The sequence below is a fragment of the Thamnophis elegans genome, chromosome Z (assembly GCF_009769535.1).
Source record: "Thamnophis elegans isolate rThaEle1 chromosome Z, rThaEle1.pri, whole genome shotgun sequence".
Lineage (NCBI taxonomy): Eukaryota > Metazoa > Chordata > Lepidosauria > Squamata > Colubridae > Thamnophis > Thamnophis elegans.
Genome location: NC_045558.1, coordinates 46,157,715 through 46,261,275, shown reverse-complemented (window position 1 = coordinate 46,261,275; position 103,561 = coordinate 46,157,715). Strand labels below are relative to the sequence as shown.

Below are 103,561 nucleotides of genomic sequence, written 5' to 3'. Positions count from 1 at the left end.
GAAGAAAAGATAAATTTAAAAAAACATAGATTTAATACACACCATGCACTCCGTTCTAAGTGGGGCTGGATCGTACTTGGGGTCAAAAGCACCAAGCCTGCCAGAACAGCCATGTTTTAGTGGCTTTACGGAAGGCCGAGAGAGTGGGAAGGGTCCGGATCTCTGCGGGTAGATTATTCCACAGGGCTGGGGCAGCTACAGAGAAAGACCTCCCCCGAGTAGTCACCAACCGGCATTGCCCGGTCGACGGTACCCGAAGGAGGCCCAGTCTGTGTGAACTTATAGGTCATTGGGAGGTTTGTGGCAGGAGGCGGTCCCGCAGATATCCAGGTCCCAAGACATGTAGGGCTTTAAAGGTAATGACCAGCACCTTGAATAGCTTTCGGAGACCGATGGGAAGCCAGTGGATAGGTGTAACATGGGTATACCTAGGTACACCCGATATTGCTCGTGCGGCTGCATTCTGGACCAATTGTAGTCTCCGAACACTCTTCAGGAGCAGCCCCAAGTAAAGCACATTACAGTAATCAAGCCTAGAGGTGACGAGAGCATGAGTGACAATTTGAAGTGCCTCTTGGTCCAGGTAGGGCCGCAACTGGTGCACCAGGCGACCCTGGCAAAAGCCCCATGGTCACGGCCGACAGGTGGTATTCTAATGTCAGCTGAGAATCCAGGAGGACACCCAAGTTGCGGACCCTCTCTGAGGTGTGAAGAGTTTCACCCCCCAGGCTAAGAGATGGAATATCTGGTCCGTTCTTGGGAGGCAACATCAATAGCCACTCGGTCTTGTCTGGATTGAGTGCCAGCTTGTTTACTCCCATCCAGACCCTGACAGCCTCCGGGCACTGGCACATCACTTCTACTGCTTTGCTGAGTTGGCACGGGGCGGACAGATACAACTGGGTATCGTCCGCGTATTAATGATATTTGATCCCGTGCCATCAAATGATCTCACCCAGCGGCTTCATGTAGATGTTAAATAGGAGGGGGGACAGGACCAAGCCCTGAGGCACCCCATATTTTGGGGGCCTAGGTGTCGACCTCTATCCTCCAACCAACACCGACTGCGACCTATCCGAGAGGAAGAGGAGAACCACCATAACACGGTGCCTCCCACTCCCACCTCTCCCAATCGTCGCAGAAGGATACCATGGTCGATGGTATCGAAGGCTGCTGAGGTGTCAAGAAGCACCAGGATAGAGGAATATCTTCTATCCCTGGCCCGCCAGAGATCATCGGTCAGCGCGACCAAAGAAGTTTCTGTGGAGTAACCAGGCTTGAAACTCAACTGAAAAGGATCTAGATAATCTGCTTCATTCAAGGACCGTCGGAGCTGAAAGGCCACCACCTTCTCAACAACCTTCCCTACAAAAGGGAGGTTGGAGACTGGATGGTAATTTTTAAGAATAGCTGGATCTAGAGAAGGCTTCTTAAGGAGGGGTCTTACCACCGCGACCTTTAAGGGCAGTGGGAAAGATCCCTCCTGTAGAGAGGTATTAACAATCCTCTGGAGCCAGCCTCGTGTAGCCTCCCTGCTGCTCGAAACCAGCCAGGAGGGACACAGGTCCAGTAAACAGGTGGAGGTACTCACAGCTCCCATGGCCTTGTCCACTTCCTCAGGAGTAATGAGCTGGAACTCACTCCAAGAAATCTGATTAAGGCCCACTCTCGGCATCTCTGCAGGTACTGTCCAAGTGGAGTCCAGGTCCATCCGAATCTGAGCGATTTTGTCCAACAGAAACTGACCAAATTCCTCAGCTCTTCCCTGGAAGGGTTCACCCGCATCCCTCCCTTTCAGGAGGGAGCGGGTTATCCTAAACAGGCGGCCGGGCGGGATTCTGAGGACGCAATGAGAGCGGAGAAATGCGTACATTTTGCCACCCGAATTGCCACTAAATAAGTCCTAATAAAGGCTCTTAATTGTGTTCGGTCAGATTTGGATTTACTGGCCCTCCAACGTCGCTCTAGGGCCTCTTTTGGCACTTCATCTCCTGGAGTTCCTCGGTAAACCAAGGAGCCCTCCTGGATCCACTGCCGCGGAGAGGCTGCAAAGGCGCAATTCGATCAAGAGCCCCAGCCGCCGCTCTGTTCCAAGCAGCGACCAAGGACTCCAACGGACTGTGGACAAGGGAATCAGGTATCTCCCCAAGCTCTGTCTGAAATCTCAAGGGATCCATCAGGCGCCTGGGGCGGAATCACTTAATCGGTTCCCCTCCCTGCAGTGGGGGAGTAGTTTCAGAAAATCAAGCCTCAGTAGGAAGTGATCTGACCATGACAAGGGCAAGGTCTTTATGCCCTTCAGTTCCAGATCACATCTCCACTGCTCCAAGAGAAACACAAGATCAAGAGTGTGTCCTGCTGTATGGGTCGGACCTTGAATTACCTGGATCAAGTCCATGGCTGTCATGGAAGCCATGAACTCCTGCACCCCATTGGAGCGTTCGCCGAGAGATGGCAGGTTAAAGTCCCACAGTACAATAAGTCTGGGGAACTCAACTGCCAGTCCGGCTACTGACTCCAGGAGTGAAGGCAGGGCTGTTGCAACGCAGCTGGGAGGTAGGTACGTTAACAACAAGGCCACTTGACCCCCAAGGTACAGATTCACCAGAAGGGACTCACACCCAACAGTCTCCGGAGCAGGGATCCCATGAGGTGCTAATGATTTCCGGATGACAACTGCCACTTCCCCACCCTTTCTCTGGTGTCGTGGTTGGTGCAGCACCTGAAACCCTTCTGGGCACATTTCTGAGAGCGGGACTCCTCCCTCATGGCCCAGCCAGGTCTCAGTAATACACGCCAGATCTGCCCCCTCGTCTAATATTAAGTTCCGGACAAGGGGAGCTTTCTGAATCACAGATCTGGCATTTAGCAGTAGCAACCTGAGGCCAGGCCCTGACATCTCTTGCCACCTGGTCTTTGGGTTGAGTTTTCAGGGCCGGAACAAGGGATCGCTGTAACATAGCGAGCCTTCCTTCCCCGGTAATGGCCAGCCCTGAAACTCCCATCGTACCTGCCTCTCCCAACCGTGACCGGAATGCTCCGGCCCGTCCCCATCACCGTAGACCCCCCCCACCCCTCCCCCGGCCCCTGTTATCCCCAGCAGGCAATTTGTATCATACATTCTGGGACGAGAGGCGAGTCCGGGCCCCCATCCATTTCTGCTTCTGCACTCAGTGGAGGGGGCTCCAGGTCGCACTCTCAATCCCCTCATACATACCGGCCAGACATTCTCCGCATGCATACCCCACTAATAGTAAAATATTAAGATATACAATAAAGCAAGATAAAATTTTAAAAAATTAAGTTTAAAACACGTGGGAACATTCTCTCAACCATCCATACCTACATTCACTCCTACACTCAGCAAACAAAGGTGGGCACTGTTCTTGAGCCGTCAGGCGGTTGGCACGGTTTTGAGATAAATAAGTTAATAATAAAGAGAGGAAAGTCTTTGCGCTCAGAAACTTCTCCTCCGCAGAGTCCAGTAGAAAGGACAAAGTTCTAAAGTTTAAAGTGGATGGGGAGTTGACCCCGGTCGGAGGGAAAGAGGGCAAGTTCCCTATCCATGTCCTCTTCGTCCTCCGCTTTCCCTTTCTGCAGAGATTGTAAACACAGAGTGGCATGCAAGGCTCTCGGCGAAGGCGGAGATCTGAGGACTCCATGGCCAAACAGCAGCAGCCGAAGTGGCGAGGGGGGAGGCCCTCGTGTCCACATTGTTAATCTAGGATCGGACCAGAAAGCAGAGGGAGAGTAGGCGAGGGAGGAAGGGGGTCGTGCCCGAGCCAAATAATGATGATGAAAAGGCGACAGCCAGTTGGTCTCCTGCAACCCAATTTTCTCCGAAGTAATAGTCCTAGGGACGAAAGCGAGGGTAGAAACGGTCGAAGGGTGGAAACAGTTCAAGGGGCAGCGTCATCTGGAGAAGGCAGGCCAGGAGGAATCGCAGATGGTAGCAGCAATAGTAGCGGGAGTCAGAGGCGGAGGCCGGCCACGATGACCAGAAGCCGGGATTACAGCAGCCGATCCGTAACAGCGGCATCTCATTGGCGAAAGCAGGGCCATAGCGTTCCGAATTTGAGCTAAAAACTGCCATCAGATGGAGAATTGTCACCCACGAGAAGATGGGTGGTGCCACCCGGAGGTCGCTCGTCGCCACTCAGCACCGTCAGAAACTGTCCAGAGCCACCAGAGTAGTGCCCCTCAGGCAGAACGCCGCTCCACAATGAAATGCTGACCCGAATTCAAGCCGAGATCACTGCTGCCAGCTGGAGGGCCGTCCGCGGGGAGGGGGGCGCTGCCCAAAGGCCGCTCGATGCCATCCGACACTGCCAGAGACTGCCCAAAGCCGCCAGGGCAGTGTCTCTCAAAGTAATCAACCCTCTGAGATCGTCTCGATTTCTTCTCACCCAAGTTCCACTTTATAGGGGTCTGGTATTCGGCAGAGGCTCAGTCTGAGCAAAATCAGCTCTCTTCTAGCCAGAGCGAGAAGCTCAGGCAGCCATCTTCCCTGCGCAGGGGCTCCTTTGGAAATACAATAAAGGTCATAAATACCTGGGCAATACCAGTTATAAGATACATAGCTGGTATAGTTAACTGGACACAAGCTGATTTGGACCGAAAAACCAGGAAACTAATAACAATGCACTACAGTTTACATCCACGTGGTGATACTGATAGATTATACCTGCCCCGAAAATCAGGTGGCAGAGGATTATTACAAGTGAAGCAAACAGTTGAAGAAGAAAAACATGCACTGGCTGATTATTTAAAAGAAAGTCAAGAACATCTATTAATCGAAGTAAAGAACAAAAATCTATTGAAGGTCCAACAGACGAAACAAGAATACAGAAAAGATGTGATAAAATCAAGAATGGAGAGTTGGCAGAACAAAGCATTGCATGGCCAATTTCTGGAAAAAATAAAAGATAAAGTGGACAGTGAAAAAACTTGGTTATGGTTAACAGCAGGTACATTAAAGAAAGAAACAGAGTCACTAATCCTGGCTGCGCAAGAACAAGCTATCCGCACAAATGCCATTAAGACCAAAATCGAAAAATCCTCTGATGATGCCAAATGCAGACTTTGCAAAGAAGCTGATGAAACTGTTGATCACATACTCAGCTGCTGTAAAAAAATCACGCAGACTGATTATAAATTGCGGCACAATTCAGTAGCACAAATGATCCATTGGAATTTGTGCAAAAATTATAATATTAAAACAGCAACAAACTGGTGGGAACATAAGCCTGAAAAAGTCACCGAAAATCAGATGGTCAAGATCTTGTGGGATTTTCGCATACAAACAGACAAAATACTGGCCCATAATACACCAGGCATCACACTGGTTGAGAAAAATAAGGTTACAATCATAGACATCGCAATACCAGTTGATAGCAGGGTCGACGAGAAGGAATATGAAAAAATCACAAAATACCAGGACTTAAAAATCGAAATTCAACGATTATGGCACAAACCAGAAGTGGTAATTCCAGTGGTAATTGGCACACTGGTGCTATTCCAAAAGCACTGGAATTACATTTAAAACAGTTAAAAATTGACAAAATCACCATCAGTCAAATGCAAAAAGCCGCACTGCTTGGATCTGCACGCATATTACGAAAATACGTTACGACGTCCTAGGCCCCTGGGTGGGGCCTGACTAGTAACCAATGCCAAATCCGGCGAAACAACTGGCCGCTGTGATACAATTGTATAATAATACCAAGAGCAGAGGGTGGTCGAGAACTCCTACAAGTAAAACAGACTGTGGAAGAAGAAAAACACCACCTGAATGATTACATCCAGAAAAGTGAAGAATCAATGATTAAGGAAGTAAATAAACGAGGCCTTTTAAAGACAACTAAGTCAAAAGCTGAATATAAGAAAGAAGTAATTGAGAAGCGAGCTGAAAATTGGAAAAACAAAGCTATGCATAGCCAATACTTGAAAAGTATTGAAGGCAAAGCTGACCAAAAGCTAACTTGGAACTGGTTAAGATTAGGAGCACAGAAAAAAGAAACAGGAAGCTTTATTTTGGCTGCTCAAGAACAAGCCTTAGCCACAAGCTGCATGAAGGCAAAAATTCAACATGTTACCACCAACAGCAAATGTCGCTTCTGTAATGAGAAAGACGAGACAGTCGACCACTTGATAAGCGGGTGCAGCAAAATTTCACAAACTGACTACCTACAACGCCATGACCGTGTTGGTAAGATCATTCACTGGAAATTGTGCCAAAAGTTTGGATTTGAGTACAGCAAAAACCACTCGGACCTTTAGGTTGAGAAGGTTTTAGAGAATGCGAAAGTCAAGATCTTGTGAGATTTCAGAATTCAGACTGACAGGTACTGGCCCACAACACACCTGACATAACAATAGTTGAAAAGAAAAAAGTATGGTTCATTGACATTCAATACCTGGAGATGCACGAATTGAAGATAAACAGCAAGAAAAAAATCACAAAGTACCGAGACTGTCAAATTGAAGTTGAGCGACTGTGGAAAAAGAAATTGTGTGTTGTCCCGATTGTAATTGAAGCCCTTGGAGCAATACCTAAAGGGCTACCTTGCTATTTGGAAATTTTAAATTTATCAGACTTGAACATTTTGATTCTACAAAAAACCACCCTACTTGGAACAGCTTTTATCCTCTGACGTTACCTTAACAGTTCCTAGGTCCTTGGTTAGGACTCGAGCTGTTGAGCTACCAACCAGCCCCGAAGGCTGTGAATCTCACCAAAGATTAAAATAATAATAATAACAACAACAACAACAACAACAACAACAACAACCAGCTTTTATAGTTTGTTTAGCTTAGTAATTGTGCTTTGTATAGTAAACATGGACCTTGCATATGTAAGTGTAGTCACACTTTATTGTATAATTATATGTGAAATAACCTAAGAGCTCCTTTCCCTAATCATTCTGAAAAAGGAAACTTAATAATGCTTAATAAACTGGTTCTTAATATTTAAATAACACCCCTCCATTCGAAACTAGAACAATTTTGATACAAGGCTACTCCTAGTTAACTGAGAGTAATCCCTACTGAATAATTTACTTTTAAATAGACATATATAGGATTACACTAGTGATCATTTCCTAACACTGTATTTTAAGATCTAAAGTAAATAATTCTCTTTTAAAATCTCTTATATTATTTTATTAAAAAGTTATGTTTAATATTAATCTGCTCAACTGATGCAAAATTATTTCTCACTATTTTTTTTAATTTAATTTTGTAGGAGAGACTGTTAAGATTATTCAGGAAAGTGATTCTATTAGCATAGAAGCAAGCAAACAATAAATTCTGTTACACTGTGAAAATAGTAGTGCCCAGCTTTTTAATCAACTTTTTATTTTCTTTTGAAGTTTTGCCTGTTTATTTTGTTTTCAATTCAGGGCACTAAATAGTAGTTGCACTAAACAATACTTGACTACATTCTTGGTTCACTGCATTGTGTACTGATGGTGCTCTATATTAACTTTTGAGAACAAGAGTTTGGCTTTTATAGTAAGTTTTACTTATTGCTGATAATCTAGAAAAATAAAATATAATGCTTAAATTTTCCCAAACTAGGAAGCAAGGGAAACACTTATGCAAGACTGCTGTCTTGCACAATCTTCCTGAAATAACCATCTTTTCTTTCTTAAATTGCTATGAGTTAGGCGGTTGGCTATTTTAAACTTTATTAGTGCAAACAACAGTTAAATGGTCCAAGGTCAAAACATTACTTATCTATTCTTAAACAAAGGTTTGATGAGATGATTGACATTGGTATCTTCTATATACAATGAAAGCTCCCCCCCTTTTTTTGTTCTAAGACAATGGATAGAAATCAGATATTGCCACATAGATTTTCATTGGCACACCCAGTACAACTAAAATTATACCACTGTGATAATGTACAATATTGTTCAGCAGTAAAGACTTTAAAATAGACTGTGCAACTAGTTAGCTACACTTTTATTTTCTGTCAGAATTTAATTAACATCTTTTTAGATTTCAGTTTTAAAACTAAATTTCAATTATCATGCTCCCATGTTTACTTTGAAATAATTATACATTGAAAACATCCAAAAATATAATAAATTCATAATGCTGATTCCTCAACATTTTAATGTGAAGTACAGACATTATATATGAATTGTGATTCTATCTAATTACATAAATCTCCAATTTTCAGAATTTCTTCATGAAATATGTAAAATTTTGTGATTCAAACTCTCAAAAGGTTTTATTCATGAACTGTGCAGATTAAATTCATAGCATTGAGAATAGTGAAAATCGCAAAATAATATAAAAGCTTCAAAGGGATTACTGTATTGCAAATTGAGTAGCTGTGCAGCAAGTTAGCAAATAGGAATTAACCAAAAACACACAAAAAACTTCCTAGATTTTGAATATATCCAGCAGTGAGAATAAAATGCTGGGATTACATAAATAATCCACTGAAAATGTCAGATCAGTATGTGGGTAAAAAAAATTCTAACAATAATTAGGTGGAAAAGTGAAAATATAAGACACAGTTTGTTTTGTAATATCTTTAGACAAATGCATAATGTGCCCACATCTGAAATACTTTTTACAAACCTGCTTGTTTTCTCTGAAAGAATAGAATTGAAAATGATGCATGAAGTTTCCTAATTACCCATTCCTTAAAGTAGCCTGCTTCATAATGTACAACAAATATATGATAATTTGACTGTGATTCTTAACTGATTAGGGTTTTGGAAATTTGATTCAATATTTCTAAATATTGTGTTTCTCCAAAAATAAGATCCGGTCTTATTTTCTTTTGGGCCCCAAAATAAACATCGGGTCTTATTTTCGGGGGATGTCTTGCCTGCTTACTTTAAAACCATCGCAGCCACATCTCCCATGCCCCAACACTTGTCGCACTGCTGCCCAACTTCTTCTGCCACTCGCAACCAGACGCTGCATAGCTTGTCGTGTTGCCCATTCCAGCTGTCTTTGAACTGTAAATCTGCCTCCAAGTTTTTTTTCAGCTGATTAAAACAGTTTTAACGTCTAGAGGATTTTTTGAGGAAATAATCTTTTAAAAAGTTACCATCAGCTATCCTTTTCCTTTTGGCTAAATTCCTCTATGTGCACGCCAACCGTTTCCACTTGACTGCATTTTACTTCACTCTTGTGTATCTTCGGAGAAGGCAGAAAAGAATGCAAGCCAAGTATGTGTATGGTATGCCGCCGCTTGTTGCAGTAGGCAGTGTGGTGCATTATATAATGCTGCTACTTGTGGCAGGAGGCTCATTGCACTGGTGCTACCTAGGGCTTAACTGGGGCTTATTTGGGGGGTAGGGCTTATATTAGGCACATGCGTTAATATTGGGCTACGTCTTGTTTTCTGGGTAGGTCATGTTTTGAGAAAACACAGTAGTTCCTGCTTGAGAAAGACTACTTTAAGAGAAGGTGATAATATGATGAGACTAGTGACGTGCGGTGGAGTTCATGGCCGGTGAGGCAAGCAGGCAAAAGCCACCTTATGTCTGCTAGCGCTGGGGCTTCGGAGGGGTTTTTGGAAAGCCGCGCCAAAGCCCTGGCGCAGCTTTCCGAAAGCCCCGCTGAAGTCCCGCTGCCGCATCCACCATGGAGCAGGACACGTCCCGCTCTATGGCGGACACGACACCGGGACTTTAAAGCCCTGCCGCCAGGGCCCTGCTGCCACTTTAAAGCCCTGCCACTGTGTCTGTCATAGAACGGGATGCGTCCTGCTCTATGGCGGATGCGGCGCCAGGACTTTAAAGCCCTGCTGCCAGGGCCCTGCCACCACTTTAAAACTGTGGAACCACCGTTCCCTTCTCCCAACCTCCGAGCCGCGCCTCCCTCTCTAACCTTCCGAGCTGTGCTGGGGGCCAGGAAGCAGGGTTAGCCCACAAAGGCCTGGGTGTGGACAGAGGAGCCAGCGGTGGAAGCGGGGCCTTGGGCGAAGCAAGACCAAAAGGAGAGCAGGAGGAGGCTGCCTCGGCCTCGCCTCCTGGCCGCAGGTTGCAGAACAAACTGGAAGCCAGCAACTGGACCTGGTGGCGGCATTTGGGGGCAGCTGCCCCCTCAAATGCCGCCTTTGCAAGGTGGGAGAAAAGATTTTTTGCAACCATTTAGAGGAGATGGCGCAAGCTTTACTCAAATTAATTGGTCATAAATTTGCAATTTTCTTCTCTTCCCGCCTCCCCTTTGTGTCCCACATAAAAAAGTGCCAGTAAAACAGACACACACACACTACTTACAATAAAAAATTACAAATTAAATTACAATAATTTTGAATCCTCCCCCTCCCTCCGTCCGATCCACATACCTTTTCCAGCTGTGGATTTCAACTCTCCTCTTGTTCGCCCGCCATGATGAAAATGTAAAAAATTAAATAAAAAAGCAACTTAAGCACGATTTGCTGCTCCCAGACCAGGAGCCGGGAGAATCACATGCCTCCTTTGCATAAGGAATTTTTCGCCTTTTAACCCTTGCTTAACTCTGAGCAAGGGTTAAAAGGCGAAAAATTCCTTATGGAAAGGAGCCCATAGTTCTCTCGCCTCCCCCTGCAGTTAGCACTAAGCAGACTCAGAGTCACTGTGACTCTGGAGTCTGTCAGCAACTACCTTAGCCTTTTTAATTACTTTAATTATTCTTTTATTTTCCTTATGACACTGGTGAGGCCCTGCCTCCCCTGACTGCACGTCCCTGGAGACAGCTAAGTATGAATAAGACATGGAATAGACATTTCTCACTTAAAATATTATAACTGAAGGTTATCATATAATATTGACTGGAAGTTGATTTACAACAGACTTTAATACTAGCAACAATAACAATGCTTTACAACAATTATTTTTTTCACTTAATAATTCACTTGTAGAATTTACAACTGTAAAAACTGAGATAATCTCAACCTATTATCAAACTTTAAATGGGTAGAAATTCTGATTTGTAGACATGGAGCCAGGTCCTGTTTCATCTAGTCAACTGAATCTGGATTTTAAATGGATTAATATAAGATCTTGCATTAACACTATGCTACAGAATCATTGAGTGTTTATCAATTTCTGTGAGTGCCTCATTTCCAGTTCATCATGCTTTATTTATATGGGGATGGAGAGAGGCAGACCTTCCATAGGGATCACATTGATACATCTGAGTCAATATACTGAGAAAACAATAATTTTAGAGGGTATATTTTATTAAGCATTTTACTGAACATCTGTGATATTGAAAAAAATGTCCATAGTTCCCTCCTCTTGCTTCCTTACAGAATGTCTATTTTTATTAGAAAGAAAATACTAAAAAAATTGTTCAGTTGAGTGAACAATCTGTTTAGATTAAAATATTTCTTTATTAATAGAACAAAATAAAAATATCTTGAATCTTTTGTTACACAGTACACTTCCACACTTAGCTGATTCCAATATTCAAATAAGTAGAATAGCAACAACGGGATTAGAGGAGCAAGGGGAATATTGAGGCATTTAACTATTTTGAAAATCTTATAATTTATAATTAACCTTTGTTATTCTCAATGATATATATTTTAAAAACTTTATTAATAATTTTTGCATAAAATAAGTCAAATCAAAAGAAAAAAGCTAAGAAAAAAGTGAAAAAGAAAATGAAACAGAATAGTGATAATTCCAATTTCAATGGAAAAATGTAAAGCAAATATGAATATCTTCTAACCTTCTTTTGAACAGGTAATTTCAATGTTATCCCTTCTCCCTTGTAGTTGTTATAGTCCCGTAACCCCTCAATTACTCCACATCCCTCTTAATTTTCAAATCCACAAATCATCTTTTCATTTCCTTCCTATTTCAGGAAAATTCTATATAAAGTTTCTAGTCTTTCAGAAGAGTTTTTGTTATTTTTGTCTCTGACAATCTAGGCCCTTGGATAATCAAGTAATGGAATAACACAGTGTTTCCACAAACATACCATCTACCCTGAAAACAAACCCTAGCCTGATTTTCATGCTTGCACTTAAAACAAGCTCTACCCAAAAAAAAAAGCTCTAGTTAAGCCCTGCCCAATGACTGGTTGTACGAGAAGGGGGAAGGCGTAGGTGTAAAAATCAAGCCAAAGGGATGGGAGGGGAATCAATTTGAATTTCTTTCCATAATACAGGGTGGTAATGTTGCAAAGTTTACAATGTTGGAACTTGTAGGATGGAACAAATCTTGAAAGTTATAATTTCATTTCAATCAGAGAGTTTTAAAAATTTCAATAAATTTTACATTTTTTCAAAATACACTGAATTAGCATTGTACGTTGTAAGAAGCGCAAGGGCATTTTTTAAATCAATTTTTCCCTTTCCCCCCTATATTACAATAATAATAATAATAATAATAATAATAATAATAATAATAATAATAATACATGATTTCTTCTTTAAAAATCATGTATTTGTAGATCATGTCTATACTCATGTCTACACATTTTTCAGAGCTAGCAAAGTGTTTAAGAATAGATTGATCTTATTTTATCTAAACTAAGCATAAATTATTTAATCTAAACTGGATTAATAAAAATAGATTAATCCTTACTCTTATCTACTCTAGTTTAAGTTTATTTATTAAATTGTTTATTTATAAAAATGTATTGGCCACCCACCATACCACAGAGTAACTTAATACAAAACACCATAATTCAATTACAGATGGGGACGGGGAGCAGGGTGGAATCTGTTGTTAATCAATCAAGCACCTCCACCATGATGCTCCCCATTGGAATCCCAAGCTAACTGGCAAAGCCAGATTTTTAGGCTCTTATGAAAGGTCAGAGGGTTGGAGCTGACCTCACATTGGGGGGGGGATAAGGTTCCAGAGGACAAGTGTAACACCAGAAAAGACCCTTCTCCTGGACCCCATCAGCTGGAATAATCAGGCTGATAAAACCCATAGCATGTCTCCTCTGCCATCTCTGTGGGATGAGATGGACCCTCAAGAAGTCTGGGTTTATGCCATGAAGAGCTTTAAAGGTGATTACTGACACCTTGAATTGCACCAGGAAACTGGCAACCAATACAGCTCTTAGAGCAGTAGTATTACATATGCCATTTTTTGGTCCCCAAGAACTGCACTGCCACACTGCACTACCTGTAGCTTCCAAATGCTCTTCAAGGGTAGCTCCATGCAGAGCACATTGCAATAGCCCAACTGTGAAATGCCAAGGCCTGAACAATTGAACACAGGGACTCCTGAGTCAGGAAAGGCAGCAATTAGCACACAACCCATAGTTGTGCAAAGGCTCTCCTACCCATGACTGCCACCTGCACTTCAAGCAAGAATTGTGAATCCAGGAGAATCCCCAAGTTGTGAACCAGATATGTCTGGGCTAGTACTATACCATCCAAAGTCAAAGATGACAAAGTGCCAGTTTTCAAGGCCCTGTGTATTCAAAACCATTTGATCCTGCTAGGGTTCAGTCAAAGTCTATTGCTCCTTATGCAGGACTTCACAACTTCAAGACATGGCAAATGTAACCAATGCCATTTCTGATCCATAACTGGGCCTAACTGCCACTGGTACACCACGACCTACCTTTTTTACAACCTTCCCCCAAAGGGGAGATTGGAAACTAGATGAAAGTTGTCCAAGCATGTGGGATCCAGTGATGGTTGTTTAAGGAGGGGGTGAATGAAGGTCTCCTTAAAAGCCTCGAGAAATGTTCCCTCCTCTAGTAATGTAGTAATTACTGTCAGAATCCATCTGCTAGGCATCATCCTGGAAACTTTCACTCCTCCAGGGGGAGGGGGGCAGAATCTAAGAAGCAGATGGTGACACCATCAGCATTTAGGACCTTGTCCACTTCAACAGTGTCAATAGGGTCAAACCATTCTCAGATAATAAGGTAAGATCTCTCCCAAGGAATCTCATCTCTACCTCCACACATGAGATCCATTCTTCAGCACATGTCTGTGAAGCTATCCTTTGCAGTATTCAATGACAATTCACTATACGTAATTAAATAGTAGAAAAAGTTATTCATAATTTCCTTGGAATCCACAACAGATTGCCAAAATTATACAATAGGAGCTATAATTAAATGATTGTTTACTTATGAGAAAATAAATTTAGGATTTGGGGGGAGGGGTCCCTGGCACCTTTCAATAGTTAATTTCCTCCTTGCTTCATCTATATCAGACTTCTTTGAAACTCCCCTATTTCAAAACTACTTTTGGGACTTCTTGGATCAAGACCTATAATTTTTAGATTTGTTTAATAATTATTGTAACATATTTTATTTATTTCCCCCACCCCACCCCCAGAATGACATACCAAACAGAGCTACAAAACTCTGAAATTAGTGAAGAGGAACAAAAACTACAAAGCTCTGAATCCTTCAAAGAGGAACAGGATTTAACGAAGGTGCTTAACATTGATTTCAAGAAAATTGAAAGCTTAAATATTAAAATCCCATGTTCCATTTGTGAAGAAATGGTATACATCAGCCAACTTTTTCATCACAAAAAAGTCCACCAAGCTCAAGCTGTACTGAATTATCAGTGGCCATTTGCAGAGCCTATAAATATAAAAAAAATAATCCTTCGGAGAAAGCAACTCATTTTAAGACTGAAAAAAACTGCTCAATATCCTGAACGAGAGATAGAAAAGATTGATTGTTCCATTGATCTTCTTAAGGAGAGTATCAAAACTTCTCCATACTTCTGCATTGATAACATTGTTCAAAGTTCTGCATATATTAAAGAAGTAAGCAATCCACTGATTAAAGGCTTAGCAATTTGTCAAGATAAAAATGCTGTTTGGCACACAGAAATGGAAGATGTGTTTATTGTACTAGATAATTATGGACACAAGAAAGATACTTGCTTACTTGGGCTCTTTGATGGAAACAATGGAATTTCTGCTGCTCAGTTAACTTCAGATGAACTTCCTCTTCTACTTCTTGAACAGCTTTCTCATAATGATTCCTCCTACCAGATTAGTGATGCTGAAAAAAACATGCTTCATTCTTTTTGCACTGTTTTTAAAGAAGATTATGAAGTAAAGGAGCAAGTATTTGCGGTAGCAAAAGCCGTAAGCCAAAACTCACAACCAAATAAGTATGAATGGATTCACAGAGCATTTGCAAAAGCTTTTTGGAGAATGGATAGGCTTTTATGTCTTGGACGAGGTGAAGTTTCCAAAGTTCGCTGGAGTAGCTGTACAACTGCCATATGTTTAGTAGAAATGGCAAGCAACATAAAACAAAACCAAGAACAACAAGAAGGGGAAGAAACAGTTGAAACAATAAATGATAATGAGGAGCAGAATGTCATGCAACATGAGAAGGGACTACCTAAAACAAACAGAATGATAAGAAGTATCTTAGAACAAGAAGTAGAAAAAATTATGGAACAGCAGGAAGAGAATCTACTTGGAAGAGTAAGTGATGGAGAAGGACAGAACAATATAGAGCAAGAGGAAGACTCTGAAACAGAACTGCACCAAGAGGAGCCACTTACAAAAATCTGTCATGGAAAGGGACAGAGTAATACAGAGCAAGAGGCAGGTTCTCTCACAGAACATCCTCGAGAACTATTTACAAGTGCAAATAATGGAATGAAAAAAAGCATCATAGAAGATAATGAGCAACCAGCAAATCGTAAAGATGAGCTCCAGAAAGAATGTTGGATTGAAAATAATGAGAATTCAGATGAAATTTATGGAATAATGCATATTGCTAACATTGGTATGTATAAAGTCATAAAATTCAGAATATTATGTTTCCCTCCCACTGTCCCATTTTGTTTCTCTGGTGGTACACAAGTTAGCTATTAAATTCTAGAATTATTCTAGGAATAAATATAGAATAGTCATTTATTATATTGATTGTGGAAACCTGCATTTTTCAGAACTTTCCTAATAATTTATCTTTTTTTTAATAATCTATGAAGATATCTTTTCCTAAATATATATTTTAGTTCAGTTCAATTATATGACAAATAGCTCTGGTTAGAATTGTTGATTTATCTGAGCAAATAATAGCTTGAATTATGAGTGCTTCCCAATTAAATTGTACAGGTAATCCTTGACCTACAACAATTTATTCTATGTTCAAAATTAGGTTTGCGCTGAATGAAGGGCTAGTCCCCAAAGTTATGGCTGTTGCAGCACACTATGATCATATGACAAAAATTTAAGTGCATGGCAGTTCTCTTGCACCACAAGCTCAACTCCTCTCACCTGCCTATCTCCCCCATCTCTGTCCTTTTGGCCCACTGCTATCTGTTACCCCTATTGCCCTAGCTGAAATTTGCCATTTTCTTGCTTCCAATGCTGACCAAGCATGTGCAGCCTGGCACATCAAAAGACAACTACTGGCCACATGAGATTTTTGTCCCAAAGTTGCATGTGGCAGTTTCTTCATGAGACCCAGATAAGATGGCTTCATTGGCCAACAGTTGCCTAGTGAAGGGTCAGGGCAGGCACACCTTGTCAGCAGCAGGAACAGAAGCTGGCGAAGGTCAGATGAACATGGGGAGGCAGGGTCCACAGAGAGCATGTGATGAGGGTTATTGTGCTTAGAACTGTTTCAGGGTGGCTGAGGTTTCCTGGAGTGCTGCTCTTTGGGGTTCCTGGTAGCCCTAGAGCTATGGTATGCCAAGAAGCCCTTGACCAACTAAGTGGCAAGCAGCATCAGAGCCATGTGGTTGTGGGACTGCTTGCTGACCAGGGCTAGATAAAATGGCAGAGAATGGGGGGGGGGGAGACAGGTGGATGGGGGAGTTGAAGAGGAGGCAGACCCTTACCATACCAGGGGTTGGGAGGAACCAGGCCTGAAATGGTTTGATTGGTATGGGTGCCCGGTTAATTGATGGAATTCAGTTAATAACAGCAACAGGATATGCCAGGACTACAGTTGCTAAGTGAGTACATTACTTAGCAATGAAAATTCAAATCCCAATTGTGGTTGTAAGCAAAGGACTACCTGTAACAAATCATATTGCTTTCACTCACACTGGAATGTATTAGCCAAAGGTGTTTTTGGAAAATTGAGCTATCATACAAATATCTTTTTAAAAATGGAAATAGAATCCTACCATATGTAGTTATTAAAAAAACCTGTCCAGGATATAGACAAGATTTTAAGCAGTAAAACTTAGGAAAGTTTAAATAAAGATTTGAACTTGAATGTGAATGTAGGCAAAGGCCTCCACTGCAAGATCTAATTAAAGTATTAGCCAGAAATTTCCCACCTTGCTTACTTGGGTTATTGAATTAGTGGCCTGCTATATATACCATCTATTAATCTTGCAATGCTGGAGCTTTTACATCCTGCCCCCAAGCCATTGGATTACAGCAGGGTATAAATGTTAACAGTAATAAATTAATAAATGCTATGCAATGTTAAAAACTTTAAAAATGAGGATATACCTGCCCCTACCTATTAGATTCTGAGAATACTTTGTTGAAAAATTGCTGTTTTTAACCCTTGCGACACATTGGACCTTGAATATTTTTGATTATCTACCATATTAAGCACCAGTGAAGCTTTCAATAATGATTTCTAATCATTTCTTGCAGGAGCCTTTCTATGCCCAGAATAGTTGTTTTTAGGTAGTTTGGTTTCTGTGTGTTTTGGTTTGTATAGAGCGCCAAAACAGCTGCTCCCAGCAGAAGTGTTTTGCAGTTGGGATGAGTAAAAGAAAGACAGCAGCAGCAAAGAGAAAGTGGGGGGAGTGGAATAAATCATGCTAAGATTTATCCTATTCTTTACATCATAGTGAATAACTGGTGCATGGATCAGTGCAAGGGAGCTGAGAAGGCAGGCCGGCTGGTGCGTTATATACTGAACTGCAAATTGTTGAAGAAAAATAAGTGATGAAGGAAAGCAGGTGGTAGACATCAGCCATGTCATGCTCATCTTGTAAAATCATTGTGGGAATCCTTGAGATTTTATTTTGATCAAATTCTAGGACAACCAAATCACTTTTAGGTTTTATTTCTTCTGAATCACAGCTGAGTTTAAAGAGTGCAATAGAACTTCTGGAATGCAATTTGTCCTGGATTCAAAACATTTTTTTCAGTTTATGCAGTTTTGGTTATTTGAGGCAGAGTACCATTTGAGAGAAACTCGTCAGATAAGTATTATGTGGCATTACTGACAACAGATTAATGTATGCTTATCCTACTCAAAAGGTGCTGTTTCAGAGCAGAGAATTTCATAGCACACCATAACCTTAGTAGTCATACTAATGGAGTCCACATCTAGATATCAACAATTATGTTACCTAAACTTGTGAGAGTTTCGAAGTTGCAGTTCCAAAATATCTCACAGACATTAATCTGTCAATGACTGCTCTGATATCAGTGTTTGTCAAACTTGGCAACTGTAAGACATGTGGATTTCAACTCCCATCTGGAATTTTGAGAGCTACACGATTTAAAGTTGCCAAGTTTACACAACTGGGAACAGTTTCTTCCTATTGTTCTCTGGCTTTTAAGAACTATTACAGGGCATTAATCAGGCTTGATTTTTAAAAAAATGTAATTTATTGTACTGTCAGACAATATAGTTTTTATGTAGCCTTACATTTATATACCTCAGGGATTTGCTGAAGCATACTGATACTTCATTGTCCTTTTTAGTGGCCCTATTTTTGTTTAATCCTATTGGGAAACCACATTTCCTCACCTAACCAGCAACATTTTCATAATATGTAGTATAAACTTTTAGAAAACACCATAACTGTTTTTTAAAAATCAGAATTTTACTAGGAACTATGAGAAGGTACTATGAACACAAATACACATAAGGTTAGTGTTATAGTACTGTATTCAGATTGTTACACATCCATACTGCTATGTTGAAAATCAGGCCTTATTACAAGATATAGAAAAGCATTGTGCTGATACAGCACAGTCAATACTTGAACCTAAAATCTCTTGTATATATTGTCTTCAAAATTATACAATAATTTTTAAAACATTTTTTTAGGTAATGTTCATGCAGTTTTATGCAAAAATGGAAAGAGCTATTGGCTTACTAAAGAACACTCCACGTACTGCAGAGAGGAAAGGAGACGCATTCTTCAGAATGGTGGATCTATCAGCAGTAATGAGCCTAAAGGACTAATAGAAGGACTAATAAAAAATACTCGTGGTCTTGGCCATCATGGGAACCCAAAGATAAAGAAAACAGTTATTCCTGTACCAAATACAATCTCTTTCTCTGTTGATAACTCATGTCAATTTCTTATTATAGCAACTAATGGACTTTGGGAAGTTTTGGATAAAAGTGAAGTTGTGCTATTGACAATAACTTTGTTTTCTGCTTACTTGGCAAAATATCAACATGCCCAATTGATGAAACGTTATATTCCCAATGCTTCAAAGTTATCTCTGGAAGATCAAGTCTATTCATGGTATCTGAATCATGATTTTTTTTATGAATCAGATTTAGGCAACGAAGAGGAAATTGAATCACATTTTCAGGTAAAGGTTCCAATTAACAATAACACAGAAGAAAAAGAAGTAATCCAGTCAAAAAGCCATACTATTTCTACAAAGCAACTCTCAGAAAATTCTTTAGCAACACCAGTTAATGTTCCTACATCTTCAAAAGAAAATACTCCACCAGAAGTAACCAAAAAAGAAAGTAACAAAAATTCAGAAGATCTGATATCTGAAAATCATGAATTTTTACAGATATCTGAAGATTCAGAAACAAATTCTGGAACATTTTACAATCTTGCAGCAAAATATATTACTAAGCACTTAGTAAAAGCTGCTCTCAAAGCAGGTTCTAGAAATAATGTTTCTGTACTGCTAGCTCTATTAAATGGATGTGATAATGTACCCACTGATGTGTTAATGGGAAAAACAGAGTCAAAAACACTGTCATAATGCATACGAAATAAACACTTGTTTAAAAATAATGATTACCATGATTTCCTTTTTATACCACTTTATTCAAACCTGAGCACCTCAATATAAAACTAAACACTGGTGAACTGTCATTTTCATTACTAAGCCCAAATTATTGCAAATTTACATCTGCACATGTAAGTTTTTGCTAGCAGTTCAACATTTAAATAGATTAAATCATCTTTTCTGACACTTGGTAATTTCATATAATGAAAATAACTAAAAAATTAGTGCAATATACTGGACAAATCAAAATATAATGGACTTTGGGAAACAATGTTGCAGAATTCATTACAGACAGACAGTAGTATTTATGTTACAGATACAGGAGCATCTTTTATTATTGTTCTATCCATGAAGGAAGAACTTAATCCCACTTGCAATCTGGGGAAAACGAAATGTTAGCTCTTTAAAGTAACTGTACATATTGTATACTTTTAAGCAACTCTTAAATAGTACAGAGTATTAAACAAATGTAGACTACAATGCAGTACCCTATTTACAGTACACTGACATCCCAATTTAAAATCAAGTTGAATGTACATAATTGTTAGTGCTTTGACCAGTTACATTCTTAGGGAAAAGGTAATTGTATTAATGGTCAACACTGATTAAAATTAAAATCAGCTAACTAGTTTTTATAAGATATGTCTCAATAGTTTGTTAGGAAATGCGTTGCATCAGAAGTTGAATTCATTGGTTGTGACATTTTAAAAGCAGGAAAAATGTGTGAAGCTTGATTTTTTTTAAAAAAAAAATTAAACTGGGGTTTGCAAATTTATATATAGTATAATAATTAAAGAAAACCAATTGTTCTGCAAGCACAGATTCAATAAAATTATTAATGTTTCACATATTTCACTTAAATTATGAAACTGTGGAATGTATATTTAATGGTAATTACCCACATAAACATTTTGCATAAATACTGTTAATAAGCTTACAGGAAGTTCAGAAGGTATATTAACCTTTTTTTCTTTTCAAAATCACAAATGGAGAATCCAAATTCTATTCATTACACTTTAACAGTAACCAATATCCAACACTTGAGGAACTAACTGGTTAGCTGCCGATCCATGGAACAGTTCAATCTCTATTCCTAATGACATGTAATTCAGTTAAAAACCTCAAAAACCTCTTAACTAGAGCAGCTTCTTTCCCCATCCCATCCCATTGTTGAAACATAACAGCCAGTGATACATGCATGTTATTAAAAATTAGGACAAAATCATTCTGTATTAGAAACAACTATTTCATAAGTCTCTTCAGTTTTGGAAGCTGTATTGGGCCAGGTTAAATACTTCAAATTCCATTGGTATTAACAAGTTAGGAAGTGGAAGAATATTCAAGACAGTTTAAAGCAGCTGAAAGTTTAGTTGCTACAACATTGACTCTTAGTTGGTTGTGTTGGTTCAGTAAGATCTACTCCTCCTCTTCCTCTACCAGAATTAGCTCCAGTATTCTGTGGTTCATTCTTCGGCAACTTTTTAGCTATAAAAATGTAGCAAAATTAGTATATATATATAGATATAGATATATATATATTTTAAAAAATAAGTATTAGCCGTGTATATTTATAGCTAATAGCACTATACAGCATGGTCAATGTTTTTTATTCTGAATAACCTTCCACATAAATTGATGACGTTCACCTGATTTTACACAGTGTTTTGGAATATGCTTGTTTTAAACTTGGCTCTACCAGCAGCTAGTTCCAATAACTATACTCTATATTTCACACCATATGTATTTTTTGGCAGCACACATGAATTTCTTCTTCAAAAGATCCCAAAAATTATGGGCCTACTTCAATATGGCTTGTCTGTATATAGCTTAAATTTGCCCATTATGGTTCACCGTGACTTATTTTTAAAAATATGTTGAAAAAACCCATGGCTTATCACAAGTTTTATCATCTTTTTCTACATAAATTGCTGAGATCCCTGAAAATAGAAATGCAGCAAAATTCGACAATAAATTAACACAGTTTCATGGGAATAAAATAATAAATTTTGCTTAGTTTATATCTCATTCAATTTAATATTTCTGCTTAATAAAAATTTAATGTCCAGGGCTACTTTTAGTTCTAATTTTCTTTTCTAACCTTAATAATATAGGATTATATTCATTTTGAAACACACAAGCAAAATGTAAACAGCTCAGTACTGAATACTTAGGACAAATTTTAAGTATAGATAGTCCTCAACTTAATATCATAATTGAGCCACAAAATGTCTGTTATTGAGAAAGTTAAGGGAGTTTTGCCCCATTTTACAATGTTTCTTGCCATTGTTGTTAAGTGAATCACTGCAGTTGTTAAGTTAGTAATATGGTTCAGTGAATTTGGCTTCTCCACTGACTTTGCTTGTCAGAAAGTTGCAAAAGGCATTCACATGGCCCCAGAACATAATCATAAATATGGGTCGAGTGCCAAGTGTCTGAATTTTGATCACATGTCGTTGGGGATGTTGCTCTAGTTGTAAGTGTGAAAAATAAGTCACTTTTTTCAGTGCCACTTTAACTTTGAAGAATCACTGAACAGTTGTATGTACAGTTGTACTACTACCTGAAGCACTTTTTTTACAGGTTTGCAAAGTTACTTTGCAAACATATTGGAAATATAAATGCCTTCTAACAGGACTTTACTTACTTAAAAGAATAAAGGAAAATGTCAATATAATATGGTATACCTTCAATCAACTGAACAAAATAAACATTGGAATAAGCTGAATTTCACACAAACAGTAAAAACTGATCTAAAACATATTCTGATATTGAAATTAAATAGAAATTTGGATGAGTTTAGTATTACTTGAACTGGTTCATCTCACTATGCCTAATGAATAAGATATTTCAAATTAAAGATTTAGTTTAGGCCACGTTCAATGTACAAATAAGCGGTTCACCCACAAATGCGCGAACGACAAAAGCGCGCCTGACTAAACCGCGGTGACAAAAGCGCGCCGACGAATGAGCGCTGAAGCGCCGACAACAGCGCACTGTAACCCTAACCCTAAACCTTACCTTAACTTAAATCGCGCTTCTATCGGCACGCTTTTGTCGGCGCACTGTTGTCGGCGCGCTTTTGACATCACGGTTTTAGCGCCGCGCTTTTGTCGTTCGCGCATTTGTCGGGTCATGCAAATAAGCCTGGATTCCATTCGAGATGTTTAGCAGCTTTCAGATCACTTTTAATTTAATAGATTTATTAAATATGGACTCCTTCTGATAAAACCAAATTTTCCTCAATCAATTATGATTTATGGGCTATAAAATGCCTGCCATAGCATTATCGGAAAATATTGTATTTTTTTAACATAGAAACAAAAGAACTTCATTAAGAATAAATCAAGTTACATGTTCAAAGTGAACATTATCTTTGCTAATCTACTTTTAATTTAAATATTCTGCCTTCCATTAATACTTTTGACTTTATCAATTTGAAAATACCTGCAAATGCTATAAAATTGCTGTGCATTTTGTGATTTAAAAAAGTCAAATTATTACTATCAAGCAGTAATCAGAGGCCAGGCTGTCCATTTGCCACTGTAGTCTGATAATTTTGATGACTGCTCTTTCTTAAAGTGTTACAAAAATATTTTTAAACTGTAACTTTAAGTAAGAGTTCACTTACCAATTGCCATGAATATTTCATTTACATTCACTGATGTTTTAGCGGAGGTCTCCATGAACAATAAACTGTTGTCATCTGCGTAAGACTGTGCTTCCTGTAAATTTAAAATGCCCATTTATTTTTCTTGCTATAATTCTGTATTATACAAAATATGTATTATCTGCAGTTAGAATAGTGTTTTGAAGATCAAATTTTGACTTGACTAGTTTAGTCAGATCAATGCTTCCAGCAAAAACTAATAATTTTAAAGATTTTCAGTGACATCTACACAAATGAACAAAAATGCAACTGGATAAAGTAGAAATGAAGTATGAAACTTCTGAATTATTTCTTCTCAGGATCTATAAATGTTCAGTATTTCAAAGCTAAAATCTGAAAGTTTGGTGATTAAAGGATAAAGAAAATTAATTCTAATTGTGATACTATACATTCAAAAACAAAAGGGCTAACAAGGGAAATTGTTAGAAGTTATACACATAATTATAGCCTTGCTATGTAGAATTTATTTACAGATAATTTTTATGGTAAACTCAAAAGATAAAAAAATCTTGAAGAGGATAATAATAAACCATTTCTGAATTATTGACATGTTACTAAGAATCAAATTCAACTCAAACTCTTGTTTATCTTTGTATTTACACTGATAACTTATCTTTAAATCTTCAATGCACTTTACATACTATTTGGGTTGGTGCTTGTTAAAATATTCTTGCAATGATGCTAAATTTAACATATCTTCCATAACTACCTTATTTCATAGAATTTTCTGCAGCCAGTCGTGTTTCTGATTTATGAAATTCCAAATAAGATTCAGAAAGGCAACAAATAACAGCTCCAAATAAATAGAAAATTATCTTACAATACAGTAAATATCAAATAGCTATGATCTCTACAAAAATTAATACAGTTGAACCTCTTGTGACAGCTGAAAACCAAGAAAATATGTACAATATTATAAATTTGTGATATGCCCATATTAGCACTTATATGTGTTAACTTATCGTTCATAATTATCTTGGAAGTAAGTTACTCATCCTTATTTTAAAGGTAGTGAAATATTAATACTAGATTTGAATAGGTGGGCTTTACTAAAACTTTGACAAACACATACTTCTAATTTTTTTCCCCAATTCAAATACCATCTTTTACAGCTCGGGGTTTTCCCAATGATGTTTATACACAAAGAATTGCATTATTCATGGCCCTCAAAATTCCTGAGAAGTCCTACTTTTATCCATAATTAGCACCATTCAGAATCTGCCTGTCTGTTAAAGTGTGTGTGTGTGTGTGTATACACATATACATACATACATACATACATACACACACATACACCTATATATATATTTGAATTTCATCTTGCTATAAATCTCTTAAATAGTTTAAAGATTGGTCAAAACTATTCAATGAATCCCAAGAATGTGTGACAATTTAAATTGGGGTATCCATAGTCCAAATATATTTTATTTATTCAAATATATTAACTAATACATGTTAGGTAAACGCACACAGTGTTTACATGGACTTCTGAATATCAGACAGTATCTAAGACTCTATTTTTAATTTAATTTTATTTTAGAATTATGTAGTGATAGTATTTATCCTCTTGCATTTGCATGCTTTCGAATTGCTAGGTTGGCAGAAGTTAGAGCAAGAACAGGCGCTTACCCCATCGTGTGACGCTTGGGTCTTGAAATCAGGCTGTCGGTTTTCCAGTCAACAAGCCCAGCTTCTTAACCACTGAATCATTGCACCACCCCAAGATACTACTTGGTGGGAAGGTAACAGCACCCTGTGACATCATGCTGGCTATATGACATGGAAATGTTTTTGGACAGCACTGACTCAATGGCCCTTGAAACAGAGATAAGCACTATCCCCTATAGTTGGCAACAACTAGCAGAGTAAAATTCTTTACTACCGATAGTAAAGATTCTTTATTACTAATAGTATGAGTTACCCTCTTCAATTTCATCTGGCAGCTCTGAACAATTACAGTTATTATAATAAATATGATTATGTTGCTTAGTAAGGAGAAGGGAGAACTGATAGTTATTTCTGTAATATTCTCTTAGTATAAATACAGCAATACTTGGTACTCGATGTTAATTGGTTCTGAGAGGCATGACAAGACTAAAAACAAGTGCCAAACAAACAAGATGACTTTCCATTTGACCCTTTGTTTTGGCCAGGAAAAACTTTGTCTCTTTTTTTCCAATCCAGTGACCTTCCCAGCATGGCTAACTTCCTGTCCACCCTGTTGTCATCCCCCTCTTTCTTTTGTAGCAACCTTCCGAGTATGGCCGATTTCCTGTCTGTCCTCTGTAACTATCTCTCTCTCTTTCTTTTGCAGAGCGCCGAATATCAAAGAAACTACTAGTACCGAGACAACATTTTTCATCAAAATGTGTTAATTACCAAATTTACAAGTTTTGAAGCACTCAAATACCGAGGTACAACTGTAATTACTATCATTTGCTTCCCATCCATTGTCATTCCAGATATTATTTTTAACATTGATAAGTAGATTTCGATGTTTCAGAAGATGAGTGATGATTTGAAATATTCATAGTATGAATCACTAAATAAATATCTTACTAGCAGTATCCTATCATATCACTATAGTGTTTTACATTTCTATACATTATTTCAGCATAGCTACAATTTGAGACAAAAATATTAGAACTAAAACTTACCTGAAAATCTACAGCCCTTTTGTTAGCTAGATCAGCCTTATTTCCTGCTAAAGCTATTACAATGTTGGGACTTGCTTGCCTCTGGAGTTCTTTTACCCAGTTTTTTGCTCTTGCAAAAGATTCCTGTCAAGTATTTAAAGAAAAAACTCATTTCTTTTTCCATTTTACAAGATGCTAATAAAAGGATATGGCTTGATAGCCAATAATTAATTTAATTATGTTTTCTCTTTTGTTGCATAAACTCCTAATTTTACAAACTCCTATAACTATAAACTGCTTCAATGAAGATTTTTTAAAGATTATAAATTAATCTATAAAATCGCCATGTCATTAACGTGAAATAGGCAAAGGAAAATGTTTTGCAAATAGCCAGTATCTATGTAGCTTATTAGTTTTCCATTCCTACATTTCTTTTTCCTTTAATAATTTTTATTACTTTACTGTACTATATCTTGCACATATATCTTATCTTATTCATTATACTTTTGATGAAAGATTACAATCTCAATCTATCAAAATTATTCTATAATAAATGTAGATATATTACAAAATTCTTTTAATATCATAAAACAAAGAATGGAAAAAAACATGACATAATGTAGATGTTCACTCATTATTTTAACTTTTAAAATGAATACATACCGTATTTATCGGCGTATAACACGCACCGGCGTATAACACGCACCCCCCATTTTAACACAAAAATTTGAGTAAAAATTTTTTTCATTAAAAATAAATGACTTGGAAGCTCGGAACTTAATGTTGGATTAAAATTTATAACATTAGAACATGAATTATAACATTAACTCCTCTTAAAAGGCAAATATGAAATGAAAAAACACCTCTTTGAGCAAAAAAACTTAATCAGAATCACTGCTTTTTGGAAAACCAAAAACCTCTTCCTCATCTTCACTCTCTCCCTCTTTTTTCCCTTCCTTCCCCCTTCCTCTTGCCTATCAACTTCATCCTCTTTGTCTTTCTGCTCTTTCCCTCTCTTCCCCTTTTCTTCCTACCTCCTTCCTTCTCCCTCCCTTCTTCTTTTTCTTCCTTTCTTCTTCCATCTTCCTCCTTCTCCTTCCATTCTTTCTCCTTCCATCCATCTTTTCTCCTTCCATCTTCTCCCCCCCTCCCTTCTTCTTTTCCTCCCCCCTCCCTCCTTCCTTCCTCTCCTTCCCTTTCTCACACACAGGAAGGGGAGGGGGCTATCTAGTCGCTTTCACAGCATAATTTCTTTATCTAACTTTTAAAAAACAGTGTGCAAATCAAACGAGATTTTCGTAACCTGCGAAGCACCAAGTTATATTATGTTGTTACAAATTCGCAGCTACTCCATTCTTTCTGATAGGGAACTACATTTCCCAAGATGCCTCAGGTCCTCAAAGCGCTGAACGCAGCTTTGCAATTGACTCCAGCGAGGCCTGGCAGCCGCCGGCTGGGGTGGTTGTCAGGGCGATGCGGAGCGGACGCGCCGTTTGTTACTGCTTCCAGCAATCAAGACGGACAAGGGAAGCGACTGAAACGGACGCTGGCCGCAGGAGAGCGAGGCTGCTGCCAGCCGTTTCACCTTGCGCAGCGAATTTGACTGGGTCCCGGGGCTTCTGCCGAGTGGCAGAAGCCCGGGACCCAGTCAAATTCGCTGCGCAAAGTGAAACGGCCGGCAGCAGCCTCGCTCTCCTGCTGCGGCTTCTGTTTCAGTAGGGAAGAAAACTTCCTTTCGCTTCCCGAATTTGACTGGGTCCCGGGGCTTCTGCCGGGCGGCAGAAGCCCGGGAAGCGAAAGGAAGTTTTCTTCCCTATTGAAACAGAAGCCGCAGCAGGAGAGCAGGGCTGCTGCCGGCCGTTTCACCTTGCGCAGCGAATTTGACTGGGTCCCGGGCTTCTGCCACCCGGAGTATCGGCGTATAACACGCAGGCAGGGTTTAAGCTTGCAATTTTAGTTTTAAAACTGCGTGTTATACGCCGATAAATACGGTAAATAAAAATTAATTTTATAGTAATAAACATTACTATATATTTATTTTATGTATTAATTTGTATTCCACCTTTATTATCTTTACAAATAACTCAAGGTAGCAAACATACACAAGTTTCTTCCTCCTATTTTCCCCACAACAACAATCTTGTGAGGTGAATTGAGAAAAACTGAGTTACCCAAGTGTCTTTCATATTGTATCTTAATATTATAAAAATAAACAAGGCAACAACCCATATAAGATGCAGAAATGATAACTGTATAAAATATGAAACTACCATAATTAAACTTGAAGAAAACAATCCAAAATGTGTTTTTGTGCTGTAGCTTCATAATGGATAGCAGTGTTTTTCACTCAGTGAAAAGTTTGGGTGATCAAAAGCACAATAGTATAATTTGATATTCTATGATATAGAACAGACCTTTGCAATATTCTGCAAAGGGACAAGACAATTTGGGAATATATACTGCAAAATGCTTTGAAGACTGAAAAACAACAGCAATTTTAGAAGCAATATATAGCAGATGATGATTCCTGAAATCTATTCTAAAAGTTAAACACCCTAATACTTAGGAAACAGCAGAAGAGGGAAAAATGCTGTCATTCTAAATTTTTGAATGTAAATAAACTATGTTACTGAATAATGCCATCATGTTAAATGTAAAACAAAAATATTTGTTATGATGGAAATACTAATTCATATTGTATAAATTAATACTAATCAATGTTTTTATTGATAACAAAGATTTCAACTATCACATTAACTTTACCTACCTCATTGGTAATATCGTATACAACTATAGCTGCCTGTGCTCCTCTGTAATACATTGGTGCCAAACTGTGGTACCGTTCTTGACCAGCTGTATCCCAAATTTCAAATTTTACTGTTGTGTCATCAAGACATACCGTTTGCGTTAAAAAAGCAGCTAAAGAAAAAGAGAAAGGAACAGAAATTGGGTTCTCTGCATGTCCCATTGGCTTAGAACATTCTTTTCTGCCACACTCCAGAAAAAATTCCATGTTGTAATGCTTTATTTTAATAGGTTTATAGATACAAGGCTGCATGTTAGAGTTGACTTCTAATACTAGTGTATATACTACAAGGTAAAATCTAAATTCAATTCATAACTTTGCAAGTGTTAAATTTCAATAAAAATATTTAAATATAGGAAGACAATCTCTCATATAGCAAAGTAGATCTTGTGCTGATGACACTTATCTAAATCCAAACTATAGAGTTTTGTGATTAATGATGATAAGATCTCCTTTTCCACTTCATGTATTTGAAAATTAGTAGACTGAGGAATTTAATAATTTGTCCACATAATTACAAGGTATTGAGCTTGATTTTGTTTTTTTAAAAAAAACCACTTGCTTTTGAACTTCGTGTTTGATGTGAAAAAAGAATGAAACTCTGACTTTTAGGTTTTACAGATTAGACTGATAGCTCTTTATAAAAATGACTTGTTCATACTATTATGGAAAAGCAAAAAGCTGTGATTTGATGTTAATGCCTTATTTTAATGTAACAGAGTTGGAAGTCACTGCTTCTTTTCCTCCCCCCCCCCAATCTTTTCTCACTTAACTTCCCACTCCCCCTCATTGCCCCTCTATTTACTTTTGTATTTTATAATACTCTATAACTTAATTAAAATGTTTTTAAAAAACATTCAGCTTTATTCAAAAGGAAAGCTGATCTTTGTTCTATATTATTTCCTTACTTCCTATGAAACACTTTGCCATTCCTCAAGTTTCTAAAATAAATGATCAATTCCAACTTCGTTTTTCCAGTTTCTTAATTATTATTGCAGTTATCTCTTTCTTAAAGATTATTTCAGTGCAGAGAAAAATACACACACACGTATATGTGTGGTATTCTGGGAAGAACAAGTAGATCTAAAACAATGTAGAAGTAATAGATTGCTACAGTTCTGCAGCATATTGCAAAGAAAGGAATAAAAGTGTAAAACACATGGGAACAAGGTTTAAGACTGATCTGTATTATAAACGATAGTGTCAGGCAGACTTCAATTTTCTATAAAGGAACAAGTTATAGTATTTTTCTGTGTAAAAAGAAAGACATGCTCCCCCTCCCCAAATGGATGGAGATGCCTGTGCATTTTATATAGTGAATGTTGCCGAAGCCCCACCTACCCACAGGCCCCCACCCACAGGACTCTGCCTCCCAGCAATTTGTCTCCTTGTCAGCTTCAGCACAGCCTGATTTAGCAAGAGCAGTTGATTGGTGTTTGGATCTGCCTCCCAGAATATCGCCTATCAGCTATTCCAGGCTGTGGGGATTGCCACCGCCCATCTCTGCCTCCGCATGCCCCATTTTCAGCTTCTGCGCACCCCATTTTCAGCCTGTTCCAGGCACTGGGCACTGCTATTGCCACCTATCCCCATCACCTGCAACAGGCCAAAAATGGGGCGCAGAGGCCAAAAATGGGGTGCGCTGAGGCAGCAATAGGCGGTAGCGGCGATGGGCGGTAGCAATCCTCACAGCCTGGAATAGCTGATAGGTGGTATTCCAGGAGGCAGATTCAACCACCAATCAGCTGCTCATGCCAAACCGGGATTTGCTGAAGCTGACCAGGCTGTTTATTGTTTGCTACAAGGAGGCAAATTGCTGGGAGGCAGGCAGATTTTTTTTTCTTTTTTTCCTCCCCAAAAGCTAGGTGCATCTTACAATCCGGAGCGTCTTATAGTACAAAAAATACAATAGATCCAATGGTTTATAAATTTTCTTTATTTTTTATTTTATTTTATTAGATTTGTGTGCTGTCCATCTGGGCTTACAAACATTGAATGTCAGTAAACATTAAAATGATCAGATCAAGTAATAATGGATTCAACTCCAAAACAACTAGAGCACCACTAAGAACATCATTGGCACTGACATATACACTATTAGTTAATTGCAAAAGTTAACTTTACTCAGAACAGCTTACATCCTACAATGATATCTGTAACACCATCAAATGTCTACATCTGTCTATCCCAGGTCCTTGGAAATGACTCGATAGGTAGACAAAAATGCCAAATCCAGTCTGAATATCCAGTTGACTGTGCAACAAACTATAATTTACAATTGAAAGATGGGGGGGGGGGAAGAGTATGAAGTACACAGGGACAAAAAAGAAATGTGGAGCATAGTTGGTTTAGTTTATATGTAACACTATTTCCTTACGCCCAGTGCTCTATGACATATTTTCTTTGACATAGTCACTGGAAGTTAGGTTGAATATCTGGTCTCTGGATCAGCAGTAGGGTTCCCCAAACTTCTGATTCCGAGTGTCTTCAATCTGACTTCCTTGCACTCAGTCTGAGAACTGGCTATTAATAATATCCATGGCAGCCATGTCATAGATCCAACTCAGAACACTGGTCACACACCAGATCTAATATTCTTATAGAAGCAATGCCAATGTGATCTGTGTGGGGAATCTAAAAATATCCTTGAGACTCTCTTACACCACCAAGCTCTGCAGAGACCAGACCTACCCAAATGATCTGCCCCCCGAGAAAGATGGACCCAGAAGGAACTGGGGGATATCCTGGAGGATTTGCTAACCCTAACTATGTGGCCTCTCTTGACCCTTCACTCCCATTGTTTCCATGGTTCACAAAGGAATTAAAGATTCTGAAACCAAGAGACACCTAGAATGCCACTGGAGTTTAGTTTCTGTTAAGGTCTAAAAAGAGTTGTTGTGGCACAGTGGTTAGAATGCAGTATTGGACGCTAACTCTGCCTATCGGCAGGTGTTCAATCCTGATGGGCTCAAAGTTGAGTCAGCTTTCCATCCTTTTGAGTCAGTAAAATAAGGGCACAGATTTTTGAGGGCAATATACTGATATTGTAAACAATTTAAAGAGTGCTGTAAAGTAAGGGTCCCCAACCTCTAGGGTATGGACCAGTACTGGGCCGCACAGCTGGAGGTGAGAGGTAGATGAGTGAAACTGCGCATGCACAGAATCTAGGATGCACAATCCCCACCACACCCCGTGGTCAGTGGAAAAATTGTCTTCCGTGAAACTGGTTCCTAATAACAAAAAGGTTGGGGACTTCTCCTGTAAAGCACTGTAGAGTGATATATAAGTTTAAGTGCTATTGCTAACTCTGCGCTACAATGAAAAATTGCATTTTCCATAAATGAAAAAATACTTCTCTACTCATTTCATCTGCAATATTGCTCTTTGGCCCAGTTCCAATTGCCAGATCCCTCCTAGGCCTAGGGGTTGGGGGGGAGGAGGTTTGAATAATCATTTCCAAAGCCAAGCAGAATTTCCTGAAAAATCACTCAGCTTTGTTCCCGGTTGAAACCCTTCTGTGGTACAGATCCTCATGAGATGTCTAGGGAGTAATCTTACCTAGTAATTTGGAATCAGTTTGACCCTGTTGCTTCTAGGGATGTTAACAACGTCCTCTGTGTTGTTAATTAAACTATCTATCCATAGATCCTTGTCCCTCCAGGCTGGTGACTCACCGTAAGCAGCAAGTGAGTTCATGCAGTAATAAATTCCTCACTGCGAGAGGGGATAGTCTAAGGACTTTTAATGCAGGCTCTGGTAATCCTCTCCTTAAGAAACTATCACTTGGTCTCATCTGCCTGGACAATTTCTGTCCAGTTTCCCACCTTCCTGAAAATGGTAGAAAACGCAATTGTTTGGCAGCATCAGAGGGTCTTGTATGAAAAGGATTTCCTGGATCTCTTTCAAGGCCTGGATTCAAGCCTAGCTATGGGACAGAAACTTATGGATGGTATCTAGTGAGAGTGAAATGAGAATAGTGCAACCATTCTCACCCTTCTTGACCTTTCAATGGCCTTTGATACCATCAATCTTGGTATTCTTTTGGTCAGCTTCACAAGTTGGATGCTGGATGGCACAGCTTTAAATAGGTTCAGTTCCTTTCTCTGAGGTTTGTTACAATTGCTTTTGACAGGAAGTGAGATCCAACCCCTGCCTGCTCACTTACAACATTCCATACTGTTTATACCCTCTTATTTAACATCTACATGAAGTCACTGAGTTGAGATATCATCAATATGCCAATGACACTCAACTCTACATCTCTATACATTGAGTGATGCTGGCTCTGCTCTCTTGCAATGCCTGGAGGGTGTGTGATCCCAGATGTGAGACCATAGATTTCAAATGAACCCTGGCAAGACTGTGTCTTTGGGATCTGAGGTTATCATGTTGGGTTCTAGACGGGGTTGCACTTCCCTGTTCAGATCCTGTTTGCAACTTGAGAGTTCTCCTGGATTCACATCTCCTGCTCGAAGAGCACAAAACAGGCATGACTATGAGAATTTTGCATAGCTCCAGTTTGTGTACCAATTGCCATTTTTCCTAGATTGTGACTGCCTGTACTCAGTTTGAGTAGCCCGAATCAATTCTCATGTGGACTATTGAAATGCATTCGATATGGGCTTGAAATCCATTTGAAAGCTTCAATTAGTGCAAAGTATGGCAGTGAGAGCAGTATTTGGGCTCATATAACACCTCTGCTCCACAAACTACATTGACTATCCATATGCTTCCGAGTGCAATTTAAGATGTTGATTATGATTTATAAAGCTCTTAAAGGCATAGGTCGAGGCTATCTATTGAAATCTATTGTGCCACTACAACTATCCTGTCCTGCACAGGCCAGCAGAGGTGCCTATTGCAGATCCCATCAGTCAAAGAACTCTGTCAGGACCCAGAAGAGCTTTCTCTGCTGCAGCACCCATCCTTTGGAATACCCTGCCCTCTAGGGTAAGATCTGCCCCCTACCTCCTATCCTTTCATAAGAGTCCAAAGACCTGGCTCTGCAAATCTGCCTGGGGACCCAATGGAGAAACTCAACTCTGGAGGTGGCTGTAGATTGACAGCAGAGTCTACCTCCCCTCTTCTGCTCCCCAATGCTCAATGTTTTTACTAGTCATATTTGATTTACTTTCTTTATTTTCTTTTTCTATTATTTTACTTTCACTTTTGTGTTTATTACAAGAAATCCAAAGAAAGCAACATAATGATCTAGCAGATTATGCAAACCTAACATTATATGATGTATTTTTATTTCGACTTATATCACAAGAATCTAATGCAATAGACATTACTGGAAATATCACAAAATTTGAAATAAATAACATCCATATTATATTGTGCATAGGCTTCTGAGACAAAACTGACCTCAATATGTTTTAGGGCAACCACATAATAGACTTCATCACCGAAGATGGCAGCAAAGAAATTTCTATATCTCTTTGCTGCCATCTTCGGTGATGCAGTCTATATGTTGTTCATTACCCAATTTTTTGCAATTCACATCTGATAATCCTAATTTTATTGGTTATCACATACAAAGATTATTGCCTGAAATCTCACAGGGCAACTATAATGGTACATGTCTGGCAATGTCCAAGATAACAGACTGTATGTTTCTATTGTACTATTGCAGAATGTCTTGTAACCATCTACAATACTATTAAAACTGATTTAGTCAAAACATTTCAGTTCATGAAGGAAAGCTAAATGTTCAATGTCACCACTGTCCCTGATAGCAATCCCAAATTTGCTTTCTCTCCATAATCATAGTTCTTTGTACTAAATACTAGTATTTTGATCACATGATACTGTTGCTCATTAATAGCAATAGCACTTAGATTTATATACTGCTTTCTAGCGCTTTACAGTCCTCTCTAAGCAGTTTACAGAGTAAGCGTATTGTCCCAACAATCTGGGTCCTCATTTTACTGACCTTGGAAGGAAGGAAGGCTGAGGATCAAACTCATGTTTAGAATTCTAAACATGTGCTCAATCCATGAAAAAGTGTTTTGGATGGAAGGAAGAATGTTTAAAGACCCAAACATGTCAATTATTGTGTGTGTGTGCCCGTGTGTGTGTGCCTGTGTGTAAAAGTTTTCAGTATTATTGATTAGCAGTGTTGATAATTATTGTTATATAATGGAGAAGCAACATAGGGTTTGCCCTACTCTCTTCATAAGTGCTCATCCATCATCATGGCCAAAGAAGGTTATTGGTTCTTCCCAACAATGACAGATGTTGGTGCACTATACTAATAGACTAGACCAGAGATCCCTAACCCATGGGCCATGTGGCTTACTCGCAACCGGGCCATATGAATGGCAAGCTGCAGCCTGATGCTCACACAAATGAAGTTGTGTGCATGCACATACATGCACACCTGCCCTTCACACAAAATCATCCCCCCCACCCCCCATGCTGGGCTATCAACCCGGAAAGGTTGGGGAATGCTAGATTAGACAAAAAATAAAAACTTTATTTTGGTCATTGAGCAATAAAAATACATTCAATGAAATGAACAACAGCAAAGTACCCTGAACAAAATGAATTATTGACAACTACTTGTGAGTTAAGTTTACACATAATATAATAAAATTTTACTATTTTATAGAAATAAGTTTACCTTGATTGTTTAACGAAAAATGAAAATTATCAATGATCCCAGAAATTTAAATAAAAGAAGGGTAATCAACTAGTGGCAAATGTCCCTCCAAAACTGACAATAAAGAAGAAAGCTCACAGGGGCAGAGTCAAGTTTCATATGGGATTTTCCTTTCATGTTGGCTGTGGGGGAAGATTAAATTGAACTAAAGATAGTTCTCTTGAATTTGAGAATTATGAAATGATATATGATGAACTAAATAGTAACTCTCAACCATGAAATAATGAATTTACATCAATATATTGTTTAAGGTTAGTGCAAAGATCATACAGATACTCACTGCTAATTAGAATCAAAAGCACTAAGCTGCTAATAACACAGCTAGCATGTTTTAGGCACTTAAACTGTGCCTTAACTTATGGTTATAGAAATATTTTTCTTTGAGATCAATAGTTTACCAAGATACTGTTTCAGGACCTCTACCTGCAATCATTACAGAGTGGTAGTAGTAATACCCTGAACACATATTAATCTTCTACATAAACATCACTGGTATTATGATGCATGAGGAAAAAAAAACCACAGGTCAAACAGGACAATGCTTATGGGCTATATTTGTGACCATGTGATTGAGGAAAACTGCAAAGGTCATAAATTTATTTATTTATTTATTTATTTATTTATTTATTTATTTATTTATTTATTTATTTCGCTGTTATAACTTTGTAAGTTGGCAATCTGGATTTTGGAGATTATATTGTCTTGAGAAAGTTGAGACAAAACTACAATAAGTAACAACTGTCTCAGATGAAGAAGCAATCAAAGATAAGTGCTGAGAAATCTAAGAACATGTATCTAAGTCCCCACACACAATAGATATGGGGAATCACACTTAGATTACAGCAACTTGAGGAAGTAAAAAAGTAGTAATTGCTCCGACTGAAGATGCAGAGATGGATAACAAGAATCACATTGGAAAAGCAACTGCGTATTGCAAAGAATTAAAAAAAAAATCTGGTCATTGTCTATATCATTGAAACTTAAATTCTGTATGCTCATCTCTATAGTGATCCCAACAACCATTAATGCCAGTAAGACCTGGAAAGCATCAGTATTAACAACAGACCTGATGTCTTCCAACAAAGATGCCTTCATAAAATCCTAGATTTATTATTTTGACCATATTACTACAAATTACATATTATTGTTGTATGTAGAAGATTCCAACTTGCAGTTTATATTCTCCATATTGAGAACAATTGAATTCCCAAGATGGCAATGAGATAGACACCCCCTCCCCTGATGCCAAACATCCAAAAGGATATCCTCAAAATACATGGCAAAGAATGTTCATGGAAGACTTAAAAGATTATAAACATCACATAGGAAGATGCGAAAATACTCACCAAAAATAAAAAATGTTGGAGATCCCTTGCTGCCTGATATGCTACGAGTATGGAAGCATTAATACGAATGCAAATGCAATTTCAAACAAATGTTCAACTGAACAAATGGTCAATAAACATACAGGTAATCCTCAACTTATAACCATTCATTTAAAGTAATTTCAAAGTAATTTATGACATTTTTCACACTTACAACCATTGCAGCATACCTATGGTCACATAACCAAAATTTGGGCAATCGGGAACTGGCATATATTTATCACAATTGCACTATCCTGCATCATATGATCACCATTTTTAAACATTCTTAACCAGCTTCTGATAAGCAAAATCTATGGGGGAATCTAGATTCGCTTATTGACCACATGATTCACTTAATTGCAATGATTTGCTTAACAATGATAGCAAAAAAGTCATAAAATGAGGCACAACTCATTGCTTAGCAAAGGAAATTTTGGACTCAGTTTTAGTTGTAAGTTCCTGTAATGGTATATGGGAATGACCTTAACATATCAAGTAGAGATGCTGCCTAGAAAATACAGATAAAAAGGAACACAGCCCACAGATGCATAGTAGACAAAGCAAGAGGCTAAGGGAGAAGCCTCCTTAAGTTTTCATGAGAATAAAATGATGGTGAGAGAGCAGGAGCCTGTTGGGAGCCAGGCCATTCAAGTGGCGGGCGAGCACCCAAAGCTTGCACATGTGCATAAGGTAGCTTGCATAGGCAAAATCATCCTCTTCCCCCATCACTGCTGTTGATCCATGGAGCAAGAAAGGTGGAGGGCTGCTGAGCTGTGAGTTATGGTTCTCTTACTGATCATTCCCTAGCAACATCTTTTTCTCTAGTTTCTCAAGGTCATTTCCACCCGCCATTACCGTACATAACAATTACTTAACTGTAAGATATAGCAGATTATATCATTATCTATAGTTAACGGTAGCTTAAGAATTTTCTAAAAAAATTGCCACATGGATTTTTAAGCAGATACTTTAAAAATTCAGTGAATAAAAGAGACCAAAACAATTTTAAAATTATACAAGTAATATAATAGCTTTTGACAGAGACACAATTAAGCATAATGTAATTATTTACTCTGACATGAATTACCAATTTATAAGCATAAATGATTAAATTTGAAATTGTAACATTTCTCACCTCCAATTGTACTTTCTTGGAATTCATGAAATTGGCCTTTAACAAAGCGAAGCACCAAACTTGATTTGCCAACTGCAGATTCACCAAGAAGAACTAACTTGAACTGACATATTTTATTCCCAGCATTGGGCCCATTGGGTCTAGCTGCTCCTCGGTTGGCCATGCTAGAAAGGAGTCCCTTGTTTCAGATTCTTAAAAAAAAAGATTCCAAGATGCGAACCTCAATGTGCCTTCACCTCAAGGCAGCCTGTAATATAAAACAGCATTCACATTTTAGAAAAGATCACAGGCAGAGTCATATTAAAATTTATAGTAATCTCTACAGGGTGTCTTGGTTTTCAAAACACTATATATATTTGATAGCAGGTTAACCAGGAAGGAATTACAGGAAATCAAATACAATATATATAATCCACCCATCCATCTACCCCCACCACACACACGGAGGTTTGGGGAAATATGACTGAACTGTATTTCCAAGAATATCTCCAAGAATTAATATTAGAGACCTAGAAGTACTATAATTGACAATGCAAAATAATTTATCTCTGAATGGTAATGCTATGCTAACCACAATCTGTTTATTCTGAAAGTTTTAGAAAATGTGAATAAAGTTAGTAACAAGCAATGGTAGAACTCAAAGAACCAAATAAAAATTTGGATAGTATCCCTGTTTCAGAAATTATATCAATTTTTATGACTAATATTTTCTATCATTATATGGAAGAAATACATTGAGTCCCTCATTTCACAACACTTCATTGTTAAGATTAGTAAAGTATGTATTCATGAACATTTTAAACAAGAGGGAAATATTAGTTGGCTATAATAATTTAACCTGCTAAATTTTGTCATTACCAGGACCACCTCCATTTTAAATCTGCTAGTCCAAGACAGGATTAGGTCTAGAATTGAAAATAATAGTGCAGAAATATGACTTTAGCTCTAGTGATTCAGATGTCTCAACAATGCAGTGGTGAAAACAGACTCCAATAATATATAGCCAATCCACATTAGCAACTGCCTTAATTAGCAATTGTTTACAAACATGACAGTTATAAACAGTAGTGAAATATCATTATCTGACCAATGCATGCACTTAAAACCAAATTTCTGCACAAAAAACATACTGGAATGAAAGCAACTTGAGCATTGCTACCAAAGAGGTATGTATGTATGTATGTATGTATGTATGTATGTATGTGCGTGCGTACTTACATACCTACCTACCTACCTACTTACCTATCTTGTGACTTGCCCATCTTACCAGAGGCACATGGGTGGCTTACAAGCATTCAAATAACATTTAAAACACTAAGTAGGGATAATAAATTATAAGTCAATTAAAAAAATTAACCAGGAAGGAAGAGAGTAAAGTGTGTAGAGGAAGGAGGTTAGCCAGTTTCAAATTGCCACATTCCCATTAGGGCTCCAGGCTAGTTTGCCTAGCCATGTCTTAAGGCCTTCCAGAAGGCTAAAAGGATGGGAAAAGGCATGGTCCAGAGGGCAGGAACCATGGTAGAAAAGATTTTTCTTCTAGATCTTGCCAGTCAAAATTCCTTGGCTGACGGGGTCCACAGCATACCCTTTCTACCAGTATGGGGAGGCGGGCAAGCTAACTCCATCAAGGTGAATTGGTTTCTCAGATAGACTGGATCCATGTCATGCAGGGCTTTAAAGATGAAAATCAACACCTTGCATTGGACATGAAACAAAACAGAAGCCAGTGCAATTTGGGGAACAGCAGTCTAACATGAGCCATCGAGGGGCCCCAAGGCCTGTCCACACTGTGGCATTCTGCATTAGCTGAAACTTATGGATGAGTTAACAGCAACTAGAAATCTTTACAATCTCTCCCTCTCTCTGTCTTTCTGTCACATGTTCTCTAAGCACCATTTACTGGAAAAGATTGCAGTAGCTAAACAAGGACTAGCTTTATTTCATCTGAAAGGAGAACTGATTCACCTCTTCAATCCAGAACTGAAGTGCTCCCGTGTCTAGTTAATTCAATGCCTAAATAAGACTCATTTTTCCTCATTACTTTGTAACTGAGACGAATATGAAGTAGATAATAGAATTATAAAGACAAATCCTGCTCCTCACATTTTCCTTTTGTGAATGACTATCTCTAGTTTTCCTTCATATTACTCAATACCTTTATTTTTTCCCCATTTTAATCATTATTTACAGTTGACACATAGTGAAATTGTTGTAAGCATCACACTTGAACACTGAACATTGTTACAAATAACAATTTTAATGTATTCAGAATGGGAAAATTAATAAATATATTAATGGAGAATAATCATATTTCACACATCATTTCAATTAAATGTAACCCAAGATAAAATTTAGGCTTTATTCTGACTCTCACTACCCAGTATGTAATTCAAAGGACAAGGATGGTTTTCACATTCACTTTCTTTTCACATTCACATTCCGACCCTATGGAATGATCTCCCCGTGGAGATTCGTACCCTCACCACCCTCCAGACCTTCCGCACAGCCCTCAAAATCTGGCTATCCCGTCAGGCCTGGGGCTAAAGACTGTAACCCACCCGAATGGTATGAATGTTGTGTTTTTTAATGACGTACTGTCCTACATGTTAAATGTTTGTTTCCCCCCCCCCCTTTTCGAGTTGTAAACCGCCCTGAGTCCCCCCAGGGAAAAGGGCGGCATATAAATAAACTTCTCAAATCTCAAAATCTCAAATTCTTCAATGCTCATTTGAATCTTTAATTTATAAAATATAGCCATCTAAATAATTTGTACAATTACATTACTTCAACACAATACCACAAGAAGAACTGGAACTTACCAATTCTCAGAAAAAGAACCAAGTTACAGCAAAACCTCAAGTGCTAAGATTCTGTAATCTTTAGAATACAGAAACAAAAATAAACTGGGAAACTATTTGGGGCCAACCTTTTTCTTTTCACGCCCAAATGTGCAGTTCAACTGAACTTCCTAAACAGCAACATTGTGATTCAACAGTGCTGCCTCAACTCTGTTTCGATCCATATTATTGTCACAAATTCATGCTATTGGTAAATTGACTATAACATTACTAAATTGGAATATTCTCCCAGAGTTGTTTGTTGCTGAAGAATTATTGTGATATGACTGATGGCAGAATAGTTTTTTCTATTTTTTCCACTGCAGCTTCAAATCTGGAGACTTTTGGGAGCAGATATAGGTTATATGGAAGCATGTAAAAAGGACTACAGAAGCAAATTTCTCCTTTACAGCTGGGTTAAGTATGTATAGTATAAGATTCTGCATAATCTATTATTGCATTGTTTCAACCAGTCAATCAAAACATGCACTAATAATTAAAATTGTACATTTATAAATGAATATAATAGATAAAGCTGAAATCAAATAGGTTTTCTTCTGAGAAGCTTGCTCTTCCTATTCCACTCTTATGGATAGATGAAAGGCTAGCTAACTGGCAAAAGTTAGTTAGATAGCTACTGAACTTCTGCGATATGGTCCCAGGGTGTGGGTGCTAATATTTTGTCTAGAGCAGGCACACATAGCATATGGCCTGTCAACCCCTTGATATTTTTTTAAAAAATTAACAAATCTACTGCTATCAAATGTTGCAATCTAGTTTTAGCAGACATTAATACCCCAAAAGACACTTTGCCAAAGACCTTCAAGCCTCACCAACCTTATCAGTTCCATACTACCACCAGCTCTTTGGCTTGACAACTGTTCCTTTGTGGCCCATAATTATTTTTAAGGTATCAATGTGCAAGCCGCTACAAGTTGCGGAAGCTTAGCATAGAGTATCTGGATGCCAATGAAGTTATGTAAGATCCAATACAGTTCATTTCTTCAGTATATAACATTTTTATTTAGGCTTACATATAAGCATACTACAAGACTTAATTATCTATTTAATTACAATAGACATTATATTCATTTTGTAGCTGAAAGCCAAATTTATTATAGAGGAATAATAACACAATGACTATATTTCTAAATACAATAATTAATAATTTCAACAATTTTACATTACGTATGGTACTTATTTTAAATTATATTCTATTTTTAGGAAAGAGTTTTCTTTTATCTCAAATTCCCATGATCATAATTTGTTATTTATATCTAAATTTCCCCCCAGATATTTCAGGCAGTTTATGTCAGATTCCTCTGTTTTATTCCTATAAAAACTATGATATCAATTGGCTTATAGCATAGCAAAAGAAAGTCACCTCATGAGTTCCTTAGCTGAGGGTGGACTCAAAACTTCTTCTGCCTAGTTCTAGTCTAACACTTTAACTACTACAGGTAGTCCTTAACTGGCTCTTGAAAACCATAATTGAGCCCAGAATTTATGATGCTAAGTAAGAAGTGTGTTAAGTGAATTTTGCCCCATTTTATGACTTTTCTTGCCACATTTAAGTGAATGGCTGCAGTTGTTAACTTAGTAACACTGTTGTTAAGTGAATCTGACCTGCCCATTGGCTTTGTCTGTCCTGTCCCAAAAAATAATATATGACCCCAGGACACTGTAATAGTCATAGATATGAACCAGTGTCAAGCATCTGAATATAAATCACATGACCATGGGATGCTGAAATGGACATAGTATGAAAAATGGTCATAAGCCACTTTTCCAGTGCTTTTGTAACTTTGAGTAGCCATTAAAGGAATTGTAAGTCGAGGACTACCTATATACCAGACTGACTCTTCATAGCCTTTTGGCAGCTATGAAAATCAATTAAAGATGCTATAAATTGAAAGTCAATCCTGCATTTTCTAATGTAACTTTCTAAATTAATCTAGTTTTCATTTTGTTTTAACAAAACATAATTTTGCTCCCTATCATTTTTCCAGTCCTCATTCCATTCCATAATAGCAAGTAAGCAAGATGACTATAATCTGGATATGCTGGCTTCCTCTCTACCAAAAGGTAGTATTAATGAGAAAAAATAAATAATTACAGACTTACTACAGACCAATCAAGTTGACAATAACTGAAAAGATCTTGGAAAAGATAATCAAACAACAGATCTGTAAACACCTAAAAATAAACAAAACTAATACTAAAAGCCAATAAGAGTTTGTCAAAAGTAATCATGCCAAACAAACTTTATTGCATTATTTGATAAAGTGACTAAATTAATGGATCAGCAAAATGCTGTGAAGATAGTATACTGGAATTTAGTAACACATTTGACAAAGTAGACCATAATCTATTTCTTTGTAAAATAGAAAAATGGAATAGACAACTATACTACCAAATGGACACATAACTGGCTAAGCACAAAGACATTCAATATGTAGTCCTCAATGGAACTGACATGGAGGGAAGCATGCAGTAGGGTACCCCAAGGTTCTGTCTTAGGCCCAGTACGCCAATATCTTCATAAATGATTTAGATGAAGGGATAAATGGGAAATTCATCAAATTTTCAGAAGACACCAAGCTGTAGGGAAGAGCAAACAGTTTAGAAGACAAGCTCAAGATCCAGAAGGATACTGGGCCCCATCCAACAGAATGCAATTTAGTAATGAGAACATTAAGATTTTTACACAGGCAAGAAAAACTAAATGAACAGAGTATAGAATTGGTGGTACTTGGCTCAACTCTGAGAGGGATCTAGGAATCCTAGTGAACAATCATTTAAGTATAAGCCAGCAGTATACAGCAGCTAACCAAAAAAGGCAATGCAATCCTAGGCTGCTTCAACAAAGGAATAGTACCAAGATCACATGAAGTATTTGAACCACTATCTACTGCTTTGGTAAAATTGCATATGGAATACTGCATCCAGTTCTGATCACAACACACATAAGAGAGGACTAGGTGTGACATGATAGTAGTCTTTTACTATTTGAATGATTGTCACAGAGAGAAGGGGGTCAACCTATTCTTCAAAGCATTGGACGGCAGAAAAAATAACAATAGATGAATACAAATCAAAGAGAGAACCAAGAATTAAGGACAAATTTCCTGACAGTGAACACAATTAATCAGTGGAAGTTCTGGATGCTCCATCCAGGAAGTTTTTAAGATTATGTTGAACAGCCATTTATCTGGAATGGTATAGGATCTCCTGCTTAAACAGGGAATTGGATCAGAAGTCTTCTAAAGTGTCTTCCAACTCTATTATTTTCTAATTCTAATCACATATAATATGGGAATTTTAATAATGACAATTTTTAAAGAGTAATTCTACAGATTCATACATTGAAAACCATGTATTTTGGGGGGAAAAATAGTTGTCCCCTTGGTACTAAGATTGAAAATATATCTGGTTTAGGAACATAGATATGATATCATGATCACATCAGACCATTGTTTGGCACTAAGCCTCAAACAAAGCACCCTTCAAAGATAAGATCATGGAATACTGTGGAATTTATTCCTAAGTAAACATGTATTGCAAATCCAGTTTAACTGCTTAGTAGTCAGACAATTTACTCAGTACTTCATTGGATCAACTACTTCATATCCTGTTACATATTAATCAGTTCTTACTCAGCTGAACATCACCCTCTGTATCCTAGTTAAAATGAAACTGATACCACACTGCAAGTATGGATGTAACATGATTCTGTTTGCTTTCCCACTTACAATAATGATCTTTTGCAATTTACTTTGCTTTCGGAATCTCAGGATTTTTCTATAATGAGAAACCATATCCATAAATATCTGAACATAATAGATTGTTTATTCCTGCTGCGTTAATATAGATACACTACATAAAAGCTATTAAAATTAGAGTGAAAAGTTAAGGATCTCTTAAATTACTATCTCAGCCCTGAGAATAGACCATAAAAAGATAATTCTTAGATTTATGTTTATATATAGCTATTTATGTTTCTCAATTGGAATTAAGGCCTCTGATGATCTTACTGTTTAAAAGTGTTTGATTTCTTCTTTATAAATGTTAAAAACAAGAGAAATAGAAAATAACTAAAATTGGATGTTTTAACTTCTTTTTTACATAGATTTCTTAGGAAGAATATTAAGGTTTAAATCACAAGTATTATGAAATAATAATATATTATTCTAATATAAATTAACTATACCAGAAGACAAAATGATTTTTCTTTTTTTCAGTGTAATTACAGAGTATTATATCTTTTTGAATTATGAAAACACAGAACTTCTTCACCTGAAAAAAGATGCTGATGCTTTCTCATCTTTTTAAAGCAATTATTCAATGATCCCATGAGATCACACTTATTGAAGAAAAGAAAGCTATTCTACAGACACATAGGTTGAATTCTAATGGTAACTATATCTATATCAAGATTATATGGAATTGTGTTTGCATATGTAAATTTCACTTGAAAATAAATATCAGACAGATATAAGGTTACAAGCTTTTTAATCTAGATACTAAATATATTCACCATTCTTTAAAAGTTAAAGAAACACATTTATACCATTATTAAAGGCATACAAAAGGTTTTTAAACTCCATTGTTAGTAAGTACCACTCTCAAAATATACTATGCTTATAGTTTCACTATCCTTTCCTCCACCCCTCTCACCCCAAGAGTTACTTAGGACCAATTTCATTGGAACAAAATAAGCATGAACAATATTTCTGCCACTTTGTCCATGTTCATAGAAAGAAAAAAATGAGACCTGTCTCCTGTCTTTTCATATTATTTAGTTTGGGATCCAGAAATAGAAGCAGGAAGTGACAGAAGCAAGAATATGTTGCTTTTTTGCCTTTGTTGTACCTTGGGAAAGAATTACATATTAATAAACTATTTAGATTATAAAACATCTATGGTAAAATATCAGATTCTTAGGAAATTGAAGTAAAATTGATCTGAAACAATATCTAATGAGACAAATTTTTAAAGCAGAATTTAAATATTGAACTACATTTTAAGTATTTTAAGATACTGATATGTCACAAAAAATAAAACCTGAATTTTTGATGTGCAGCATTTTTTTGCAACTAATTTCATACAACCTGAGGCTACAATTCTAATAAAACGGATGATTGACACTTTAAATTGCAAAGTGTCCAAAAGCCTTATGCCTTATCAAAATAACTGTTCATCTTTATATACTATTAATCCATCGAGATATTCTGAAGCATTTCGGAATAATGAGACACAGGCATGAGTTAACTAATATAGCCTATGACATATCAAACCCACAATAGAAGGTGCTTTTCAATTACATTCAGTTCCGTATTTCATTCCCTCTTCGAAAGATGCCCACCCTGCATTCCAAAATTCCTTCTGCCCCCCACGACATCGCCTTTCTCCGGCAGCCCTGCCCCAGGAATAAGAGGAAGTGGGAGAATTGGGGTCGCCATTTTGAGGGTGAAAGGAGGAACGGCTCAGTTCTCCGTCTTCTCCGCATCTCCTTCCACTTCCACACCGATCTGAGGCATCGTGGACGAAGCTCAAATCCCCTCTTCCCAAAAAAAGAGGGGGAGCGAGTGCATCGCAGGCGCCTATCCGTTTTGTTCGAGCCACGGTCTCCTCCCCCATTAGGTCCGGCTTTGATGTATCGTTACCTGGCTGTGATGGAAAGCCTCTTCACCAGTTCCGTTCCCTCCGCGAACAGATCCCTGAGAAAAGAAAAGATGCCGCCCAACGCCCGGTTCCTGTGGCTCACGGCACCAGAGGGCGAGGAAACGGGGCTCTTCCGTGCCTCACGATAGGGTAAACTCGGCCTCCAACTTCCGTCTTTTCCCCCTCCTTCCACTCCCGGACCAAAACACGAACACGTAACTTCCCCTAGCCGCGCCGCCTCCTCTTGCCACGTCACCGCACCCCGGCCTCATATCATTTCCGTCTTGCACAATCACGTGCCCGTCGGGTCGTCGTTACAGATGGAGACCGTAGAGGGGCGTTTTCTATGAAAGCAGGCGGATCGCGCTGGGAATTGTGGGAGGCCAGAAGACTCGTATAGGTTACGTCTCTCCTCGTCAGATGTGGCCAGCTGAGCTAGCGCGGGATTTCCACAACGAGCCCTATTCCATGCGACAACATTGATATTTCAGAGCTAGTGTCATATTCATTATTTGATTTGTATGGCCACCCATCTCAACTGTGTGAAATTATTGTAATTGATTTGTTATGAGCCGCCCAGAGTCATGATGAGTTGGGCAACATAGAAGTTTAATAAATAATAACCTCTCTGGAGAATTTACAACAATCTAAACATACAGTACAAAAAAGAATTCAGTCAAAATAAAATACACATCAACCAATACAAATGAAATTAACAAAATCCACAGCCAGGGTTTAAAAATCCACATTCAACAGATCCACTAAGTGGGCTCTGCTTCTTCACGCCTAGTGTAACAATCATGTTGGCCTTATGGAATGCTATTAGGGTCATGACCAGTCTAATCTGGGAATTGAATGATGTTCATATAGGGCTTCTTAAAGGGTTCATATAAAATGGTGATCAATCATTGTGACCGCTTAATACAAACTCAGACTCCCTCAATTAAGTGTATCCTTTTTGCAGATTTTGAAAGAGAATGGAATTGATAATGGGTATTTTGGACTAGTTCCCTCAGAATTATCAAAAATAAAAGGGGGTAGGAGAAAATGAAAGAAAGCAAGGGGAGGGGGAGGGAGGGAGGAAGGAGGGAGTTGCTACTCATTTGCTATCAATTGAGACAAAATAACATTGTTATAGCACAGAGGAATGATGCAACTGATTTAAAACGTGAAACATTTATGAATGAATACAAAGCCCCTAGAGATTTGCATAATGTGTTATACTAGTTAGTACTCATGGAGATTCTATATTTTATATTATACCAAGATAGTTGCTAGGATTGGTCAGGAGTAGATAGACTCAGTTCCAACCAACTAATTCTCAGTATGTTAGCAAGGATTTCTCACACCAGAAGATGGCAAATCATTGCTTCTGCCTTTTTTTACTAGACTCTGGGAAAACTCAAGAACCAACACTATAAATACAGAAAAACAGATTAACAGAAAGACCTTGGAAGAGACCTTGGAGATCATTTAGTCCAGGAATGTCAAACTGGCAGCCCATGGGCAGAATGCGTCAACTGCAGGCCATGCCCACCCTGGCTCTGCAAAGGCACAAAACATTGTGATATGTCACGAGACGCAATCGAGTTTGACATCTGTGAATTAGTCTCACCCTGCTTGAGCAGGAGACCCTATACAATTTCAGACAAATGGTTGTCCAGTCTCTTCCTAAAAGCCTCCAGTGTTGGGGCACCCACAACTTCTAAAGGCAAGCTGTTCCACTGGTTGTTCAAAAATATTCATAAACAAACAAACAAACAATAAAATAGGTTCTTATATAAATAAAATAGAATTTACATAAGCCTGAAGTCTGCTTATACTGGTAATACCAAAACATAATGGATTGCATAATTACTTATGCACAAGTCAGAACATCCTTGCTTTCTTTTCTAAACTAATATATCCCTTTGACCATATACTTGAAAGTATCTATACTATATTTAAAGGAAGTTTAAATAGCCATTAAAGATTATTTGTGATTCAATACCCCTCCTCTTCTATATATTTTAATATACTCTTAATATACTTTATTTTAAAATCTTTATCTTTAAAGGCAACATTATCAGGAAGAAGAGAATCTATGTATCACAAAATATATTTATAAATATTTCAGATATTCAGAACCATATTTATGCTTCATTTTGCAGTTTGCACACAATATATTATCCACGTTTTATGGAATTTATTTAAAATCAATGTAACTATTACATAAAACTGAAGAGGCAAAGTCAACATCATGCTGTTAAGTACTTCCTGCAAATAATTAACAGTAATACAGTGGCAAGTATTGTACTTCTGTGATAATAATAGACTGGCAACTCGCTCTGTTTAACATCAGAAACACTGATGTCATAATTGTTTGATTGTATGCCATTAAGTCAGTGTTGGCTCTTAGTGACTACAAAGATAACCCTCCTCTAAATGATCTCTCTCCTACCTGTCTCATCAATGCACTTTAATATGAATTTCTGACTGATGTCTTCATAGATGTTGTAATATTGTTTCTTGTCTCTTCTAATAGTTTTCCAAAATTCTGTTAAGATGCCATATTATTTGACATTATTTTCTCTTTTCAATAATATTCACGACTTGTTCTGACATCCAATTTGCTTATCTTCTGTCTTATGGAATTCAGTTCTCAAAACAGTCCCAGTAACATTAACAGACAGTTTAGGGGTTTTACAATATTTAATCTATCTGATTTCAATTGCAGAACGATGGACTATCAATAGATGAAGACAAAGAGGTAGTGAAATCTCTAAAGTCTTTACTTTCATAGCCCATTTTATAGTCTTAAAAGTTACATGGGGTTCATAATTCACATTAGACACTGCTTCTACAATTAATTTGCAACAGGACTGCCATTATCTTTACTTTTTTAAAATGAAAGTAAGCCAGCTTCCCTTAATACTTCCCCTTTCTCTTTGGTATCAATCTGTTTCTATCTCCAGAATATTACAGAAACTGAATTATGGTATTGTTTAGTTGAAAAGCAGAACTGACTGCCTATCTAGATACCTATAAGGTATTAATGGTTGATTCACATAGCTCTAATTATTGTTTACACACTCAAGATTAAAAGAAGAAAACATGGCTGGAAAACTGGTGTCCCCACAAAATTCTTCTTATTATATCTTCTTTTTGGGTGAATTAAGTTAGGGCAGGATTTCTTCAATAGATGACATGAACAGAATAGACGAGTTTAGCAAATAACGGTTGATTCCTCACTATATGTTTCCTTCAAGTGTCAACCTCAAAAACTGAAAGGATCCCTGTTGGAATTTTTGGTCTCATTACTTGCTGCCCTTTGATGTCTCTCATCTCTTGGTTTAGCATAGCAGCACAGCCTTGGGTGTTCTGTGTTCTGGTGATGACATTAAGTTTTGTGGATCAGGGTAGCTATTTGGAGACTTTGTTGCTTGTGAGGTCGTGCTGTTGCCTGTTGGCAAAGACTTTACCAAAGAATTGTTTTGAGGTCATTATTGTCCTATCCAAAAGAACATAGGATCAGGAAACAACCTGCTTTTTCCAGCAGCCAGAACAGAAATGATCACTAAGGTATAGAACCCTGCACTAAGATAGAAGAAAGCAGCAAGCAATACAGCTCTGCAGATCTTTGTTCACATAATAGGTTTATTCCATTTTCAAATGGAAAACATAACTTCCTGACAGATTATGGTATTATTTAGTTGAATTATTATATAATTCTCTAATTTGGCTGTACCTACTTCAATAGCAGGCTGGCACCAAGATACAGTCTCTTTTCTAAAAACATGTCCCCAAGAAATTTTAAGCTGCCATCTCAGCAATGGGATATGGAGAGTATGTGAGTAAATTCTTAAGACTCATCATCTGATTTAATCACGATCAAGGAACATGCCTAGAGGATATTGTTTTACATTATAAGATTAAAATCAGTAACCGCTTTTTAAAAAAGGACAATGGGCACAATCAAACTGGAAAAAAGTTGCAAGAGTGAGATTAATTTGGTACACGCATTGCATTAGGCTATAAAATGGCTTGTTAGTTTGCTATAAGAATCCAGGAATTAAAATATAATATAAAATTAGAATCATTTTGTGGTAACATTTTTTTCTGTTAATGCACAATGTTTACTTGATACAGGTCTTTTAATCTTACGTAAAGCAAAATGTTACGTAAAGCAAAATTATGTTGCTTCCTTCAATGAAATAAAGTTAATTTTGTAAAGGTAAGTTATTCATAGTATTGAATAATGATAATGAATCTTTATAGCAATAAACTAACAATCTTTTTTTGCTGAATGATTTGTATTTTTATTGTTTGTGGAGAAAGCAGTAAGAACAGTAAATTTTGTATGGGAATTGGGCATATTTATTATATTGTGGTACATTTAATTATGTCTTAAATTTCATATTTTCTGACACATCTTTAGAGGTGATAGTAAACTGGTTTGGCTAGTTTTCTAATCTAGCCTTTATCAAAGTGGGCAACATTTCTACATTTTCTAACGCTTTGTTTAGTTGTTCAATGGCAAAGCTACATAATATGAGGCCATCTGGTGGCGAGAATAAAATCTAAGTTTAGAATATAGACCTGAGTTTGCTTCCTATTCTCTGAACTGCCTTTTTAAAAATATAATTACCCAAACAATCAGTGGTTGAAAGCATGTGTTTAGATTACCTTTACCTATTTGCAGAATAGGCATGCAAATAAAAATAACAAAGCAATTCAAATGATTTCTGCAGACTGATGCTTTTTTAAAAAGCGAATATTTTTATTTTTTCATTTCATAACATTTACAGCCTGCCCCCCCTAAGGAAATTTTGGTAGTAGAAGAACAAAGTTCAAAAAAATGCACTCTAACTTGGTCTTTGGATAGCCTGTTGATCTTTAGAAAGGATTTATAAACTTAAGTTTTTCTTCAGGCATTTGACTCTGGAAAATTGGAGACGAGATGACGCTCAGATTCTTAGTGTTATCTGCATATCAGTGAATTATGTTCGAAGTAAAGTTGACAGCAATCCACCTTAAATACTCCCAGCATTATTTGGACTGTAAGAATCCCGACAATCAATAGATAGCAGCAAATCTCAAAGGTGGTAGCCCCAGAATATTTGCAGGGAAAGTGGTACAATTACATGCCTTATAGTACATATAGTACATCCATGACTCAAATAGGCGCGCACCTTGCAAATCGTTCAGAGAAAAAAAATGTGCATTAAGTACTTACTCTTGCAATGGGGGGAGCAGAGAGAGCGGAGCGAAAAACTTTCCCGTCGCTAGGTTACCCGAGGAAACATCCTCTTTCCGCCATTGCCCAGCTGGTCAGGATGGTGGGCGGGCTACCGGTTAAGAGGCTGCGTGGGACCGTTGGGCAAGTGTACCAGGGGAAATATATCGACCGGTTTCCTGAGCTCCCCACAGTAAGTATTTATATCTTGTGTTCGTCACTGACGCCATCTCGGTCTTTCTGCTTTTGGATTAGTAGTTGTCCCAACTCTTCGTTGCCCAAAGCAGAGGTCTCCAACCTTGGCAACTTTAAGCCTGGAGGACTTCAACTCCCAGAATTCCCCAGCCAGCTTAGCTTAGTTTAGCTGGCTGGAGAATTCTAGGAGTTGAAGTCCGCCAGACTTAAATTTGCCAAGGTTGGAGACCCCTGGCCCAAAGGACGCCCCATCTCCTGCCTTTTAGACCAGCGTTTGTCAAACTCGGCAACTTGTAAGACTTTCAGAGATTGACAAACACTGTTTTGGCCACCTTTCCCAAGGTCGTTGTCATTTGCAAACATCCTAAGAACATTCTTAAGCCAGAGCAAAATGGAATTGGGGAGAGTTACTGCCAGACCACAATCTAGACACTTTGTAATTGTAAAATAACAAAAATCTGGACCAGTGTTAGATGATTTTCTGGAATGGGACCCTCCAAATCTTACCAGGACCTAGTGAAAGTAAAATAAATGCTGTCTAATCATACTAAGCTCTGGAACTGGAGTACAATCATTTTCTTTCCTATGTCTTTTGCCTGTGTAGTTTCACTTGTTGCTTTTTGTAGGCTGGAAAGTTGATACCAATTGGAGAAACAGCTGCCTCTTGTCTTACTGAAATCCTACCCAAAGTGAGTATCTTAATTCTTCAATCTTATTATCTTTCCATTTAACCACCTTGCATGTGTGTTTGTGTGTGTGTGCATGCATGCAGTTATTAAACATCATGTTTTGTCCCAGTAACTATATTTAATTATAGTTCAAGACAAATTAAATTAAGCCAAATTAATTTTGATCTGGACTCTCCTCATGTTTTTTAGAAGTAAGTCTTCAATCATACCAAGGAATCCTAAAGGTTTTTTTAAAGACATATATAAATGTAAAAAATGTAGTTCATTTAAAAAAATGAAGTTCTGATGGAACACTTAGGTCCAGAATAGCCATTCCACACATTTAAGCTGTTTTGTCAATGATCATTACCAATTGTTCATGTACATTACCCTTTGGGAAAACAATTAGAGAACAGTTTCACTTTTTAAAAAAATACTGTGCCATGTTGTTTAATACTGTAATGAAAGATTAGGAAGATATTCCTTCAGAACAATCAAGATATGTAATACATTTTATGGGTATTTAAAATATATTTCTGTTTTCACATTGTTAGCAGTAGAGATCCTGTGAAGATAACAATCAGTGAGAATATTAATGATATTACAGACATTACTTCTGCTTGAAATCTTTTTGTTGTAATTATACTGGCTGATAATTATGAGTTGTGGCCTACATTTCTGGAGAATGCCAGTTTGGGGATGACTATTAAAGGACTGTAATGTCATATCTATTTCTCTTTACTCTACTTTCCAATAATTATACCTTTTAATGAACTACATTGTAAAACTTGACAAATTAGTGATATTTTATCTAATTCTAATAAAGGTGTTATTTTGAGTATATATAGGTAGTCCTCATGAAATGAACATGCAGTTCATTTAGTGACTGTCTGAAGCTACGATGGCACTGAAAAAAAGTGACATGACCATTTTTCACACTTATGACCATTGTACCATCCCCATGGTCATGTGATTTACATTCAAATGCTTGACAACTGGTTCATATTTATGATGGTTGCAGTATCCTGAGATCATGTAATCATCTTTTGCAATGTTCAGACAAGCAAAGTCAATGGGGAAACCAGATTCACTTAGAAGTTTTTAGAAGTTTATTTATATGCCGCCCTTTTCCCTGGGGGGACTCAGGGCGGCTTACAACTCGAAAAGGGGGGGGGGAACAAACATTTAACACATAGGACAGTACGTCATTAAAAAACACAACATTCATACCATTCGGGTTCCACTTAATAACTGCAGTGATTCACTTAAGAAATGTGGCAAGAAAAGTTGTAAAATAGGACAAATTTCACTTAACAAATTTTTCACTTAATAAAATTAATTCTATGTTTAATTGTAGTCGTATGTTGAGGACCACCTATATTAATGAACTAATGCAGTTAGGTGGGTTACTCCTGGTTCGGCCCTAATCGGGCAAACCGGTAGTAGCAGTGATGAGAAGCTTCTCCCACCCATCTGGTCACGAGCAAGCGCAAGCATGCCTGAACTGGTAGTAAAAAAATTGGCAACCCATTACTGTAAGACACATCTAATTTTTAAGGCAAGATATTTACAAGAATATAAACTTTAAAATGGCTTTCATGTTGTCTTATAGCCAATTACGCCACCTGTTGTACAAAAGTTTCGAAACACCAGCAATCCTCCTACAGGTAAAGAAAGAGTATTTTATGGCCGAGCAAATGATCCTGATATTGCATCATATTTGACTCATGGAATAACAACCGTCCTTTCAGAGAATGTAAGAATGCATGTATCTTTTCTTTTTTTTCTAAGCAAAGAAACAATACTTGATTTTATTGATGTGAAACAGAATCTTGATTAGTTCTGAATAAGGAACACTTGGTGGACATGTTGAAATATGATTTCCTGTGTAAAATTATGGCTGGTATTTCTATAACTTATATCACTCAAATCCCTGCAATATAAGTCTGATAAATCAAAGTCAGGAATAGTCTTGTCATACCTTCGTTATTGAAATGATTTCTCTATTAAACAACAAAGTGAACATCAAGAAAAATAAGGTTGACAGAAAGAAGAGCAATAAGCTAGGTAGAACCCTAAATTGGTTAAATCGTAGAATTGGAAGGGACCACTTAGACCTTCACTTGTAAAATTTATTCTTTTTATTAATACAAATAAAAGTGGTCCCAGAAAGTAGCTGCCAATATTTCAGATAAAAAGATTAATAGAGTTGGAAGGGAACTTGTAGATCATCTAGTCCAAACCACCCCCAAGGAGGAGACCCTACACCATTTCTGACAGATGGCAATCCAGGCTCTTGAAAGCCTCCAGTAATGAAACTCCCACAATTTCTGAACGCAACCTGTTCCGTTGGTTGATTGTTCTCACTGTCTGAAAATTTCTCCCTATTTCTAGGTTGAATCTCTCTTTGAATATTTCACTCAAATACATTTAGTAAACAAAGCCCGTGATCTTTTTTACCACTTGGGTTCACTATTTTTACTGTCAAAAAGTTTACCCTAACATTCATTTAGAGGGGCGTTGGTCTTACCTGATACACCACATCTCATAGGGTGGAGATAGCATTCAGAATGAGTTGACTTCGTCTGCTCGCTGATTGGACTGAGTCTGCCAAAGTTGTTGTTTAGACATGCCCTTTGACACCCACATAGTGGAACTATGTTATTGCTAACTGGAGGAACTGCCAATGCTGGGGGTGAATGGGAATGTGCAAGTACGCCTTGGTGAGGTCAATGGAGGCGAGGAAATCACCATGCCGGCCTGCTAAAATGGAATGAAAGGAGTGCATCTTGACCAGCGGTATACAAGATGGCAGTTCATTTTTCATTTCATTTTAATTTATTTGTATGCCGCCCTTTTCCCTGAAAGGGACTCAGGGCGGCTCACAACTCAAAGGGAGGGGAAAAACAAACAAAATTATAAAAAACATAAAAACCATACATAGTTAAAAAAACACAACAATCATACCATTCGAAGTGGGGCAGCGAGTCTTTAGCCCCAGGCCTGTCGGAGCAGCCAGGTTTTAAGGGCTATGCGGAAGGCCTGGAGGGTGGTGAGGGTACGAATCTCCACGGGGAGTTTGTTCCAAAGGGTCGGAGCAGCCACAGAGAAGGCCCTCCTCCGGGTAGTCGCCAGTCGACACTGGCCGGCTGATGGAATTCGGAGGAGGCCTAGTCTGTGGGATCTAATTGGTCTAGTGGAGGTAATTGGCAGTAGGCGGTCTCTCAAGTACCCAGATCCAATACCATGAAGGGCTTTGTAGGTGACGACTAGCACCTTGAAGTTCAGTCTTTTAAAATCAAGAATCGCCCTGCAACCCCCAGAGGCCTTCGGAATGACAAACAGAATCGAGTAAAATCCCTGCCCCATTGCCCTTCTGGAGGCCATACATTAAATTGTATGACCTCAATGTCCAGCAGATGCTGAATTGCCGAAGTCATAAGGGTCTTCTTAGAAGGATTCTTTGATATGGGGCAGTGATGAAGAACCTCGGGGGTGTGGAGAGGAACTCCAAGTTAGACCTGACCTCACAGTCTCCCTAACCCAGGTGTCCGATGTAGTCTCCTCCCAGCGGTCAGCGAATAGGGCCAATTGACTGCCAATGGGAGGTTGAGTCATGCCTCTATTTGGAGCAATGAAAAGGCCAACTTCCTGCACCCTGAAAGGGCCACTTCGACTGTCTACCTCGGTAACCTGTCCTGATACTGGTGATGCCTCGGAAAAAAGTCTCCCTCTGGCCAGGCTGTTGCTGGCGGTGGAATTGGTCCCCAAAAGGAAGGCCGGATGACATATGGGTATGGATGAAAGGTGCCTCTCCGGTAGACAGAAGGCAATATCTTCCTCTTGTCCTTGGACTCAATGAGGAATAGGTCCAGAACTTCACCATAGAATTGTTCCCCTTTGAAATGGGCCGCAGCCAAGCACCACTTGTGGTGACTGTCGGCCTGCCATTGCTAAAGCCAGAGCAGAGGCGGGTTGCTACTGTGGAGTCGATAGATCTGGCTGCAAACTTTGTGGTGTTGAGCATAGTATCTGCCGAAAATTGGATGGAAGCCACAAGTTTGTTCAAGACCTGGTGTGACCTGACATCTGATGCTGGGATCCTCTGTTGCATCTGGTGAAGCCACAGCAAAGATGCTCTGTTGAAAAATGAAGTGATCATGGATGCTCGAACCGCCCACGCCGCTGCTTGGTGAGCTTGCTGCAGTGTCTGCTCTGCACACTTGTCCTCAGGCTTGAGGCAATCTTGCAGATCCCCTGGCATGGTAGTCAATATGTGGAGCATTGTCACTTGCGCATTAACCTCTGGGACATGTAGAATCTTGGAGAAGTCTGGGGCCATGTTGTAAAATCTTTTATCCATGGCCAATGGATTGGTGGCAGTCTTCAGAGAAGCCCACTTTTGCTGAACCACATCGATGAAAAATTGAGGGATGGAATAACCGCAGACTGTGTAGTGGGTTCTGCAAACAGTGACACTGTTGGATCAGGGTTGCTGGATTCAAGTTGCATAGCTGTGGAACACAGTTGGGCCACATTACGCACCTTAAATAACAGGGACTTAATAAGCCCTGTTGGAAAAGTCCAGTAAACACTGGCTTATCTGGCCCCATATCCTCATCCTCAGATAATTGGCTTTCTTTCTGCCCCTCATCTTCCTCTGGCATCTGGGATACCGGGTCTGGAAATACACTCTGAAATTGGGAGCTGTTATTTTGGGGTGGATCTAATGAGTAAGCCAATCCTCCAGAAGGTCTCACATATTGCTGAAAGGCTGCAGCAATTTCTTGCTTTATTGCTTCATCTATGATTGCCTGCATATTGTCTGGTACAGGAGCTGGAGACCCCAATTCTGGGCGGAGCCCAGCAGCTGTGGGGATGAAAGTGGTCTTTGGAACGGCTCTGACTACTCCCCCTCCCCTGGATTGGCTCAAAATGCTGCAAAAACTGCTAAAATATCTGCAGAACCCCAGACATCTGAGCTGTTGCAAGGCTGAATAGAACATTTGAATTTTTCCTGCTCTCTAGCACCCTCTGGTGACAACTGCAGCCTATCAGTTGGGTTGGCCTAGCTTAACCTCCTAAATCTGACAGGAGAGGCTATCTGCTATTAGCCTTATTGCATATCTTTTTCCAGAACCTTCTGTCTTCCACATTTGTCTTTTTGTGCAGCCTTAGATATTCTTAGACCTTAGCATTCTTTCTGGCCTTGGAACTGCACTTTTTTTGAGTAACTGGAGGCTTTTGACTTCTCAGCCATTGACGATGCTGCTGGGACTGACCCCTGTGCCTCAGGCTGCCACTCCAGTTCTACTATCCTTTGCACGATTGAAACTGCTTTTACTGCAGCACTGTTGCCCTCAGGCTCCATGCTGCCACAGATTACAGTAAAGAGTGCTAAATCACACAAATTGGCTGCCGCAGGTGCCACGGTACTGTCAGCACTCACGCGGCACCTCCCAATTTAAATCTTGCGACTCAAATTTTATCTTGATTTTGGCAGTCTGAGCAATATGGGAATTCCAATTTCCCATGCTGACCAGGAATAACAGCCTTTGGGAGCGCTTTCCCTCTCTGTCAAGGAAATTATTTAATTGGCCACAAAGAGCGTAAAACTCTTAAAAAGGTCACCGCTGACAGTCACTATTAACCAAGGCTCTAAAGGCACCACTCCATTTGTCTGACCAAGACAGGATGAAGTAAAAGACCCCTGAACATTAAGAGCAATTGGTTTGGGGTCTGAATGGCGGCAGAGCCTCTGCAAAGATGACCTGACAACTCCTTATATAATTAAGAATGCTTGCATTAGCAGAGCATGAGGCTCTGCAACCAGCTGCAATTCTAACTGTCAGGTGTATTTCATAGAATTCCCTCAGGGCTCGAACCGAAGCCTTGCCCCTGAGGAGAATCCCTAAAACCAGTGACTCTACCTAGGAGAGGAAGTTCAACTAGCACTACTCACAAGAGAAAATATTTTTGATGCTAAAATCCAAATTTTCTATAAAGGTGACCAGAGCAGGACTTACACATCTGTCCAGCTGAGAAATTGAGGAGAAAAAGCTGGAAAGAAGTAGCAACAAGGGCATGGCTAAACAACAGCTTTGGCAGACTCAGTCCAATCAGCGAGCAGACAAGGTCAACCCATTCTGGTCAACCCATTCTATCTCCAGCTAGATGGAGGATTTATATTCCGTAACTTAAATCATTATTACCCTGGGATGACAAAGGAGGTTGTGACACTCCTTCAGGTACAGCTGAAACTCGAAAAATTAGAATATTGTTCAAAAGTTCATTTATTTCAGTAATGCAACTTAAAAGGTGAAATGAATATATGAGATAGACTGATTACATGCAAAGCAAGATAGTTCAAGCTGTGATTTGTTATAATTGTGATGGTTATGGCTTACAGTTCATGAAAACCCCAAATCCACCATTTCAGAAAATTAGAATATTGTGAAAAGGTGCAATATCCTAGGTTCAAAGTGTCCCACTCTAATCAGCTAATTAAGCCATAACAGTTGCAAAGGGTTCCTGAGCCTTTAAATGGTCTCTCAGTCTGGTTCAGTGGGAATCACAATCATGGGAAAGACTGCCGACCTGACAGTTGTGCAGAAAACATCACTGACACCCTCCATAAGGAGGGAACGCCTTAAAAGCTAATTGCAAAAGAAGTTGGATGTTCCTAAAGGGCTGTATCAAATCACATTAATAGAAAGTTATGTGGAAGGGGAAAGTGTGGAAGAAAAAGGTGCACAAGCAACAAGAATGACCGCAGCCTGGAGAGGATTGTCAGGAAAAGTCCATTCAAAAGTGTTGGGGACTTTCACAAGGAGTGGACTGAGGCTGGAATCAGTGCATCATGAGCCGCTACACAATGACGGATCCTGGAAATGGGCTTCAAATGTCATATTCCTCTTGTCAAGGTGCTCCTGAACAACAAACAACGTCAGAAGCATCTTACCTGGGCTAAAGAAAAACAGACCTGGTTTGTTGCTCAGTGGTCCAAAGTCCTCTTTTCTGGTGAGAGCACTTTTGCATCTCATTTGGAAACCAAGGACCCAGAGTATGGAGGAAGAATGAAGAGGCACACATTGCAAGATGCTTGAAGTCCAGTGTGAAGTTTCCACAGTCTGTGTTGATTTGGGGAGCCATGTCATCTACTGGTGTTGGTCCACTGTGCTTCATTAAGACCAGGGTCAACGCAGCTGTCTACCAGGAGATTTTGTAGCACTTCATGCTTCCTTCCACAGATGAGCTTTATGGGAATGCTGACTTCATTTTCCAGCAGGACTTGGCACCTGCCCACACTGCCAAAAGCACCAAAACTGGTTCATTGACTGTGGGATTACTGTGCTTGATTGGCCACCAAAGTCGCTTGACCTGAACCCCATAGAGAATCTATGGGGCATTGCCAAGAGAAAGATGAGAGACGTGAGACCGAACAATGTAGAAGAGCTGAAGGCCGCTATTGAAGCATCCTGGACTTCCATAACACCTCAGCAGTGCCACAGGCTGATAGCTTCCATGCCATGTTGCATTGAGACAGTAATTGCTGCAAAAGGGGACCAAACCAAGTACTGATTATATATGCATGCTTATACTTTTCAGAGGTCTGATATTGTTCTATGTACAATCCTTGTTTTATTGATTGCATGTCGTGTTCTAATTTTCTGAGATTGTGGATTTGGGGTTTTCATGAGCTGTAAGCCATAATCATCACAATTATGACAAATCACAGTTTGAACTATCTTGCTTTGCATGTAATGAGTCTATCTCGTATATTTTTAATTATTTTTTCCTTCCATAACACTTTACAGTCATTATATCAACATTATTATGTCATCATACCTGTACATGTAAATATTATTTCGCTTCTATGTTTATAAACCTTTATATCCAGTTCTCTCTCTCTCTCTCTCTCTCTCTCTCTCTCTCTCTCTCTCCCCCCCTCCCTCCCTCCCTCCTTCTCTCTCTCTCTCTCTCTCTCTCTCTCTCTCTTGGCTTAATTGATTTTATTTCTACCAATTGTTCCAAATTTCATAATATTCTGACTCTTCTTTGTCTTTTAATTTTAGTGTTAATTTGTCCATCTCTGCACAATCCAAAATTAGCTGATTAGAGTGGGACACTTTGAGCCTAGAATATTGCACCTTTTCACAGTATTCTAATTTTCTGAGATTGTGGATTTGAGGTTTTCATGAGCTGTAAGCCATAATCATCACAATTATGACAAATCACGGCTTGAACTATCTTGCTTTGCATGTAATTAATGAGTCTATCTCATATATTAGTTTCACCTTTTAAGTTGCATTATTGGAATAAATGAACTTTTGCATGATATTCTATTTTTTTTTGAGTTTCACCTGTATTTATATTATTTTTCCCTTTTTCTGTCTTTTTAAAAATCTAAAATACCCAGGTAACTCAACTTAGTTTCCTATCCCCTGATCATTCTTACTAACTTTTTCTGTCCTTGTTCCAGTTTATATGAATCATTTTAATGAAGGATAGTCTTAAAGTAAAACTTTATGTATGTGTAAAGTAAAACTTTCTGCATATGTATCATTCACCTGGTGCCCAATGTCTCTGCTTGGAACACATAAATAATAGGATTTTTTTTTCAAAAAAAATCTATAAAATTGCAATATCCATAACATAAATACCTATACTATATATTCCTTGTCACCAGAGATAATCTTTCAATCAACCAGGGACTTATAGTAGCTCTTTGTAAAACGGAGTATGTTAGGGTTACCCACCATTTATAATAATTTTTGAAAAACAAAGGATTAGTTATAGCTTTAATGATATTACATGATTTGTAATAGATGTAGTTTAATGGTAACCAGTGTGTCTATGAAATTTTGGTTGTTTCATATTTCATTATATTTAAATATGAATGCTTTGAATAATGTATAACAAACATAGGAAATGATGAACATGTGCAAGAAATTTCAAGATGCTAGTTTACCAAAATCTTTAAAAAAAATCACTCACACTTTTTTCTGTTCTAAATCAAATTAGTAGCTGATACTGTGCCATAGTGTTAATAAAATTGATGTGATAGCATAATAGGTAATTCAGCACTAATATATTTTATATGGCATAAAACTTTTTCAGGCATCACCATTAATAAATCCACCTCCTAAAACATGTTTCCAACAAAAAATTAAAGAAAAGAAAGAATCTGTCTACTTAAGTAGCTGTCAGGCTCCTCTTGGGAAATCTCATGATCAGTCCCTACGATTGCCTAAAGGATTTGATGTGAATAATACTCGATTTGGAACAAAAGTAAAAAAAGGTAGGAAAATTAGTAAGAATATATAGTGTCATTTCATGCTGTAATTTAACATGGAATTGAATAATTTATTTGTTTTATCTCACCTTTGTTATTTTTTACTAAATAACTCAAGATAATAAGCATATATATTCTTTCTCTTCCAATTTTCCCCACAGCAATAACCTTATGAACTGACTGAGAAAGAGTGACTTGACCCAAAGTTACCCAGCCAGCTTTCATGCCTAAAGCAGATTAGTTCATATAAAAACAATAATATGAGATAAACTCCAAACATAAAAAGTAACCATCTAATTTGCAGGTGTACTTACAATTAAGTTGGATAGATCTATCATGCTATCCCATAGTTTACTAACCCTGATTTGTTGAACAAATCTTAGTTATATAGTTCATGCACAATATCAACCCGTAAACATTGATTTATAAATTACAATAGATAGGTATACCCATCTTGTTAAACCAAGCCCAAGAAAGCACCTTATATTTAGTATATTTAGCAAACCCATTTTTAGAGCTGACTACTACATGGTACTCAGCCTTTCATGTGTTTCAAGTTGCTCTGATCCTGCTACATCCACCAAATTAGGAGAAAATCATATAGAGAGATATTTATTGACCTTCCTCTTGTATATTATGATCTCTCCAGAAATTTCCTCTGAATGGTCTTTTGGTGATGATTCTTCCAACTAAATCCCAGTAAGGTTCTATTAAAAGCCAGGATAATTTTCAGCCTAACCCTTTCAGATGTGTTTAAATCAAAACTTCACAGTTATTATGGTCAGTTCCTATTGGACCTGTTCTATACAGGTAAAGAAGTTTTCAGTATCCTTATCTCTTTTTTTCTGATGGACTTGGGAAAGAATAACCATATTCTTCCTGATGAAAGTATAAATATTTAAATACCTCTGTCAGAGGTCTGCTAGATAGGAAATGTTGAATTTTATGCATGGTGGTTGGTTTTATTTGACCTACTAAAAAACAAGAGCACTTATTTCTGACAATTTTTATCAACCATTTTCAAAATATAATGAAAATAAACCAATAGAGGAAATAATTATATTTTATACATACTAATTATGTATAAAGAAACAAACCAAATATTAATATGAACAAATTTGAGAGTATAAGTCAAGAAAAATTCTAGAAAGTGTTCTTGCCATAACAATTGTTGATATCTGTGTTGGTTAACATTTCCCCCTCTCCCTCCCTCCTTTGCTCTCTTCCCCCTCTCTCCTCTGAATTTTACTAAAATGTATTAGAAAATGTTTTAATTTATAAAAACCAATTCATATAGACATATATTGCTGTTATTCAATGATAAGTATATTTCATTCATGCATGGCTACACACAGTATGTTTTCCTATAGATATACAAATAAAAACTCTGGAACAAAATAGGTGAACAGTCTCTAAGGATATTGAAATTATAAATATTGATTTATATTAGATTATTTCATTACATGTATTGATTGATTTTTCAGAGATTTCTGCTGCAGACATTGTAAATCCCCAAAAGACATTTGATGAAGTCCAAAAGGAAGCACAGGAGGGACATGACTTATATGTTACAACACACAATGATTATTTTGTTGGTGAGTAAAAAGGACAAATAAGTATCAAGAAAAAGCTCTAATTGTAAATATGAGCATCATTTTATTTAGCAAAGATATGTTTATTTTCCACTTTATAATAAGGAATAAATTTAACATTTGTCTTGCAATGTCTTTTGAAGATTTTGTTACATTGATACTAATATATTTGATAAATGGAAACAAAATGGTCACAGGAATGCATACCTCTGACACTTCTTTATAGGAAAATCAATTATGCGTAAACTTATGACCATTTGTTTAGCAACCATTTAAAATTATGATGAGTGCTGAAAAAAATGGACTTACCATCTTTGCCTGAAGTTATGGCTGCTGCAGTGCTCCTATAGTCATATGATCATATTTGGCAACTCACCCACATTTATGACTGCAGGGGTACTTCTTGGGCCTTGTGAGAACAGACATGCTATTTGTAGAACAGCAGGAGTCCCATTCTGGTGGTGCTTTTTATGACCTCATTTTCCTAATCATGTACACCATTCCTTCCCTAATTCATGAGCCCATTCTTGTGAAACTAGGAAAGACAGAAGGTTTCCAAAGGGTCATGAGAATGACCCTTTGGCTTGAAGAAGGAATGGAATATGCCACTTGGAAAACAGTTGAGGTGGCAAAAACCAGTAACATAGAGTTTGAGATGGCATTTCTCAATGACAGTGGTGTTGCTGGAAGTGAAATAGATATCTGGGGGCAGTGGTAGCTGGATGAGACTACTAAAGATGTAGAGAAAGGCAAGGAAAACCAAATGTAAGGCAAGGAAAACCAAATGTACCAGTACAGATTAGGTGAAAACTTGGCTCAAAGGCAGAAACTATGGCAGCAGGCAGAAAAACCAATGAATCCTTGGTTGCATAAACAGAGAAATAGAGGCAAGATCATGTGAAGTATTAGTACGGCTTTATAAAACCTTAGACAGATGACACATTGCATCCACTTTTGGTCACCTCGCTATACAAATATGTTGAGACTTGGAAAGAGTGCAGAGAAAAGCAAGTAAGATGATTTCTGTCCTTGAAACTAAAACATGAAGAATGGTTGCAGGAATTGAATATGGCTAATCCAGAGAAAAGAAGGACTAGGGGTAACATGATAGCAGTGTTCCAATATTTGGGAGGCTGCCACAAAGAAGAGAAGCAACCTGGAATTAAGGGGAAACATCCTAATAGTGAGAACAATTAACCAGTGGAATGACTTGCCTTCAGAAATTGTGGGTGCATCCTTACTGGAGGCTTTTAAGAAGACATTGGACAGCCACTTTTGTAAAGGGTAAAAGGCCTCTTGCTTTAGCAGGGGTTGGGCTAGAAGATCTCCAAGAACTTCTCCAATTCTATTATTCTGTATTATTTTGTAAGATCCCAGGCTTGTACTTCAGCCCCAACCCCAACACTGCTGCCAAGTATCACTGTGCAGTACAGCTAAAAGCCATAGATTGGGAAGGGAAGGTGGAATTGCAGCCACTCTGCACTTCTGGGTCAGATGGGTAGCACTGCAGTACCCCCCACAACTAATAAACTGCCTGCCCCAGGTCTCCTGAGGCTTCTTTGAGGCATCCAGCATTCCTTACTTGGGATTCCTTCTGCTTAATGACCTGCAATTTTTCATTAACAATAGGAGCTGGAATGCCAGAATTGTGACTGCTAAGCAGTCACAATGCTGTCACATGGCATCTCTTTATGACTGCATCACTTAGTTACTAAAATTCTGATCTCAATTGTGGCATAAGTCGAGAACTACAATACATCCATGCTTAACCTCTTTAATCTGCACTTAATCTCTTTAAATATAAGGAGTAACTTCCCCAATCTTGAGGAATAAAAGAGGTGTTATAAAAAACTTACTATTTTGAATTCCTTTGGAGAGCAGAGCTGGTTGTGGGGAAGGAAAGAAAAAATGGTTAAGTCCCTCAAGTTGAATTGTGAAATCTTCCAGGATGCAGAAAGGAATCTAACGTGCCTAGACTTCTATATTCAGTGAAAAACTAAATAAGAATAGTGTTAAGGTTTGTTTTTATATTATATATATATTTATTTTATAGACTAAATTGGGGGAGTGGTGATGGGTATCTAAGAGAATGATTTGGCCTCAAAAAACTTTGAAAGAAGTCAACTGAGATTTGTTTTATATTATATATATATACATATACATACATACATACATACATACATACATACATACATACATACATATATATATATATATAAATAATATAATATAAAACAATATATATATATTAAAACTATATATGTATATATGTATGTGTGTGTGTGTGTGTATGTATGTATGTGTGTGTGTATATATATATATGTATGTATGTGTGTGTGTGTGTGTGTGTGTGTGTGTGTGTGTATATATATATATATATATATATATATATATATATATATATATATATATATATATAAAATATAAAATAATATAAAACAAATCTCAGTTGACTTCTTTCAAAGTTTTTTGAGGTCAAATCATTCTCTTAGATACCCTTCACCCCTCCCCCAATTTAGTCTATAAAACCTGATTATTTGATTTAAGCTTATAACTCATTTTTCTTTGCTGCTGTTGTTTGATTAATACACTCTAAAGATTAGCTTTCAACAGATACTTTATTCTAATTTATGTTTCATTGGGTTGTAATTTGGTAACATGGCTCAGAAAACATTGTCCTCTCTAGCTGTATGTAAAATATTCTTGTTTTGCAAACAACAGAAAAATGAAAGCATGTTCTTCTTTTGATTTGTTCCTATAATGCTACTTGAAGAGGGGATGGAATGCCATCTTCCCATAGCATTTTTGAAAGACCCCAAAACATCCTTAGAATAATCTGGAACTAGTTTGGGCCAAAATATTTACAATTATTTTTGTTAATAGAGTAAAGCACTTTTGTGCAAAAACAATTGAAGCTGGTGAAGTTGAAATCTCATATAAAAAAAAAACCCTAATTTGTAAAAAAGCAATAGATGGCAGAATCTTTCAAAGTTGGAAAATGAATGGCTACATGGTTGTTAACTTAAAAAGATGGGAAGGGAAAGCCCCAAGTTAGATTTAAGGACTAATATTTAAAGGGTAGTATTCCAAAATGCACTGAAGGAGCCAAATGCATCTAACCTTAAGTTGCTTGAGAATGCTAAACAGAGACAGGGTTTATTAATCTTAGCAGCTCGAAAGCCTTGACGATAAATGATCATGTCCCATTTTCTCCAGGAGAGGCAGTGAATAGAAAATATAATCCATCCACATTCAACAGATTTAATCTTTATGGTAAAGAAACTCCACATTTTAATGATGGCCGGAATATTGGTAGAACTTTACATTGGTTACATGATCTGCAGATGTAAGTTATGCTTTGAATTCATAACTTTTGTATTATCAATTAATTTATAGTGTCAGGGGTACAAATATTATTAATCATAAGCCTGAATTAATTCCCAAGAATTTTAATTTTTTTGTATATTTTATTTGTAATTTTCCTTTAATAACCAACATATTTTGTGGACAGTGTATTGACTCGGTCGATATATATATTTACACAGTGCTAACTATAATAATGCAATTAAATATACATAATCTTTGTCTTCCAACTTCTAACTTTAATATGCTGATTGTAATTATAATAGATTATTTGATGTATCAATATATATAATATTATTTTCCCAATTTGTACTTATTTTTTCTCCCATTTGTTGTGGTTCTTCTGCACTCATATCTTTGCCTTTAAACAATACCATTCTCTCTTTACAATTCTTTATCACTTTCTCCATAAATATATTTAAACATCAATAACTTTTCTTCATTCAATGTATTTGTTGACCCCCGATGAACCACTAATATTTAATATTTTAGATATTACTCAATGTTCTACCATAATCCCAATATCTCACTTTTCTATAAATACCAATAAACCAATTATTAATAAGGTTTAATCAGTCCTGGGATTATATATCTAAATCCCCTGAATTATGGTCCTTAAAAGGTATAAATTTCAATATATTTTTACACTCTGTTAATAATTATAGTACATTTAAATATACCTAATCATAGTCTTCCATCTCCTAGCCTTAATATATTTGTGGTTATAATAAATTCTATTATATATCCATATGTGTGCTACAGTGACATGTGGTGAAGACGAGGAGGAGTGAGGCAGCGGCTGTGGTTCCTCAGGGACGGTGACAGAAGAGGCTCAGGATACCTGCGCCATTTCCTGCCCATCTTCCGGGACTCGCCCAGCCCAGTGTGCGGCACTTTAAAGTGCATGCCGCCGCCCCGGCCATACAGCGGGACTTGCTTTATGGCTGGAAGGCACGTTGGCACTTTAAAGTGCATCCCACCACCCCGGGCTGTATGGCTGGGCCCGGGGCTGCGGCATGCACTTTAAAGTGCCAGGGCGCCTCCCGGCCATAAAGCAGGACATATTTCACTCTATGGCGGGGCGCAGCGGAATGCACTTTAAAGTGCTGGCATGTTTTATGGCGCGATGGCATGGCTTTAAAAAATAAAAAAGTGTCAGCCCACGCGCCAGCAGAGGCGGGTAAAACACACACACACACACACACACACACACACACACACACACAAATTACTTATAATAAAACAAATTACAATTACTTCCAAATAATTTTGAATTCCTCCCCCCTGCCCCCTCCCTCTGACCCACATACTTTTTCCAGCTGTGTCAGAGGATTTCAACTCTCCTCTTGTCCGCCACGATGAAAATGTAAAAAGAAAAAGGCAACAGCTGCTCTAGCCAGGCTAGGATAGTTGCTGCTAGAGTCACCACATGGATGACGCTGCTTAACTGTTTAAAAAAAGCCTCTAAACAAAGTGCCTTCTGCAGGAGGAGGTGAGAGAACCACGTGCCTCCTTTGCATAAGGAATTTTTCGCCTTTTAACCCTTGCTTAACTCTGCTCAAGTAATCATAAAGCTAGAGTAAAGGAGGCCCATTGTTCTCTCGCCTCCCCCTGCAGTTAAGCACTAACCAGAGTCATCCACTGTGACTCTGGCAGCAACTACCTCTGCCTTTTTCCTTTTAATTTTGTTTTTCTTTTCATCATGACAGTGGTGAGCCCTGCCTCCCCTGACTGCACGTCACTGGTGTGCTACTATTTTCCCAATTTATACTTTCTACTTTTTCTTTTAGTTTTTAATACAATCACCACATTACAAGATATTTTATCTCTTTCCATCATCTCTTAGCCTTTTTAGAATGTCATCATTAATTGCCTTTTGCTGATTTTTTAAATATTTCTCTCGGGATCTTATATTTTTTCTAATATTTTTGCACAAATTGAATTGTCCCTCTGCCTTACCCCTTGGCTCCTTCTGTTGCATCATTTGGATACCTAGCCATAACCCTTTCATTATTTTTGGGAAATCTTCTTATTTTCTCTCTATTTTATTGTAAACTCTTAAGGAATTTTCTGTTTGATTCTTAGTACTTATTGTTACTTTCTCTTCAGTGTTTTTGTCTTCTTGTAACTCATTTTGATTTGTCTCCTCTACCATACCTTCAAATTTCTCATCTGTCTTCTGAATATTACGTTCATCTTTTCCCACCATTTCTTGAGGATCTTCTACACTGACATCTTTATCTTTGAATAATCCCAGCATCTCCTTATGATTCTTTGTGACATTTTCATAAATAGTCTTAAGCATCACTAACATTTCTTCATAGAACCTTATTGTATCTTTTTGAGTCATTTTGTATCCAACATTTTGTACATTTTGTTTAATATATTAAAAAATACTCAATATACCTTTAATATTCCAGTATCCCAATCTCTAAAAACTCCAAAGAAGTCAATTACCATATTTTTCAGAGTATAAGATGCACCGAAGTATAAGACGCATGAAGGTTTTGAAGAGGCAAATAAAAAAATATAGGTAGGTAGATAGAGGGATAGAGAGGGAGAGAAAGAGAGAGAAATACAGTAGGTAGATAGGGAGAGAGAGAGAGTAGGTAGGTAGGTAGGTAGATAAAGGGATAGAAAGAGAGAAATGCAGCAGGTAGGGAGAGAAAAAGTGTGTGTAGATAGGTAGTAGGTAGGTAGGTAGGTAGATGGATAGAGGGAGAAATAGAGAGAGAGAGAAAGAGAAATACAGTAGATAGGGACAGAGAGAGAGTAGGTAGATAGAGGGATAGAGAGAGAAATACAGTAGGTAGGGAGAGAGAGAGAGTAGGTAGGTAGATAGATGGAGAGAGAGAGAGAGAAATAGGTAGGGGGAGAGAGAGTAGATAGGTAGGTAGATGCTTCCAGGTGTATTTATCCATATGCTGGAGAAGGACAATCTGCAAACCTAAGACTTTGTTTCTGCTGGCGCAGCACTTGATCAATGTAATTCTCATCAGTCAGTTAAAGAGCTTTCCAAAACCTCCCAAACTGGCCTGTTTTTTGTGAAAACAGACCCCTTTTTTTTCAAGAAAAGGCATGAACAGTCTTGGAGGGACGGCTTGCAGAGAGCTCCTGAGGGGCGCCCCCCCCAAAATGAGCAAAAAATGGCCAATTTTTCACAAAAATGGGCCATTTTTGTCAAAAGAATTGCATGGATAGCCTTATGGAGGCTTATAGAGTGCTGCTGGGGGCGGGGGGGGGAGGGAACAGCGACTTTTTTGCTCATTTCTGTCTTCCCCAGCCCCCAGGAGCTTTCTGAAAGCCTCCATAAGGATATGCACGGCCATTTTGGTGAAGGAGGTGGGGCTTCAGGAGGCAAAAAAATCCTGTATTCAGTGTATAAGATACATCCAGATTTTGAGCCTCTTTTTTGAGGAAGAAAGGTGCATCATATACTCCAATAAATATGGTAATAAAATTTAGTCAATCCCAGAATTATGGAATGGAATGGAATGGAATTATAGAATTATTCCAAACAAGTCCTAAATTTTTATTCCTTAAAAGCTATAAATTGATAATTTACAATTTTCTGGTTTACACCTTCCCAATTGTCCAAATTTTAAAATCTTATTTTTCTTTTTTCCCTTTTATCACCTTCTTTTGTCTCATAGAATGTTCTATCAAGTAGCATTAGGAATTCATAAATCCAAACTGGCCCACTAAATTCCACGAAGTCTTTCAAATCCACCTTCCAGTAAACAATTTCAATAGGATTTTAGTTATTTGCAATTCAATTTGTCTTAAAGATCTTCAAAAAGCTCACAAGATATTTCCAAACATCCAAGTCGCCTATTGAAATAGAATAGGTCAAGTGGCCTTCTAGGTGTTATTTACTTTCACTCCTTTGTGTATCTTAAACAATTATCACTTTTCCACAACCTAATGAGAAATTTGTGGTTTCCTCATGGTTGATGAAGCACCTCTTCTTCCTTCAACATCCCTCCAGGGTGGCTTTGACCTCGTAGGGTCTCCTGGCAAGCAGATACTGGCTGGTCTTCATGGAGCTCGGCAGAGCTTCGTTATTTCCAACTGTTCCTGCCGCGACCGCCAACTGGTTCTCCTAATTATTTTTTTATTTTTATAATATTAAAAGTATAGTTTGAAATGTGGGATCATTCCAAACACATTTTAGGATTGGATGCTACTTTGGAATCTTAAGTTGTGCATCTGCTTTAGAGAAATAGTTAGGTATTTTTTCTTGCTGTCTTTAATTTTCAGCCTTTTTATATGTTGTTATATGTTGAGATAAAAATGTATGCATTCAGAAATAATATGATTTTTGTATGACTTGGATTGGTACCCCTCAGTCACTTGTATCTGGCTTGGCAGTTTTTGTTCAGGAGATTCTGATTAATTATGTTGGAGACCCAGTGATTTAAAATGCTTTGACTATCAAGATTCTATTTTACAGTGCTATAAAGCACTGTAAAGCGATCTATAAGTCTAAGTGCTATTGCTATTGCTATTAACCCTGTCTCCTTTTTTGTTACCAAATTATTCATTTTTATGTTCTTTTCTTATATGTTCTGGTAAAAAAATAGTTAATCTAGCAGAAGGAGTTTAACACAACAAAATGAAACATATACATCAAGGTAGAGATTGCGGTTCAAAGCCAATAATTTATTCTCTTTTTTTTTTAAATATAATTTTTATTAAACATTATTACCTTTAAAAAACAGAAAAAAAACAATACAACGACATAAATACAATGACATAAGCAAGACAAATCATACATAAAACATACAGATACAAATGCCGTTTTAGACATACAACCCCCCCCCCCCCACGGTGACAGTCATTCACAGCCCAGTTTTTCTTTCTTTCCTCATTATTAGATCTCTAAGCCACATCTTCTCATTGCAAGATTCAGGGATCTATTACAGTACCTATGTTAACTTTCCCCATTTTAAGTCCCTGCTGTTCTCCTAGTCGCCCACATATACCATAGGTTCCAGCTAAGATAATGTTCTGTTTCTCCTTTGTCCCTCAGCCAACCCGTCATTCTGTCCATTTCTGCGCATTCGTAGATCTTTTTAATTAATGCATCTTCCGGCGGTATAGTGGTGGATTTCCAAAATTGTGCATAGGTTATTCTTGCGGCCACAATTATATGCAGGCTCAAATGCCATATTGAACTGCATATGTTATCTGGTTTGATGCTTAGTAACAGGTTCTCAGGTCTCCATTCAATGTTTGCCCCGGTAACCTCTTTTAACCATTTTTTAATCCTTTTCCAATATTTCGTGGCCTCAGTACAGGACCACCAAATATGGTAGAATGTGCCATCCTTTCTTCCACATTTCCAACACAATGGAGATAACCCAGGAAACATCTTAGCTAACCTCGTTGGGGGGAAGTGCCACCTATACACCATCTTGTATATGTTTTCTTTGAATGCAGTGGATGTTGTAAGTTTAATGGTCTTACTCCATAGATCCCACCATTTGCCCATTTCAATTTCATAACCTAGGTTTCTCTCCCATACTGTTAGAAGGCTTTTGTCCATCTCTTCATTGGTATCTTGGCAGGTCAAAAATTGGTAGATCTTCGATAACATTTTTTTGTCTCCACCAAACAAGATCTTATCTAGCCCCTGAGGGTTTGGGTAGATCCCGAAACGTGCCTTATCACTTTTAAACCTGTTTCTAACCTGTAAATATTCCCACCATTCCAAATTCCTGCCCTGTTGCTCTAATTCCATCTTTGTTTTTATGTTGCCCTCTTCTGTCATAATATCTTTATACGTTATGTTTCTTGTCCAATTAAATAAACTCGGATGCGTTAAGGCCTCTAATGGTGCCAACCAACACGGAACCCTAAGATAATATTTTTTCCTCATTTTTTCCCAGACCCCCATCAAAATCTTCCGAATATAATGTCCCATGAAGTACCTATGGGGGGTGTCTCTTTCTTGCCAGAGGGAGGCATGCCATCCCTGGGGGAGGTCATGTCCCTCTATAGCCAATAGGCGCCTTCTATTCAACATCACCCAATCTTTCACCCATGTCATGATTGCTGCGTTATAGTATGCTTCCCAGTTGGGTACTCCGAAGCCTCCCAGTTCTCTGCGTTTTTGTAAAGTTTGGGCTTTAATTCGTGCTTTCTTGCCTTGCCATATAAACTGTGTCACTATTGTCTCCAAGGATTTAAATTTTTTTTAATCCAATTTAGTTGGTGCCGTTTGAAACAAAAACAAAAATTTTGGTAATACATATGTCTTGACTGTCGCGATCCTGCCCATCAGAGACAATTGTTTGCTACTCCAATTAGTCATATCTTTGGATACCTGTTGTAGTAATTTCATATAGTTATCTACCTTGATAGAGGAACATCTCTCCGTCAGCCAAATTCCCAAATATTGTATTTTGTGGGCCATGTTGATCCCTAACAGGCTTTGTACTTCCCTTTTCTGGTTCAGAGTCATATTTTTAATTAACAGTTTTGTCTTCCCTTTGTTTATACGTAGCCCCGCTATCCTACCGTACTCTTCTATTTTACATAAAAGTTGTATCCCAGACGCCATAGGGTCCTCCAGGATAAAAACAAGGTCATCGGCGAAAGCCTGGACCTTGAATTCCTGAGCTTTGACTCGTAACCCTTTAATTTGTGTATCGCTTCTCACTAATCTAAGAAGGGGTTCTAATGTGAGGATAAACAGTAGGGGGGATAGCGGGCATCCTTGTCTTGTGCCTTTACCAATCACAATGTCACCCGCCTCTTCTCCGTTTACCAATATTGTCGCGGTTTGTTGTACATAAATTGCCCGAATTGCATTTAAAAAACTTTCTCCAAACTTCATGTTTTCTAGTTGTGACAACATAAAATTCCAATTTACCCGATCAAAAGCCTTTTGTGCATCAAGAAACATAAAGGCCACTTGTTTATCTGGCCGAGCTTCATAATATTCTAAGGCATCCAAAATAATTCTGACATTGTCTTTCAAATGCCTTGACGGCAGGAAGCCATTCTGATCAGAGTGTATAAATTTGTTAAGGAAAAATTTGAGTCTATCTGCCAATATAGCTGCAAAGATTTTATAATCCACATTCAAAAGTGAAATGGGCCTATAGTTTTTAATTTGGGTACGGTCAGCTCCAACTTTAGGCAAAAGGGTTATATAAGCCTCGGCCCATGATTTCGGTGCAATGGAATCCGTCAAGACAGCATTAAATATTGCTATCATCTCCTGTCCTAAAATTTCCAAAAAAGATTTATAGATTTCAACTGGCAAACCATCCATGCCAGGAGTTTTGTTGTTTCCCATTTTTTTAACTGCCTTTTCTAGTTCCTCTAATGTTATCTTTTGGTTCAGTACCCCTTTTGCTTCATTTGAGATCTTGGGTAGATTTGCATTATCTAAAAATTCCTTAATTTGGACCTCAGAAACTTCTTCCCTACTATATAGTTGCTGAAAAAAGCCTTGGATAATTTCCTGTTTCTCCCCCTTGGTTTCTACTAATTCCCCTTTACTATTCTGCAGTTGAGCTATATGTCTGCTCTCTCTTTCTTTTCGAAGTCTATAAGAGAGCCAGCGACCTGGTTTGTTAGCATGCTCAAAAAAGTTTTGCTTAATCCCCCTAAGTTTTCGGGCGACATCCTCCTGGTCTAAAAGAGAGATCCCATGCTTAATTCTAGCCATTTCTTCTTTTTTCCTGTCGTCTAGTGGGTTCTGTTGCAAGGCTTTTTCTACCACCTCCAGTTTAGTTACCCATTTTGCCCTCTCTTCTAATTTTTTCCTGTGGGTACCTATTGTATGTTTAATAGCTAGGCCTCTCATATAAGCCTTGGCCGTATCCCAAAGTATTTGTGGGGTTACTCCTTTCCTATTTTCTTCAAAAAAAAACCTCATTTCCCTTTTAAACATTTGCTGAAATTCTTGTTCTTTCACTATCTCTGTATTCATCATCCACCTTCTCTTCCTCCCCTGCCTTACTCCCTTCCACACCAATAAGAGTGGATTGTGATCGGCCCAGGTGTTGACCTCAATTGCTGCTTCCTTAATCAAGTCCCCAATTTCTGGTGTCAACCAGGCCATGTCGATCCTAGAACAGGATTGGTGTCTATGTGAGAAGAAAGTAAATTGTTGTTTCTGTGGGTGGAGTTCACGCCATACATCCTTTAATTCATATTCCTCCCTCATGTCTTCAAAGGTTTTGGGGAGAACTCTCCTCCTTTCTCTTAATTTCCCCCCCTTTTGGATGTTTCCTGGGTTATAATCCATTGTCCTATCTGCCACCGCGTTATAGTCACCCACCACACAAATATGATCATAGCCTAACTCTGCAATTTTTAAATGCAACCTTCTAAAGAAGGTACTTTGGTTGTCATTCGGTGCGTATATGGCCACCAGCAAGATTTTATATCGACCAAATTTCAATTCGACCATTAAGATTCTACCCTCCCCATCCGTATACACCAATTTAGAATCGATATGGTCTTTGACATACAACACAATGCCCCTTTTCTTTTCATCTGCTAAGCTTGTATACATTATACCCAGCCGGGGGTAATACAACACATTTTGCTGGTGGTTCGCTATATGTACTTCTTGCAGGCATGTCAAATCACAATTCTTTTTCCGTAAAGCATTTAATATTTTATTTCTCTTTCTTAGTGAATTCAAACCATTTATATTTAAGGAGATTAAGCGAAGTTCATCCGCCATGTTTATTTGTTTAAGGCTTTAGCTTTTGTTGTCTGCCTCGTTTGCGGTCTCTCATCTCTGCTTTGTTTCTCATTTCCCCCTTTCTCATCTCCCGGGACACTATTCTTTCGCTCCTTTCCTTGGCTCTTATTGTCCAGTTCTCCCTCGTTATTCTGAGTTCCCTTCTTCAGCTGGCTTTCGATAAAGTCTTGCGCATCTTGCAATGATTCAATCCGAAACCTCTGGCCTTGCCAGAAAAAAGATAACCCTTCTGGGAAAAGCCACCAATACATCACCTGAAGTTTTCTCAGTTGTGTTGTTAGGTCCTGATATTTCTGCCTCCTTTCCCTCACTCTTTTTGGTATCTGTTTTAGTACTATGACCATCTCCCCTGCACACATGGTATTCTGATCACGTGCCTTCTGGTAAATTTCTTCCCTCAGGGATCGCTTAGTAAACCTCACGTGCACTTCACGTGGCAGTTTCTGTCTCCTAGTATAAGAAGTATAGACTCTATATACGTCATCAATGTCGCTCTGTATCAACAATTTATCCTTCTGGGCGATCCCTGCAATCATCCCCACCATGATTTCTTTCAGTTTCTCCCCTCTTTCCTCTGGGATATTTTGAAATCTGAGAAAGAAGGCTGACTTTTCTAATTCCAACATAGCAATCTCATCTTCCAACCTTCTATTAATATGTAGCTGCCTCATTTCCCACCTTGCCATATTCTCTTCACTTTCCTTCATTTTTACTCCTAACTCTTGAATTTGACCCCCCTGTTTCTCCATTTTTGCCCAAATCTCCTTTTGCTGTAAATTCAACTGTTTCAGTTCACCCCTCATGTCTCCCATTTCATTTTTGATGTCGGCCAGGGATTTTTCGGTGGTCTCTTGATTCCTAGCAATATTATTTTGTATCGATAGCAAAGTTGTCTGTATACTTTGCAATGTGGGTGCCTTCTCTACCCCAGCCATATTGTCTAAAGTTCTGTGTGATATTGGAGGAGTTGAAGATGGGGACGGCTGAGTAGGTAATGTCGAGGTTTTTTTTCCCACCTTTGCCCAGCTCATATCAATTAAGTTAAGAATATCCCACTGCTTCATAAGCTATCTACTACCAGTTTGAGCAATGTTCCAACTTATTTTGCTGCTATCTATACCGAAAATTATATGTAAATAAAGTCCCATAGAAAGGTCTAAAAAAAGTACAGGAGGGGGCTCATATCAGGAAGAAAGGAAAGAGGGGGAGGCAAATACATCAACACAGAAAGAAAAAAAGAAAAAAACAGATCTCAAAGAGGAGAGAATAAAAAAGAAGAAAGGTTCAACTCGAAGTGTTCCGCTTTCAAGTATCCAACATCAATTCCAAAAGGAGAAAAGAGAAAACAATGCACACGGTGGATATAATATTGACTGTCTCACGTGGAGCCTCAGCACCAAAGTTTTCCAAAGGTCTTAATAGCAAGAGAGCAAGTTCGCTGGTTACTCAGCAAAAGTTTTCCAAATGTCTTAATAGCAAGAGAGCAAGTTCGCTGGTTACTCAGCAAAAGTTTTCCAAAGGCCTTAATAGCAAGCAGAGCAGATTCGCTGAGTATTCTCAGCTATGCCTCTGGGTAGAAAAAAGCTTCCCTCTTCTGTTTCCACCAACCTACGCCGCCTTCAAAGACTCTTTATAATGTAAATCCGTCTTCAATTGTTAGTTCATTTACTCCTGTTTGTCTTAATTGCCGCTAAAAGTCCCATCAAAGAGAAAAAAAAGATTGCCAGAGATGCAGTAACCAAGTAGTAACTCCAACTTACTCTTCAATAAAAGTTAGGGCGTCCAGATTCACTCCAAAAATCTTACACCAGACAAAAGTGCTGTGTCATGGCTGGGACAGCTCACGCGTCCCTCTCCAGAAGTCTGGGATCGATGCAGAGTCTCTGTTTAGCCGAGGAGATTGCACTTCCCCCCGCCTGCAGAGAAGCACCTCTATTCTTCACTGAGTCCCTCCAAGACAGCGAACGACAGCTTTCTATGCCGCCAGACCCCCTGATTGTCAGCACGGCTTCGGAGCAATCTCCAAGCCTGCCGCCATAGCCAATGACGTCACCGGAAGCCCAATAATTTATTCTCTTGACTTGATTCAGTTTGTTTGCTGATTTTGTCTAACTCTCTTCCCTAATTGCAATGTTACTAAAATGGCTTTAAATCAATTATATTTAACTGTGGTATAGCATTTGATATTGCAGGATATTGAAAATTAACTCAAAATTTGAATAGTACTTGTCATCTGTTTATAGCATTACAAAACTTGTTGATAATGTGATTTGAAGAGGGATGTCAAAATGTATTCTTTTTTCCCCATAGGATTCATAAAAAATACTTGTTCTTTGGTGATTAGGCATTTTTCTTCTATTCCTTTCTTTTCTTCTTTCTTTTTAATTACCACAGGAAGAAATCAGCAAAAATTGTGTCTAAAATAAGTGATGATTTCAAGGAAAAGTTTCAGCCTCAGGTTGGAAAAGTTCATGATCCGTAAGTCAACTAAGAGAATTCTACATTAAGATCTTCTAAAATTGATTATTTATAAGAACTTATTCACATATTGGTTCAATAACTATTTGGGACTAGATATATCTTGGCAAACTCTGATTCCTAGCATTCATAATCATGTAGCACACCATATTGCTTTATCTCATCTTGGTTCTTATTCTGAGATTTTTTTTTCAGATAGGGACCTTACTTTTTTCCTGTTGCTCTGTTATGCATGTTTGCCCTGGTTCCATGATGTCAATATCAATAATGTGCTGCAGAGCATTAAAAATTCACAGTTCTTACTGCCTGAAGCAGTTAGGCAATAACCTGCTATACCTCATCTACAGCTGCATTCTTTTGTAGGCAATTTGTTTTCTGTTAGACAAACCATTTGATTTAATTCAGGAAAATATCTCAAATTTTGGCATGCTATACCTGAATATTCATTCCACAGGCTTGCAGAACAGTACCTTAGTGAACACCTTTTGCTTCATGACCAGCGAAAATCTGTCTGTACATATGGAGAGTGTTAGTAAAGAAGCTTGCTATGTTTCTAACAGCTCAGCTGCATTTTATTCAGCCTAATTCAATAGAAAACAATACCAGCATTGTTGGTTTGCTGCACAATAAGGATTTTCCAAGATATTTATTACACAGAACTTGCCAGCATAGCACCGTATTTACAATTTGTTTCATGGTTTATTATAATCCTTTTATGAGTGTCTTGCATAATACTCAACAACTAGCAAGAATAAAGCAGAGAAAGCACTGATTGTTTGACATTCTACATTCATACAGAGTTCTGGTGGCACAGTGTTAGAATGCAGTATTGCAGGTAATTCTGCTGACTGCCAGCAGTTCAGTCATGACCCGCTCAAGGTTCATTCAGCCTTCCATCCTTCTGATTGTTGGAGGCAGTATGCTGACTTTGTAAACCACTTATAGAGGGCTATAAAGCACTGTAAAGCATTATATAAGTCCAAGGGCTATTTTATTGTTATTCTCATAGCTCAGTTGTTAACTAATTTTGGCTGAGCAGTAATTGATTGAACATAATCTCTAAAACTTTTAGAACCACTTTAATTAACATATGGGATCTGCTTGTGAGGATGAAATGAAGATCCCAAACTGGATTGGATGCACATGGGGACTTGTGATAGTAATTATTCAAACTGTTTGGATATAATTAACAAGATGAGAGACCCCACAGGTTAACAACATATGCCCAATTAAATTCAGAGGTACTGTATTTTTCAGAGTATAAGATGCACCGGAGTATAAGATGCACTAAGGTTTTGAAGAGGCAATTTTTTTTAAAAAAAGTAGGTAGTTAGATAGAGAAATAGAGAGAGATAGAGAAATACAGTAGGTAGGTAGGGAGAGGGAGAGAAAGTGTAGATAGGTAGGTAGATAGGAAGGTAGAGGGATAGAGAGAGAGAGAAATAGAGAGGGAGAGAAATACTATAGATAGGGAGGGAGGGAGGGAGGGAGGGAGAGAGTAGGTAGGTTGGTAGGTAGAGGGATAGAGAGAAATAGAGAGAGAGAAGAAATGCAATAGATAGGGAGAGAGAGAGAGTAGGTAGGTAGGTAGAAGGGAGGGGAGAGAGAGAGAGAGAGAGAGAGAAATACAGAAGGTAGGTAGGGAGAAAGAGTAGGTAGGTAGATAGATGTTTCCAGGTGTATTTATCTATATGCTGGAGAAGGAAATCACAGACAATCTGCAGCACCTAAGACTTTGTTTCTGCTGGCACAGCACTTGATCAATGTAATTCTCATCAATCAGTTAAAGAGCTTTCCAAAGGGGGGTGGTTTGCACTCTGCAAACCTCCCAAAAATGGCCCGTTTTTCACGAAAAGGAAACAGGCCAAAAAAAAATCCATGCATAGCCTTATGGAGGCCTATAGAATGCTGCTGGGGACTGGGGTGCGGGAGAAAAAATGGCCTGTTTTTTGCTCATTTCTGCCCTCCCCAGTCCCCAGGAGCTCTTTGAAATACCCTTCATAATGGTATGCATGGCCATTTTGGTGAAGGTGGCGGGGATTTAGGAGGCAAAAAAATGCTGTATTCAGTGTATAAGGCACATCCAGATTTTCAGCCTCTTTTTTGCGTGAAAAAGGTGCGTCTTATAGTCCGAAAAATATGGTATATGGGATAAAGCCTTCTTTCTGTCTTCCACATTGTAGAATGCACTTTATTGGGAACTTTATCACTCTCTTATTTTATGAAAGAAGATTTCATTTCATATATATATTGTATATACATAATGTACACACACACATACGTATGTGTTGTGGTCCAGCAGGAGCCGTTGGAGCACAGTGGCACAGTGGTTAAAGAAGCTGAGCTTGTCAGTTGGAAAGCTGACAGTCTGGTTTCAAGACCTGAGCATCATACAAAGTTTCTACCCCAGCTTCTGCCCACCTAGCAGTTCAAAAGCATGCAAATGTGAATGCATTAATAGGTACCACATTGGTAGAAAGGTTACAGTATTCTATGCATCTGTCAGCGTCCCAAGTATCATGCAGAATTAAATCAGAGTCCAAGGCAAAACTATACTTTTTGTTCCAATTTAATAAGACAGAAATCTTAGGCACATCTGTGTTAATCCCAACACTGGAAATGACATCAGAATTCCATCCAGTTAAAAGTTCACGATCTTGTCCCCACACCCACAATCCATCACGTGGCCCAATCTTCTTCTTCCATGCTAGCATCCACACCCAGTTTCTTCCGGTCAGGTGTACTGGTGCGGAGACAAAGGATGACCTTGGCTTCTAGTAAAGAATGAAAAATAATACATTCCACAATCTCACTCCTGTCTATTCCCCCCTCCCATCAACTATACTAAAGAAACAGCATAATGAAATAAGACAAAGTGTGGCAGGCCAAAATTCTAAAATGAATATAAATGCAGGCCTGACAGCATCTTTGGCATATAGCCATGCGGACCACATGACCATTGAAAATGTCTTTAGACAATGCTGGCCCTCTCAGTCAAGAAAGAAAGATGAGCACTGCACTCTAGATTGGGACATGACTGGAGGGGAAATCTTTACCAGCACAGACCAGACTTTGGCAGCAATCCAGCACAGACTAACCTTGGCAGCAATCCAGCCTGCCAAGCTAGCCACGAGAGTTCTCCAGCTCTAGTAAATACGTTGACTCCTGCGACGAGTGTGTGGAAAGTCATTCCTTTTATAGTCTTGAGAGGAGCCTAATTACCACCAGATGAGTTCAATTATCTCCTGTAACTGCGCAACTGTTCTTTATGCCTATTAGCCCTCCATTGCCGGGCATCCAAAACCAACTCCCTTGTCTCCTTCCCACTACTCCAATGCATGATGTCAGGATCACATTCCCTTGTCTCCTCCCAACTGCTCCAAGGCTCAGGCACCTCCTGGTGGCCAACCAGCCTCTCTGCGCTCTGCTCGGCGTCGAAACCCTGTCCAGGGTCCTCCAGAGCCGACTCATAGGGCCCCTCGCTGTCGGAGTCTGGTGGCAGCTCCAACGGCTCCTGCTGCACCACAACACATACATATACATGTACATGTACATATACATAACGGTGTGTGTGTACATACACACACACACATTCACACACACATAGTGCTATTTTCTGTTAGGGTAAACAATTTTATGCAAAATGCTGAAAGAATAAGTGGTAGAAACAAAGTAAAGGTAGTCAATAAAAACAAAAGAAAGAAAAGCAGACTAAACTTGGTTAGATTTATTTTTTCTCAGTATTGCCCAGGGATTGCAAACTTGGACCAGTGGGCACATTTGAAAATTTGAGAGTAAATTGTGAGTATGTTACAAAATCATCACCATGTGAGATCTTGGGGGAAGGATGTTCTGTTTTGTTTTTTCAGGATAGCTGCTCCAACAGGCATAGCCAATTATATGGATATGCCTGTTGGATTATATCCTGAAATCCTTTCAGTTCCCATCTGTCAGGATTATTTCTTGGAGAAAAAAAGCAAGATATAAAGAAAACAATGGACAGAATAATTAATAGCTTTCAACTAATAAATCAAGGGCACAAAGAGTCATGAAAGATAGATCCTATATGTTATTCTCTATCTCAGTTTTCTGAGTGATAAGAAGTACAGGTGAAACTCAAAAAATTAGAATATTGTGCAAAAGTTCATTTATTTCAGTAATGTAACTTAAAAGGTGAAACTAATATATGATAAGACTCATTACATGCAAAGCAAGATAGTTCAAGCCGTGATTTGTCATAATTGTGATGATTATGGCATACAGCTCATGAAAACCCCAAATCCACCATCTCAGAATATTAGAATATTACATGCAATCAATAAAACAAGGATTGTACATAGAACATTATCAGACCTCTGAAAAATATAAGCATGCATATGTACTCAGTACTTGGTTTGGGCCCCTTTTGCAGCAATTGCTGCCTCAATGTGGCGTGGCATGGGAACTATCAACCTGTGGCACTGCTGAGGTGTTATGGAAGAGCAGGATGCTTCAATAGCGGCCTTCAGCTCTTCTACATTGTTCGGTCTCACGTCTCTCATCTTTCTCTTGGCAATGCCCCATAGATTCTCTATGGGGTTCAGGTCAAGCGACTTTGGTGGCCAATCAAGCACAGTAATCCCACAGTCAATGAACCAGTTTTGGTTTACATTACTGAAATAAATGAACTTTTGCACAATATTCTACTTTTTCGAGTTTCACCTGTACATTGTAGAACAAAATCTCTCAATTCTATTGTGTTTCATTGATTTGTGGATGATGATACAGAGTAGACAAGGAAACCCAAAGCATGGTGGCTTCACTATAATCTCTTTAGCCTTATTTCATTAAAGAATTTTCTTTGACAAATAAATACGTATTTTTAAAACAAAGATTACACGTAACTGAAAACAATTCTTTCCATTTTCAGCATAGCAGATACGCTTAATGTTCCTCCAGACCACACATTCGGAATACTTATTCAGCCTGAAGAATATGGCAAGCATAAAAATAGCTTCTCTTATATTTTACACCTTTCAAATATTACATTAACTTTATTTTATTATTTGAAAATTAATGCTCTCTTCTTCTCTGTGATAAGTTGGTTCACCTATTCTAAAATGGGCAACTTTGTGTCTTCCAGGGCTTTATTTTAATAGTCTTTTGGCATGGGCCATGCTAGGTTAGAATTAATGGAAGGAGCTGAAGTGGTTGTTTACCAAATCAAATGTTAAAGGAGATAATTCAAGGCTCACTTTCTTAACCTCTAAATATTTTGTTTCATCCCTTATCTGCTAGTCTAAAAATTGGAAGGCAATGGAATATATTGTGCTTCTTAATTTGTGGTTCAGTTGCTCCTTAGCAGAGTTCCAAAAACTGATGTTTTCCCATAAAATGAATTATTTGTGACATAGGTAACTGGAGATATATCTGCCTCCATATGTATTTGCTTACATGTTACGATTATTCTCAGGGGCCCTTTTCATGTGTGATTAGCATATGTTCCTTCTGAGATAAATAGGAAGTAATCAACAACAAAAAATATTTTTGTGGTAATGCTCTATTTATACGATGGTATAAGTATAAATAAGCTATAAGATGACCTTATTTTCTCAGCTTATATTTACTAAGCATTTCAAATATATTATTTGAATCTCAATACCTGGATAGTATTTTCTTTTTCTTTCTATTACCCTTACTTTTCTTGCTTCCTGTCATTTCTATAACTTTTTATTACATTTAGCTGATCTACTTTGTTGTTATTAGTGTACTCTTTTTTATGTTCCTTGTACATTTATTGATGGATGGGTGTAATTTAAAATATAGACAAGAGATTTAAAATAGAGATATGAAAACTGCATCATAGCTATTGTCTACCAGTAAGCCAATCTGGATATATTTGTGTTATGGTGCCATTCACTGAGAACAGCATTGTGGAAGTATCACAGAGCAGTTATATATGGTCAAGAAAAGTTTGATGGAATATATCTCTTATTTAGGTGTTGGGGACCTTCTTCATAATCGACTTCCAAGTGAATATCTTAAGACTAAAGACAGAGAACGTGCTGTTTTTACTGCACTTCGACAAAATTTGAAAAAGGCAAATTACCACAACTTTGATACTTTATTGCATGCATTTCGCCATTATGATAAGGTAACTGACTTTTTATTAGCATAATAAGTTTTTTTAATGATGTATGAAGCTTTAGACTCCAGTATTCTAAATCCTGCAGCCAAAAGTAAAATGTTTCTATTTATTACTCAGTTGTCTACTCAGTTGTCAAGATGAAATTTACTGCATCTTCACTCTATAGATAACTAGGACATGCAGTAGGTTATCATGCAGATTAATGAATCTTGGTGTCTTACTCATATCCCAGCGAAGAGGATTTCATCCTGATTTATGAGGATTTCAGGTTTAAAATGTCTATTGTTTGGTTATAATGTTCATTTCTGTTGTATACCCGATCTCAATGTTACATTTCTTAATAAGAATAATCAAATGAAATGGTTTGTATTATCTAAGGTTCCAAACTATCCAAGCAATTCAGGGAATCAGCCTTTTAAGGAAGGGTAAAATAATAGGGGTCTTTTGGATCCAAGAGCTTTCACAGGGCTTCTGTGAAAAAGGCACAAATACTGCCACATTGGATAGCAGTATTTAAGGGAAAGGATCATGCCTTCTTTACCCAACCTGGTATGAGCAGATACCCTCAGAGAGAGGTAATCCAACAAATATTGTGGATAATGCTAATGTTAATTACATTGGCCTATCCTGTGCTTACATTCTGCCCTGTTTTAAATTATTTATCATTATTGTACTTTAACTTTCTGTGAATTAATTGGAGAAAACTATAGAAAAAATGGTATACAAATTAGTGCTATACAACATACAAATCTGTTGTTACTCAAATGTTGTTGAACTATGGTACCTAGCATCACTCATGTTTCAGAATGATGGCTGGAGTCACAGATTTTTTTTCAACCATGAGCAGATGGATCTCTTCTTATTTCATCTCAGGCATTGATTTGTTCAGTGACCTTGTCTAAGATTTGTAAGTGTGTGAAGAAATACCTGTCTCTGTTAGTTTCTTTTCATACTGTATGATCAGTCAGAGTGGGTATGCACTGTTTTTGACAATTAAACAGTTTCTAATCGGATCCAGAAATTGGACCTTTTTTGTGCAGCGCTTGCCTTATAGAAAAGCATTCAAGAGACCTGTATGGCTTCCCTTTGGCCTTCTTTAGAGAGTCTCTGAAACCCTGGCTTTCCCCCCAAGCTTTGAGTTAGGATGCTTTGGAAGCTTTTTTCTGGATGTACTGTATATTTGTATATCCAGAAGAAAAAACATTCAAGTGTTATCTTTCTTGTTTATTTCGATTGTTATAATTTTTAATGGTGGATAATATTAGAGTCTGTATGGATCTTTAACTTTGTGTGCCTGCCTGCCTGCCTGCCTGCCTGCCTGCCTGCCTGCCTGCCTGCCTGCCTGCCTGCCTGCCTACCTACCTACCTACCTACCTACCTACCTACCTACCTATGTATCTAGAATGTAAATGACACCAACCTGGTTTGTGTGAATTTGTGTGTTAAAAGAATAAAAAACAAGTTATAGAAGCATCATTGAATACTAGTGGTTTAGATGCTGATCTCAAGGTGATGTACACACAGTTGGACCGGCAGCCTGGTTTTTTTATGCTACAATAGAAAACAGTGTACAGATAGTTCTCTTGTTATGAAGCAACTGAAGCTTATTCTGTGAGTAATTCAAAAATGCCCCAGCTGGTGGCAGAATTGAGCTGAATCAGTTGATCCTGAAAAAGAAAACAACGAAAATAGGGATGACAATAAAAAAATATGTAATTTTGATGGAGACTGTGTTAAAAAAAAAGGCAGGACATTAAACATACTATAAATGTTGCAATTTTGTGTAAAAAAAGGTTACTTTTTAATTAAAATGCTTTAAATCATATTATTATTATTATTATTTTTATTATTATTATTATTATTATTTAATAATAATAATCAAACATATTGCATGTGTTTAAAAAGGCTTGCAGTTTTTAAAATGTGTGAATGTATATTCATATAATATTCTTATAACTCATAATGAAAACAATTTTAAGCAGTCTTTTTTTTATGGGGTCGGGGGTTATAGGCTAGGTAAGGGGAAAAAAGGAAAACATTATTCCCAGAAGAAAGTAGTGACAAAATATTTACTTAGTATTACCAAGCAAATTACATGGAATTAATTACATCCATTAGTCAGGATTTAAGCTCAGCTTCAGTTAGTCTTTCAACATTTTTTTTAATGTTGAGAGAATTCAGCTTACAAAGTTATTTGTAAGCACTAATTTTTCAAATAGTTTTAAACATATTAAACTCTAATTTTATACCTCAGTTTGAAAGAAGTCATTATGTCATCTGTTGTATTCCTTCATATTGAACTGATAAAGTACATTGGTTGACATTTGTTCATCTAAAATATTATTTCAGTTGGCTCTTTAATTCAATTTAATTTATGTTTGCACCCTGTGTTTTAATTTATATTCAGTCTCTACTATAATTTCTTGTATTACTTAGCATATCTATGGGGAAATTAGCACAAAGGAATTTGTTTTTAAAAATCATATTATCATCTTTAATCAGGATGGTGATCGAAAAATAAGCAGAGAGGATTTGAAAAAGGCATGCTTTCAGCTTAACTTGGACTTGGATGATGAACTTTTGGATTCTTTATTTAATTACTGTGATTTGGATAAAGATGGTTTTATAAACTATTTGGAGTTTGTAAATTTTCTTAACTGGAAAGACAAAATGGCTATTCAAGAGTTTGAAGAAAAAATAATAACAAAAGGTATGTGACCAGCATTAAATGACAATTTATATCATTAAATCTGATACCAATACAGTGAACTTAGGTTTCTTGAGTATTTAATAAAGTAAACTGAAGATTTAGAATTTGTAGTAATCAAGAATAACCATTTTTTTCTTTTGGATTAAATTTGAGTCTTTTATGCGGATCTTGCAAAGGATTTATTACTTTTGGTTTTAGACAGTGATGTGAAATGACTGGGCCCAAGTTTGGCACCCCCTGTCTATAGGAACTTTGAACATCCCTTGGGGTGAAGAATGCTCAGAATTCAAGCTGGATAGCTGAAAAACTCTGGAGAAAAAGCTGGAGAAGGCTTTTTAAACCCCTTTCATTCTTTCTCCTGCTCTTCCATTAAATTCAGGTGATTAATGTCCTTCGGCAATAGATGAAAAATAGATTGTTGCTGATAAGAACTATTGCTGATAGTTTAATTTTCCACAATGACTCTGAGAGCTGTGGAGGGCACTTATAATAAAATCAGCACTCTTTTTCTCCTTAATTTTTTATTTCTATTAAAGTAGACCATATCAGAGTAGAGTGTATGTTTTTTCTTGAAATAGGGAGAGGGAAGACAACAGTGGAGTTCCATTCAGCTACTTTGTCATCATTCAAGAAGAAGCCTTGGCTGGTTCTACTTTTCCCTTCATCTAGAAGGAGGGATTCACTGATACTCTAGCGTTCAGAGGGCACCACTACCTCCCTGGCAGTTAGAGAGTATTCCACTACCACCTCAGGAACTGACAAGTAGATAGGTTTGACCTCCATCTTGGCCATGTTTAAAATTGTTCTGAAAATCTGATTCTTTCCCCAAGTGCTGGGTTAATACGGATTTGATTGACTTTTAGTGGTTGCTTTTCTTCTGTGTTTGGATGAATTGTTCTTTTATTGATGGATATCAAATTTATTATACACCCCCTCCCCAAGTCATTATAGAGTTGAGCAGCCTTATAAATTTCTGAAATTATTTAAATAAATCAATAACAAGGCTACTTTTGTATCCATATATGTGAATATTTTTCTTTTGACATGGTTGAAAGTGGACCCTTATTTTTAAGTGTTCATAACACCACTATTTTTTCTTTTTAAAAAAGTATCTTGTTTATGGCCTTAGATCAGGGGTGTCAAACTGGCGGCCTGGTGGCTGGATGCATCACATGCAGGCCACACCCACCCCACGTCCACAAAGGCAAAAACTATCATGATACATTATGTGATGTCACATGACACAATCGGGTTTGACACCCATGCTTTAGATCTTATTTTAGAGCTTCCTAAAGTTACTATTTTTGTGCTATTTTAAAGTTTTATGTCACTCCATAAAAGTAACCTTTAAACTTTTTCTTTTCATTCATTGTTCACAGGGAAAAAAACAGCTCCTTTTGATCTTATTCCAGCATATGATTCAGAAATTAAAGCTAATGAAAATGCTCTGCTAAAGCAGGATGATATTGTACACATGGAACCAGGAAGTTTAGAAAAAACAGCTAGAACACTGTCAAGACCAAATGATCGTGTATTTTCTGATTATCGCACAACCTCTTCTCAATATAATGCCATTGTAGGTGGTATTCCCACATCATGTATGTAAAGCATTTATATATTATTTTACAACCAGGTTATAAATGTTTAAAGCTATCACTAACATATTCATTAATCAGTCTCCTAAAGATCTGTTGTTGCTGGCTTGTTTTCTTTAGTTGTTTTGAAAGAGAATATAGAAACTGTATGGTAGTTATATCATTTTTTTAAAGGGACATACTTCCTCAAACCAGGTTTGATTCCTCCTGATTACATGAATAATTTTGTCTTGCTTTCTTGACAATAACATATAGATGGTTTTTCATTGTCTTCTAAGACATTTTGTTAGTTTTCCATTTTCTAGCCTGGGATTTTCTAATTGTCTGCCTTTCAAATAGCAGTATTTAATTAATCCTGACCCTCAGAAGTCTAACATAAGGGAGATTTATATGTCTCATCCCTAAAGATTTTTAAAAGAGCAATTGTTAATCTGTTTATTGAAGCATCATGGTTTGTTACTGGGAATGCTGGAGGCCCTTCATCACACTGATTTCTTCATCACATCATTCATAATGAAGTTTTGGTCCTATAGTCATCTCCATAAGCCCATTGTAGACTGAGATTGGGGTATTCCTGAAACACATCCTCAGTAAGAAACTCAGTAAGAAACTGTTTGTAAACAGGTATTGCATGTGTTTATCCTTAAAGTATTTGAGTAAAATATACAAAAATTAGATAGTACTGTAGAGTTAGGTCAAACATTTGAAATGCATATTTTCTGGAAAAAGACAGACTAATAGCATGAGTACAAGTTGGAGTAGGTTGCAAACACAGTCCATGATTCAGGAAAAATTTAAGAACAATGAAAGTTCTGATTTCAGAGGGACATTAAGACTGTAGTCCTACGTTCAGAGCACAGGATCTTTTGATCTCCTCTCTTTGGAGAAGGAGATCCAAAGACCATAATATTTGTTCCACCAGTCATCTATCCTCCCCCTCCATAACCCTCTGAGTCTATCTGTGTCTGACATCTGGTATGGCAGGGATAAAGCAGTAGAATGATGGGAGAGATTTCAGATCTAAAACCTTCCTAATCATCCACATCACTGCTGACCTAGATCAGCCTTTTGAACTGGTATAAATTACTTTTCTCACAGTGAGAAAATATATTTAATGAAAAACAAAAATAGGAAGGTCACTGATATTCCTTTTTTCAGAGGCACCTTGACCATATTGGAGGACTCTAAGTAGGCAGTAGTTAGTTTCCAGTTTCTAGTTTCAAGATGTTGTTCCCTCCTACCAAGATCAGTGTATTTTGAAAACTTTGTTTTTTCACTGCTACTTGTTTAGTTATGCCTCTAATTAGAGATATCAGTATTATAAAATTGTGGGCTTGACCCAGTGACTGACACATCACCTCTTTTTATGTTTATAGTGGTTGTGCTTACGTTTTGAAACCACTGACTGCCACTGATATTCCTATTTCTAATTGTAGATAGACATCATATAACAAAATTTTTTAAAGCATACAGAAATAAAAACAAGCTATTATCTTCAATGAGTTTAAAAAAAACCCACCTGATTTGGAAAAGGAGCTTTAAAAAGGATATGCTTGTTTGGTGAATCTAGTTTTGTTATTCCTATCTGTACCATAATGCTTTTCCCCTCTCTTTTTAAAATATGTTTTCACACAGTTTACCCCTTATATGGTATTCCAACCATTCGTTCAGATATTCCGGCTCCTCGTTTTCGTCGTATCAGCGACACCACTAATTATGGGGATCAAGCAACTATGTATGCACTGTTATACCCCTCTATCCATAATAAAAAAGGAGTGTATGAGAAAGACTTCTTCAGGATAAGATCAAAGGAAGAGGTAGATATATATGTTAAAGATACAACATAATTTGTCTTATCAGCTGCTGGAAAATCATAGAAAGTAGGAGACATCTCTGTTAAAAATCTATGATCATTGTCTTGTGTAGTACCAGTCTTGAGTACAATGATTTTAACACAAAAGAGTTCACACTAAAAACAAGTTATCCTCAATTGCAGATTTCATGTATTAAACACAATGCAAATGGAAAAAGAACTATCTGAAAGGTGCTTTTTCAAAAGGAAACTGGACTGTTTTTTTTTTCTTTGAAGAAGAACTGAATGTTTCACTTCTCATCCAAGAAGCTTCACCAGTTGTGATGGCAGGGGTGGATGAAAGGATAGGTACTGAGGGCTGATATTGGATGGAGCGGGATCAAAAATGTGGACTTTAAAAGAGGGGTAAAAGAGGTCATTTATATTAACATTGAGCAACCCTCTACAGTCTACAATGCAGCCCTTTCAGCAATTCCAGGAAGATTCCATAACCCATTGTACTCAGATTCAGAGGACCCTGAGAGCAAAGATAAACCCGCAAGTGGCCTAAACAGCTCTTAGGGAGAGTGCTAATGACCAGATGACTGCAAAGAAATACAATCCTTCCATTTTCCCCTCCCCCCACCATCCAGTCAAAACCTATCCTTCCATTCCCCACCATCCAGTCTCAACTGTCAGTATCTATTACTCCATTCCCTCCCCCACAATTCCCCCATCGCAACTGATGAAGCTTCTTGGATAAGAAGTGAGATATTTTGTTCTTCTTCCTCAAGGAAAAAAACCAGTTCAGTTGCCTTAAAAAAAACACCTTTGAGATAACTATGACCTGGATGACAGAAAATCTCCACAAGACAATTGAAGAACTAAAAAAGGAAGATGAATAGGGCCAGGCTTTGCTTCTTCTTATCCTAGATTTTCTTCCTTGGGTTTTTAGCCCTGTAGACCAGGGGTGAAATTCAGCAGGTTCTGACAGTTTCTGGAGAACTGGTAGTGGAAATCTTGAATAGTTTGGAGAACCGGCTAATACCACCTCATCTGGCCCCAGAATGTGATGAGAATGGAGATTTTGCAATATCCTTCCGCTAGTGTGGGGTGGGAATGGAGATTTTGCAGTATCCTTCCTTTGCCATGCCCACCAAGCCACACCCACAGAACAGGTAGTAAAAATTTTTGAATTTCACCCCCGCTGTAGACCAATAGTTTTCAATCTTGGTACATTTAAGATGTGTGGACTTCAACTCCCAAAATTCTCCAGCTCATGGGAAAACATAGTTGGCATGGCTGGCTAGAGAATTCAGGGAGTTGAGATCCACATAGTCTATGACCAGAGAGACATACATGGATAATTTTGTATATGCATGTGCATATGAAAATTCCAAAGACTAAGAATATTATATATTATTTCACAGATTTCAGACATTTTGCGCAACATTGGTGTGAAACTTTCAGATGAAAGCTTTGATGAAGTATGGAGGCAGGCCTGCCTGAAAGATCATAGAGGAAAAGTTTGTGTAGAATCCATCAGAAATGTACTAGATGAGATGCAGGCATTACACTTGACCAGCTGATAAAGACTTTCTTTTGAATTATGTGATATTTATGGTTTGAATATTTTCTTACTGCAGTGAATTTTCCTGTTATGACATGGTTTTGAGACAGTCTGTGCATATTAAATTGAATTTCATTTTATTTTTAAAAAGTATTAAACAGCCAGAAAAAAGAAATGTGTACTATGTATTATGGGACCCAAAACAGTATCAGATACCCATTGTTTAAAAAAAATATACTAGAATATGGTAGAAAATTTGTCAGAATAATCATTAGGCAAAAACTGTTAATTTCAGAACTATTATAAATGTTCTATCTTACTCAACAAATATGCTGCTTTTATGAATGATGTCTGCATATATTCATTGATAGGCCTATACACAAAATCAAATGACATTGGTCATAGTTGTTTCTTTGTTATTAAGTGATGTGAACCTACTGTACAATTTACTAGGCTAGTCATGAATTCTTCTTGCATGAAATTTCTATCTTCTCCTGTGTGTGTGTGTGTGTGTGTGTGTGTGTGTGTGTGTGTGTGAAAGTATATATTGAAAGTATATCAGAATAGCCCAATGCATCATTCCATTATAAAGAATAAACAGGTTCAAATTGCCCAAGCTTATGCACCAAAAATAAGCTATAGTGATGATGAGGTTGAAGAGTTTTTATGATGATGTGGCCCTCCTTCAAGACAAAAATGCCAATACAAAATATTAATGGATAACTTTAATGCAAGAATAGGAAGGACAATACCTGGAAAAAAGTGACTGGCCCAAAAGTGGTGAATGAGATTATAGAGGTGACAGACTAGTAGATTTTGCTGATGATTAGTAACTTTATATCATAAACTCATAAGAAAAAATCTAGCAGAAAATGGACATGGAAGAGTCTATCTGTGTATACAAGTGAAACTAACTACATCATGTCAAGTGATAAAACCATATTCTACAATTGAACTGTCATTTATCATTTTAACATTGGAAGTAACCCTAGAATTGTATGAGCTAAAGTGAAGATAGATTGTTGAAAAGAGCATATGAAAATGATACTTCACAAAAAACAAAAATAGTAATAAGCTGTTAGAGTAGACCAGCGATTTTTAGATTAATCTATCAAATTACTTTGCTCTACTGCAAGATTTGGAAGAGATGAACATTACAGACCAAAATGAACAAATAATCAAAAACATCCTTGAATCTGCTACCTCTATAGCATTGCTGGAAAAACCTTCATACAATCAAAAACCTCTGATGAAACTAATGTTTTAATGAAAAAACAATAGACAGGAATACCAGAAGTTTCACTAATAAACTGGAGTATGTTGCGCTTGCAAGACCATAAGTAAACGTATCCAAGACGATATGTGTCAGTTTAATGTGAAACTTTTGAAAAAGGAAATTGAAGAAAACAAAAGAGTTAATAGAGCAAAATAAGGTTTTTCAATAAAATGTGAACATGGCTTTGCATATAAAACAAGACAGGAAAAGTTGGAAATAATTGGAAAATTCTATTTAGAGCTATATAATGATCAAGATCACTCAAAAGTAACAGCACCCACAAAAAAGCAAATGTCAAATATCTTAGTGGAGGAAGAATCAAGTGCCATAAAATCAATGAAAAATGACAAAGGTTCAGGAAACTACTGTGTTATAGTTAAAATGCTGAAAGCTGGTGGTCATAGTTTATATAAGATACTAGCAAAACTATACCTGAGATGTGTCAGAGAGAAAAAAGTACCCAATGCATGGAAAAATGCTGAAATGATTCTTATACAGAAGAAAGATGAGTTAAAGAACTATCGCTCAATAAGTCTTCTTTCAGGCAATAAAGAACTATCCCCCAATAAGCCTTCTTTCAGTTTTCACCAAGAAAGAATATTGAGAACATTAAATAATTAAGAATATTAAGAACATTCAAAGGAGCAGTCAGGATTCAGAAATGATTACAGCACAATGGATCATATCAAGGTTGTTCAGCAAGTCATTGAAAAGCCCAACGAGTACATCATGCCATCTGTGCATGGCTTTCATTGATTATGAAAAGACATTTGACTCAGTACTCCAGCAAGCAATAATTAAGGCATTGCTCAACTAAGAGCTAGACATTACTTACATATAACAATAAATATATGAAAAAAACAATGACAACAATTTGCTTTAATGACTTTAAACTGGAAAGCAACATAGAATGAAGTGTACAACAAGGTGATCCAATTTCACCTATCCTTTTGTCAGCCTGTCTTGAAGAAATAGTTTGAAAACTAGACAGAGCAAAAGATGGAACAAAAGTCAATGGCGCCTATTTAAATCACTTAAGATTTTCTGATGATGTTGTTCTCTTCACACAAGAAATATACAAGAGCTGCACAACAGAGAACTATTTGGCTTAAAAATCAACCTGAAAAAAGAGCACAAAGGAAGAGACAAATAGGAAAGGAGGGAGGGAGGGAGGAAGGAAGGAAATATATAAAGATAAACCATTCTCAGTGATTATATATTGATATCCCTTCCTGCAACATTTCTGAGTACCAGAACTTGGACAATTCCTAAAACCAATGTACCATATTTAATCATCTAAAGTATTGTGGAGAGATTTTCAGAGGATCTTGCTCCATAGGTAATTTTAATTATGTATATCTGAAATGTCCCAATATAGAATGAAATACTGCCTTCTGGTAACTAATACCAACATTGATAATCATTATAGTATCATCCAAAGGAGTTTTAGATTACCTTTATTAATACCTTTTTAAATATACAATCTTATTACTATTAAGTGATATTATAGTCTGTTTTAAATTTTTATTTTAGTGTAGTATTGAATAAGCTGCCTCTCCTCTATTGCATTCCCCCTATCATTAAGTCAGGGTGTTTTCTTAAATTATGTAGGAATCACTCAAGTCTCATGCTATGTAGAATGATATGATAAGGAAAAGAAGAAATCAGAACTTGAGATGTGGCTTTCATTCTGTGTGGAGGGATACATGTAACTCAGAATTTCTGTACTATTTTAGCTGCTTAAATTGAACTATTGTTGAATTAAAACAAGAAGCTCAAAGGATGTATTTAAAAGATTGATATACTAAGCCTATTAGATTTTTCAAAGGGCTGCTATAATTTTGTATAGCAATAGAAAGCTTCCACTTTTGTACTCATGAGGCTATTTGAGTGATTTAGGAACATTTTGTGGCTATTCATAGCTTTCAAGTTTGCAATGTTATCAGAGGTTTCTTGTGAAATCAATCTCTCCAGGAACAGGAAAAAGGACTATATTATTACTCTTGGGCATCATGTTACTGCAAAGTGTATTGATTTAACACCTGCAATATCACTAGTACTTGAGGAAGTATTGTCAGCATCAATAAGAGTAATCTGAATTCACTGGTAGATTATTTCTCATTAGATGGTCAGATTCATTTGTCCCAGGCTGCTGATATGGCTTCCTTGGTAGCTGCTGGTTTCCATTTTAGTACTTATTGGACTTTGTGCAAACCTTCCTCAAATATACATAACTTGGGCTAGCGGTGGTATTTGGTGTGGTATTTGGTGTGCTTTAATATATGTTGTATGAAGTCTGTGGGCAAATTTTATGCCTTTTCTGAAAACAAATCAACACCTTGCAATATTTCTTCCAGCTTTTAGTGGGTTCCCTGACAGCTCTCTATCCAATTATTCTAGTACAATTTAGTAATTTTTATTTAAGTGATATTTCTATTTTGATTACAGGAGCAACAGATTGTTATGTCTCTTATTCTAATTTGACAATGGCAAAGTCTTAGTAGGAAGCTTTTTGGTTGGATTCAGCTACAGCTCCCTTTGGGTCACCATCATAAATACTGAAATTGGGGCATCTTTCTTGAGTCAATGAAAGATAATTTGAGTCATAGTCAAGACTGCTAATTCTTCCTTCAGAGGTCTCTGTTGAAGATCAGAGAAAACTTCTCCACATGAGTTCTGTTCTTGTTATTGGTTCAGGGAGAATGTGCTGACTGTTTTCCTATGAAACATTTTTACCTGCAGTGCTATGGATGACACAATACCACCAGGCACTAAATACCATTTGCTCCAAACAATTCACACATCGAGCCACTCCATGAAGTAATAATTTGATTCAAAACACAGAGGCCCAGGACTAATATGTTCTCCCCTCCATGTGGCAGCTGAATTGTTTGCAGTAAGACAGATAAATTCTGGTGAAGGAAAGTGTGAAGGAAGCACTTTTTTTCATTGTTTCTTTGCATGCTGTTCTTATGCCTATTAAAAATAATAGACTTTGTTCAGTTGTTCATCCTCCCAACATTTATGTTTAAGATTGCATTCACACATCATTCATAACATATTCCCATTATTTCAGCAGCATAATTCCAAATCATTTAGGCAGTAATTAAATATAAAGGATGAACAAAATAACTCAAAAGTGTTGATCCTGAATCTAACATCTCCTTCCCTTCTTTTCTTAATATTTAAGAATGTTTTGAAGAACCTGTTACATTACAAAAGGCAGATTTGATGCTACTGAGTATTTCAAAATAAACAAATACTTCATATTCCTGTCTTGCCATAGGGAATTCATGCTGATATCAATGCAATTAACAGCTTTGGTGCTCTAAGTTTTGAATGACATGCAAAATATGTTCTATTTTGTGCATTCAATGACAGGCTTGTAAACTATTTTGTTTTTCTCCTATTCGTTTGACCTTGTTGTTTTCTTTCTTTTTTCATCAATTTTTCTAATATAACCACATCTCTTTTCCCTCAATTATATCAATGGTTGTGTCTTAACAAATATTGATAAGAAAGACAAAAAAGTTTTGAGTAGTGGACATTACAGTACCTGGAGAGAACAGAGGAAAAAGAACTAGAGAAAAACAAAATATATAAAGACCTGTAAATATAAACAGAACAATTGTGGCAAAATAGACATCGTGGGCACATCCCAAAACATCTGAAATACCTGAATACCATCAGCATTGATAAAATCACCATTGGCTAAATATAAAAGCCAACTTTAATTGGAACAGTGTGAAGTTTATAGATGATACAACAGACATTTGTCCCATTTGAGATGGTGAGGAGTCTGTATAGGAGGTTGAACAACTGGCCCTGTGCTGCAGCTGAAACAATCTGGAGCAGAACATGCTTAAAACTCTAGAGAAGAGAGTGAGTGGATTTTAGGAGAAGCCCTTCTATACTACCACCTCTTACTGTATTTGATAGCACAGTATCAGAATCCTTAAAATTTTGTGTTCTGTAATCTCCCAAGATTTGAAATGGTCACCTAATATTCAAACCATCATTAAAAAAGCATATCAAAGAATGTTTTTTCTATGTCAACTCAGGAAGTTCAAGCTGCCACAGGAGCGGTTGGTACAGTTTTACAGAGGAAATTTGTCATTTGTACTTCTATAGCTGTCTGGTTTGTTACAGCAACCAAATAGGACAGGTACAGACTCTAATGGATAGTTAGGATTGCAAAAGAAAATTGCAACTAGTCTGCCTTCCTGTATATTACATAGGTTGGAAGGAAGACTGAGAAAATATCTATATACTCCTGACAATTGGATATAAACTGTTTCAACTCCTCCCTTTAGGATACTGCAATAGTGGATTGCATGTCAAAACTAGACACGGACATAGTTTCTTCCCATGTGCCATCACTCTGCTATACAGTAATCCTCACAGTATTGCCTAATGTCTATGCATATTTATCCATGTTGCACAGCTGCAAAATTATTATTATCCTTCTTATCTTCTTTACTACCCCCTTTGTTGGTATTGGTATCAGTATTATGGTTATTATTACTTTGTTTTTTGCATGTACACTGAGAGTTCTGCACCAGAGACAAAATTACTTTTGTGTCTAATCCCACTTGGTCAAATAAAATATTCCATTCCATGATAGTACACTTAACACCATTAAACAATAATATCTGCCTGTTAGATACTAGCTTCAGTTATAATGGTTTCCACCAAGGTCCTCTGTTCCGGTGGGAACAGAGGTTTAATCTCATTGGTCGAAGGGCTCTATAGCTCCCTTTAAAAGACTGCTGCCAGACTCAACCTTTGCTGGATTGTACATATTTGTTTTGTTACAATAAAGAGCTGTTGTTGCCTTTAGTCTGAGTGTGCCTTTCCATTACCCAATCTAACACTGATGAGGATGGGATTGGAAGGCAACTAGGCGAACCAAAAAGAGCATAGCAATCCAGCAAGTAATCCAACTCAGTGTGGCTTCGAGCAGCCATTTTTGAGCAGCAAGCTCAAAATGCCCTCAGAACACAAAAGGGTCATGCACGCCCTACCAACTCTGTATGACCCAGTCACCAAGCATGAGATTCAACTGCTTCCTCGAAGCCAATGACCTCATGGGCCTTACTGAAGGCAGCAAGAAGAACATGTTCCTTGGTTACTGTGGACGGGAAGTGTTCGAAACTGCCAAAGACCTCTCTGAGCCAACACTACTACAATCAGTCTCTTGGTCAGTGCTCCAACTGACGCTGAGGACTCACTACGTTCCCAAGCCATCTAAGCATGTTCGCCGGAACAAATTTAATATTCACAACCAGAAGGAAGGTGAATCAATCAATAAGTACGTTGCGGCACTACGAAAGACCACAGCGTACTGTGAGTTCTGAGACCTAGATGAACTTATTCTTGACCCCATCATATGTGGTATGCGGGACATTAATTTACAGAGGAGGTTACTTGCCACATCTAACCTCACTTTATAAATTGCCTTGGACAAAGCCAGGACATCAGAATCGGCCGTTAAGTCTACAGAAACCCTGCAGCGCCAAAGCACTCCACAAGATGTATGAAAGAGCACACACTTACATTGTGAGGCTGCAGAGGCCGAGAGCTCAGAAGGTGAAGAAGATGACAGCTGCCGCATGCGCAGTAGCCGAGCCAAGCCAGCATGCATATTCAAACAGCGTTTCCCACCTTGCACAAGCTGCGGAGGAGACCATGCCAGATCATCTTGCCATTTCCGCGACGCTATTTGCCTGCGCTGCTAGTGAAAGGGGCACATCACCAAGGTTTGCAGAAGCGAGCATCCCACAATGACCTGGCAGCCATGTAGCCAACCTAACCACCAGCAGAGGCCCAACCAAGGGACATGGCAGAAGCCACCACAGTGCTCAGAGGGCGACACCAGAGCCACCTACCACACCTCAATCGGCCAAGTCCGTACTAGGCAGCCAAAAAAGCTGAAGGTCACAGTCCTCATCGAGGGCTTTCAATGCGAGATGGAGATTGACACGGGGTCATCACTGACAATCATGCTGTGGTCTACACTCAAGCGGGCTATCCCTAGCCTGAAGAAGCAGAATCTAAGCGCTCCTGACATCCGCCTTCACAATTACCAGGGGAACCGAGTCCCCATCGTGGGCCAGGGCACCTTCCAGGTACAATTCAAAAACTACAGTGGCCAGCTTCCAGTGATGGTGGTCAGGGGCGACCTGCAGAGTCTCCTGCGGCTTGACTGGTTCGAAGCCCTGGGCCTACAAGTGCCCGCATCAATGCCTTGAAAGACGAGAGCACCGAACCATTTTTTAAGGAGTTCGAGGACATCTGGGTAAGTATTTTAATTTGGACCCCAACATAGCCCACATAAAGCTATAACCCAGGAAAGTATCTTTCGCTCTCTGCCCTAAAATTGATCTGGAAATTGACAAGCTCATAGGCCAGGGAATCTTAGAGCAGGTTGATCACACACGCTGGGAAACCCCTATAGTGACATCTGTCAAATCTGATGGGTCTGTCCGCATCTGCGTGGACTACAAATGCACAATCAATAAAGCATTACAACAAAGCACTTACCCTGTACCCATTGTTCAGCATTTATTACATTTAGGCCCTGGCAAAGTATTCGCTAAATTGGACATGGTGCAGGCATAACAACAATTGCCTGTAGATGGCGCTATGGCAGAGGCCCAAACCATTGTGATGCGCAGGGGTGCATTCAAATGTCACCCCTGCAATTTGGAGTTAATATCACCCCTGGATTGTTCCAAAGCGTCATGGAACGGCTTTTGCAGGGATTCCAGGAGTCGTCCCCTAGTGTGACAACATCTTGGTATCAGCTGCAAATGAGGCGCAACTTTTCAAACGTTTGCGAACTGTTTGGACCAGAATTTGAGACAAAGGCCTCCGTCTCAAAAAAGAAAAATGCCAAATTAATGTGCCAAGGGTTGAATTCTTCAGTACCTAATCGACGGCTCTGGGATTCACCCAACCACTAAAAAAATTAAAGCAATCCAGGATGCCCCTACACCTCGCAATCAAACCGAGCTGCAGGTGTTTCTCGGGCTCCTTAATTTCTACAGTGTCTTTCTTAAACAGAAAGCCACCATTGCTGAGCCCTTACATCATCTCCTGGCGAAGAATGTGAAGTGGTCCTGGGGCAGCGCCAAGGCAGCTGCTTTTGCCGTGGTACATTCCTGGTGCAGTATAGCCAGACCTTGCCACTGGTGTTGACTTGCAACATTTCCCCATTTGGCATCAGAGCTGTCCTCAGCCATCACATGCCCAATGGAACCAAGGCTCCCATAGCATATTACTCAAGAACTTTTTCCAATGCCAAGCGGAACTAGCCAGCTGGACTGTGAGGTTTTGGCTGCAGTGGCCAGTGTAAAAAGGTTCCATGAATACAGCTATGATTTCAAACTAATTACAGCCCACAAACCACTACTGGGCTTGCTGGCTGGAGACCGACCTACTCCTGTGTCATTATTGCCACAGATGACCAGATGAACTATTTTCCTAGCAGCCTACACCTATCGTCTCATCCACCAACCTGGCTCCACTTTGGGGCATGCCGATGCTTTGAGTCGCTGCCCGCTGCCAGAAACTCTTGCAGATCCTACCCCTAAGATGCCAGTCCTTCTGATTGACTGCTTAGAGACTGGTCCTGTCTCGTCTAGTGACATTGCCCACCACTCTGCAAAAGTTCCATCATGAAACAAATTTTGAACTGGATGTGGAGGGGATGGGCCAAGGGGCCTATTGGGTCTGATTTCAAAATGTACTATTGTAAGAGAGATGAACTGTCTATTATTAATGGCTGTTTGCTGTGGGGGGACCGGGTCATTGTTCCACTCAAACTGCGCATTGCAGTATTAGAGGCTTTACACATAGGCATCCTGGAATTGTCAGGATGAAGTCTTTAGCCAAGAGTTATGTGAGGTGGCCTACCATGGACAGGGAGATTGAAGAATGTGTGCACCATGCCAGGAGTCCAGACCAGCTCCCCCAGAGGCACCCGCTAAGGAGTGGGAGCAACCTCAAGCACCGTGGTCTAGGGTGCACGTTGATTTTGTTAGCCCAGTTCATGGCCAGACATTCCTCGTAGTTATGGTAGCCTACTCAAAATAGCTAGAGCTAGTCCTGATGACCTCCACTACAGCAGAAGCGGTCATCAAGGTACTATGGAGACTTTTCTCCACATACGGCCTGCCTGACGTCCTGGTCTCTGACAATGGGCCCCAATTCACGGCCATGCAATTTGAGACCTTCTTAGCAGCACAGGGAATCAGACATGCCCTGGTCGCGCAATTCCATCTGGCCTCCAATGGTGAGGTGGAGAGAATAGTGAGATCTGCAAAAGAGGCCCTATCTAGGATGGGCCCGGGAGATTGGCAAACATGGGTTGACCATTATCTGCTAATACAACACATCACACCAAGTGCCACTACAGGGAGAAGCCCCTCCGAGCTTCTCATGGGTCACTGGCTAAGGTCACACTTAGACTGGCTACACCCAAACTATTCTGCCGCATCGCCCCCAGACTCCACAAGCAAATTTCGGAACTTTAACGTAGGGGATTCAGTTTACACCCACAACTATGCCAGGGGATCTCTGTGGATTCCTGCCACAGTGATAGGCATCACCGGGCCTTGCTCTTATCTCGTAGATCTCAAGGACAGTCGGAATTGGAGAAGGCACGTTGACCAACTCCGAGTTTGCCTCTTCAACTCCACTCTTAGGCAGCCAGAGGTAACTCCTGCTCAAGTTAGCAAAAGCCCTACCCAAAAGGAGCACGAAGTCACTCCTTCCACAGCCAACTCAAACCCGAAGTCACCAGGGTACTTAGCTACTTGTGTTGCAGGCCCACAGCGAGCTCCTAGCGAACTGGCTCTAGAAGCTCCAGCTGCGGCCTGTGAGCAGAGCTGCAGAGCAAACATGCCCATCCGACCTGTCTGAAGAACACCCTCCGACTGAACTGTGCAGGTCTGGCAGAGCTACCAAAAAGCCCGCCTACCTGCGCGACTATGTGACCAGTAGGATTATACCATCTAAGAGGGGAGGGGTGTTAGATACTAGCTTCAGTTATAATGGTCACCACCAGTGGGAACAGAGGTTTAATCTCATTGGTCGAAGGGTCTGACAGCTCCCTATAAAAGGGCTGCTGTCAGACTCAATCTTGTTGGATTGTATATATTTATTCTGTTACAATAAAGAACTGTTGTTGCCTTTAGCCTGAGTGTGCCTTTCCATTACCCAATCTAACACTATGCCTATTTCAGATCCTTGGGAAAAACTGAATATATTGGCAAAAGTGCTAAATCCAGTCTAAACATCTAAATATATGATCAGGTATAATAAAGTCTGATAGATTCATGACTGGGAGAGACATGGTAACAAGGTCAGCCAATGAATAGGCATAGCCAATGGGAGCCAAAACAGATCTGAATCTGTGCTGAGAATCGAAACTAAAACTGCTCTGTCTGCTTTGAACTCTGAAATGAAACTGTTCTCTCTTGCTTGTGTTCTGCTTGTAACTTCTATCGTGTTGAAAGAATCTACTATTGGTATTGTACATTTATTCATCTGTTATTATGTATATAAAGAAGTTAATGAATCCAGATGAATCAGTTATCTGTGTGTGATTTCTGGATTTGATTTTTCTGCAACAAACACTGACAGTCTCTCTCTGTGGTTGTTCTGTACTTTTTCCCTTTCTTTCCCCGGGCTGTTTAAAAAAAAAGATTTACAACATTCTTGTGCCCAATTACCATAGGCAAACATATGCTTGCTTATTTAACTGAAACATTAGTTGAAAAAATTAAATCATTTATTGGCTTTCATTGATTTCCTAATACATAATTCACATATTTAATTCATCATGAATTAAAGCTTTTGTAGCTTATTTTATTGCATTCCATCACAAATAAAAGTGCTTTGATTTTGTTTGACCAGAAGAGGGCAGATTAGTCTTTCAACATCAGGCAGAAACAGCCTGTAAAAATATAACAGAAGTTGGTTAGCAATAACTATCAGCATATTGAGACTTGCAAATAAAATAAGAGTCTGTTGAAAAAAGAAAATATTTTGTAGCAATTGTCCAAGAGGAAAACATCAGACAGGGCAGTGAAGCATAATTTCAGTTAAGAATTACATTTAGCACCCCAAAACGCAATTGTTACAACAAATCATATGAGCTAACATTTCCATATGAACAATGACAATAATTAGCTCTATGCTTTAAGATCTTGTTCAAAAAGTGCTCCAGAACATGCAGGAACATGAATGCAATGAAGACATATGTTTCTCTAGGGTCATCTATCAGAAACAATTATGTT

At 38.1% G+C, this 103,561-nt stretch overlaps 3 protein-coding genes across 4 annotated transcripts; 2 read left to right on the top strand and 1 right to left on the bottom strand.

The window, feature by feature from the left end:
- The first annotated feature begins 13,839 nt into the window (after positions 1-13,839).
- PP2D1 (protein phosphatase 2C like domain containing 1) lies at positions 13,840-19,850 on the top strand. Its single transcript, XM_032235841.1, has 2 exons — positions 13,840-15,693; positions 18,943-19,850. Exons 1-2 carry the CDS (start codon positions 14,271-14,273, stop codon positions 19,848-19,850), a joined length of 2,331 nt encoding a protein of 776 aa, XP_032091732.1. The 5' UTR covers positions 13,840-14,270.
- Positions 19,851-19,894: 44 nt separating this feature from the next.
- Positions 19,895-46,906, bottom strand: RAB5A (RAB5A, member RAS oncogene family). Its single transcript, XM_032237378.1, has 6 exons — positions 46,656-46,906; positions 38,153-38,399; positions 28,948-29,099; positions 26,202-26,324; positions 23,506-23,599; positions 19,895-21,362 (listed from the first exon to the last, which is right to left on the bottom strand). Exons 2-6 carry the CDS (start codon positions 38,313-38,315, stop codon positions 21,244-21,246), a joined length of 651 nt encoding a protein of 216 aa, XP_032093269.1. The 5' UTR covers positions 38,316-38,399; positions 46,656-46,906; the 3' UTR covers positions 19,895-21,243.
- A 5,059-nt stretch (positions 46,907-51,965) lies between these two features.
- On the top strand, positions 51,966-93,497 carry EFHB (EF-hand domain family member B). Of its 2 annotated transcripts, none has more exons than XM_032238181.1 (13): positions 51,966-52,061; positions 52,690-52,752; positions 54,344-54,487; positions 61,852-62,032; positions 63,511-63,621; positions 66,835-66,964; positions 78,104-78,187; positions 83,097-83,164; positions 84,166-84,320; positions 86,817-87,024; positions 88,404-88,622; positions 90,255-90,436; positions 91,842-93,497. In XM_032238181.1, the coding sequence occupies exons 1-13, from the start codon at positions 51,969-51,971 to the stop codon at positions 91,998-92,000; spliced, it is 1,797 nt and encodes a 598-aa protein (XP_032094072.1). In that variant the 5' UTR covers positions 51,966-51,968; the 3' UTR covers positions 92,001-93,497. The 2 variants fall into 2 exon arrangements, with proteins under 2 accessions (XP_032094072.1, XP_032094073.1); XM_032238182.1 differs by having other exon boundaries at positions 88,404-88,600; positions 91,842-91,928.
- Positions 93,498-103,561: the final 10,064 nt, after the last annotated feature.

Excerpts from the sequence above, each read along its gene's own strand:
- PP2D1 (XM_032235841.1), top strand. The coding sequence starts at position 14,271 with ATGACATACCAAACAGAGCTACAAAACTCTGAAATTAGTGAAGAGGAA. Across the intron at positions 15,694-18,942 it reads AATGCATATTGCTAACATTG|GTAATGTTCATGCAGTTTTA; the intron begins GTATGTATAAAG and ends ACATTTTTTTAG.
- RAB5A (XM_032237378.1), bottom strand. The coding sequence starts at position 38,315 with ATGGCCAACCGAGGAGCAGCTAGACCCAATGGGCCCAATGCTGGGAAT. Across the intron at positions 26,325-28,947 it reads TATACGATATTACCAATGAG|GAATCTTTTGCAAGAGCAAA; the intron begins GTAGGTAAAGTT and ends AATACTTGACAG. Across the intron at positions 21,363-23,505 it reads TGAAATATTCATGGCAATTG|CTAAAAAGTTGCCGAAGAAT; the intron begins GTAAGTGAACTC and ends ACATTTTTATAG.
- EFHB (XM_032238181.1), top strand. The coding sequence starts at position 51,969 with ATGGTGGGCGGGCTACCGGTTAAGAGGCTGCGTGGGACCGTTGGGCAA. Across the intron at positions 54,488-61,851 it reads CAACCGTCCTTTCAGAGAAT|GCATCACCATTAATAAATCC; the intron begins GTAAGAATGCAT and ends AAACTTTTTCAG. Across the intron at positions 90,437-91,841 it reads GGATAAGATCAAAGGAAGAG|ATTTCAGACATTTTGCGCAA; the intron begins GTAGATATATAT and ends ATTATTTCACAG.